This window comes from Lissotriton helveticus, chromosome 9 (genome assembly GCF_964261635.1).
Source record: "Lissotriton helveticus chromosome 9, aLisHel1.1, whole genome shotgun sequence".
Taxonomy (NCBI): Eukaryota; Metazoa; Chordata; class Amphibia; order Caudata; family Salamandridae; genus Lissotriton; species Lissotriton helveticus.
The window spans coordinates 480,444,606-480,588,784 of NC_136070.1; the positions used below are offsets into that span (position 1 = coordinate 480,444,606).

General features: G+C 44.7%; 1 protein-coding gene across 2 annotated transcripts; it reads left to right on the top strand.

Moving 5' to 3' along the window:
• Positions 1 to 22,730: 22,730 nt before the first annotated feature.
• ZBTB25 (zinc finger and BTB domain containing 25) lies at positions 22,731 to 88,022 on the top strand. 2 transcript variants are annotated; one of them, XM_078660311.1, is made up of 4 exons: positions 22,731 to 22,823; positions 56,750 to 56,934; positions 74,657 to 75,612; positions 77,093 to 88,022. In XM_078660311.1, the coding sequence occupies exons 2-4, from the start codon at positions 56,762 to 56,764 to the stop codon at positions 77,125 to 77,127; spliced, it is 1,164 nt and encodes a 387-aa protein (XP_078516437.1). In that variant the 5' UTR covers positions 22,731 to 22,823; positions 56,750 to 56,761; the 3' UTR covers positions 77,128 to 88,022. The 2 variants fall into 2 exon arrangements, with proteins under 2 accessions (XP_078516437.1, XP_078516436.1); XM_078660310.1 differs by having other exon boundaries at positions 74,657 to 88,022.
• The last annotated feature ends 56,157 nt before the right edge of the window (positions 88,023 to 144,179 follow it).

Here is a 144,179-nt window from a genome sequence, read left to right on the forward strand (position 1 = left end):
TCACACCTACCTCCGATCCTCCTCAGGTTCGCCACGCAGAACGGACAGCAAGAAAGCTTGTTCAGCGCTTGAATCCGACGCCGGCAATGTCCCAGAATATCCGACGCTGCGTCCTCGCTGGAAAACGCTTATGAAGGCGTTTCCGGTCTGCGGGTCTCTCGCAAGGCAGGCTGGTCGTGGTAGTCCCGGTCCTGCGAGGGTGCAGAACAGTCGCGACGGATCGCGTTGTAGTTAGCGGGAGTGACAGAGGCGAGGGAAATCTTGACAGTAGCAGGACTGAGGGGAAGGTCCTTATGGGAAGAGCCAGGTCTTCAGTTGATTCCCGAAGGCCAGGTGGTTGGGTTCCTTACGAATGGAGAGGTAGGGAATTCCAAAGTTTGGATGAATTATATGAAACAAGACGACCACCTGATCTGGGCCTCAAAATTCTGGGAACCTCAGCCAGATGGAGCTCATCGGAACGGAGACTTCTGGGGGCCTTATAAGGTCTGACTAGGGCCTTGGTGAGGGGTGGGCCATTCCCCTTCAGAGATTTATGAGTGATACATAGGGCCTTAAAGTGTATTCTTTCCTGAACCGGGAGCCAGTGGAGGGAGCGAAGAGCAGGTTTGGCTGAGGAGTCTGGCATGTTTGTTATGGTTCTGGGAATGTGTGTGTGTGCATTTGTGATGTAAGTCTTTTAGGTCCTCAAATACCACAATGTTGAAGGTATTGATTGCGGGAAACATCCTTTACAACGCAACTTTTACCACGCAGTTCCTTTACGACGCAACTTTTACAACGCAAACCATTACAACGCATTGCGCTGGGGGGGCGCTCTAGGATAGGGAATAGATTTAATTTACTATCCAACACCTTCTCTACTATCCACGGGGACTAGAGTTGGAATAGTAAATTAAACTATTCACTATCCAGCGCCCCAAAGCACTATGCGTTGTAAAGGAATTCGTTGTAAATACCGCGTTGTAAAGGCATGCGTGGTAAAAGCATTCGTTGTAATGTCATACATCCATTGATTGCATCCCAAGGCATCATTGGTGTAAAAGTGGAAGGAGGTTTAAAAGGGCTAGGAACCCTAACAGCAGAGCCTAATCCCTCTGAGAGTAGTAGTTGAATGGTGGTCAGAGAGATAGGATCGGATTGTAGTTCCCTCATTGTCCGGATAGTGCAGATGTCGGAGACTGTGAGGTTGTAGTCAACATGTATCAGAGGAAGAGGAGGTACTAGGCATGGGGAGATTAGAGTGCTTGATTTGAAAGAACTTGATGAGTTTCAATTTACATATAAATTTGTAAATGTCCACAAGGTTTCTATTATAGTTAAACCTACTCTCCGCACAGTATGTGAGGCCAATAGAGAGAAGTTGGTTTCAGCTTTGCTTAAGACAGTGTTAGTAAGGTTGATCACAGTGTTATATGTGTATATATTCACTGAAAAAAACATAGGTTTCAGGCCTTGTATAGTTAGGAATTAGCATTTAAAAAAAAAAAACATTGAAATTGCTCCTATATAGTTAGTTGTACTAACTATATTTCGCGCACCCGCAATCCACTGCTGATGATGTCACATATTACATCATTCATGACATGGTCAGTGACATCACTGATGACATCTCAAATGACATCAATGATGAAATCACTGATGACATCATCCAGTGAATGTGGTTTGCTTTGTTATTTAAATATGCATTATATATATAGCAATTTGCATTGAAGTATGAGTGGATATATAAAAATAAATATTTGGATGGAGGACTTTAACAATTTATAGTGTCTCACTAAATATAGTGGATAGTGACTAAACTGTGTGAATATCTGTATCACTTTGTCAGTTGTTGTGTAAACTGGTTCTCCAGTTGGTTATTAGCTATGTGAAAGTCTATGTAAGTTAATGATTAGTTAACTGAGTATTTGTATGGGAGAGTGAATGTGTGTGTGGTTCGGTAGAGGGTGTGTGACTGCCCAAAGATGTGTGAATAGTTGATTCAGTAGATATATGAAGTTAAAACTACATGTTCTAACAGTTGTTTGGGTGAATGAATATCTTTATGGGTGTGGTGATTAGCAAATATATTTCTCAATGGTACATGTCCAACAAACTAGAAAAATGAAAGGCAGTGTATGTGTCAGTTGTTGTATATAAATAAGTATACATAAGACTCAATGATTGTGTGAGTGACTGTATGGATAACTGTATACTTGTAATAATGATTTTATAATATACTAAATATGACTTACTATCTAAATGAATAGATGAAGTGGTGTTTGTACAAGTGTGTAGCTAAGTAAGTATGTAAGTATGATCCATTATTTGCATAAGTGAGTAGGATAACTTCATATGTGAATAGGTTGTGTGCTGGTGTGTAATGTCGGTATAGGTGTATACGTATTTTTGATAGTGTTCTATTGTTCATTGACAGCATGTATGAGTGAATCTACAGGTAAGTGATTAGATGTGTGTATTCATCTAGGAATCAATGAGTGGGTTTTTAAATACTTGTATTGCTGTGTCAATGGATTCAAATATAATACTCTGTATTTTACAAAGAGTGATGAAAGATTTTACTAGTGTATGAAAAGGTGTATGTGATTGTCACGTGGATGATGTCATCTGTGATGTCATCATTGATGTCATTTGAGATGTCATCAGTGATGTCACTGACCATGTCATGAATGATGTAATATGTGACACCATCAGCAGTGGATTGCGGGTGCGCGAAATATAGTTAGTACAACTAACTATATAGGAGCAATTTCAATGGTTTTTTAAAATGCTAATTCCTAACTATATAAGGCCTGAAACCTATGGTTTTTTCAGTGAAATTCAAAGGTTTTTTATATGCTAATTCCTAACTATATAAGGCCTGAAACCTATGGTTTTTTCAGTGAATTTGCAAGGTTTTTTAAATGCTAATTCCTAACTATATAAGGCCTGAAACCTATGGTTTTTTCAGTGAATTTGCAAGGTTTTTTAAATGCTAATTCCTAACTATATCTGGCGTGAAACCTATGTTTTTTTTCAATAAATTTCAAAGGTTTTCTAAATGCTAATTCTATTAGCGGATAACGTTTAAATATGTTAATATCCTTGTGGGACCACCTGAGCAGCCCTAGGGGGTGAGGGTGTTTCTACCCTGCCCCCTTTTTGCATTCTACTCGTTTGTTTTTCTGCTTCTTTTGTGCCTCGGTCTACCGAGCACAAGATGGCTGCCCAAACTTCCTGGTTTGGAGTGTTTACAGCCAATCAATGCAGCCCATGCTCGGAAAGGTCTGCGCGCACTCCTGATTGGCTGGCAGTAGTCTGTCAACATTCCAAACTGTCCAAACCAAGAAGTGTTGGCCACCATCTTTTTTCTCAGGAGAACTGAGGCACAAGAGAGCCCAAAACGCAAAAATGGGGCAGGGTAGAGACCCCCTGACCCCCTAGCCCTTCTCAGGGGGTCCCAGAAGGACCCCCAGGGCAGGCCCTTGGGGTTCTTCTGGGACCCCTTGAGAAGAGCTAGATGTCCTATAGAAAATTGCATGGAGAAAAACACGTTTTTGGACCCCCTTTTTCACTGTTTTCCCCTGTGGTACGCTCAGGGTATGCGTACGGGTAAACACACCCTGAGCGTACTTCGCGAAATTTTCAAAAAAAATAAATTGATTTTTTGTCCTCCTGCCAGGAAGCTGGGCCAGAGAGGACAGAACTGGATTGGACTAAGCACAAAGACTCTGTGCCACGAGAGAACAAAGAGAAATGTGGTATACATATTGGGGCCCAAACTCCAGGAGTTCAGAACTCTTTTGGACTCAGAAACCTGCCAAGAAAAAGAGCTGGAGAAGCTGTGAGGCGGAACTACCACTTTGCTGTGTGCTTTGCTGTGTTGTCGTGCAGTGGCTGCTTCTGTCTTGGACAGTGAAAGGACTGGACAGAACTTTCTGCAACTTCTTTGTTTGAGTTTCTTCAAGGGCTTGCGGTAGAGCTTGCCCCCTGTTCAAGAAGTCTCAGGAATAGCAAAGACTTCACCTTCCTCTGGGTACCGCCTCTGGGCCCGCATCTCAGTTGCCACAGAGGGAAACCACAACCCGGCGCTGTCACCAAGACCGCTAGCAGTTCCGTGACCTGAAGGCACTGCAATCCAAACTTCGCACTGCAACCCTGGTTTCACCGATTGTTGGAAGTGGGGGTCCTTATGGCTCACCGCCGCCATCAAATGCTGGAGGCGGGAGTCTCCGACCCCTCGCTTCAATGTTAGGCTAAGTAAGGACACCGTCTGAGATAGCCCTGCTCACCCCCTTAGTAGCTTGGCACGAGCAGCCAGGCTTATCTCCAAGGCACGAGTGTACAGTATGTGAACCACGCTCACAGCTATCCAATTATGTCACCACAAATAGACTCCACACAAGTTTTTATAAAATGAGTAGAAACTTTATATAAGAGGTTACACGATATGACCACACGCTACAAAATCAACATACAAGAATGGGTAGTATTCTTTCCAGTGGGTTGGTAGGTTTTAATCACAACCACTGCTTCTAACCAACAGTTTAGATCACTTCTAACCGTATCCAAAAGGTTAGGCCAGTCGTATTGCTAGAATCACACACGTTGCAAAAGAAAACAAATACTGAAATGCGTAACAATATTCTCTTGAACTGTGCAACGGAGAAACAATGCCATATGTAGCGCCACAGTGATGTACTTTGCAATAGAAGGAATAATGCAATGCGTATCACTACCAGCATGCCCTGTACCAGGAAGAAACAAAGCAATGCATAACACTACAATCCTGTACTGTGCAAAGTAGAAATAATGCACTGCGCCACGTTACAATTGGATACTGTGCAATGAAGAATTAATGCAATGCGCCACGTTACAATCAGGTAATCTGCAAGGGAAAAATAATGCAGTGCTTAGCGTATTAAGCATGTAGTTCGTCAGGCACAAATTAGGTCAGGCGTCATAAGACAGTTCGATAGTTTGTTAGCAGCAATAATGCAAAGTGTAATACGACAGTTTAGGTGCTCCGTTACAGTGCCCCCAATATGGATTAATAATTACACAAAAGTACTGCTTCCCACTCCGGCCCCAGTACTGGCCCTCCTTGGGTCATCACAGGCCGAGATCCAAGCCGAAGCAACAGGCTTGCGCAGCTGACAGAAGCGAGAGGCTGAGAGTGTGTCCCTCCGGGCCCGTACCCCACCCCAGGTGGTGATGCACTTTATCTGGGGGGGCGTGACGCCACTCTCCTCTCTGACGGCAGCGACTTGGGCCTTGATCCAGAACTCCGTCACGGGGTGCAGCGGGTTTGGGCCGGCGGTTCAGCTCCTTCGGGGCTGCCGATCCGGGCCGCTGCTGTTTTCCTCCGAGGGCCCAATGACTTGGCCCTCCTTCCGGAGGTCTCAGGGAACACGAGACCCACTCTTAGCACTGTGGAGACCTTACTTCAATGCTGTGCACACCCAACCCAGGCACTCCTCACCAGCACCTCAAGTTGCAACCCGACACACACACAGCGTGTCCGAGACTCGCCTCTTCTCTGGTGCTCACGATGACCCGTTGCTCTTCACCAGTGCCTCTGCTTGTACCTCAACAGGCCCCCTGCACGTACAAGTCTCTCCTCTTCTCCCGGTGCACACGGAGTTCAGGCCCTCCTCACCAATGCCCTGGCTGCACCACGACACGCACTTCGCGTGTCCGAGTCTCACCTCTTCTCCCGGTGTACACGATGTCCAGGCTCTCCTCACCAACGCCATGGCTGCACCACGACAGGCACTCTGCGTGTCCGAGACTCACTTCTTCTTTCGGTTCACACGATGTCCAGGGGCTCTTCACTAACGCCCTGGCTGCAACACGACACGCACTCTGCGCGTCCGAGTCTCACCTCTTCCTTCGGTGCACACGATGTCCAGGCACTCTACACTAACGCCCTGGCTGCACCACGACACGCACTCTGCGCGTCCGATACTCACTTCTTCTTCCGGTTCACACGATGTCCAGGGGCTCTTCACTAACGCCCTGGCTGCACCACGACACTCACTCTGCTCGTCCGAGTCTCACCTCTTCCTTCGGTGCACACAATGTCCAGGCACTCTTCATTAACGCTCTGGATGCACCACGACACGCACTCTGCATGTCTGAGACTCTCTTCTTCTTTTGGTGCACACAACCAGGAGCTCCTCACCAACGCCCTGGCTTGCACTACGACACGCACCCTGCGTGTCCGAGTCTCACTTCTTCTCCCCGTGCACACCACGACCAGGCGCTCCTCACCAACGCCTTGGCCTGCACCAGGACACGCACACTGCGTGTCCGAGACTCAGCTTGCTCCTGCGTGCCCACGATCACAAGGCACCACTTCTGAGAGTCTCAAGCTGCAAAAGCACGCGCACGCCGCGTTGCTTGGGACTTCTCCAGAAACTTTTATGATCCGGTATTTCCAAACAGGGAGCCAGCTCACCTCGGGCTCTTGGGGTTACAAGACACAGCACAAAGCACAGTCTTCTTCAAGCAGGGGGACCAGCGCCTCCAAGCACAGTCCCAACAGCCTCTCCCTTAGTTAGAACAGCAAACTGCAGACAAGCCCCAGGTCACGAAGCAAGGATTGGTCTTTTTGCAGCAGTCTCTTCAGTTGCTCCTTCTTTAGAGGTGTGTGGTAATTTATTAATGCTTTTATATAAATGCCCATGTGGAATCATATGCATGTCATATTGGAATTGGGTTTGTCATAATGTGATGTCATAAGTTCTAAATATTTTACAAGTAAACTTGGACAGTTAGTTCCAGTGGTTCTGATAGTTCCAGTTGTCCTGTTGGTGGCTGGATGAGATCCTTACTTCAATAAATCTTATAAAAGTGTTATTCCTGCCTTAACTCATTATTGGACCTGCTTCACAGAGGTTCCTCTTAACCACAGAATAGGTCCTAGACTTTTCAGTCTCAATCCATTTCTGTTTCATTCTAACGTTCAGGGGTTTAAGCTCTCATAGTTATACCCCTTACTGTCTTTGAAGTCCGTTTGTGTCTCCCTCCCAGTGTCACTTCTCTCCCTTTGATACTGGGGGTATGGATCCTTAATCACTCAGCAGGAGACGGATCAATTGGTTTACAGCACCAGCCAAGGCCTTTTCACCTCCCAGGCTTCTCCTCCCCCTACTCTCCAGATGCAGGACAGTCTGGTGCCATCTCAGCCACTCCATGGGTCAAGACCTCTCCCAGCTCCTCTCACCTTTCAGATACAGGAAACAATCCACATTTCAGTGGAGACACACAGAAATGCCTAGAGCACAAAACTCAGCCACTTTCTAAAAGAATGGTTTCTGAACACACAGTGACAAAACCACCTTCACGGAAAGTTGTGTTATGACACTGTGAGTTCGTACATACTAAACTTCACCTCTCCATTATAAACTTATAGGAAACTAGGCGAACAAACACAACACCCAGCCTCCCCCATTCTGTCCTATGGGTATGATGGCCAACCAATTACCATTACTTTTTACATTGGGAACACTTGTACTTTGACACTGATCAGCAGGGGCAAAGTACCCAAAGCATCTAAATTGGCAACTCTATGTCAGGAAAACAGTCTAGGGGGAAAGCAAAAAGTTTAGGGAACTTTAGCCGATAAGGCCAAGTCCTACACAAACTATGACCGCGCCGCTGCTTGCACCGCAACCTGTGGGCACCGCACTCCGCACCGCCTCGCTTCACTCTGCCACCCTGGTCTCACTGACAACGCCATTGCCAGCTGACATCGCCGCCAAGGTCTGCACCATGGTCTGGGGCACCGATCATACGTTACACAAAGCACTGGATGTCCCACACCGCAGCCGCGGCCCACAGACGACAGCCCCATTGACCGTTGATCTTCGGCAGACTCTGCCGCTTGCACCATGACCGTCAGCACTTCGACGAGCACCGTCCTGCTTCGCACCGTAGCTCTGGTCTCACCAGTGCCGCTAGACAACCGTACCTGAGCCGCTGCCGGCACCGCGACTGTAGGGCACCGCACGCTGCACCTCTCTGCTTTACACTGCAGTCTCCATGACCACCTCCACTGTCCCACACGGCTGCGGTCTGCCGGGAACAAAAGTTACTGTTTACACATCTTCTGACACCGACGCCGGTCCGCACCGATGTGGTCGGCCAAAGCTGTTGAATTTGGTTGTTTTTTCAGCACCGGATGGAGCTATCAACTTCAAGGAACGGCATTTCTAAGGTTATTCTGGCAAAGTGCATAATCTAAATATTGTATGTTGGATTTTTATCATTTTTGTCTAGTTTTACACGGATAAATATTGGTTCTTTTTCTAAAAGTGGTGTGGTGTCCTTTTGTTGTGTTTTCACTGTATTACTGTTAGATATGTGCAAATGCTTCACACACTGCCTCTGTGATAAGTCTGCCTGCTCATACCAAGTTACCAAGTGGGCGAGCAGGGGTTATTTCAGTAGTGTATCCCTCTTATCCTAACTAGGAAGAAGAGTCTCTACTAAGACAGGGTAACAACCTGCCAACGAGAGACGCCCATTTCTATCACCTCCCCAGACACTCACTGCATCTCTGATGAATCTTCATGGTGGAGCAGTTTCATGGGGCTGAAGGCCCACTTATTGCGGTGAATCTCTGGACAGCTCTAGGCTCCGCGGAAACACTCTGTGACCGTCAAGCACAGCTGCTGGGAGTTTCTGTGCCAGTGTACCTTCTCACTCTTATCAATACACCTCCTGACTCACCAGTGAATATGCCACTCTGGCAATACTATAAAAAGGTCTTACATGATCTTCAGGACCCCCAAACGAGACCAAGGGGTGACATAAGGATCCTCAGCCGGAGCGCATGTCCGACCCAAACTCCGAACTGGACTCAAACAGGACCTGGCCTGGCAGTTCGGGCTGAACTGTTCCTATTAGATCAGGGTCAAGATTGATTTGCATACAGCTGGGTCCAAACTGAGGTAGCACGGTGTGCAAAATAATGATGGACTGGGATGGGGCTGGGTAATTACCAGTGGCTGAGATTAATTCATGTATTCCGTCTATCACTTTTTTGTATGCAAGCTGTGCCACTGAAACCAAGTTATTCTCAAATGATTAAGGGTGAAACGAGTCTTGGATTGCTTGTATTACAAACCTGGCCTGGCAGTTCAGGGTTGATTGCTCTTCTTGGAGCAGGTTCAAGACTAATTTATATATGACTGGGTCCAAACTGAGGTAGCATGGTGTGAAAAATAATGATGGACTAGGATGGGGCCGGAGTAATTACCAGTCCCTGAGGTTAATTAATGTATTCCATCCATCACTATTTTGTATACTTTAGTGCAACACATTAAGTGGGATGGGTATGCTCAGATGTGGGTCCCGTGCACACTGTGCCATTGGAACAAAGCAATACCAGACTGATAAGCTTGTGTTCTGGTTCAAGGAGGAGCTGTCCTGGCATTTAGGGCTGGACAGTTCCAATTGGAACATGGTTGAGACTGATTTGCATATGGCTGGGTCCAAATTGAGGTGGCATGGTGTGCAAAGTAACAATGGACTGGGATGCGGACCAAGTAATTACCAGTGGCTGAGATTAATTCAAGCATTCCATCCTTCATTGTTTTGTATACTTTATTGAAAGGCTGAGAAGTAATTTAGTTCTACTAAGCTCTCCTACTTCCAGTGACAGTAATTAGCTTCACGAAAATGTTTGCAATACCTTCCTGGAAGAAGCAGTAGACTTAGCCTACTAACAGGAAGGCACGGATGAAGGTAGATGCAATCACCCATACTTATTTTGGAATGTGGGAAAGGGGAGTAGACTTGAAAAGCAGATGCACACTTCGAAGAACAGCGTGGAACACTTGATATTTACTTGTTGGTGGTGAGGAATGCCTTGGGTGGTGGCTTGCTCAAAGCCAAACTGTCTCCACTCACCACAAAACAGGACATGTGCTCAAAAGCAGTCAGGATTGGTTTTCTAGATTAGAGTGAGTTCTTAATTTGTGTAGGACAACCCTTCTGTAGGGATTTAGAACTCTGCAGCTGAAGTCCTCACAGAAGAATGCCCGAAAGACTGGAAGCTTTTCTTTGTACCTGCCAGAAAAGAAGATGACTTTGCCCCTGCTGTCCAGGCCTCAATGGGGCAGAACCTTACAACATAACTGCCTTTTTGGGGTTATTTTGGTGTAAGATGGGTCTATGGTAGCTGCGTTTGAAAATTAAAATAGAGTTATACTGAGTTTTATGTTGATAGTTACGAAGGGCTTTTTTTGACATTTCCCACACATTTTCCTAAATAAATCATGTCTCTATGGGGGGCGTGGCTTGTCTGCAGACCAAGAAGGCCATAGTGTAGCAGAGCTCTGGTCCCAGCCCAGAACATCCAAACGCATCCTGGTCCCTGGGGGATGCATATCTTGCCGGAGAGCTGCCGGAGGTGAGGGGTTGTCCCCCCCAACCTTCCTGCTTCCTCAGGCTTCACTACGAGGTGCAGAGTGGAAGATAGCCGGAGGCACAGGTGACAGCCAGCGAGGTGCTGAAGCACCTTCCCACCTGTGGGTGTGGCCGCCAGACGGGGGGCCTGACCCGGCGCGCTGAGGAGGTGTGCGACGGGCTGAAGAGAGGGAACCACCTGACCGGGGCGCTGATTCAGGCTGGCGGGGCTTGGAGCTGCAGCGGAGTCCATGCGGGGCGGCTGAGTGTGGTGACGGTCTAGTTGTCCTACTAGAGCCGGAACCGGTAGAGGCGGAGCAGGAACCGGAAGGCGGCCATCTTGTGTGGCGCGAGTCGGGGCTCTGAGATATAGTCACGTAGTCCCGGCGCTCCTGGGAATAAAGAACGAACAAACCTCACTTCGGCTCCGAGCATTCTTAAGGCAAGGAAGGTTCCTACAATGGCGACGAGGCGGAATCAGAGCCTGCAATAACCAACACGAAAAAAACAAACAATAAATAAATAACGAAAAGAGAAGGCAGTAGGAACATACCTGCACTGGAGCCTCTAGAGCACACCCTCGAGCGCGGCAGAGGGCGATCCGAGGGCCATCGGACTACGCGCAGGGGGTCGGCCACGCCCACATCACCGGAGGGTTCTACACAACACCGGGTGTGATACAAGGGCTACCACCCAGCGACGGAGCGGACCAAAGTGTAAAGCGCGGGACGAGCGCGCACTTCACGCAGAACCGGAACAACGGGGCAAGCCTACACTATAAGCGGTAGGAGGAGGGAACACGGTCCAGCAACTGCCCCCCAGCCACGGCACGCTGGTGCATCAGCAGGGGCGGGGCACAGGGCCTAGCAAGGTGGACGGAGGTGGCCTACAAGCGGACCCAGCAGCTGCAGGGGACGCAGGAGGCGCTGACGACGGGGGGAACAAAGGGGAGGACGGAGACGCCAAACAAGCACCTGGCAGCCCGCCCAACCGCACTGTTCCCGCCCAGGCAGGACCAAGGGGCCACGAGAGGATGGCGACGCCGTCCACTTCCCTCACCAACATGGTGCCCTTTCTTCCAAAAAGGGGAGAACCCACGATGCCTTGGGAGGATTGGAAGCGATACTTCCTAAATTACCTGGAGGCACTGGAGGATGAAAGTGAGACCGCGTACACGGGCCCGAGGAGAAGGAAGATACTACTCCACAATCTGGGACCTGAAGGGCTGAGAGTGTTTGACACCCATGTCAAGAGTCCAAGGGATGCGACAGACACGGACGTGTTCAGACACGCCATAGAGGACCTGGATGTGAATTATAGGCCTGTGGTATGCGTGGCCATATACAGATACAACTTTTTCCAGAGAAAACAGGAAAGCGGTGAGACCGTCGATGAGTACGTGGTGGCCCTGCAGAAGCTGGCACTCACGTGTAAATTTGGTGCCCTCCACGATGATCTGGTAAGGGATCAAATCATAATGCACACATCGAGCACGCACATTCAAGAGAAACTATGGGTGAACGGCGACGCTCCCCTTAAGGAGGTCTGGGCCTTAGTGAAGAAGGCAGAGATGTCCAAACGATGTGCACAAGCAGCCCGGAAGGACACGGGAGGCGCGCAAACGGTCTGTAAAGTCATGATGCACAGCAAAGGAGACAAACCCAGGCAAAGGGAACTGCCCAGGAACCAAGACTGCAGGAGAGGCCAACAAACAACGGGAACTACCCCAAGGTCAGGAAAGGGAGGAAGACCGAGCTGCTATAGATGTGGAAGCGCATCGCACCTGGGCAACGACAAAGCATGTCCAGCGTTTAGGGCGAAGTGCGCGTTCTGTGGTGTGTTTGGTCATTATGAGGTCTGCCGTCGGAAACCCAAGGGGGCCACCGTCAAATACATCGACCAAGGGGATCTAGAAGAAGAAACGCAGGCAGAGGAGGAATACCTCGAGGAGGTCCTCTACATCGACGCCCAGGTCCTGGAGGTGGGATGCAAGGAGGCAGACAAACCAATGCTCAACATGCACATCGGTGGAGTACAGATTGACATAATAGCAGACTCAGGAGCCCCCATCACGATTGTTCAAAGGCAAGTATGGGAAGAGAAATTCATGAAAAAAGTACAGGAAGAACTGCGCCCCATGGTGTGAGGCCAGTCACCTACACCGGACAAAGAATACCCATGGTGGGCTACTGCCCGTTACTATTCGAGTTCAAAGGACGTCGAGCCACCTGTAAACTATATGTAGCTGAGAAAGGACCGTCAGTGCTCAGCTGGAAGGATCAAGGCGCGCTGGGGATCCAGCTGAATCCAGGGGGTGAAGAAAAAGTATTGCTGATGAATACGGAGGATGGACGAGAGGATGAAGCCTGGCGCAGAGAGTATCCAAAAGTGTTCAGTGGACAGATAGGAGAATTGGCCAGGTTCAAGCACGTGATACGGCTGAAAGAGGGAGCAAAGCCGGTTATCCACAAGGTCCGAAACATCCCCTTCCGTTGCAGGGAGGCAGTGCAAAAAGAACTGGACAGATTGGAGAAAAGCGGGGTGATACAAGCCATAGAGAGCGCAGAATGGTTGTCACCCAATGGGAAAGTGAGGCTATGTGTAGACCTCAGAGAACTTAACAAAAACATTCTAATAGACAAATTTCCACTCCCACGCATAAATGAGATGCTTGCCAGGACGAAAGGAATAAGATGGTTCTCGACGATAGACCTATCCTCAGCCTACCATCAGGTGAAACTCCATCCCTCTAGCAGCCATCTAACGTCCTTTATAACACCTTTTGGATGTTACCAATTCGTGAGAATGCCGTTCGGATTGGCGTCAGCAGCGGCGGTATTTCAAAAATTGATGCACAGACACTTCCAAAAGGTGGAAGGGGTCCAATTCTTCCAAGACGATATCCTGGTAATGGGAAAGTCCAAACAAGAGCACAATGAAAAACTGCACACGGTGCTAAGCACATTGCAAGAAAATGGACTCACCGCAGAGTGGACGAAGTGCAAGTTTGGGGTGCCGTCGGTGATCTACCTAGGTCATGAAGTTAGCGTGAAGGGGATAGAGCCAAAGAGAACCAACATGAAGGCAATAAGGAACGCACCAACCCCTGGGAAGAAATAAGACGTCAGGTCGTTCCTGGGCATGGTGAATTTTATAGTAAATTCATCCCCAACTTTGCCACCAAGACACACTGCATGCGCCAATTGCTGAAGGAGAAGAACGGGTTCAAGTGGAACAAGGAAGAGCAGGATGAATTCGAGGCCCTAAAGAAAGACATGGGTGAGGCCATACCACTCAAAGGATTTGACCCGGCTGCGGACTCCATACTTACCACCGATGCCAGCGACCGGGGCCTGGGAGCAGTTTTAATGCAAAGGTCAGACAAAGGTGAGCTAACAACGGTTAGCTTCGCGTCCAGATCCCTGGCACCGAATGAGGAGAAATTCAGTGTCATCGAAAAAGAGATGCTAGCAGTGGTGTGGGCGATGGAACGCTTTCGACAATATCTGTGGGGTGCCAAGTTCTTGGTTCGCACTGACCATAAACCCTTAATAAAGGGCCTGACATCAAATGGACATGCGCACGCCACTCCGAGGATAGCAAAAATGACGTTGAGACTGTTAGACTTCGTGTATGAAGTGGAGTATATACCGGGGCCCCAGAACAGAGTGGCAGACTTTCTGAGCAGGGCAGCTGCCAAGGAAAAGGCAGAAGAACAGGAAAAGCCCGGATGGGAAGGTTACATGGTAGCGACCGTACAGGATATGGAACAAGTGATCAGTGCTCAGGAATGGGTGGAGGCGTATAGGCTGGATGTAGACTTGGAAGTGATCAAAGGGTACGTCATGCACGGATGGCCGTAGAAAAGGCACCTAAACGAGACTTTGAAGAAGTACTGGGAAGTGAGAGATGAACTGTCACTAGGGGAAGACCCCCTGTTCTTGCTCAGGGGTGACAAGGTGATTCCTCCCCATGGACTCATAGAACACCTGATGGCATTGTTGCATGAAGGACACCAGGGGATCACGAAGACCAAAGCCCTAGCTAGACAGGCGTACTGGTGGCCGGCGATGGACGTCCACATTGAACGATATGTGAGGGAGTGTGACTCCTGCTCCAAGGCAGACAAATCCCAAACCATGATGAGGCCACAGTTAGGGAAGTTCCCAGTGCCCGGAGGCCCGTGGGAGATGGTGTCCATTGACATCATTGGACCCATCCTGAACATTGAAAGGACACAGAAGTACGCTATAGTATTGATTGACAGGTACTCCAAATGGCCGGAGGTAGAAGTGAAGGAAACAGTGGACACAGAAGCGGTATTAACGTTCCTGAATGCCATATTCATAAAGGAAGGGATCCCCAAAATAATAACGTGCGACAATGGGCCACAGTTCGTCTCCGCCAAATGGGAAGCCTTCATGTCAAGGAATGGGATAGAAGTCAAGCACACTCCCATATATCACCCAGCAGGAAATGGACTGGCCGAGCGTTTCAATCGAGTGATAATGGGGACAATCCAAGCAGCCATAAACGACGGTCAGGATTGGGAGAAGGAATTACCCAAGATGCTGTGGGCCTACCGCATCACACCAGGCAGCACAGGCTACAGCCCCTTTAAAGTATTGAGGGGTAGAGAGCCTTTTACAAAAGATACTATTGCATGGAGGCAGATGGTAGTGCAGAGCAAATGGTCGCCCGCAATAGTAAAAAGGAATCTGGAAAAAGCACAAGAGACGTACACTGAACATTTCAACAAAAGACGCAATGTGCAAGGAGTGACACTGGAAAAAGGTGACTGGGTGAGAGTAAAGGTAGCGACCATGAGAAGGAAAGGAGAAAGCAAGTTCACACCGCCGCTACAAGTTTGAGAACCGTATGCCAGATCAGCGTTACTGAGCGATGGCAAAGTGTGGTCGCAGGACAGGATGGCGAAATGCAGCAAAATCCTGAGGTGGGGAGCGGAAGCAGACGGAGATGTGGAAGGAGTGGAAGAGACAGTGAATGAGGAATGTCGAGGAAGGAGACAAGAGCAAGTTGAAGGAACGGTACAGCAAGTGGAGGAGGCAGAGAGTGAATGTAGTGGTAATGGCAGAGAGAAGGAGAAAGGAGGTAGCCCAGGTGAGAAAGGAAATGACGAAGGGAGGAATGAAAGGAAACGGGAAGGAACTGAGACACGAAGTTGGTTAGCCGTCCCTGAGACCCAAGGCGGCGGGAAGGATGAAGGAAGGATCGTAAGAACTCCCATGAGGTTCAAGGACTTTGCTATGGACAATAAGTAAGACTATTTTCTCTTGTTTGTTGTTGTTGATTGCATAAAGGGGGGAGATATGTGGTGACGGTCTAGTTGTCCTACTAGAGCCGGAACCGGTAGAGGCGGAGCAGGAACCGGAAGGCGGCCATCTTTTGTGGCGCGAGTCGGGGCTCTGAGATATAGTCACGTAGTCCCGGCGCTCCGGGGAATAAAGAACGTACAAACCTCACTTCGGCTCCGAGCATTCTTAAGGCAAGGAAGGTTCCTACACTGGGTCAGCCAAAACAGCTGATGACTCAGCTCTAGACACCTGGAAGATGCAGGCCCTCATTTGAAACCCGAGGCCGTGCCTGAGCAGTAGCAGGTCCGCCGGGTGACAACGTGGCCTGCGTATGGGCGGGGCGAGGGTCTGAATAGCGGGGGCTGGAAGAGGCGTAGGCCACGTACGTAACTTGCCCAAGAACAGGAGGGCTCCATTGGCCTAGATTGAAGGGCCCGCACATCCGCAATTTCCAGAAGCACAACAAAGAGATAGCCGTACGAGAGCCGCTAGATCACTGGACCAATCTCCCTTCCATTTGAGTCAGGCGGGCCAGGGTAGGTGTAGACCTGTCTAGGGTCGACCAACTGTGGTCCCCAGAAGGTTGCGCACACACAGGACTGGTGTAACTCAGCAACTGGACTCAGGCTAGACCCAACACCACTGGCCTGCAGTACGACTGTGGGTAGCACAAAGAGAGCCCACACAGGAAACCAATAGTTGCATCAAGATGCAGGGCGACCCTCAATCAACGTATCTGTTGTGGAAGCGGGAGGTCTATAGGCCCCACATAACGATAACCTGGCAACAGTCAAGGAGAAGATGGTGAAACCCTAAAGTGCGGGGCCCACCCAAACCAACAAGATAGACAACTATGCTATCCCGAAGCCCGCCAAATTGGCGGGGGAGGAGGAATGAGGGGTCGGGAAAACCTCATTGGCAGCTATAATGTTGACGATCAAAGATGTAAAGGGCTCCCTGGAACCGAAAATAGATTCTGTGTCGATTGAAGTTACCTTGACAGGGCAGATCATTCCAAACTGAGTGACAGAGGAGGACTGCAGCAACTTCTTATGGGACATTACTTTGCCACGACACACAGGGCAAGATAGAGGGATGCTAAAGGGCGAGATGACACTTGAAGAGGTAAAGGCAGCATCCCGCGCTATGCAGTCGGGCAAAGCAGCGGGCCAAATGGTCTTCCAGTGGAAATGTACAAGTCCATGCTGAATGAAACAGCTGAACACCTGCTGGGTACGCTGGAACAAGGAAAACAAGATGGAATACTGCAGTAGGATCAAAAGACCGTGGTAATAACGTAATATCAAAAGTAGGTAAACCACCAACGGAGTGTGGGTCGTATAGACCAATCTCGTTGCTCATTTAAGGGGTAAAAGTCCTGCAAAACTCCTATCCATGTGCCTGGCTGCAGTGATTACGTCCCTTTTACACCCGGACCAAGCAGGGTTTATGCCATACAGAGGAACTAGACTGAACCTCCAGAGGTTGTTTGGAGTCCTCCATTTAATCGGGGAGCACACCGCGGACCACTCGGCTCTCCTGTCCCTAGACACTAAGATGGCCTTCGATAGTGTGGAATGGAATTATCTTTTCGCTGTCTTAAGTCGGTTTGGTATGGGCCCCAAATTCATAGGGTGGGTCAAACTTTTCTACCAACAACCACTGGCCAGAGTACGGGCTAATGCCACAGTGTTTCGAGTGTTTGTCTTGCACAGGGGGACAAGACAAGGTTGCCCACTATCCCCTATTTTATTTGCTTTGGCCTTGGAGCCACTGGCGGCATGGATACATCAAGACCCATTGATCTGGGTGATACTGATTGGGGAAGAATGGGAAGAAAGAATATATCTTTATGCGGATGACATCCTTCTATATGTTAAGAAACCGAGACAATCAGTAGACAGAATACTACAGATATTTTGAATATATGGTGAGTTTTCAAGATATCGAAACAACTGGGACAAATCATTGCTCTTCCCCTTGGCGGGGGGAATACCTGTGTTAACGACCAGGTGTGTAGGGCCAATTGTAGAACAAGGCTTTAAATTCCTCTGGAAAGATGCCCAGGAGTTCTATCGGAACAATCTGGGCTCACAACTAGACAGATTCATAACAGACGCCAAACACTAGCGAACTTTGCCTCTAACCATGGTGGGCTGCGTGGCGCCGTTCAAAATTATGGCTCTCCCACGACTACTATATGCAATGCAAAACACACCATATGAGTAGCCTCCCTCCTTCTTTCAAAGGGTAAATTTGGACACTGAGAGCTTCATTGTGGTGCGGATCTGCACTGTGGATAGCACTGGGCAAACTCTAGAGAGGGATTTATGAAGGTGGGCTAGCAGTGCCCGACATACGGGGTTACTACTGTGCGGCCCACTTGGTTGCAATAAACGGATAGATATTTAGGAGAAAGGGACAAATCAGCATATAGGGTGGATAGATTGGCCATGGATAGGAAAGGACAACAGGCAATATTATACACCAGACGAGCAAGGGGGAATCTACCAGCACACACAAGAACAGTGATAAAAGCATGGCATGCAGTGACAAAATATTTGGGCTGGGAAGGTAAGCTTACTGGGATGACACCCCTCTGGGAGGGTGATCGCCTGAAGGGGGTACACAAACTGGGGGGCTACACCAAGTGGGAGCTGCTGGGCTTGGAGACCCTGGGGAATGTGCGGCATGGACAGGCATACATAACATTCAAGACACTGCAAACAGAATACGAAATGGGGAATGCCTAAGATACACCCACTTAGGATATGCACTGCAGGAATACATCAGGGAGGGGGAGACTCTGGAGGAAGCCCCTCCTTTAGAAGACAGGATATTGATGGAACATCTACAGCAGAAAACCATTTCACTGCAGTATAAGAAGATAATTAATAATGTCCCAGACACCCTAGGCACACTGAGGAGTACATGGGAACGAGATGTTGGCCCCTAGAGGAAGAGGAATGGACAGAGGTACTACAAGGCCCGAGAGAGACGGCAATACGGACAAGGTTCCGATTGATACAATTAAAAGTTCTACACAGAGTGTATTATCCTAGATCAGTGCTGCACTGAATAGGGTGCAGTGAAAATACACAATGCCAGAGAGGGTGCGGGGCACAAGGGACCTTTATCATTTACTTTGGGAATGCACACCCCTACAGACATACTGGCAGAAAGTAGCCGAGGTGATGGCAGTTGTCATGGGCGTAGAGGTACCAATGGAGCCAATATGGTTCCTATTACTGACAGGAGGGGAAGAGGACTGTCCGAGACACGTAAGACAGTGGTTGGCATTCACAGCCGTGGTTGCGAAAACGGAATATAGCAAGGAAATGGGGGGGCAAGTGCCACTACAACAGTAGATGAGTGGCAACATTATCTACAATGGTGCTGGCAAGCATAACGCACAGTATACAAAAGTAGAGGGTGCCCCAAGAAATGGTAAAAGATATGGGGGGCATGGCAGGTCTACAGAGGTTTATAGGGAGGGTACTGTATAAGGCAATGCGTATGAACACACGACATCGTTGTAGTAACAACATTGTATTGCAGATACCGAACAAATGTATAACCGAAGAAAATAGTAGCATAATATAACTGCATCTTGTATGTATAGCTCCTTGAATACTTACCAATAAAAATAGTTATAAAAAATATAATGTCTCTGAGCCTTCTTATCCAAAATGTGATGTTTCATTTTGTTTTAATCATTAAATTGGTCTTTTTTGTACTAAACTGGTTTGGAAATTTTCCAATTGATATCTTAAATGTAATCTTGTTTTGGTGTTGCTTGATACGTTTACAAGGATTTCTCTGAGGAAAAGCTTGCTTCTTGATGCCATACCTACCAGGGGTAAGCCAGTTTTTTCCTCGTTGAAGCTGTATTCACATAACAAGCACTGGTTTATTAATTGGTTTTGAGTTCTTACCCTGCTCTCCACCGAGTTAAAAATCCAGGAACTCAAAATGCAGTATTAAGAATGTTTGCCTAATCTTTTTGTCAAACCATGACAGAATATCGCTCTGAAGGAAAATGTATGACTTGGCATAATTCAGTTTTCTCTATTTTTCTCAGCAACCTTATTTCTGAATCTAAGTTGGACTCGTTGTCTCACGCATACCCCTTCGCTAATGTATTTTATTGCTTTGCTTACATGATGTGTAGTTGAAATAAAATCAGAAAACGAGTGATCTAGTCCCCAAAAATAAACATTTGTAGCTGTAACGTGTCAAGGAGTCACCCTCACACGATGTTGTAAGAATCGTAAGGTAAAGTAAAAGATGATGTATTCAATTCTCTTGTTGACTGTTACTGGTCTCAGAGTAACTTGAGAAGCACCATTTTCCAAAGCCTTCCACAAAACCGCATGGATATAAGCTCCCAAATTCTTAGTAAACTGTACCATTTCATTTTTTCCAGGTTCGACCAGCGTTGCTGCCCTACTGTAATGTGTGTTCAGCAGGACATAATTTCCTCAGGTCTTCCATATCGAGAACTACTGTAAACTTGTTTTTAAATTATATTAATTTTCAAATTGTGTGCACTATTTGTTACAGATTTCCTTCAAAATCCTCAATGGGATATAATATCACAGCCAACAATACAAAAAATACAATGCGAGCTTTCAAGTATCTTCAAATGGGCAGTATTCTTCAAAATGTTTCTGAGACGCAATCTATCGCCAGCCCCATCACTTGTTGTTACTGGCTGGGGGGCGGAGCCCACTAAAAAGTATATTCTTGGCTACGACCCTGCAGTAAGGCAAGCCCTAGAACGGGCTTGGCCATATGCAATGTATCATATAGTAAAGGTGGCGAGGTTGTCTAGTGGTTGGAGAATGAATACAACTGGAGAGGTCGGTGGCAGAGTCCTCCTGAGTAAGCTTCAGCCTGTTCTGAAACATTGACTCAGTCTGTGTTTGAAAGGGGGCACGTGGTAAAGTGAGCCTCGCAGATAAGATGACTTGCTGTGCTCGGGATTTAGGTGACGTGCATTGATTTGGGAACGTAATTTGCTTTAGGATTGTATTGTATTGTAATTGCATTTATATAGCGCTTACTACCCCTGACGAGGCGTCGAAGCGCTTTTTCGGCGGATAGCCGCTCGCTTGTTGACGCATGCTATTCAGGGAGCCTATAAAGGATTAGTGGTGAATTAATATGGTGAAATATGAGGTCATTTCAGTGGTGGATATTAGTCTGTTACTTGGAGTGAGAAGGATAGCGGATGGATAAAAGGGGAAGAAAGATTTGCATTCATATAGCACTTGTTACCCCTTTTGGGTGTTGAAGCGCTTTTCTGGCGAGTAGCACACCACTCCGGAACCCATAAAGGATTAGTGTTGAAAATTAGTATAGTATAATGAAGTAATTTGAGTAGTAGATATGTTATTCAGTTATTTGGGCAGTATATTAGTATAGTTGAATATGGAATATGGAATTTGAGAAGTGAACATGTTAGTCTATTAATTTTGATTGAAAAAGGATAGTGGAGGGATAAAAGAGTGCTGGATTTTTTTTTTTTAACCGCATCGGTGCTAGAGCGATTCCCCTGCTGTGCTGGTGTGGTCATGACGAGCTCAGCTCGTCATGAGCACAGGAGCACTGTACTGCATGACGAGCTGAGCTCGTCATGAGCATGGAAGGGGCTAAGTCTTAGCAGTGGGAAGAGGCTTTTGGATGAGTAAAAAGGAGTTTTGAAGGGAAGGAGTCAGAGGGGAGAGTTTAGAAATGTGTGTTTTAGGGGATCGGTGTAGTAAAAAGAGGTGTCAGATGATGCAAGGAGGGGTAGAGCAGGAGAGTCTAGAAAAGGTTATTTTGGTGATCATAGTAGTGGTATGGGGTTTGGGATAAATTAGAGAGTGGATGTAGAGGATATATTGATAGATCTATAGGATGAGAGATAGGGTAGTGCATTAGAAGGAGTAGTAGAAAGAAGTTTGAGATGAGTCAGAAGGTTGGGCTAGAAGATATATTGAGCGAAGTATAGGCTGAGAAATACGCTAGTGCATTGGAAATGCTAAATTAGAAGAAAGTGATAAATATATAGATCCATAAGTACATTGAAAGTATATAGATACATAAAGGAAGTAAGTATATTTAGATTAAATATATTGATAGAGGCACAGGATGAGAAATAGGGTAGTGCATTGGATATGCTTTTTCAGGAGAAAAGTAACAGACACACAGATCCAAGTACATGGAAGGTACATAGATGTACAATGGAAGTATGTACATGTAGACCAAAGATGATTTTTATTTATTGATGATTATTATTTTTTTCTTCTCTTAACAACATCATTGTTTTATAAAGTAATACACAAACATAGGTGCATATCTATAGTGAAAACAAATGCTGGGATATGCTGTAAATTTCTATTTCCGTATGGTGCTTATGTGGGGAAGAGCCAGATCTCGAGTAGTTTTCTGAAAATAAGGTGAAGCGTGCGTCTTGCAGTCTACATAGAAGGGTGAGATTGTAGATTATGCAAATGGACGAGATGACGACATTCTATGCCAATGGAGAAGTGACTTGCACATGGGTAAATGCGTTAAGCCACGTGACGTTAAAATACCTGGCGAACTTAATATGCCCATGGAAATCTTTTTGACAGAAGAAATAATTAGAAGGAACTGTAGATTTTTGAAAACTTTGTAAGAAAGTCGGTGCATATTTTTTCTGGTCCTGCATTGCAAATGAGCGTCACTAGCGCAGGTTGAAGTGACATGCTCTCCACCGCTACCGGCGAGAAATGACAGGGACGTAGGGGATGCTGTGTTGATATCAGAGGTGGGCGAGCCAACAAATGAACAGGGAGAGCCGAGCCAGGACGGAGCCAATCGTCTGCACCTCTAGACGTGCAGTTTAAAGGTTGATGAAGCGCTCCGCCACTCGCTGTCTTCCTCTGGTGGTCTGCATCTGCACCGAGACCCTCGGGTCAGGAAGCCGCTGCCAGCAGCTAGCCGTGAATGCTAAATTGGGGTGGGTCACGTGAGCTTGTTGCCAGGGCTGAAAGCAGCGCGAGACGTTGTGGGTAGAGCGAGCCTGTGGGAGCTGGACCTGGCGCCGCCGCTGGAGAGCAACAGGGCCGCGCCCAGCCTCGGGTAAGCAGCAGCCGCGTCTCGCGCGCGCCCCTGCCCTCCATCCCCACCAACCGCCGGCCACGGCACGGCGCTTCCGTGTCCTCGCGCTCTGGTGTACATCCAACGCACATTGCCCTTGCATGGCAGTGGATGCACAGCACGGGCAAAGCCTGGCAGCGGAGGCAACAAGCACTGCTGCATGAAAGGGAAACAATTTACTATAACCACGAAGCGCCCGCCGCTCGCTGACACTGCTGCCGACAACACCCATTGTGCACTGTTGCAAATCACTCCCACCGCTGCAAAAATGTCTTCTCCAATGTACAGTACTACAAAACATGTACGTTGTATTCCGTTGCAAATCATGCGTCACTGTGGACTGCTGCAAAACGTCTTACTGCTATATTTACTTTCCGGCTTTATGCAAAACGCACTGCTGCAAAAAGGCTACCATGTACAACGCTGCTAAAATAAACAGTTAAATATGTTGTTGCGAATTCGGAACGCTCGGTTACCGCTTATCGCTTGCACAGTTAACTCACAGCACAACATCCATTCACGCGAATTGTGCTGCAAAACATGCACCTTTATATAGTGTACTAAAGCGCGATGTATAGTTTAACTATGCGCTGTTATAAAAATATATACAACTGCACAGCAATGCAGCATTTTTGTCTGTTCCAAAATGACAACAAAAGATAAGTGTAAAACAAGAAATGTGAGCTATCACACAACGCCTACAAACACATGCTCCTGTAAATACATGGACACAACTGGCACAAAGTAACCAACAGTGTATACTGTGCATGATAAAACCACACAACCATTTGCACATGATGTTTTCTATATTAGTGCATAATGCTACTTTTCTTTAAAGTATTATATATGCCTCAAAATGTTGCTCTATTGTTATAAAACGTGGATCTGTTTATGCCTGAAAAATCAACAACTCAGTACAGTGCATGCGCCTGTTAGTTCCAATATTCGATAGTGCTATGACACCGTCTACCGAAAGCAATCATAGCACTCTGCATTTGCAAACTATGAATTGCTGCACAACATCAAGTATTGCAACTCTTGATGGATGCTGCAATATGTGCACAATTGTATTACATATAACACGTGGCACAGAAGTAGTTCAATGCTGTAAGAATGCACCCTTATTCACTGCAACCATTTATTCTACTGTAAATATACACCAATTTGTAACAAATAAAACTCTGTATTAGGTTGTTACAACATATACTAACCAGCATTGGCAATTCTAATGAATGTGCCTTCTGAATGATAGTGCCTTTATTGTCTTTGATTGGTTTGGGCACTCAGCTAAGTCATCTTACATGTACTATGCCACTCGTCTTTGCACTCATGCATCTGTTCATTCATCCACTGACTCATTCTTGCAGTCTCCCTCTGACACAACCGCAATAAGACAAACTCCACAATGCTTGCAAGCTAAATTAAAAGAAACCAAGTAGAAAAAAGAAAACGTGCTGCTGTCTAAACACAGCAAGCATATGCTTTCAATAACAAAACTAAATATAGCAGTGGGTCCCTGTCTTGCAGAGGTATTGTAAATAGTCTATCTTTGTTTTAACATTCCATCATGGCCGCCACATTTCCTCCAAACATGTTGGCCATCTTGGAATGGTAAAACAATGGTACACTATGGCAACAGCATTCCATAATGATCTTCTGATTTAGTTGACGTGATCTCGTGGGAAATTAGCGAAAAGTAGTGACCTGTTAGCACTCCCTGAAGAGCAGAGGTATCCTCTTAAAAATCATTAAAATAAACAGAGGCAATGCAAAAAAATGAAAGGGGGACTATAATAGGAGAAAATTCCATACTACATTACTGGCCAGCGTTGAAACTGAAGCACACTAATTTTCAGGTATATGAACGCATAAGAGAGCCAAGGACTGATGTGGACGGAACCATAACTTTATGCAGTATGAATGATGGGAGCAGAGTGTAAAGACGTCCAGACACCCCAGTGTCAGAACAGAGCTGACCCAGACATCATATATACACGCATGTATGTATATATAATACACACATACATATACATGTTGAATTATTACTTTATTGCCTTATTACCAGATCACAGCAGCCAGTTAAGAAGAGATTCTAGCAATAATTATTACAGTTTAAATCTTCTTTACCCCGAGTTTGTCAGGGATGGTAACTAACACTAAAATCCCTCCATACAAAGGTAATCTGCAACATTTCATATAACAAAACACCTCCTTCTGTCTTTAATACAGAGAAGTAACAAACAAACCATAAATGCCTATTGATGTTAGCATATTCTTTTCACAATCAAGATGTCAGGCCTGCTACCTTTGTCCTAACTTTTCTTAATAAACAGGTCAGATCTTTGGCATTGGAAATAGTTTTGCCTAGGGACCCAATCAGGTTTATAGTTGTTATCATTGGCTGATCACCATAATGTACTGAGGCTTTCTTCACGTCACTTAAGCTTTTCCATAAGGCAGCCATCAGACATACAGTAATAACATTTCATAGTATACAAAATTACAGTTGGCAAATCAAAATGCTATCTCACCTAGACGAGTTAAAAATGGTTCTGCCTGTGCCAATCTTCTTTCCTCACAGCTAAAATCTGGGACCATGAAGTGCAGAGGGCCCATCGCTTCCCCTTTCATCTAAAGCGACAACACAATCCTGGAGGGCACCAAAGAGTTTTCTTGGTATACTTCGGAAATTTTCTTCTTAGGGAAATGATCTACGACAAAGCCCGCTTCAATTCTAAACAAGCATTTACAATGCAATGGTTTAGACTTTGTTAAAGTTTGAGCTTTTGGTATTGCTTCAATCCCTGACTAAGCACAGCCACGTTTGTATCTCTGAACATCTTTCACAACATCCCAACACTTCCCACATAGACCATACTATAAACCCACACTACCAGACATCCATACCAAAAACGGTAGTCTCTTACCTGACAACCCGGAAATACTTAGTGGCTTCTTCAAGGCTTTTGATCACTATAGAAATAAAACATTACTGCTGGATGAGCAAACTTCTTCCAGAGGTTCGAGAGATTTTCCAATCTGCTAAGGTATAGTTTTCTGGTGCTGGAAATAGATGGCAGAATGGAACTCGTTGTTTGACGTTTCAGGTGGCTAGTTGCTAGTACGCTGTGGGAGACAGAGATCCAGACTGTACACAAGGGCTACGCGTACCATACCTGCAAGTCAATCATCGAGGAAACGCGCTCGCTAACAACTAGGTTTTGAAGAGACAAAGATCGCAGTCGCCTTTAACAAGGACAAGAGTGGAGACACCCCAAAACCGAAAGTGATAAAGGCAGTCTACACCAGAAAAAAAGAAAGCTGTGGAAAGAGGCCGAACACGGGCAGCGCCTGAGTCTGTACATGCAAGACTCTAGTGATAAAGCGCTATAAACGTGCGCACTCAGGGAGCTAGAACCAAGCCAACCCCGCGTGCCTGTCCGGGGTCTCATCAGCGCTGGAACACCCCCCTGTGAGGCACATGTATGTGACACGGCTTCACATGTCACGGAGATTTCCGAATAAAGCTCCTCAGACAGCGCCTGGATGGATCCGTGCAAGCGCTAGAAGGCACGAGGCCGGGGGGTGGCTCGCCCCATCCGTTCCCACTTACCCCCAGCTTGGAAAAGCCCCCCTGGACCCCCGGGCAGCCTCTCCAGCCGATCCCGTCTCCCGGTGCTGGGCGCCTCGGGGCTGTCTCGGCGCCCCAAGCACTTTATAGCGCCTCGTGCTCTTCTCTCAGCACTTCCCAAAGATTAGAAGGAAACGAGGCGCGCGCTTCCGTCCACGCTGACTCTTCGGGCAGAGCGTGTGTCCCCCCTTTATTCGACCCCACCCCAGACTCAAAACCAGACTCGCGGTTTATAGCAGAGTGAGATCAATCTACCCCCCTCTCTCCCAGAAAAGGGGAACATTTTAAAGCAAAGGTTTCTAGACACCACCGCTGCATCAATTGGCAAGTGAAATTGTGTTTGATGGGTTCCATCAGGTGGACCCAATGAAGGGACAGAAATCCCTGAAGGCTTCCTATTCCCCGCCTTTCGAATTGAACCACATCAAGCAGGATGCCACGAGGCTCAAAGGAGTTTTGAACCACCTCTGCTGGTGTCACTGCAGGTTTGGCAGAAGCGGAATCATCTGAATCAATACTAGAATTCTCTTGATGGGGAGACATATCAGAATCAAGAGGTATCCATGAGTGCTCCTATAAAGTGTGCCCTTGGGGATGAGATGTACAAGGTTATCTGTTGGGTGACTGAGAAACCAATCCTACTCGTTAAAGATCACTAGACAAATGGCGGAGTTACTTCTGCCTTCCAGCAGCTCTTCACTCCACTCATCCTCTTTCTTCCCCTTCTCCCCGCCTCTTACTGGCTCACCGTGCACATTCATGTACTACCTATTCTCATTTATACTCCGCTCTAGGATGATGTACAGCAAGGGAACGATTTGACAGTTATTGATGCTATAATATTTTTGTTCTATGCAATACCATGTATTTTGGTGTACAAATGGACAGGGCACTTGGTACTTTGTGGTGGAGCGTGCTTTTAAAATTAAAAAAACAAACGACAAAAGTAAATAAAACTATACAGGTCTATGTACTCCAAGGATGCTAGGCTTGGACGGTTAATAAGGGCGCTTGAAAGTTATTGTGATCTTTCCCTTCAGTAATGAGAGGCTTTGTCGGCTCGTGAACCCACACCCCTTCCTCTCTGAAGTCAATGGCTCCCTGCTTCTCTTTCCTAACGTTCTATAAAATGTATTGGCCTGGTCATATCACATTGATAAGATACCCGTAAGATGTTGAATTCTCCTGAAAGATGTGGTGTCTCTGACCTGCTGCCCATTTCCCCAAAACAGCCTTTAACGTAGCACCAGTCAGCTGCCAGCCTCAGGAGAGGGGCCAAGCAATGAATGCACACGGGAAAAGAAATGCACACGGGGCAAAGACATTCTTCGATGGCTTGCCGCAGCTATGAATCCAATAAAACACATAAAAACAGAAATCCAGAATGTAAGATTAAAATACTTCAATGTTGAAATATTTAATCTTGAAAACGAATGTAAAATATTTATTTAATAGACTTTAAAACTTCTGAAACTACAACGTTGAATCTTAAAAACGTTATTTACTAATTCAACACTAATCCTCTATGGTTATCGGAGTAGCGGGCTACCCGCAGAAAAATCGCTTCGCCGCCTCGTCAGGGGTAGTAAGCGCTATATAAATGCCATTACAATACAATATTTTTCTTACTTTAATGAACTTTTAACAAATCTGTACAATTCTTAGAGTGACGGTGATACTGTTTTGCTGTGCGCTGCGATGGGCGGTCCTGGTGTTAGTAGTGGGCTCAGGGCCAGCGCTAGGGCTAGAATTAGCTGTAGATGTAGGTCAGGGCTTCCAGTGGTTTTAAAATGCGTTTAGAATCACAGTTCGGGGTGACGTTCTTGGACGAGGTCCCTTAGATTCGCTTGTAATTACAATTTCGGCGCTACAGTAATAAACACTGCAATCATTTTAGGTATTTAAAATTCTGCATGTCGTACATGTTATGTACATGTTATGGTATAAAGGCATACAAATGGCACATGTCTGCAAACACTTGGGGGCTTGGCCTTACGGCGCTCCTGCATTTTTCTTAGCTGTTAACTTCAGACATGAAAGACGGATGCTTTCAAGCAGCCTTCAACACACACTTGGGGGCAGCCCCACACGGCTCTGCCGCATGCTTCAGAGGTGGGGGGCGGGAACGGGCACTCACCTGGACTGCGGGAACGGACAGCGGGAGGGGGGTCGGGAAGGCAGAAAAACATGAAGCACACGGACAGGGGGGGGGCGGGAACGGACAGCGGGAGGGGGGTCGGGAAGGCAGAAAAACATGAAGCACACGGACAGGGGGGGCGGGAACGGACAGCGGGAGGGGGGTCGGGAAGGCAGAAAAACATGAAGCACACGGACAGGGGGGGCGGGAACGGACAGCGGGAGGGGGGTCGGGAAGGCAGAAAAACATGAAGCACACGGACAGGGGGGCGGGAACGGACAGCGGGAGGGGGGTCGGGAAGGCAGAAAAACATGAAGCACACGGACAGGGGAGGCGGGAACGGACAGCGGGAGGGTGGTCGGGAAGGCTTCCTCCATTTGCGGTCGGCCGCCGAATGGCCAAAACAAACCTGGACCCCCCCAAAAAAATAAGCCCCGCCCACGGCCGCGATGACGATGCGAAAAGGGTGGAGAGGGTGTGAATCGTCGGGAACGCCCACCAATCGCCTCGGGAAATGACGGACAGTTCTCTCTTCCAATGGCTAGCCTCCATTTATGGAGCTAGCCAATGGAAGAGAGAGGCTGAACTAAAGTGTACAGTGTAACTCAAAAGATTTCGACCTGCGCCGAAAAGCTGCGCGGCGCAGCTTTTCGCCAGGTCGAAACCTAAAAAGGTGCCAATGGAATAACTTTCTTCGCTAAGCCAGACTTCTGTCACCAGACAGTGGAGCGCAGATGGCGCCTAAGACAATTAATCTTACCTTTTCAACAGCAAGGGGCGGACGAGTATCTCATGAATCCCGCCAGGCTCAAAGTCATCCATAATGGAACCACAAAAACTTTCCTCTCCGAAATAAAAGCCGGGGAATATCTGGCCGAATGGAAGTCCAAAAGCAGCAGCAGATGAACTAAGTTATAATTGACAATTCCCGCTCTTTCCAAGGCCGCTATGCTCTTCTACCTCCTTTTTTTTCCTTCTCTCTCTCACTCCTCTTCCTCTTCTTGTCACAATATTAGCTTACATATAGTAATTTGCGGGGGATGTCTTGACTACTGGCTATTTTAGAGCAAGAAATCTAAACTGGGCCTTTGTTTTTTTTTTCTTCTCTCATTCCGGCGTGGCTGACGGCTGGGGCTCATGTAGATTGCCATCATTCAGGGTTTACCTGATTTCTCAAAAAAGGGGGTGGCAGGGTGGGAGAGGGGGCGGCACAATCTTCTTTATTTATTGGAAAAATGGGCTCAGGAATTTGTTGTAATATATCCTTTAAGTCAGTATTTATACATGTTAAACAGAATGTACTCCCTTTTTTTCCCTTTTTGGCACCGAAGGTTGCTATAAATCCTTTTTAAATGGCTAACTCAGACACTTTAAGAATTGTTTGTGTGAATATTTGTGGACTTAATGATCGCTCCAAACGGCAAAGTGTGTCTCAGGGTCTTAGATCTCTGAGGGGAGAAATTTTTTGCTTACAGGAGACACACATGGAGGGCTCACAGAAACAACTGCTGGACTCCTTAGGGTTCAAAGTTCAGGGGGCAACTACCCAAAGTTCTAAAACCAGAGGGGTGGCCATATTTGCAGAGAAAAGACTCACTCTTAACACTCCTCGGGTAAAAGCGGATCCTCTAGGTAGATGGGCTATAACCGAATGCCTTCTTCCTGGCAGCCTTCCCTTTACATTATACTCAATCTATGGCAGCAATACGGATGATCCTGGCGTTATCAACCTCGTATCAGGGGAACTAGCCCACTGGCCCACTCTCATAATTTTATGTGGCGACCTCAATTTACATCTTCCCAGTAACTGGGCAACCGATAATAGCTGGAGGTATAATGGCAGAAAACCACTAGTTTTTCAGGCCCTGACCAATTTGCCTGAGACACATGTCTTGAAAGATGCATGGGCTTACTTGAATCCTTCGCTCCCCTGTTACACCTTTTTCTCTGCTCCTTGTCAGGCTAGACTACTTTTTTATATCATCCTTTCTCATTAATAACAGCACTATTGAGACTGCCCCGCGTTTTTTGTCTGACCACAACCCTCTTATCCTTAACATCAAGGGGTTGGGAAAACCGAGAACGCCTCCCTCCTGGAGCTTTGAGAAAGCTTTACTTCAGGATCTAGCATATCAAACATACATGCGGGGTTGGATACAGGACTTCTTAGACGTAAACTTGGGGTCAGCCTCTCTGGCAGTGGTTTGGGACATGCTTAAAGCAGGCATCCAGGGCGAGACGCTTGGTTTCTCAGCGGGCAGAAACAAAAAGGAGAGGCTTTTGATAAACAATCTTCAGGAGAAGCTTAAGGAGGTCGAAATTAAGTTAACCCAAGCCATTCAAGCAGGGCTAAACACTGAGAGTATCCAAGAAGAGGTTATTCTGGATAGATCTAGAATAGGAGCAATCTTCTCTGAAAAAGCTGCTGCAAAATGGGCGAGCACACAGCAAGAAAATTATGAATGTAGTGATCGCATAGGGCACTACTTGGCAGTCAGGACCCGACAGCAGGTCTCGAGTAATGAGATACACACAATTAAACTCCAATCAGGTGAAGAGACCAAAGACTTTGATCTGATACGAAAGGGTTTTCAGGACTACTATGCTAAACTATATAGCAAGGAGAATAAAGATCCGGCTGACATTTTTTAAAATGACATCACTAGATATCTCAGTGGGATCAATCTACAAACACTCTCCACTGACTCCAGTGAGGCTTTAAACCTAACCCCCACCTGGGAAGAGACACAGGAATCCCTTAATTCCCTTCCTGACGGGAAAGCTGCCGGGCTGGATTGCATCCCCGTAGAATTTTATAAGGTTTTTGCACCTCATTTCCCAAAAATTTTAACAGAGCTAGTGTCATCTATCTTCAGCGGGGTTGCACCTCCATCCTCCTGGTCTAATGCCAGGATAGCAATCTTCCCTAAAAAAGATAAATCCCCGCTGGACCCGAGTTCCTACAGGCCAATAACACTTATTAATTCTGACTCCATGATTTTCTCTAAAATACTGGCAAACCGAATCTCCTCGGTAGTGGAATCCCTCGTATTAGAGTGGCAGCATGGGTTTATCCCGAAAAAGGACACAACAGAGCACGTTAGGAGAGCCATCACTCTATTTGACGCCGCACAGATAGCAGGGGACCCCATCTCTAATATTATTGGACGCCAAAAAGGCCTTTGACCGGGTCTCCTGGAGATACCTGTGGGCGATCATGAAGAGGATGGGTTTTGGGTCAAAACTGATACAAGCTGTACAAACGCTCTATTTAAAACCCCCCGCTTGTGTCTCTATAAATGGGCAATTAACCGGGCAACTTGAGATCTCCCGTGGCACTAGGCAGGGGTGTCCTTGCTCCTCTCTGCTTTTTGCCCTGTATCTGGACGCCTTTATCAAGCAGATTGAGAACAACCAGAACATCTTACCGGTTAACTACCAAGGCTGCAGCACCAAAATCCTAGCTTACGCGGATGACTTGGCCATTACTTCACCTGATCCCCTAAGCGCCATAGTGGATTTGGAAAGTGAGGCAAATAAATTCGGAAAAATATCTGGGTATGCTCTTAACAGAAACACGACCCAGATAATAACAAATAGTCAAATCTCCTGGGCTGACCATAGGGTAGTTCCTAAAGCCAAATATTTAGGAGTCTCTATATCCTCTAATTTGGACGAAGTTGTTTCCAACAACTTACTACCGCTCGCCACACAAACCAGAAAAGCACTGAAGCAAATAAACAACCTGCACCTCACGTTAGTTGGCAGGTGTAATGTCATAAAAATGACCTACTTCCCAAAACTCTTATATCTTTTTCGCACAATCCTTCTAGAATTTAACAAAGCCAGCCTTATGAAATTTCAGCAGATATATACACAATTTATTTGGGCATATTCACAACCCAGGAGGGCACTTAGACAACTATGCCTGCCAAAAGACCGAGGAGGTTGGGCCTTCCCTAACATCACCTTGTATTACTGGGCCGCTGTCATGCAATATAGCTCTGAACTAATCAAAGAACTACCCGATACCTATTCCACAGTGTTGCCCTCTCCCTTTCAACTGTTGGTTGGGGAGAAGACCTGGGGATGTCTGTTACGAGAAACTACCTTTGGATATTTCAAACGGGGTAGATTCAAGACTTTGCTTAGCTCATTTAAGGTCTTCCGAAGCATCCGTAGATATTTTGGTATAGGCAGCTATAATCATTACTCTCCCATTTTAAATAATACTAATCTCCCCGATATCTTTGGAAAGGCCTACTTCTCTGATTGGTATAGGGCAGGTATTAGAAAACTAGGTGACCTAATTACCAGCGAGGGAGTTATCCCCTTTTCTGACCTTCTAGCCAAATTCAGCCTCAAAAGAGAGGATGCTTTTAAATATCTGTCTATCTACGATTTTCTCTCCAGAAAGGTTGGGGGTGCCTCAGGATTCACGGAGGTGGAATTCCTTAATGTTTTGCGGAAACCACTGACTCCTCGAATTGGCCTCCTATACGCTATTATAAATAGACAGACGCCGGATGACCTACAAACTTTCGCAGACAAATGGCATGTTAAACTTGATACCCCTGGAAATGTGTTCTTTAACTCACTCATTCTGTCACAAAACATTTTAATCTCGGCTAAACTACAAGCTCACCATTTTAAAACAATTTTCTTTTTGTATATCACTCCCAACAAAATTGCAAAGTGGGGGACTGGGCAAGGCACTCTCTGTCCTATATGTGCCGAATTTGGGGCCAACTCTGTGCATATCTTTGCTTCTTGTTTAAAGCTCTCACCCACTCTGAACCGAATACAGGGGTTTTTAAGAGAAGTCTCCTCTCAGCCGTTAACCTTGAACCCCACCATTATTATGCTTGGAACACAAGCAGAAACACCACACTTGAAAAGGGAGGGCTTAATTTACATAGCCATGGCCGTTTGGAGAATCTGTGTTGCTACAGCTTGGTTAAACCCAGAGCCGCCCTCATTTTCTCAATGGCTTGCTAGATACGTAGCAACATACCACCTTGAAAAAGCAGTCTACTCCAAAAAAAGGACGCAGGGGCCGGATGAAGGGCTTGGAGGTGTGGGACAAACTTACTGATTGGCTTACTCCGCCGGAGTAGACGGTGTACTGTTGCTTCTGCTCATTCAACGCCTGTCTGATTGAGCAGGGTCTATTTCCCTGTAACCATTATATATAGGAATGTACATTCATTCACTGTTATTCCATGTATTTCTTCTTCACTTTCTTGATTTTTTTACTTATTGCTCACTTGCGCCCTTTTTTCCAATCTCACAATGTATTTTTATCCTGATGTGGGAGGGTGGGGGGGGAGGCAGTGGGATCATCGTTGGATCTTTGATGTGAATTTCATTTGTATGTACTTTGCAATTTAAAAATAAAATTAAAAAATAAAAAAAATAGGCAGAGTCTGCAGATTTGCACTTACTTGCAAACTTATCGAGGGACCATTTGTAAGTGGTCAAGGGCCTCTGAAGGCCTGGAAGCCTGTTTTAGGGGAGGAGAGGAGTCAAACCCCTGTAGAACTAGGTTGTAATCAGTCACCACATAGTTGATGTGACGTAAAATGAATCTAAAGGGAGACCAAGGTAGTAGTCAAGATAAACGGTATACTGGGTTAGAGGAATCACAGAGGACAAGGACTTACTAGGAGGAGTCTTACCGCAAAGTCAGTAACCGCAAGACTAGCAGGATCTCCGTCAGCTTCAGAAGGGCTTCGGTGCCGCGAGGAGGGAACCTAGCCAATTAATAAACCAGCGCGGAAGCAACTACTTGACTGCTAAACGAAGAGCTACACGGAGCAAGCGCGCACCGATGCACATTTTTCACGAGTTAGTGAAAGGAAAACCACTGCAGGTTTATAATAGCGCTCAAGGGGATCAGAAGGTGTGTAGCAAGAGAAAACCTCAAGCACACAGTGATCCAAGTAAGGGACTTGAGATAGAAAAAAGGAGAGTAATTAAAGGTAGAAAGGTGTCAATTAAACTAATGTGACAGGACAGGGCCCCTCGATGGAGATAATGACATAGATCAGCATATTTTTAAATTGTCAAAGTATAGACGGTACAAGCATTCAAAATTATTTGCAATGATTAAACAAAAAAGAATAATTGGTAAAAGGAACACTAAACATTTGATACAGGAGTATATGCAGACTCGGAGTGAGTCTGTTGTATTTTTGGTCTATACACAATTAGGACACAGTTGAGAAAAAAGGAGACACAAAGAATTGCATTCCACTCCTCCTGTGTATTCATTCCATAGCTGATAGATAGGCAATTGAAAATCCATTTACGTTCCAGTCTATTCAGAATCAGTTGGTTGTTGCCACCTCTGGGTTGTGGACGCAAAATGTCGATTACTTGCCAGGTGAAGCCATTTTCGAAATGTTCTTTTTCCAAGAAGTGTTCCACTAGAGGGGTTGTGATGACTGTGCAGCGGATCCTGCTTTTGTGATGGGATATTCTTGCCTTAATCTTCTGTGTGGTTTGGCCTATGTATAGTAAATTACAAGGACCGCGAATACAGTAAATAACATTACATGAATTGCAATTGGAGGAAAAAACTTAGCGTTTGTTTGATGTTGCCATACTCTCACTAGATGGTCTCTAATGTTGCGACCTCTCTGACAGACAAAAGGGGGGCTTTTCAAGTGATATTAGCCGTTGTGAGAACTGACCAATGTTTTTTGATGCTTTGGTCAATTTGTTACTGATGGGACAAAAAGTAGTTACAAATGCGATCTGGACGTGGGTGTTCTTGGTTTTGGTTGCAACAGGATCTTTCTATGGGAATACCAGCCACACTTAAGTGAGGGTTTTACGAGGCATCATGGATAGCCCCTGTCAATGAGTTTCTTGGAGAGTACTTCCTATTCTTAAAAGAAATCCTCTTTGAATTTACAGTTGCGGCAAATCCTCAAGAACTGGCCGTATGGAAGGCCCTCCCTTGGGGCTCTGGGGTTCGAGCTTGTGTATTGGAGCAGAGTATTACGTTCCGTCGGTTTACGAAACAATGTAGTGTATAATTCACCTTCAAGCATTTTCACAGTAACATCCAGATAGTCAATTTGTTTGTTGCTAAATTGGTTTGTGAACTTCAAATCTGGTTGGCAGGTATTGAGCCATTCGCAGAATGTGAGAAGTTCTGTGTTGTTTCCTGACCAAATCATGAAAACATCGTCAATGTATCTTCTCCAGAGACGGATTTTCGTCAAATAGGGGTTTGCTCATGGAGGATGTGTGTCTGTTCAATGTCATCGACAAACAGATTAGCAAAATTTGGAGCAAACACGCCTCCCATTGAAGTGCCTTTGCATTGTCTATAGAATTTGTCATCAAATAAAAAATTGTTTTCTGTTAAAGTCAATTGTAGGAGGGAGATAATGAAGTTAGTAGGGACTTGATGAGGAGAGGATCGTGAGTTAAGGTGTCTTATAACCTTGATGCCCGTATCTTGGGGTATGTATGTGTATAGTGATTCTATATCCAATGTGACAAGGAGTTCATATTCAGGGTCAACGTTTTCCAGTTCTACCAGATTTTTAAAGTGAGTGGTGTCTTTTACATAGGACACAGAAGTCTGGATAAGGTCCCGGATAAAGAAATCAATGTACATGCCTAGTGGTTCCAAAATGTAACTGCACCCAGAAAAAATGGTTTTGCCCTGGGGGTGCCTCTAAGTTTTTGTGGATTTTGGGCAGAATGTATAAAACAGGGGTGCATGTGGTCTTATTGTTGAGGAAAAAATATTCGTTATGACTTATGAATCCTATTTTTTCTGCCTCTTTAGTGATGGTCTGAATCAGGTTCTTTATCGCATGCAGAGGATTTTGGGCAAAGGCTTCATAGTGTAGTACATTGCCTAGCTGAGGAAAGATTTCTTTCATAGCTAGTCTTGTCTTGAATCACTATTCCACCTCCTGTATCACAAGGTTTTATGACTATATCGTCCAAGAACTTAAGGCCACAAAGACTCTTTTTTTTTTCCAGACTAATGTTATATGGTGTAAAACTGTATTTGTTTTTCAGGTTTTCTAGATCTTTTAGCACCAAACGTTCAAAAGTCAGGACTTCAGGAGGCATGGAGCTAGTGGGGGGATGGAAAGTGGATTTTGGACATAGTCATAAAACATCCTTTTTGGGAGGCACCACTTAATCTTGAAAAAAGGATTTAAGTCAGATTTTTCTGAAAAAGTGGAATATTTCTGTCTGGAGTGTAAACCAATTAGGTTTCTCAGTGATGACAAATGTGAGGCTTCTGCACAGTAGAGCAATCTCGACTGAAGACAACATGTATTTCGATGGGTTAAAGATAGGCATTTCATTAGTTGTGGACAACTGGTCCATGGCGGGTAGATCTAGTACTGGTACTCCCATTGGTAACGTTTTTGTCTTGTTTTTCGTTCCCCTAGTGGGAAATTGTTCCTGTTCTTTGCTCTGCCTCGTTCCCCAAAGGACTGTTAGCCTCTCCCTAAAATATTCTGTGCATGAGATGAGGTACTAGGCCCTGCTCCTGAGACAGAGATGTCTGATCCAGCTGAGGAATCTGAGAAAGTAACAGGCTGCCTGTCCTTAAATCTTCCCGAGGCACCAGTAAAGTTGTTTTGCGTGCAATGTGGGGTGGACGTAAAAAAGTTGTCCTGTACGTATTGATATGTTCTTTCTTTGTTGTAATTCTTTATGTCCTCAGATACTTTTGTGGATTTTTTGAGGTTTTTCAAATTTTTGAAAGTCTAGAATTGTTCTTTCAAGTTTGTCTAGAACTGCTTTGGCGTCTGCAAAGTGTCTAATTCCAGTATTGCTTTTTTTTTAGCTCTTGTATTTCTTCCAGTTCGTTTTGACTATGTTCTAAAGCAATATCAATCCCTAGGACCATCCAATGGCCAGAGCACGCAGTGCAAATCCGTGTTTGAATTTTTTGTTCTGGATGAATATAGCAGGGATGTTGCAAACTTGTAGGCATATGGGGATTATATCTCTTCTTAAATATTCAGTAAGCATGCATTTTTTTTTTTTTTTTTTTTTTAAATAGACCTTTATTGTCCAACATACATTGCACACAGCATGTAGCTTACAACCCAGCCGGGCCAGCTGTGAGGAATGAAGCATTGCATTGGAAATGGTAAGTAAACACAGCTGTAAGGCCGACAACCCTGGGGTTCGGCAGCGCACGCTAACATATCACGACATTGTGCTTTCATATAACCATTCAGTGTTACAAAAGTGTATGGTCTACTCAGTTTTCCCATATGTAGTCTATGAGGTCAGATGTGTGATTTTGGGCTGGCACTCATCAGCTGTTTCAATTTCGGGTGATGCCACCATATCTTTCGCGCGGCATTTGGAAGGGCATCAACGTGGGTCACCCTTCAAGTGAGCAGGGTGTTATATGAATGAGTGACCAGGTTGCACAGTATCTAAGCGTGTTGGGAGCTCGTGGTCGCCTTGCTCGCCCACCCTGTCGAAAGGTACCGTCAATGTTCGCGACACATAGATAATGCGCCCAGACCCTGGCTGTGACGCCCGAAGGCCATATAAAGCGTGAAAATGCAAAGAGGTATGGGCATGGTCTAAAAGAAATTAGAACTGGATCATTAATGAACTATAAAACAGTAACAGAAATTATATAGAAGGCTGGTAGGGGTGGAGAGGGGCAGAGATAGCCATATTGTCGGGAGGAGGAGGTGTGGAGCTAGTGTGGCAATCGTGTCCGATGAGGCGAGCAGGCGAGAAACCGGGGGGGTGGGGGTGTGGTAAATAAATAAATAATACCCTATTTTTGACTAGGCATATATCATAACAGATAGCTCAATAAATAAGAGTCAAGATTCGAGGTAGTAGGAGTTTCTGCAGGTTTATTACAGCATAAGGACAGGATCAGGACAACCTGCATAGGAACAGAATGGCAGGGCTAGAGTGGCCCGGCAGCTGCCGGGGCTGGGTCTGGGATGAGCGCGCTAACTTTTAATAACAATACACGGGCATATATACATAGCGCGAACACATAGCATTACATTGCAGTAGGCGTAGCAGTGGGTGGAGCAGAAGGTGTGACGCGTAGCAGTCGCGAAAGATAACAGTAAAAGTAGGTGTAACTGGGCGTATACATAGACATGTGGTGCAGACGTAACAGAATATGTCATGAATGGGGCGGAAACATTGGAGGGGGCTACCTAAGGAGCCGGGACCTCTAACCTGGTGGTGCGCGTAAACTGGCAATGACGTATTACGAGGAGAAGCTGGGGGCTATGAACTCTGTGCTAGGAGCAGAGACTAAAGTCTGGAGGGTCGGAGCGACATGTACCTAAACCCTATCTAGTATCTGATGTTTAGGGAACATGTTGATATAAACTAGAAGTCATGAGGGGAAAAGCTAACTTGACTCTAAGACTGGACCATGCATTATTCTACATGTAGTGCGTGATGAAGAATATTAAATGACCAGTAAATACAGTATTTCTCTAACATGGAGACGTGAAGGCTAGACAATGACGGAAACTATTGATGCAGTTCAGTAGCTTAGGAATGCAGAGAAGGAGGACTAAACTGATAGCTGGAATCATAACATACTCTTGGCAGACTCAGAGGCAGAGCCAGGCTGCACCGGGCACTGCGAGGCAGGAAGCAAGTGAAAGGTCGAGGATACAGGTGGGGGCTGTATCGCTCCTCAACGAGGCTTCAGGAGACAGGAGCTGAATCTAGTGTCCGGGCCCTGTTGAGGCCTGGAAACGGGGACTTTATAATGAAATAACGTGCACACTGGGGAACGTGGCAACATAGCTTTACATAGGCCTGATATTCGTAGTATTCACGAGGACTGGAAACTGGCATACTAGAGGTGGACACAACTATAATTGCGTCATTAATCGGACATGGGGAATAACATATGCATATTGGTCATGCACACATAACATATGATGGATGAGGCGTAGGGACACAGAACATGGCAAAATTTACTTTTCCACATTCCCTCCTTGTCACTACGTTTCCATCAGGAAACATCAATATTCATGATACCATCTATCATTTCATATAGTATCATTTGCTCGTCTCGAATTGTCTTGGAACGGGATTTAGAACGGGGCTTGGGACTAGGAATACAAGAGGTAGCACAAATGCCGCAAATCGCAGGGCCACATTGTATACAGAGGCAGCAGCTGAATATGATCGCTACTGCAATACCTAGAAAGGACAGGACTTTCCATCCCCAGGCGGAAATTATATTCCAGAACCAACCGGACCATGTCCAGGTGCCTGGATCTTGGTGTAACAGATGGGCAATTTTATGAAGTCTGGTTATAGCTGAATAAACAGACGGCGCGTTATTAGGAATGAAAATGCAGCAACTAGATCCGAGAACTCTACAGGCCCCGCCCCTATCGGCCAGTATGACGTCAAGGACGAGACGATTCTGTAAAACGACAATTCTCATAAAGGATTGCTCTTCGGTTAAGTTACCTAGAGCGGAGGCAGTCTCATCTACTACTGCTTCAAGGGTTCTTGTTAACCTACGGATTAGCTTACTGTTTACAACTGTACCTAAATAAGGGAACACACCTTTATCAATATCAATGAATTGTTCTGCAGCGGTTTCAGTATAGTCGACAATCGGGAGATTTCTCTTGTGTCTAGTATGTACTAGGAAGGAATTCCTATGGTAGTCAGGTGGGGCTAGGAAAACAGGTGGCAGTAGGAAGGCAATGTAACAGGTTCCCTCCCAATCGAGGGGCAGACGAACATATGCGGTTTGACCACAAACAAAATAAGAATGACGTGAAGCTTTAAAAATAGATTTCCCACTGTCACTATACTGGATAATAGTAGTACAATCACTATGTCCTACGTGTACAGAACCATGACTACGGACACATAATTCGCCTTTGACTGGTAGTACTGAAATAGCAGGTGAGTCTGGAGTAGTATCAGACTGGACATTCAGGACCATAAAATTCGACGAATAATTACCTAAATTATACACTTCATTTTCTAGATCTAAACCTGTTCTGTGGGGGAAACCTTGCTTGTCTGGGAAACATGTACTGTTAAGAAAAGACATATCTGTTGAGGAGGACGTTAACGTGGACCATGCTCCACACGAACCATTATGTGAGAATGGATAAGGAAAGAGTGGCAGAGCTCCCTTCGGGGTCTGGAAAGGGGGGAGTCGGCCACACACCCAACAATTAGTGGCATTGCTGGTCTGGTGTGAGTAATGTAACATACGGATAAATGAATTGTTACGCATAGCGAGGCGGTAAGCATATTCATGAGGAGGCAGATCACTAAACGTGTGCTCTCCTGTAACATTAGCAGACTTATTTACATGAGAAACTGAAAAATACAGGAAAAATGCATAGCTGATGCAAGAAATCATAATGCTGATGAATAATATGAAGCTTAGAAAAATGATACATTGAATTGAGTTTTGACTGACTCTCTCACTATGGGGGTCTACTTTATACATGTCAGAAACAGCCTAACCGTTTCACCTAGGGGAGGACTTATACAATCAAACTGACTGACTTATTTTACTAGACCGGAGCTTTAACTTATACTCCTGCTGCGGAGTTTTCTCTAACAGGGAAGGGGTTGTGTCAATGTCTTTTGCGGGACAGTCCTTAGGAACAATATTTCGGCAGTCCTTAAAATCCTGGGAATCCTTGGAAATATTTTTAGAAACGGGTTTCAATCCATTGAAAAGTTTTACATGAGAAAGATGTATCCATCCTTTTCGGCCTTCCAACTTCACGGCTGTACGGGTGGTGAGGAGTACCTGACGGGGCTCCTTCCAACGAGGTTCCAGCGGACTTGATCTGTCAAAGTTTCGGATCATCACCAGCGAACCTGGAACGATTTCATGCGGTGCCACCTCGGTATTGTCTGGAAATGCGGCGGCAACCTGTGAACGACATGAGTTGAGGGCAGACATCAAGGAAGCTAGGTAATCTGTCAGCATATTACATGAAACATCAGTAATACTTCGGGGTCTAGGAGTACCCCACATGTTAGGGGGGCGGCCGAATACGACCTCATACGGGGACAGACCTGATCTGGAATGTGCGACCATGCGCATATAAAACAAAGCGACTGGCAGAGCTACTAGCCAGTCCACACCCTTATCTTTACATATTTTAGCAATTCGAATTTTCAGAGTCTGATTATGTCTCTCGACTAGACCAGCTGCTTCAGGATGGCGTACACAATGAAACTTCCACTGGTACCCTAACAACAGGGAAACGTGCTTCATCAACTCAGATGAGAATGGCTGACCGTTATCAGAATATACGACTCTAGGGAGTCCATATCGAGGGAAGAACTCACGAACCAACTGCTTGGCAGTGGTCGCGGCTGTGTAATCTGGGACTGGATATGCTTCTGTCCATCTGGACAAAGCGCATACAACTACAAGGACATACTTGAAACCTCGACATCGCTCCATCTGAATATAATCCATCTGGAGGACTTCAAAGGGGTGGTCAGGAGGCTGGAAACCACCTTGTTCCACCGGGACACTTTTACCTGGATTAAACTGACAACATATCATACAGGTACGGACTTTCTGCTTGGCTGCAGCTCGTAAATGTTTGTTGAACCAAATGTTCTGGATACTGTCTAACATAGCTTTTTCTCCTAAATGTGCTGGACTATGTGCGGTATTAATGATGACTTGAACCATAGAGTCGGGGAGAAACCATGCGGTCCTACCCTTCGTCACCCATCCTTGATCTGTCTGGACCCCTCCTTGTTCGGACCATTTCTTGATTTCATCAGAAGTAGCATGTAACTGTATATCTATGACATCTTGAGTAGGGTCCTTAATTGTCATACATGTAGTCGGATCTGGAGTGTGTGTCAGGTTAACTGGAATGTCTGGAGTCTGTGCTGTAAGCTTGGCTGTGCGATCTGCTAGATCATTACCTTGGGAAATAATGTCAGTAACTTTCGTATGTGCTTTGCATTTCATGATAGCAATGGATGTCGGTAAATGTATGGCATCTAACAGAGCTTGAATAAGGAAACCATGCTGAATCTTGGTTCCATGAGAAGTCATGAAACCTCTCTCCTGCCAGAGCACTCCGAAGTCGTGTACAACTCCAAATGCGTAACGTGAATCTGTGTAAACATTAACTTTCAGGTTCTTGGCGTGTATGCAGGCTTGTGTCAGAGCAACTAGCTCTGCTGCTTGAGCGGACAGAGTGTCAATACGGTGTGTTTCAATAACTTCGGTGTCAGTAGTCACTGCATACGCGGCGGCTAGTTCTCCTGTACTAGTTCTCATACATGAACCATCCACATAAAGTGTCAGGTCAGGATCTGGTAACGGAATGTCTGTCAGGTCCTGTCTTGGCTTTGTCGTAATGTTGACTACTTCCACACAGTCGTGTGTGGCAGAATCTGAACTAACTGATGGTAACAGTGTAGCAGGATTCAGGATGTTGCAGCGTCTAATTTCTATGTGTGGCTGGAACAGTGTCAATTCATAACCTGTTAAACGTGCAATTGTCAAGTGCTGAGTTTGTGTTCGGTTTAAAAGAACTTCCACGGAGTGTGGGACTTGTACTGTCAAAGTATGTCCTAAAACTATGGAATCACTTTGTCTGATAGCTAGTGCTGTGGCTGCAACTGACTTGAGGCACGCAGGCAACGCCTGGGCGACTGGATCTAGTGTGCTCGAAAAATAAGCACAGGGCTTGTATTGTCCTGCTTGATCTTGTGTGAGAACAGATAATGCTGTACCTTCGCGTTCAGTAACGAAAAGTGTAAAAGGCTTACTGTAGTTCGGTGTAGCTAGAACTGGAGCTTGGCATAAAGCTTTCTTTAACTCGTTGAAACTAAGTGTATGTTCAGATGTCCAAGGGAGGACAGTCGATACGGCTGCCTCCTGTGTCGTTAACTGTATCAGTGGCTTGGCTAGAAATGCATACTGAGGAATCCATTGTCTGCAGTAAGAAGTAAGGCCGATAAAGGCACGTACCTCCTTCTGGGTTCTGGGCTGGGGAAGACTCGCTATCAACTGGATACGGTCTGGTGTCAACTGCCTACCCCTCTTGGACAGTAAGTGTCCTAAGTATACCACTTGCTGGACACAGAATTGAAGCTTCGAAGGTGACACCTTGTGCCCCATCTCGGCTAGGAAATACAAAACCGTGAGTGACGCTCGCTCGCAGTCACGTTCAGAACGGGCTGTGATCAGTAGATCATCGACATACTGGAGCAGGGCAGTGTCAGTTGGCATGTGAATGTTGTCTAGTTGTCTCTTGAGTGCTTGACTGTAAATACTAGGGCTTTCTGTGAAACCTTGAGGAGCTCGTGTGAACATATAGCTCCTTCCATTTAAACAAAATCCGAAAATAAACTGGCTGTCTGGATGAATAGGAACACTAAAAAATGCATTCTTGAGGTCTATTACTGTGAAGAACGTGGCTTCGGAATCAATGGCTGTCAATAGGGAAGAGATGTCTGGGACAACTGGGTACTGAGGAATAATACATTTATTAAGTTCCCGTAAATCAATCACTAATCGATATACTGGGGGTGCATTTGGATCAGTACGTTTCATGACTGGAATGATCGGAGAGTTGCATACATTGGAGTCAGTTTCTACAACTACTCCTTGAGCCATGAGCTCGTCTATAATTTTGGATAAGGCTGCTACAGCCTCGGGTGGCAATCTGTACTGTCTGATTCGTGGTAACACTACACCTGGTTTGAGAGTCACACGATAGGGTGTGATTTGCATGTAACCTACATCAGTTGGACCTTGCGCCCATAAATGCTGCGGAACTTTAGACAGTCTTGAATCAAAATCTCGTAATACATAGTGACCCTTAAAGTCACGTAGGAACAGACGTATTCCCTCTGGGGAGCAGCAAATAACTGCACCTAACTCTTTCAGTGTCCTAATGCCTAATAGGTTTTCTGGACATGACTTAGTAAGTAATAGATCAGTGGTACGGGACAATGGGCCTACTTCTAAAGTAACTGGCTTAGATATCTCGTTAACGATAGGTTTTCCTGAAAATCCAAGGGAAACCTTTCTTGAGCCTGAGAGCGGAGCCCCTGGAACTTCGGCATGACTAATTGTGGTCCTACTTGCCCCTGTATCAATCAAAAACTTTCTGTCTTTCCCTAATACTTGACTGTGAACATAGGGACCTTCTTGATCTACAGGTATCTCGATGAGAGGCAAGCCTACCTCCCTCTCTAGGCTGTTTCATGAATATGGCTGGTACTCTGGATACTCAGACTGCGCATACTGGTACATCTGCGATGTGACGTGCTGTGTTGCAGCAATAGGCTGCGGTGCTGTAACTGTCTGTGGTGCATTCTGTGGCTGAGGAATCTGTGAAACTTGTTCTTGTCTAGGCGGACGTGGTCTTTCTTTAGTCTTACCAGTAGCTATGTTGTGTTTCAGAACTGCACACTCATTTATAAAATGACCTGGCTGTTTACAATAATTGCAGTTCCCTTTAACGGGAGCTGCAGGATGACTGGCTTGATTCGGACCCCTCTTCTGACTGTCTTGAGGAACAGATTGTGCAACTAGCACTTTCATTTTCGTGTCTTTCATACGTTTTCTCTCGTGTTCTTGCTCTTCCCTGATTCTATTCTGGTGATACTGAAGCATCTGGAGCATCTGGGACGGAGTATTTGCTTGCCAGGTGCTTTCGACTTTCAGAACTCGGTTTTTAATTGGTGGACTTGAATTCTCGACTAATTTAGTAACAAAAAGGTGAGGGTATGACTCACTACTTGTCTTGAGACCACTGTTGATACTGAAACATTTTTCAAACCTAGAATAAAAATCACTAATATCTTCATCTTGTTTCTGTTTACAGGCTGAGATTGCATCCCAGTCTTCTTTTCTCGTTGTTAATAATCTGGGTAGAACTTGAATTAATAATTCTGGTAATTCTTTACATTTCTCTCCAAGACCAGTACCTGGTACACGTATCTTATCTTCAGCTTCTAGGACTGCCCAATCGATCTTTTTCTCTCCCACCTCCCATTCTTTTTCCTTTAGCTTTTCATACACCCCTGCGGGTAGCAGAACCTTTAACATTTTAATGATATCTGGGTATGTGTATTCTCCCATACGGAGCATGTCTTTTAATTCTCGATGGAACCCTGCTGGATCTTTGTCATGACAGGGAATTAATTTCTTCATTTCAAGGAGTTCCATCTTTGTGATTGGAGTGTATACAAACACTCGTTGCATTTCGCCACCCGTTCCTTTAACTGGGTGGACTTCTCGTAACGGATTCTGTCTGTCTATGTAGAATGGTTTACTTTCTGGGGGTGAGACATGAACAAAATGCGGGTTCAAAAATGTTCTATATTTGTGACGCTGTTCTAAAATGACACTAATTAAATCGGTACCTAGACCTCTCCATTTATACTGGAGTAACTCGTTCAGGATATCATGTAACGGGCCTGGATCAGAATGTTGACCCTCATACAGAGTAATGAGGTGCTGAATCATATACATACCCACCAGTCGCTGCTCGGCTGGGGGCAATTTCAGAAACATTTGTGCCACTATTTCGTTTGGAAAAGTGGTAGAATCAGTAATCCATCGGACTGCTGATCGAACTAGTTCTTGTTCATGCATAGTACTTAATTCACTGTAACCGATTCGTGATCTCAGAATATGATCGGTAGCTTGAAATACTTGTTCTAGAGAACCTTGTTCTGGTACTGAATGATGGAAAATAGACTTGGGTTCTAGACGTAAATGGCGATCTGGAAATCTAGATTTTCCTACGTACGCTATTCTGGCGGTATTCCCGTCGTCTTCCTCTTCAGGATCAGAGGTACTTTCTTTCTCGCTTACTTGTGCTGCTTTACGCTGTTCGTGTATCTTTATTATTTCTTTACGGATTTTCTTGTACATACTTTCCATGGCACCGACGGTCTTGTGCTTACCCTCGGCTATATTATCACTCCACCTTGTCAGGATTCTCATTTCGGCAGAATCTTTAGTCGGGTAATCTTGTTCTCTTATTAGACAATTAATCAGAAACTTTAATATCATGAGCTGGATCTCGGCTTTCCTTTGAGACATGGCTTCGTGAATACTTTCTGGATCATCCCCTGTACGGATGAAACGATATATTCTGTCTAGATCTTCTTTCATATTCGGTAAGGTGACTAGATACTCGGCCACCTTTCTTACGCGGAACGAATATAAAACCATATTATCCTCGCCTGGGACTGGATCATAGACACATTCGGCAAGGGATTTTCTTATTTCTGCTACAGTCTGATGTCTAGGCGTACGCTGTGACGCTTGTGCATGTAATTCGGCTAACGTTAAACGCTTGTGTGGCGGCGGGGTTTGAGGAGGACCTCCTCCTGCGGCCCCTAAACTAGAATCATCGACGGACATTCTTCGTGGCGGAGCGGGAAGTTGAAATGCTGGCTGGACCGGGGGTACCGTAGCAGGTACTCCGGTGTCTGGAAGAGCGGGAAGTGCCTGATTTACAGGGACTGGCGGAGCGCGAACAGGATTTGCATATTCTGGGACTGTGTCGTCCAAATAGGACGAAATAAAAATATCAGCTGCGGTCTGTTTGTGACGTAGCTTGGTCGGAACTAATGGTGGCGGGAAATTACTGGATGCCTCCGGGGTCGCTTTTGGCGAGCCCTCGGCAAGAAGAGGATACATACCCTTAATAAGGGCATGCCTCTGTCTGTCTGACTGTTCGGCTTTGACTTGTTCACCTATCTCGATTAATTCTCTTTCTTGGGCTCGTTCTTGGGATTCTCTACTTAACTCTGACTTTCTGACTTCCTTTTCGGTTCTTCTATGCGCTTCTTTACGCCATAACTCGATGGCATCTTTCTGTGACTGTCTGGCTTTCTTTTTCCATAATGCTTCTTCTACTCGCATGATACATTCGGCATCCCATGTACCCGATACAGGCCATCTATACTTTTCTTCTAACTGTTTGGTATACTCTACCCATAAATCTAGATACAATATGGCACTTATGCCATGTTTCTGATACATAAAATGACCTGGACTGTCCCTCGGCGGAACAGGAACTGCTTCTTCTAATAAACCCTTTCTAGTTTTTAACTGACGTAACTTGGAAAAGAGCGGCATTGTAAACTTGAATCGGAACACAATACAATAGACGAGGAACAATAACAATTGGGAAAACAATTCAGGCATACCACGACATTGGAAATACATTGAACAACATCATAACATTACAGTTCGGACAGAAATATTACCTGGAATACTGAGAACAGAAACACAAGAATTTCTCGAGAACGGAACAGACTAGAGTTACTGGATGCACTGCTGAAACAGTACGGAACATACCGGTCCCATAAAGGGACGCATCAAGACCCGTATCCACCTAGGTGAACACTTCGTTTGTGGGCCTGGGTACCACCAACCCACGGACCAGAGTCAATTTAGATTGACCCTGTCTAGATACTACCCCAGTAATGGTACTCACCGGGCAGCAAGAACGGAAAGCTTCGGGCTGGACTGGACTGCTACGACGACGGACGACGAACTTCGGACTTCGGTTACGGGTGGGCCTCCGGATACCTCGGACCTTGGACTCTTGGCTTGGGCTCTGGTCGGGACTCGCCGCGTTCCTCCACCGTCTCGTTTGGATGCTGGACCGCCTCCTCCGTCTCCTCCGTGGGCCTGAGGGATACTTGAAGCAGAAATATCTGCACGTGGCCGGTATGGTTCCGTCACGGCTGCAGAGGGTCAGGGGGTCGGCGTGGCTTCACCGACGCGTGGGGAAAGGGCAAGTCCCTGTTCGGGCGCCATTATGTGGTAAATAAATAAATAATACCCTATTTTTGACTAGGCATATATCATAACAGATAGCTCAATAAATAAGAGTCAAGATTCGAGGTAGTAGGAGTTTCTGCAGGTTTATTACAGCATAAGGACAGGATCAGGACAACCTGCATAGGAACAGAATGGCAGGGCTAGAGTGGCCCGGCAGCTGCCGGGGCTGGGTCTGGGATGAGCGCGCTAACTTTTAATAACAATACACGGGCATATATACATAGCGCGAACACATAGCATTACATTGCAGTAGGCGTAGCAGTGGGTGGAGCAGAAGGTGTGACGCGTAGCAGTCGCGAAAGATAACAGTAAAAGTAGGTGTAACTGGGCGTATACATAGACATGTGGTGCAGACGTAACAGAATATGTCATGAATGGGGCGGAAACATTGGAGGGGGCTACCTAAGGAGCCGGGACCTCTAACCTGGTGGTGCGCGTAAACTGGCAATGACGTATTACGAGGAGAAGCTGGGGGCTATGAACTCTGTGCTAGGAGCAGAGACTAAAGTCTGGAGGGTCGGAGCGACATGTACCTAAACCCTATCTAGTATCTGATGTTTAGGGAACATGTTGATATAAACTAGAAGTCATGAGGGGAAAAGCTAACTTGACTCTAAGACTGGACCATGCATTATTCTACATGTAGTGCGTGATGAAGAATATTAAATGACCAGTAAATACAGTATTTCTCTAACATGGAGACGTGAAGGCTAGACAATGACGGAAACTATTGATGCAGTTCAGTAGCTTAGGAATGCAGAGAAGGAGGACTAAACTGATAGCTGGAATCATAACATACTCTTGGCAGACTCAGAGGCAGAGCCAGGCTGCACCGGGCACTGCGAGGCAGGAAGCAAGTGAAAGGTCGAGGATACAGGTGGGGGCTGTATCGTTCCTCAACGAGGCTTCAGGAGACAGGAGCTGAATCTAGTGTCCGGGCCCTGTTGAGGCCTGGAAACGGGGACTTTATAATGAAATAACGTGCACACTGGGGAACGTGGCAACATAGCTTTACATAGGCCTGATATTCGTAGTATTCACGAGGACTGGAAACTGGCATACTAGAGGTGGACACAACTATAATTGCGTCATTAATCGGACATGGGGAATAACATATGCATATTGGTCATGCACACATAACATATGATGGATGAGGCGTAGGGACACAGAACATGGCAAAATTTACTTTTCCACAGGGGGGGGGAGGGCGGAGAAGGTCAGGTCCTAAGCGCGGCAAGGGCACAGGGGGGGGGTCTGTAGGGTCTGCTGGTACGTTAGGTCGGCGCGATCTCACAGGATTCGGGTCTATGCTGCAGCGGCTCGCGTGGCGGCGCATGTCTGGGGGGTCAGACAATCGCCAGTATGACATAGCCAGGCATGCGACGTATTGTGAGTGGGGCATAGTTGCCATGTGTGAGACAGGTCGTGTATTGTGCGGGATTCGCAGGCTCTGGTATTGGGAGTGGAGGGGGGCGTAGGAGACAGGTTTTTACGTGATCCCTTGGTCTATGCAATTCTGCAGAAAGGACTGTAGGATGTCATCCCAGTGTTGTGCAATAGGAAACTTTCTAAGTCCTGCCGTCTCCTCACGCCTCAGCACAGAGCTCTCTGCTCGTGCCCAATTCGTCAACGACAGGCTCCAGTGTCGGATGTGCGGGGGTGTGGCAGCCTTCCACCGCTTGGTTATCAGTCTCTTGGCGGTGATTAGTCCGAGATCCCAGTACCTGGTCTGCACTTTGTTCAGTCGTGTACGCTTATACAATCCCAGTATGCAAGCCTCCCATGTGGTCGGCACCTGTTCCTGAGTGCAATGTCGGAGCATCATGGTCACCCCGTCTCAATACTGCTGGAGGGCAGGACAGAGCCAAAGCATGTGGAGGAGGTCCGCGCCTACTTGGGAGCAGCGCCCGCAGGCGGTATCTGTGACCGAAAAATACTTATTAATCTTGTCCGGGGTGAGATATGCGCGGTGCAAAATGTAAAGCTGTATGACTTTGAAGCGTGGGTTGCGGGGGATGTTCACCGGGCCAGCCAGTATCACAGCCCACTCCTTGTCCGTCCAGTCCCTCCCCCTGTCTGCCGCCCACTTCTCCCTCAGTTGTATAGTCGTCGGGTGTGTATGGAATAGAAGTGCCTGTGCTAACCAATGTATTATGTGTGTGCCGTTGCTCATGACATGAAGGTATTGCATAAAGAGGTGGGTCGGTGGCTCGTCAGACATGTCTCCCCAAGCAGTAGCCATCGCGTGAATGAGGGAGGCGTGTAATAGAAACTGTCCAGCCGGGAGGGATGTGTCCCTTACGAGATCCGCAAAGGATAGGAGGACGCCATCAGAATAGAGGTCACCTAGCGATTCCACTTCTGCGGTGGTCCAGTTACCCAGCTGTGCAGCGGTCAGAGTCCCTGCCGCTGTCGGGGTACCAAGTAATGGCAGTATCGGCGCATAAGGTGTCGTCGCTCGGGTCAGGCGCAAGCAACGGAGGAAGCATCTGTGCGCCACCGCGAGCAGCAGCTGTGATGGTCGGGGAGTCCGTGCCAGTGGATGAAACAATACATGCACTTGTAACAGGGACCAAACTGTGGTGTCCGTGGCCGTGTCTCCCAGGTTCTTATCACCGAGCCAGGCCCGACACCCATTGCATTTGCGCTGCTAAATAGTATAGTTCCATGTTGGGAACAGCTAGGCCGCCTTCTGCAGCGGGCATGTAGAGTTTAGTCAACGCAACCCGTGGCCGACCCTTATTCCAAATCAGGTCACGCAGCAGGACTTCGAGGTCTCGGAACACCCGGGCAGGGACATAAGTTGGTATATTTGCAAAGTAATACAGCAGCCTCGGTAGGACTATCATTTTTACAAGGGCGATGCGGCTCGGGACAGTCAATGGCAGTGTCTTCCAGAACCCAACCTGCGCTCGGATAGATGCAATTGCTCTCAGCAGGTTTCCCTCCAAAATATCTGTAGGGTCTCTGTAGATGTGTATCCCAAGGTATCTGAACGTGGTAGGGCACCACTGCAATCTCTCACCCCCTATGCGTATGTCGCATTCCGGAACATTCGGGTTGAAGGAGTAGACCCCTGATTTGACCCAGTTCACCCGCAATCCCGACATTTCTTCAAAGGCACCAAAGATAGCAGGGAGGGACGCCGGGACATTACTTAGGTCATTAACGTATAAGAGAAGGTCATCTGCATACAAGGACACCACATGTAGACCATCCGCCATAGGTATGCCCCAATCCATTCCTTGCGACCGAAGTTTCTCAGCCAGGGTTCCACTGCTAAGGAGAACAGCAGAGGAGATAGGGGGCAGCCCTGCCTGGTGCCTCTCCTCACATTAATAGGGTCGGATAGCAACGGCCCTGTACGAACTCGGACTGTGGGTCCGCGGTACAATAGCCCGACCATAGTTTGGTAGTCGACCCCCAGCTCAAATTTTTCCATGACCGCTCTCAGGTAGGGCCATTCCACTGAATCAAACGCTTTTTCAAGGTCCAGTACCAGGCACCCAGCCCGCGGCCACCGCCTCGCGGCATATTCCTGTAAGCGGAACAGGCGGCGGATGTTGTGGGACGTATGCCGTGTCGGTACGAACCCGTTTTGGTCGCGATGTATCAGTGCAGGAACCAAAGGGGCTAGTCGGCGCGCAAGTGCGGAGGCGAGGATTTTGTAATCAGTGTTGAGGAGTGCTAGAGGGCAGTAGGATCCCATCTGTGTGCCATCCCTGTCAGGCTTGAGTAACGATACGAGGGTCGCCTCATTGAGTGTTGGGGGCAGGGCAAAGTCATCTATAGCCGCAGAGTACATCTTTGCCAGGCGCGGGATTAGGATGTCCGAGGCGGCCTTGTAGAATTCGGCCGGTAAGCCGTTTGGTCCCGGAGATTTGCCATTTGACAGGTTAAAGATGGTGTCACGAAGTTCCTCAGAGTCCAATGGTGCTCCGAGGTCATTCTGCTGCGCCGCCGTCAGGATAGGCAGCTGTATGTCAGATAGGTATTTAGTGATGGCATCTAGTGGGACGAGTAAGCGGGAGTGATATAGTCCCGAATAGTGGCCCGTGAACGCCTCATGTATTTGGCGTTGGGAGTAGAGTATTCCGCCGTCTCTTGCCTGTATGGCCGATATGGGGGCCGAGCGATCCTCACGTGCAATTAGCCAGGCCAAGAGCTTGCCTGGTCTATCCCCCTGCCTATGGACCCGGGCGGAGTGTGCTGCGAAATTGACGTTTCGCAACCGATCTAGTAGGCGGCCGTGTTTCGCCTTGGCTTCAGCCAGTTGGGCTGTCGCTACTCCTCCCGTGGCGTATTCTAAATCCAGTAATTCAGTTTCTAGTTGTGTCAGGTCTCGCTCAAGTTTGCGTCGCATGTGCCCCTGTGTTCCCAGGCAGAGTCCCCGGATCACTACCTTGAAAGCGTCCCATTCAGTTTGGGAAGAGGACGCTGTGCCAGTGTTAAGTTCAAAGTATTGAGCCGTCTGTGTGAGAAGGGAGTCGCGGAAGGTCGCGTCAAGCAATAGGTCCGGTTGTAGGCGCCAGGTGGGTATGGGAGGATGTGGATCGTCCCAGGCGATGGCCAGCGTGTGTGGATTATGATCTGAGTGGGTGCGGCCCATGTATTGTGTGTCCCGAATTAATGGAAGGAGATCCGAAGAAACCATGTATCTGTCCAAGCGTACGTGTAATGCGTGTGCACCCGACCAGTAGGAATATGTGCGCATTGTGGGGTTGCGTGTCCTCCATGCGTCGTGTAGGTCCCATTGCCGGGCCCAATTGAGGAGAGCTTTCGTGGTGACGTGTACCTGCGCAGCGGCTGGGGGTGTGGTAGACCTGTCTAAGTTCACATCCAAGACACAGTTGTAGTCGCCTCCAAGGATCCATGGGAGCCCATGCCAAGGCGCCAGTTTCGTGGAGAGGCTCTCAAAGAAGCCACCTTGTTCAGTGTTTGGGGAGTATAGGGAGGCTAGTATTACAGGGTGGCCATCAAGTCTGCCACGTACAATAGCATATCGGCCCTCCGAATCTATCTGTGTGTCTATGACCGCCCAGGGAGTGCCCGGTCGTACCCATATGAGCGCTCCTCGAGCATAGGAGGAGTACTCCGTGGCATAGAGCTGTCCGCGCCACCGTCGGCGCAGTGCGTGTACCTCTGTTTTGTTTAGGTGTGTTTCCTGTAACAATGCCACTTGAAACTTATGTCGTCGTATGTAAGAGTAAATTTGGTATCGTCTCGACGGTGTGTGCATGCCTCTCACATTCCACGTGCATATCCTAATCTCAGCCATATTCAATGTCATGGTAAAGAGCATCCGTTCCACCCACCAGCCGCCTCCCAGGCGCACACCCCCACCGGCCCCCCGTCCCCCCACCCCACCCACCCCAGACACAGACAACAGCATAATGATAAAGGACATAGGCATCTCTCTGAACGTAAGGGTGTGAAATGGAACAGGGTGTGCTAACATTGCTAAACAGCAAGAAATACCAAAAGGTCGGCAACGGAACATGTCGCCGTCCAAACGCGCCAAGAAGGCAAAGTGCAGCATTTAAGATTAGGGGGAACTAGATCTAGGCGCGGTCTGGCAGATCTCCAACACCAACTAAGAGAAGGTGATTAGGGGCCCTTCCCCAGGCCATATGTTACACACACCACGTAATCAGAGACAGTGGCAGGTAGGCAGCGCCTACTCTGGTAATGTGGTTGTGTGCAGGACCTCTTTCGTGCAGGGGAGAGAGGCAGAGTTCACTCCCCAAGAGTCCGGATTGGGAATGTTTCCAGGCGGCAGGGGCAGATGGCACGGGGCAGAGAGAGGGCGCGGAGAAACCACGCAGTATGGTTCCACCAGCTTATCAGCTGCACAGCGTCCACATATCTGGTTGAGTACTCATTGCGTCAAGTCCACACCCTCCGTCACCAGGGCAGCGAGGGACATCTCTGGCATTGGTGTCCAGTTGCAGCATCTCAGTTATTGTCCGGGTCCTGGTCCTTCCCCCGCCGCCCTGGCAGCATTCGACAATCAAGCATGTAGCACTTCAATGGGGCATATCAGCTATTCAGTAAGCATGCATGCATGTAATTCTGTACACATGTATTTCTGGTTGAGTCTCTCGAGTGGGAATGTTCTCTGTTGCGGTATTTGTAGGAGCCCCTACTGGAAGGAACAAAGAAGGGCCACTGATGATTTTTGCAATATACTCTTCAGTGTGGGTAAGGGTGTCTGAATTGGACATTTTATGACTTAGGACAGAGGGTAACACGTTAACAGCACTCCGAAAATAGTACAACACAAAATAATTGCAGAAAAATTACCAAAAACCAACACCACTTCGTAGTGGTAACTCTTGCAGTTCAGCAACTGCGCGTGATATGTATTAGGGAAATGCACGATGCTGTGCCTTCGCTGTCCGCTACTACGCTGTGGGAGGCCTTGAAGCCTACTTTGAGGGAGGCAGACGCTAGTTATTGCACAGGCTAGCGATGGCATAGAGCCTACGCCTCAGTTGAGCTCGAAACCCAAATGGCAGAGTCGCTGCACAGAAGGGCAAGTGGCACGTAGGCAACTGGATCTCTTGCAGATTCAATACAAACAGATATTGCTAGATGAAGCTAAATTAAAGCTGAAATAAAATGCTCCACAGATTGTGTTGGGGTGTTTCCCACTCCCCCCATACCACTGGGTTTGGAAATTCGGTAGTACCCTACTTACAGATCCACAGAAAATAGCCAACAACTTCACCACCCAACTTCAGAAGGTGTATGTGAGGAGAGAGGCCCTTCCCCGGGAGCAGATTGTTGACTTTGTGTAGGCCCTTCCCCTTAAGACGCTTACTGCAATTGAACATGAGTCCCTGGATGATGCCCTCACCGGGGAGAAACTGTTGTCGGCACAGATGGGCAGGTGGCACGATTGAACACCGGGAAGGCCCCATGCCCTCACGAGTTTTATAAAATATTTATGCCCAAACTACAAGACATATGTTGGGGTGGTTCACAAGGTGATTTCTAACTCCTCTCTCCCTACAGATTGGCGGCATGCGAAGATAGTAGTAGTCCCCAAGCCCGGTCGGCTTGGATGAACACACTTTTTACCGCTCTAATTCCTTCCTTAACCTTGAAGTAAAGATCCTAACAAAACCACTTGCAATTTGGCTGATACATCTGATCCCAGATTTGGAACATCCGGATCAGGCAGGGTTCATGCCTTGTCGCACCATTCACTAAAATACCTGGCGCCTATATAGCATATTAGCACTGGCCGACTGATTGGAGGGCCCTGCAATGTTCTCCTGCCTGACACAGACAAAGCTTTTGACTCTGTGAGTTGGGAGTACCTGTTCATTCTTCTTCAGCGTCTCAATTTCGGCCCTAGATTCCTTTCTTATATTCAGCTGCTCTATGCTGACATGACTGTATCGGTTCGGGTGGCAGGTGCCCACTCAGCTCAGTTCCCAATGCAGTGGGGTACGAGGCAGGGTTTTCTCCTCCCCCACCTGCTCTTCACTCTTGCCATGGAGCCCCTGGCAGCCTGGATATGGATGATTGCACAGGCGCACAGCTGTGCAAGGGGAGCAGGGCTTTCAGACAGAGTCACACTATACCCTGATGACTTTCTTTTCTTCCTCACTTGACTGGATGAATCAGAACCCTATTTTCTCTTGTCTTTACGGTGACGGCAACAGGAGTTCTCTTCTCCTGGTAACGAGGGTCGTATTTCCATCTCTGGAGTTTCTCTCTCCAGTGGATAGGGTGGTGGGGCAGACTGATGGAATGGACACCGCTGTGAAAGTGTGAACTAGACACCAACAATCCCTACTATATTTGGCCCTAACTCTGGCCAAATGTGACATAGCGTGAGAGTGGCGGTCTGAGACCTCCCCATCCCTTGCAGTTTGGAAGGAGGGACTGGATCATTGAATTAGATTGGAAATAGCGGTATACAAGGCTAAGGGTTGCCCTCAGAAACACCACAAAATATGGCAGAGGTGGCCAGACTACAGGGATGTAGTTTTGGAGCCTCCAGACCAGAAATACAAATGAAACAGAATGAAATCCGGACTTTTGAGGGATAGTAGTGGGCTGGAAGGGGGCGGTGTGCAGTTGCTTTGTGTTAGGAATTTGTTTTGTGTCATTACTAACAGTGGGGTGGGGTGTTTACGTGCAGGTGTTTACATTCTTTTCCCATATGATGTCATTGATCGTCGTTTGATTATTTATTGGCCTATCGGGCCTCATCACTTTTGTATACCTTGCAAAATAAATAAAATGGGTTTAAAAAAAGTTAATTCCCTTGTTTACTTCGTTTCTTTTAGATCTCACACATAATGGACACAGCAAACCACTGTATAGTTCTTCTGCAGCAGTTGAATATGCAGCGGGAGTTTGGCTTTCTTTGTGATTGCACTGTTGCCATTGGGGATGTGTACTTTAAGGCACACAGGGCAGTATTAGCAGCATTTTCGAACTACTTCAAGATGATATTTATTCACCAGACCAGGTAAGATTTTATAGTTAGTATTCTTTTGAAATGCATTTTTTTCAATTGTTAACCAGTATTGTGTAAGTGTTCTTTGTTTATGAAGGCACCACTGTTTGTTTTTTACGATGTACACCACAAATACTGTGAATTTACAGAAAGACATTCGCCATTGAGGGTTGCAAGCCTTCCTATGACATACTGTACTTAAGATTCTTGTAAAATATTCCAGATGTTCTCATGTTTTTTGTGTCTTTGTTTATTTAGACAGGCCTGATACATGAGGCACTGCACACTTCTACATTGTGCAAAATGTATAGAATTGTGCTTCTCCCTTTTGCGCATATGAGACGTAGCATAGAGAGTGAGCCTCATGGGTAGTGCAGATGGAGCTCAGTCCATCATTCATTGAATATGTAAGTGTTGAGTGTGTATCTTTCTGCATTTTACATATTCATATGCTCCCTGCATTGGCAAGCAACTGTACCCTCCACTGCTGATGCCCAGATAAGTATATTAAATGGATCATCCTTTTGTTTTACTGTGCAAATGGAAGATTGATCCCTATCGAGGGGATTGATATGATTTTGTTACAATTAGCCCTGCAAATCTAAATTGAAATACTCACAAGGGCGGATGTGCAATGGAATGCTCTGCATTCGCTTCTAATGTTGTTCATCTGATAATGCACAGCCTCAGATATCTTATCTGTGAATTGTAAGCACTCAAACCTTGCGCCTGTTTACTCGCATAGGAGCAACTTTCAATTTGTATCAGTGAGTAACATAACACTTTTCTGACCTCTTGTCCTTCCTCATACTGTAGCATTTTCAGAACTAATTATAACTCTGGCATTGATCTCTCGGGCTTTCATTCATCTCGTATTGAGACTCTTTTTGTTCGGATACCTGTACATTTCTAGACCTGTTTGTAAAAGGGTTGTGATTTTAGGGACTATATAGTGACATGACAGTCAAGCCAGATGTGCACTTCACTGTATGGATTCCTTTCACTCAGCCAATATTGTAACTACTGTTATTTGGAAGATCACAGATATCGCAAGTGAATGCAGGACCCGATTCACAAAAGGACTTACAACACGCAAAGTTGCAAGTGTGGAGCCTGCACTTGTGGGGGAATCTCCGCAGTCAGGGCTTTTGGAGATTTTGCCCAAGTGCGGAGATTCTTCCACGAGTGCGTAGACGCCGCACTCGGAACTTGACAAGTAGTAAAAACACTTTGTGAATCGGGTCCGCAATGTCTGTCTTCACATATCTAAAGCCCACAAAAATGAAACAGTAAAAACATGGTAATCACTGTTTCAAAAGCAGGCTGTTGTGGCATGAGTACCCCTTTATATAACCTCAGGGACAATGGGGTGAGCAAATAGATGAGAGATATACATCTTCCTTTCTGCATTGGAAATGTGTCTATCTTCCGCGCTATAATCCTCATTTTCTGTGATAAACTGTCTTATCCAGATACAGCAAATATAGAGGTGACTCAGAGCTCAACAGAGCCCATTCAGAGGGTGGGGAACTGCTGTGTTTCAAGGGGTGAAGCCTCAGCTGGCTCTTGTCAGTGGTTCTGATGGCAGTGGTGTCACTGTGGCACTGCCCCTCTTGAAGGCTTGGCCTCCGCCACTCTTTAGGTCTCGACCTACAGCTTTGCTTTAGCAATGCTTGTTTGTCGAGATTATAGTAAGGCTCTCAAAAGTCTACCCAAACTGCTGAGGATCGGGTACAGTTCATGTGAGCCAGGCGCGTGCACATCACCAGCCACATCCCACACTGCCTCGGCATCAGACTTCAAAGGAAGCCACTCCCCCAGCTGCCATCTGGCTCCTTTGCTCCCTTCTCGTCAGCTTTAATCGTTCCTGCTCCATGCACCACTGCCCCTCTTGAAGGCTTGGCCTCCGCCACTCTTTAGGTCTCGACCTACAGCATTGCTTTAGCAATGCTTGTTTGTCGAGATTATAGTAAGGCTCTCAAAAGTCTACCCAAACTGCTGCGGATTGGGTACAGTTCATGTGAGCCAGGCGCGTGCACATCACCAGCCACATCCCACACTGCCTCGGCATCAGACTTCAAAGGAAGCCGCTCCCCCAGCTGCCATCTGGCTCCTTTGCTCCCTTCTCGTCAGCTTTAATCGTTCCTGCTCCATGCACCATCTGTCTTTCCTCTCGCTCCTCCGCCCCTCCCACGCCGCGACACAGCCACACGACTTTTATTTTAACAGCACGGTGCCCATTTAAGGGACGCTGTGCTTCAGTTCGTCGTCTTCTTTCCTCACCCGCATGGCTAAGTGCGAAGTCCGATTTTTCACAGTTGAGCAAATCCAGAAGTCATATATAATTTTAATTACACCTCATCACAAATTAAATCTGGTCTTGTAATTTCTCTTAAGCTCTTGTTTTATTATCTCTTAACACGCGCATTCACAGCCGCCATCTGCCTTTTTATTGCTCGACCCTCCCCCTCCACAGAGCGCGTCTCGCGGCCGCGCTTTCACTTTCATGGCCACGCAGCCGTATTTCTTTCACGGCCTGCGGCCAATGCTTGTTTTACATGTGAATAACAGGCAATGGCGGCTGCATGACTTTATTTGCCCTTCTTAGTTTCAATTAATGGCAGCCTGCGAGGCGGGGACTACCACCGATGCTTCCTACTCTCCCGAGGGACTGCAGAGGTGGCGGCTGTAGCGTGTGTTTCTATGCCTCTAGGGCTCACAAACTCCCGAAGCTCTGCTCATTCCCGGCTGTTCATAGTGGTAGTTTCCAATAGGACACCGTGCCTCATGTAAGCTTCATAAAAATATAATCAGGTCTCATACATGTTCTGTGATTATGACGTATGGCATGATATAGCCCTCTGTCACGTTCAACATCCTGCACTATTGAGATAGCACTTATAAAAGCACTATTTAGGTGTTTCTGGTCATACTATACATTGCATCATTTTACCTTTCATTAAAACCATGCCTACCGTATCCCCGTTCTTCAACACTACAAACAATCTCTCCCACCGCACACACTCCTCCAAATACTGCAGAGCATAGCCCCCACCCTGCACTCACCCCCATCTCAATGTCAGCACCTCCCATTCAACTCATCCCCACTTTCCACCCCAGGTCACCAGGTCTCGCTCTCCGTGGCAAAACCGAGACCTATAGACATCTGCGAATGTTTGGACACCCTCCCTCATGAATGAAGTAGATTTGCAAATGCTTTTTCTTAGTAGCTACTTTTTCTTTCTTTGTTTATCTTTCCCACCTCTCACTTACGACCTCTAACACCGGTTTGCACTCTCTACCACCATTTCCGCAATTGTACTTCCTGCTCTCCACATTAGCCTCAACCCTTTGTGGAATCTGGCAGTGCATTCCCAGAAATACTGCACTACCAACGCCCGCGTTAATCACTCGTCTCTCGCACCGTTTGTAGGCAGGTGACGCACACTATATTAAAGCACTTACTCCGTGAAAGTGACACTATTGCAGGGTCCTTAGAAGCAGATTAATTAATGCAACTCCCAACTTAACCCACTTAAACAGCGATGCTCTGTGCCACACCCTCTCACTCCACACCTCAGTGGCAGACTCACCATTCTTCCTCTATGGCACTCTCCAGGTGGGCTGGGCTGCAGGTGATGGTGGGTGGACTGCTTTAACCCACCCATGCCCCCCACAACCCCATACTATTAGCAGCCTCCAACAGGTGCTTTTAAAATTCTTGTTATTCTTTTGAGACTGCTCCTTATTCGTTTCCTGTTCGGCTAGAGCTGACGACTTTGGAGCTGGGGAACCGGGTTCGAGTCTCGGCGTCGGATCCACATGCTAGGATTCTGGGCAAATCATTTAGGGCCAGATGTAGGAGACCAAATACCGGTCGGTAATGGCCGATTTTGGCCGTTACCGACCGGTATTTGAGTTTTGTAATGTAGGGGGCCTTTGATTTACAGAATCGGTAAATTTACCGATTCTGTAAATTTACAGAATCTGTAAAATACCGAATCCTGTAAATCAATATGTAGGTGGCACAGTAAACAGTGCCACAGGCCCCTAAGAATTTGTTATTTACCATGTAATACTATTGCATGGTAAATAACGAATTCCTGTGTACATGCACATCTGTGCATGTACACCTGTGTCATGTGACACACAGACATGCCCTAAGGGCATGTCTGTGTGTCACATGGCACACAAGCCAGAAACAAGGGTGCAACAGGGTGTCTAAGTGACACCCTGTCCCCCTTGGCAATTCGGTATTTTTACAGATTCGGTAATTACCGAATCCTACCGATTCGGTATTTGTTACCGAATAATTACCTTCATCAGATTTACCGATTCATGAATACCGAATCGGTAAAATTCGGTATTTGTTTGTAAAGCTTTTATTTCGACATTTTAGTCATAAAGCCATAAAACATTTTATAAAATACATTCATTTGAAACATAATTTCCAAAGTACAATAAATACATCTATGGTGGACAAGGACAACATCATGGGGCGATATATACGATTTGTATAGAAATACATTACTAGATCATTATGATTATTTACATACAAAATTCAATTTAAAACAATTTAGTAGTCAATTACAGAACCAAATTTTAAAAGCCTATTTACATTATATAAATAGTTAAAATGCCAGTAAGTTAAAAAACATATTTTTGCTTGGTTATGAATTTAGGAGATTCCTTGTAGGAATCAGGGCTGTTGTGTAATATACCCTATGTTTTGATCCCAAATTTCTTCCTTGTCAAGCAAACACTAAGGAGATACCTACTAACTCCAAAAACTACAGGCTGAGAGGTTGTGGATTTAAATATCCTCTCTGCCTCTTTGTAAGATCTTATACCCAAGTTTTTACAGAGAGGTTTAATCCATTTCATACGTGAATATTTATACACCGGACAAAAGAAGAGAATATGGCCCTCATCTTCTTTGTGTTTGAGTTCGCACAATTTACAATTGTACAACTCATTTCCCATACTTTTTCCCCATCTGCCGGTATTTACATTAATTTGTAAGACACCATACCTATATTGCAGATAGACTGATTTGGCCAAAGGTGGCTCAATTTCATCCAAGAACTGCTCAAACATAGGTATGTCTTTAAATAGTAGAAACTATAGAGTTAAGGAGCCGGTACCACGTTCATGTAAGTATGCATTATTAACATAGGACCAAAAAGCAGCTTTAACTTGTTCTTTACAATTAGCTGACAATGCATGTGGATTACTCCAAAGGTGTGACAGACCTATTTTAGTGAACCAAGTAGATATATGTTTCAGCCATTTGATTGACTTGAATGTGTCCAATTCCATGATTTCTAGTACTCCAAGTCTATAATCAGCGAGTTCCGGGGTAGACCATAATCTTACCCAATAAAGAAGTGGCCTTAGGGAACATAATAAATCTGTACGTTTTATGTTAATATCCAGGTAAACAGGCACTAGGGGCGTTCTTAAAGGTATTCTCAATAAACGCCTAAAAAACACATTCTCGTCGATGTCAAAGGTCTTATTTGAATGTGGCCCCCATATCTCTGCCCCATAAAGAGCAGCTGATTGAGCTTTGGCTTTAAATACTTCCATCGCCGGGGTTATGGCTTTGGAAGCACTCCCTCCATGGATCTTTAGGATAGGAAGTAAACTATGTTTGAAAGTCAGCCTGCTTTTTTCCAGTTGGTTTTTCCAGGACAGTTTACTATCTAGCCTGATGCCCAAATAGTCAAAAGCCTCCACGTATTCTAATTTTTCGTTTTTTAAGGCTAAATTCTTCTTAAATGTTTTCGGAGGATTAATGGCCATATACTTGGTTTTTGATGAATTAATTTCTAATCCCTTTCCTTCGCAATAATTATAGAATTGGTTTACTAAATTTTGAAGTCCCTTCGGGGTTTGGGAGACTAAAATGGTGTCGTCGGCAAATAACGATGATGTAATTGCCTCATTGGCTAGTTTCGGGGAATCATGATTACATTGTGCCAGATAGGGAGGGATATCATTTACAAATAAAGAAAAAAGGGTGGGGGCCAGCACGCACCCTTGCCGCACTCCCCTTTTCACTGGAATGGCCTTGGTCAATTCACCATTTCTTCCCCACCTCACTTTCGCAAAGTTATCTGTATGTAACTTTATGAGGATCATTAGCAATTCGCCTGGAACACCCATTTTCCTCAAAGTATCCCAAAGGAGGGAGCGTGGAACAAGATCAAACGCCGCACGTAGATCCATAAATGCTACGTACAGACTACCCTTCTTTATTTGTAAATATTTCCAACAGATGCACATAAACCTATATACCTGGTCCACAGTGCTTGTCTTGATTCTAAACTCCGCTTGATATTTGGAAAGAATTTTGGATTCTTCCATCCAATCTAAAAGTCGATTTAAAATATGCCTGGCAAAGATTTTCTGTAAAATATCGATTAAACTAATCGGTCTGTAATTGGCTGGGTTATAACGATCCCCTTTTTTAAAAATAGTTACAATTTCTGCCCCCTTCCATGTTTCGGGAATTGGAGTCCCTGCCAGTATTGAGTTGCACAACAAATTTATATATGGGCACCATACTTCTGTGTTATGGGTAAATAGGTCCCCAGGCAATTTATCAGGGCCTGGTGCCTTACCCACCTTGATTGCATTTATTGCACGTAGAGTCTCCTCCTCGCTGAATTGAGGTAAGCTAGTACATGGGGATAATTCAAGTCCTGGATCGCTTGGGCCTAGGTCCACATCTACCGAATCATACAACTCAAGGAAGTGGTCATACCATATTTTCTCATCGAGGTAAAAGTCCCTGTTGGAACGACCTGTTTTATTATTTTTTGATATCAGGTTCCAAAAGGTACTTTGGTCATGCTTCTTGGCTGCAATTAGGAGATCTTCCCAAACCGAATTGTCCCATTCCTTTTTTGCACGAGAAAGAAGTGTTTTGTACTCTTGTCTACACTCACTTATCGTCCTTTTGTCTTTAGACTTGACTGCTTTAATTAAGTTACTTTTCGCTAGGCGACACTGTTTGTTATACCATGGGGTTTCTAATTCTAGTTGCCTGCTTATATTGTTTTTATCATTGCTACATGTTTTACTCACAAGGGGGGTTAACAGTTCTACCAAATGGTAATGCATGTTAAGAACTTCCTGGGAGCCCAGGCACAGGTTATTATATAATGAGATCGTAGTTGAGAAGGTATTATAGATATCAGCTAGTATGTCTTTTTTTGCTAGAATGTACGGCCATTTTATGGCTCTTCTATTGTTAGAGACCTCGATCTCTCCCACCTCCCTTGTAAGCTCTTTTTCCGCAAGCGGTGTCATAAACAAATTAGTGGATAACCCCAATTGTAAAGGAAGGTGGTCACTTTCAGACCTATTTACAACTCTAAAATCCAACAATAAGTGCCACAAGTTGGTGGTAACCAGCATAAAATCAATGAGTGATTTGGAAGTCCCCTTGCTATATGTAAAATTTGCAGGTTTGTCGGAGACAAGACGACCATTACAGGCCCTTAGATCATTAGACATAGTTAATTCAAGGATCTGTATAGCTGCCACTGAGCTTTTGGCTAATTTTACACTATCTAAAGTGGGGATGTCACAAGCCCTATCTTCGTTTTCAAATAACTTTTCAAGCCCCAATACAGGTTCGAATTGGCAGTTAAAATCCCCACCTATGATGACTTGAGGATTTGATTCTAGTGTACCCAGATACAAACTCAACTGTTCTACCACCACGGATTCCTTGTTATGAGGATTGGGCCTATTGTAAATATTTATGATGTATACGGCCCCCATTTCCTTCGAGGTCACTTTTACCCCAAGCAGATCATTAGAACAAAGATAAAGGGGTGAAACAACAACGTCTAGGGTTATACTTATCCAAATTATTAAACCTCCAGAAGGTCTGCCTCTTATAGATGCAATTGCCCCACAATGAAAGGCTTTATACCCAAGTCTATGAATCATGTCAATTGCCCAAGTTTCTTGTAAGAGTATGATGTCATGCTCTTCCAAGAAAGAACTCCAAACCCTATCACAAAGATTTCTAGTTACCCCTGCGATGTTCCATGACAAGAGTTTGGTTTCGCACATTATTTTGCATTGTACTGGGTTACTAGAGGAGACATTTGTGATCATGTGTACATTTGGTATTTCCCCCCTATTTAATCCGACCAATGGCCCATTGCTAGACACTAACTCTTGGACTTCCGTGCATGCTAATAATGACACATTTTTATCCAAAACAGTAGGAGCATCTACGGATGCCCTCTTTGAGCGTTCATCAGGATTGATAGCAAACAGTGGACCAACCAGGTGGAGTTTGGCTAATTCCGTTTCGGGAGGCATTATACACGAACTTACACTACTGTCCCGTGGAGCTTCACTAGGCAAGGGAGAGAAATTGTCCCCAACTTCGGGCTCTCCCACTTGTCAGCGGCCCCACCATGACCAGTTTGTATCTACGACCATGCTCTGTGTTGGTATTCCACCCCCTGGGGTTGGGGGATAAAAAAACGAATACCTATTACTCTTAGTGTCCACACGGGAAAGACCTCTGCTCGGTATTTATGAATCGGTAAATCTGATTTACCTACATCTAGCCCTTAATCTCCCCGTGTTTACCAAAAAATAATGTGTCCTTGTGTAAAGTAACTGGTGCTCATGTAAACCGCTCCAATACCTTCGGTTCGAGTTGCGCTATATAAATCTGCAATATATATATATATATATATATATTTTTAATTGTATGTGCTCTGGTATGCAGAGCCGGAATATACATTTGTCAGGCATTTCTTTGACCAGCCCAGTGTGCTTCCAACAACACTTGATGTGCCTTCACATATACCAACATTTGTAATCCGCCGCGAGGACGAGTTTACACCACACAGAGGTACAGTCCAGAAGTGACTCCAGGTGTCACGCATGGCTCGGGACCAGTTGGCAGGTGTGCTTTAACCCCTTGCGTGCTGATGACGCTCCCGTCCGTCATGCATTACAGTGTTCCTGTGCTGATGACGGCCGGGAGCCGTCATGACCACGCCCGCGATCGGAATGTCCAGCACAGGAGCGGAATTCCGGCCGCGGGCAAGGGGTTAAATTTAATCCATCCAGATTTCTCAAAAGAAAAAAATAAACTCTGCATGATTGCAATAAAAATGGACGTTTAACCTTTCTCCTCGTAAAAGATCTCGGTGCTGATTGCTAGCATATAGAATTTCCTTTAAATCACTTTGCTTTACAAGAAAAAATAATCTGTGGTCAGTTCGCAAACATTGAAGTGAATTTCAGTAATGCACCCCATGTGAACATTATGCTTCAGCCTGGCCATAATTACTCATTCTTGCCAGTGGTCAATTTGCTTGTGACGTGAATGGGCCGTGCAAATTATACGATTCGCAGAATTATTATTTATTTATTTAATGGTTTTGTAAAGCGCGTAGTAACTCCGAAGAGCATCCCAGCGCTGATCTGCTTCTCCAGGGGTTTTAGCCGACTAGTGGGATTATATTTGCGGGAAAAGGAAGGTCTTTAAGGTCTTTCTGAACTGGAGATAGTTCGGTTCTGTCCTAAGTGTTCGGGGTAACTGGTTCCATCGTTTCGCCGTGTGAACCGAGAAGCGACGGCCACCGGTCTTAGCTTTTCTCACTCTAGGGACTGCAATGAGGTTTTCTGCATTGGACCGGAGATCCCTCTCTGCTTTGTATGGGATTAAAAGTTCTTTCAGAAGAGGGGGACCGTTGTTGTTGAGTGTTTTATGGGCCAGACAGAGGGCTTTGAACAGGACCCTTTCTCTGACTGGGAGCCAGTGGAGAGAGTTGAGGGCCGGCCTGGCGGAGGATCTTCCAGGTGTGCCCGTAAGTAGGCGGGCTGCGGCATTTTGGACTTTCTGCAGTGAGTTCAAGGTGGCTTCAGGGGCTCCCAAGTATATAGCGTTACAGTAGTCTAATCTTGCCAGGATTAGACCCTGGATGAGGAGCCTCCTTGCGGTCTCTGGGAGCAGGGGAAAGATCTTCCTGCAGGCTCTGAGTAGTCCAAAGCATGTCCCTGCGGTTCTCTTTGCCTGGGTTTTAAAACTCATGTCTTTCTCAATCCACACACCAAGGCTCTTGACCTCTTCCTTGGGTGCGGGAGGGTCCCCTAGGCACCTGGGCCAAAGGTAAGATGGTAAAGAGGGCCCATTGTGGCCCATCAGGAGGATCTCGGTCTTGGACCCGTTCAATTTCAAGGAGGAGAGATTCATCCATCGGTGGACTTCGGAAAGGCAGCTGTGGAGGTCGGAAGGAGCGTGGTGAGGGTGGGAAAGAGTAACGACCAGCTGAGTGTCGTCGGCGTAGTTGATGACTGACACGCCGTACGAGCTGACCCTCTTACGAGAAGCACCATTTTTCAAATGCCCTGGTGCAAACCTGTACATAAGCATGTGTACAGGGCCAAGTACAAAATGAAAAAACACACACTCTCTCTCTCTTGTTTTCGTTGCAGAGTGGATGCATTTTATTGATGCATAAATCAATTGCATGAATGCTGTCGCTATACAATGCAGTCTAGTAGTCAGAGCCACTGGAATTATGCAACAGGGGAGTATCACATTTTACATTATTCATCAAGAAAGGACAAATTATGCATAAAGCGGTGTATTTTGTAACCGCATTACTGCATTATTTTGTCTTTTTTACACATGTTAAAACTGCCTGGGCAAGGGTTCCACCTCATCAGTAACAGTATTAACAGTCAAATACAACATAGGCAATTGAAAGGTGACCAGTCCACTTTGGCAAGGGCCTTGCATCCCACTGTGCTGGAACACGTTGCTGCATTTTTAGTAACTTTTCATCCGTCTGAGCTAGAAACAATGTTTTGATAAAGTCTGCAAATTATGCAGCAGATTATGAATGTGTGAAATCCATAATTATGTGATAAACGCTGTGGCATAGGACTCGCATCATTCCACTTCCTCTGTCTATAGTGGAGAAGGCTAAAGGACATCATTTTCTTTTAAGAAAATGCATTACGATTTCCGCCACTGCTGACTTTTTAGGCAACATATCTTTACAATCATGGGAATTTTATTCCAATTGTGAGACACTCATTCCTACTAGGCTGGTACTTTGTGTCGCTCTACTACCTAGGGACATGGTGATTCAGCGAGGCTCGCCCCTTCGCCCCCCCCCCTTTTCCAGGTGTACTATTATACCCCATTGTAAGTTCTGCAGGTCGTAATGGATGACAACCTTCAGTTCGCTTCAACACACTCCTGCCATCTTCCTGCTGTTGAACATCTGGGGCTGACTTGAAAGTGACCTCAATCTAAAGGGGCCAGCGGACAGGTCAGCTTCAATTAAACCAATTGGAAGAGCGCATCTCACAAGTGATTTGTAAAGGAATGCACTGCACACATTTAATTATGTAGGCATATAGCGATCAGGCACAGTGGGAGTACATTATTTAGTGGTACAAGTTCTCCATTTTTTCTGCGTATTTTAAGACTTGACTTTTTTAGACACAAATATTGTCTCTTTCCTGGAGGCCTCTGCCTAGCCCAGACTGTCCTATGAGAGGGTTGTGTGTGCTGGTAAGCGGCAGCACCCACTCCTGGTGCTTCTTTAGGGAAATATGTCATTGTGAAGAGCACACAACCACACCCAACCAAACACACACAACCACACACACACACACACAACCACACACACACACACAAACACACACACACACAACCACATGCACACAACCACACACACACACACAACCACACACACACACAACCTCACACACAACCACACATACACACAACCACACACAACCACACACAAACACACACACAACCACACACACACAACAACACACAACCACAAGCACACACAAGCACACACACAACCACACACAACCACACAACCACAAACACAACACACACAACCACACACACAACCACAACCACACAACCACACACACACAGCCACACACAGCCACACCACACACACACAACCATACACACAACCACAACCACACACACAACCACAAACACAACCACACATACAACCACACACACAATCACACACAACCACACACACACAACCACATACACAACCACACCATCAGTGCACACTTTCACCAGGCACAAACCCCATCAATCGTCAGTGCACGCTTTCACCAGGCACAAACACCACCTGCCGTCAGTGCACGCTTTCACCGGGCACAAACACCACCAGCCATCAGTGCACGCTTCCACCAGGCACACACCACCAGCCGTCAGTGCATGCTTTCACAAGGCACATACACACCACCAGCCGTCAGTGCACGCTTTCACAAGGCACATACACACCACCAGCCGTCAGTGCATGCTTTCACCAGGCACATACAGATCACCAGCCCTCAGTGCACGCTTTCACCAGGCACATACACACCACCAGCCGTCATTGCATGCTTTCACCAGGCGCACACACACACCACCAGCCATCAGTGCACAATTTCTACAGGCACACACACCACCAGCCATCAGTGCACACATCAATTGTTAACGCATCCACAATTAACTATTGTAGCAATCACAGTATGGAGCACTTTACTTTTAAACATATTCATCTAAAGCGCAGCATGCCACCATTGCTACAAAAATAAATACACATTTTTTAGCCTAAAATTTATATACTTTTGTTTCAATTGGTGTTGCAATATTTAGCAATGCCAATAGCTCAAACTTAATTAATGCGAGACCTATTGCATTGCAGAAGCTTGTTTTCCTTACTAGGAACCACCATGAGGAGCACAGTAATGGGAGTGGAGCACCCAGAGAGCACTTCTTGAAATGCAGAACCATTGGTTTTTAATTCTGAAAGAAAATTCTACTTTTCGAATTTGAGAAAAACAAAAATTAATTTTGAGCAGGCCACAGAAACTTGGTACCTGCTCGGCATTTATCTATGCGTATTTTGTATCTGCTGCAATGGTAAATGCACTGTAGGCACAGAGATTCCTGTCCTGCCACAAAGGCAGGCATATATCTAAATATGGCATGTCACCAGCCAAACTTTAGAATAACCCATTAGCTAAAAAGAGCTCTCTTTTTCTTTTTTAAACTCCTCCATCCGAAGGAATAATTGCATTTTATATCACTCTTAAATTTTAGTTTTTTTGATGACTCAGACGTGACATGGCTCCTGTTGAAGTCTGTGGACTGATTTGCTTCCACATCAACGCACCCCACCACATCAAACCAAAGCCAGCATCAATCAATCAATCAAGACATTTATAGAGCGCCCTACTCACCCGCGAGGGTCTCAAGGCGCTGGGGGGGGTGCTGCTACTGCTCGAAGAGCCAAGTCTTGAGGTGTTTCCTGAAGGTGAGGTGGTCCTGGGTCAGTCGTAGGTGTTTGGGGAGGGAGTTCCAAGTTTTCTCTGCCAGGTAGGAGAACGATCTTCCTCCGGTGGGGGTTCTGCGAATTCGTGGGACGGTGGCGAGGGCGAGGCGGGTGGAGTGGAGCTGGCGGGTGGGGGTGTAGAACGAGAGTCTGCTTTTGAGTTATTCAGGCCCATGTTGTGGAGCGCCTTGTGTGCGTGGGTGAGTAGCCTGAACGTGATCCTTTTGTTGGCAGGGAGACAGTGGAGGTTTCTCAGGTGGGCGGATATGTGGCTGTGGCGAGGGATGTGGAGGATGAGTCGTGCGGAGGCATTCTGTGTGCGCTGGAGGCGATTCTGAAGTTTGGCAGTAGTTCCTGCGTAAAGAGCGTTCCCGTAGTCCAGTCAGCTGGTGACGAGGGCCTGGGTGACTGTTCTTCTGGTTTCGGTGGGGATCCATCGGAAGATCTTCCGGAGCATGCGCAGGGTGTTGAAGCATGAGGATGAGACGGCATTGACTTGCTTGGTCATCGTGAGGGAGGAGTCCAGGATGAACCCCAGGTTGCGTGCGTGGTCCGTGGGGGTCGGTGCGGTGCCCAGCACCATGGGCCACCAGGAGTCGTCCCATGCTGAGGGGGATTGTCCGAAGATGAGGACCTCTGTCTTGTCCGAGTTGAGCTTCAGATGGCTGTGCTTCATCCATTGCGCTACATCTTTCATGCCTTCCTGAAGGTTGGTTTTGGCGAAGGCTGGGTCTTTGGTGAGGGAGAGTATCAGTTGTGTGTCGTCGGTGTAGGAGATGATGTTGATGTTGTGTTTGCATGCGATGGTGGCGAGGGGGCTCATGTAGACGTTGAAGAGGGTTGGGCTGAGTGAGGATCCTTGGGGTACGCCGCAGATGATCTCGGCGGCCGTTGAGCGGAAGGGGGGGAGGCAGACTCTCTGGGTTCTGCCGGAGAGGAATGAGGTGATCTTTTACAAATGGAACAACATAGCAGAGGCTGGACCCACACCTTCACATCTAACCAGCCTAGCCTCACAGATGTCCTACATAAAGACCTTCCCACTTTCAACAGCTGGGTTTCAGACTGAGCCAACAACTTGGCTGCCATGAAGAAAATCAGCCATACAAGATCTCACACTCAAGCGTTCTGGAAGAACTAAGAGACTCCAAGCTCTATTGCAAATAACGTGAAAGAAGATGGAAAACCTTCTGATATAACACCTCTGGAGACACCTACTAATCTGCACTCCAAAGGTACCACGCCTAGATAAAAAAGCCAGGAAAGTTGCCCTGGTGCTATGACTAGAATCCTGATCCAACTGCGCTAAAGAACTTTTCATCTTCATCAGAGAATACACCTATCACACAGCAGCAATCCAACACCATCACTCCCACACAAGACCTCTAACCTTTCTGACTTTTTTTCACAACAAAATACTCCAGATCTACACCAACTTTGCACCCTATCCCACTGTAGAAGAAATCATGAAACCCCCCACCACCACCAAGAGTAACCACCTTTTAATGAACTGGAGCCCTCACTCCACAGAAGACAACGCCAGAATTATGTAGACCATCCATTCAAGGTCCCCCACAGACCCCTGCCTCCACTATATGTACAACCTGGGAAGAACATTGATTAGCTCCAACCTCATCACCATCGTCAACTCCATCCTTAGCAGAACCATCCTGGATAGCTGAAAACATGCAGAAGTAAAAGTTCTCCTCAATAAACCAATGGCTAACTGACAAGAACTCAACAACTACAGGCCCATCTCGCTCCATCCTTATCCGGCTAAAGTCCTGGAGAAAGAGATCAACAGGCAACTTTCACCACTGGCGTAATGAAAAGTGAGGGGCTTCCCTGCACAGTACTTAGGGGGGCCCCCTCTAGGCTAAATCAGGAGCTCTCCGGCCAGACTGCAGGGTCAATGGGGCCCTTTGGAGCTAGGGCCCCCCCCCGCACCGCGTGGGCTGCGGGGGCCTGTGTTACGTCCCTGACTTTCACCCATCTAGAACAGAAGCACCTCTTGGACTCCACCAGTTAGGGTTCCGCAACAACGACCGCACCCAGAAGCACCTCCTGGACTCCACCAGTTAGGGTTCCGCAACAACGACCGCACGGAAACCGCCCTCCTGGCGGCAACAGCCGGTTCACCATGGACAGAGGGGAAAACTCTGTTCTCATCCTGCTCAACCTCTCCACGGTCTTTGACAGTGTCTCCCCTGGCACCCTCATCACCAGACTCCAGGACTCAGGAATTCAAGAGCCCGCCCTGAGTTGGATCGCTCCTTCCCCTCCATCAAAGTGCAGTGAATTAGACTCTCCCCTTAAACATCTGAACACAAGAAGCTCGTATGCAGAGTCCCCCAGGTTTTCACCGTCAGCCTGTTCAAAGTGTACATAACAACCATCGCCCACATCATAACAGACCCCCAGCATCAACATTGTCTCTGATGACACTTAGGTCACCCTCTCCCTCACCGACACGACCACCACTAGGACCAGCTTCACCTCCTGCATGTCTAACGTGGCCATCTGCATGAAAGCGAACTGGCTTAAACTCAACACAAACAAAACTGAGATCCTAATGTTTGGAAACTAGACCTCCCATTGGGATTCCTCCTGGTGGCCACCCGAATTACATAACTGTGGTCAGCTATTGCCTGTTTGCATACCCCTCACCTGATTATTTCCAAAATGTTGTTGAAAGTGTGGCAGGAGCAAACATTTATCATTCTTTGATTGGTCAATGATATTGCTCATTGTTTGTCACGTGCTATGGTGGTTGAATTCATAGGTATTTAGTGACAACCGTACTAAGAAGAAATTATAATTCAGTAATCGAGATGTCTATCAAATATCATTATTGTGTATGGGCCTCTTTCAAAGTCTTTGTCAAACTGCTTCTGGTACCTCTATCTCTCTGTTCATGTAAAATCGTGTGGTTTCCGAAATTTTCAAGAGAAATATATCTGTTTTGTGTCTTTGTGCGTTCTTTTTTGCTCATTTTGTGGTAATCCAAACACACAAACAATACTGCTGATAAATTTGGCTTTTTAAGACTGTCATGATTCTTTATATTCCATTCCCACACAGTTGCTTGGCGGATGTATGACGTTACAACGCATACTTTTACATCGCATGCCTTTACAACGCGGTTTTTACATCGCATACCATTACAACGCATAGCGCTTTTGGGTGTTGGATAGTGAATAGTTTAATTTACTATTCCAACTCCAGTCCCCGTGGACACTAGGGAAGGTTATTGGATAGTAAATTAACCTATTCCCTATCCTAGAGCGCCCCCCAGCGCAATGCGTTGTAATGGTTTGCGTTGTAATGACCACGTTGTAATGGTAGTGCGTTGTAAAAGTTTCGTTGTAGGTGATGTTTCCCTTGCTTGGCACATGCTGCTAATACGAATATGTGAATTTGATATAACTGGATAACCAAGTAAGAAAAATATAAAGAATTACAACCTTTCACTAAATAAAGAATGATTAAATACATTAATTATAATAATTGTTATAAAAAGGGATACATTTTACTATAAGTCTCTTATGTTTGCACATACACATTATGATACTTGTTTCGTAAGGATACTTTTTGAAAGACATCAATGAATAGCAGTGAATATTCATGCCCTTTTATCAATTTGCATTGTTTCGTAAAAGTGATGTAAGCAGTAAGCTCAAAATGCAGAAGTCGGTGTTCCAATTTTAGGGCCTGAATACGATGGCGGTGGGACCGCCACTGTCAGCCCGTCGGTGGCGGTCCCACTGCCATCGGCCTCTGCAGGTCTGCCCGCCACATTAGGATGCGGCGGGCGGAGGCATCTGCCGAAGGGACCATCCGCCTCGCATCTGACGGGGCTCCGTCAGACCGTCGGAAGGACAACAATCCCTACAATAAGTGCGGTGCGTGCTCAGGCACCGCCGTAGGGATTACAATGTCCCTTTCCACCTGCCATTTCATGGTGGTCCGCCCGCCATGAAAAGGCAGGTGGTAAGTTACTTTGGCCCTCCGCTATGTGATCTGGGGGCACATAGGATGCCCCCTAAACATCCCTGCACCATGTGGCAGGCACCGCATGGTGCCTGTCACAAGGTGCAGGAATGTTTACAGGCCACCGCACAAGCCTCAATGCTAAGAGGCATGTTTCCGACTGCCTCCACTGTGGTTGGATCGTAATTTGTCTTGCGAGACCGCTGACTCCCTCTCACCCAGTCCCGTTCCCAACAGGATGGCAGTCGGACACTCGTCCGACCACCATCATAATCAGCCCCTTAGTTTTCAGCTTGTGTTTTAATGGTGCCACTAATAAGAACTTTGTGTTAGGTTTCCATCAGTACGCTTATATCTTATAAACATAATGTCTATTTTTTTTTTTACAGCGAATGCATCAAGATCCAGCCTACTGACATTCAGCCTGACATCTTTAGCTACTTACTGCACATCATGTATACTGGAAAAGCGCCAAAGCAAACAGTTGACCATGTTCGGTTGGAAGAGGGAATTCGATTTCTGCACGCAAAAATCCTTTACCATGCTGCGACTGAAAGGAATCCTATATTGTCCACTGATGCCATACATTCGTCAAATTTATATGGAATCCAAATCTCAACTGCTCAAAAAACACAAAAGGAAAACATTGATGTTAAAGAAAAGCCAGCATCTGTGAATGGAAACCGAGCTACATCACAAAGCGATCACCCCCAGTTACAGCTCTCTCTCGCCATAGGTCTGGAAGGTGTGAACTCCGAACAACAAAGCTCCCATCTTCCTAGCCAGGCAAGCGCCACGGTTCAGCCCGCTGAGGATCTTCCAAAAACTACAGTGCCAATTAAGCAGGAGAAATGTGAGCCTGAATGTATGTCCCTGAGTGATCCATCTGCTTCTTCAGAGATGGAAAGTCAATGCATCCCCAGACCTTGTCTCCAGACGCATCTCTGCAATTATTGTGGGGAGCACTTTGAGTCCCGGGACGGTTTGCAAGAGCACACGTACACCCATGTTTCAGGGTCACATCAATTTGGTGTTCCTGCAACCATTTTGCAGAGTAACAATGTTGGTCAAGTGAATACTCTCATCGACAACAGTGAGAACAATGAAAAGCACAGGGTTGGTAACATCCAGATGAAGGGACTTGAGCAGCACTCAGAGCTGACAACCCGTAGCAATCTGGAGCCGCTGCAGCTCAACCAGTTGTCCCTCACGTCGAAGGAGACTGAACCAGTGGAGTTGAACTGTAACTTTTCTTTTTCAAGAAAAAGAAAACACAGTTGCACAGTCTGTGGTCACAAATTTCTCCGAAAGAGTCAGTTGCTGGAACATGTGTACACACATAAAGGTAAACCATACAAATTTAGCAGATACCATAGGTTTGGGAACCAAATGGGTCAGACGTTTCAGGCGCATCAGATCCTTCTTTCGGGTGGTGCACAAAAAAAAAGTTGTGTTGCTCCAGTTCCTCTAGACCCATTTGGGACACTTGAGCCCACTGTTAAACTGGAACACGTTAATACTGATTTGATAGAATAACTTTTCCAAGGCTGCTGAGGTTGAGCAATAGATTGTGATATTTTGGTGACAAAACTAGAATTTTTCTGGCTTTCTAAGTCATACAGGGCATTTCTGTTTTTTATAACCTGGGTATTACAGCCATTATAGTCTCTTCGGGTTTCCTGCACAATCTCCACTTTCTCTCACACTGCAATTTCATTTTACTTCATAATATTTCCCCAAAATGGTTCTGTTCTCTTGTCCTCTTTAGGATTCCAAGTCTTATAGAACAACTTTGTTTAGGTTGTAGCACGCTGAAGAAAAGTCTTTCATTTACAGTGTCAGTTCAGAACCTTTACCAGGGTTGCAGTGATTTTTATATCCTTATATAGATCCTGTTCCTACACAAACCTGTTTTTCTTGTGTACATTTGCAGAGAGGAAAATTTTATTTGAAAAAGGTTTTGGGTTTTGGGGATTCTCCACCTTTATAAAAAATACTGAAACCAGGTGCCTTTTTTTTAGCTTTAGATTTTAATATTTAAAGGAATACCTGTCTCTTGTGAGGGAAGTTCTGAATATATAGTCAGGACTTCTGCTTTCGAGGGTAGACTTTCAGAATCAGTGCAGCTCTGTTTCAGCCCTTCGACCTGCAAATAATGTGAATGAGGCGAGTAGAAACAGTAGTGCCTTTTCTGTGTCATCACAGGAGGTGTAGACCATTCACAGTAAGTCTTAGTCCGTCACCTGATGCCCTGACTCATAGCCAGAATTTCTATCCATCCTGTTAATAGTGATGCCCAACTCTGTGATCCAAGCTTGTCAAGAGGTAAATATTGCTTTTACACTGGCCCTCATGTAGGAGGCTTTCACATTAGGATGCTTTTCTATCACAGCTAGAGGAATAAGCATTTTCTTCGCTTATTTGAAAGGTGTTTTAACAAATGACATGAAAATAACACACAAAAAACAGGGACCTTTTAAATTAACATTGGAGCAGTCCTATAAGACAAGTAAGGAAAGTCAGTTTTTTCAGTGCCATGTTCATGGCAAATATCACTGTCTAGTTTCTCCTTGATTTCAGGGTTTCATTCAGCTGTTATCAGTTGTTTGTCCATTTTTCTGTTAAAGCTTAACACTCATCACATTGAAATTATAAGTCTGTTGTAATGCATTTTATTGATGACTTCCTAAATCAAATTAAGACCAAATGTGCATTTTATATTTCACTGATATACTAGCCAGATTAATTTGTTTATCAATTATTTAAAGTCAAATTATTTTACTCAAGAGCTGGAAACTGAGATATTCTACTTTTTTTACATCCAGAAGTACTGGTCCATTTAGGTATCGGACAGTTTTGACATCACAGCCTTCATTTCGTGGGACTCAGTACTGCAAGTCAGAAGATGGACATCCACCGCTTTAATATGTTGGTGCTTTTTGTAGTGATTGTTTACCAACATTGGGCTGTAGTATTGCAAAACAAAATTTGCCAAATTTGTTCTGGCTTAAAGTTGTTGTTTCTGGTAATCTGTTATTATGCAAAGTAAGTATTACACCTGTTTATTAATCAAGGAAGTTTAAGAAACAGCCAATTATGAGTTCCAATAAGTAGTATTTATCTTAAGAAAAAGAAGTAGTATTTATCTTCAAGAAAAAGAAGAATTCATATGTCAAGCTTTTGTATCAAAAGTGAACAGATTCTCTTACTTGCTATTTGTTTGAATTCACTTTTCTGTTTTTTTCTCACCTAAACAACCAGCTAGTCAGATATGTGATAAAAAAGAAATTTTTTCCCCAGGTGGTACACGATTTAAATTATCCACGTAGCTGTGAGAAACCACCCTCCCTAAGTTCTCTCACATCCATTGAGCATTATGTACATATGTTGCCAAGCTGTTTTCCAAATCGAATGAGGTATCAAAAAACACAAACTGCATTTTTCTCTTTTTTCTCTTCTTACTATGCTTATCAACCAACTATTTTATACATGCACCATTTTTTCCTTCAGAAGCAGTTGAAGGGTAATCTCTTCCCATTTTTCCTGTTTTTTAGATCGAGCCTGGGCTGCCCATGTGCTGCTCTGCGGCATGCTGTATTGGGGAATGGAATAGAAGTCTCCCCCCCCACTTTCCCATATATTTGTCATTGACGGGGGTCATTGTCCTTCAAAAATGCTGGCTACTGATTCCTTAATAGGACTGTTAGTCTCTCCTTTGTACCGCCTTGTCTTCATTTGTAGCCTCCCATGAGGACTGGCCCTTTTACTTCGGTTGTTACACGGTATGTCTTTTTTAGTATGTAAGCACTATTTTCTTTAATGAGTTTCTCCTACTGCAGGCACAACATGCTTTCATGCAACATTTAGCACACCATGCAGGCTTTCACTTTCCAAGCAGCTAGTACAATGACGTCCGCTTCTTTGAATAGGTCTTGTATTTACAAGAGTTTGACCTATTGCCATTGTAAATGACAATGCTTTCTATTTATGTGTTAATTTGCAAAACAGATAAATAAAAGGCATTGTCATTTACAATGCCAATAGCCTAAACTCTTACAAATGAGAGACCTGTTGCATTGCAAATGCTTGTTTAATATCTTTTTGTTAATTTTCAATACCAAACAGCATACAGCAGTAACCACAAGAGAGAAATCTGGCCCAAAACTAATTTATTCTAGAGACTGTTCAATTACTATTGATTATCATCTTTCTTGATTACCATTAAAGGCCCTTCAATGCTAGAATTCCCACCATAGATCACAAACCTTATGTTATTTCTGGGAGCACCCCCTGGAGTTATACACCTGCTCCTCAGCCTTTGCACAATAATTTATGCTGACTGTCCATTTCTTGAGAGTGTGGGCCTTATGCAATCGCCAGTGACATGTGATATCCTTCTTGGCTATTATTAAACCCAATGAAACAAATAATTGTGTAGCATAACTACCACCCCACTTATCATTGAGACCCAGGATACTGATTTTAGGATCAAATGTCACGGGTATGTGCACATTTTGTGCAGCGTACTATGCAGCTGGCCCCAGTATTGTTGTATAACCAGGCCGGTCCAAATCATGTGGTAGAAGGTGCCTGAGGTAACTTCACATCGTATTGTACTACGGCTATAGGAGAAGATTCCTTCACCTGAGCCAGAAGGGTAGAGAGGTGTTCCTAGATGGGATGCATCCTCCCAATTCAAATATTGATCCACAATGGTATCCCACCTAGTATAGAGACGGTCGGACACCAACCACTCATGCGCAGGAAGGAAGCAATTCCTTTTTGTTAAATAACCTTCACACACTCCAGTAGTGTCATGCTTCATCATCGGGTTCACCCTGACTCCTAAAGATCAGGGTGGGCTCAACCGTATTTCAGGGAGCACTTAAGAGAAATAGGCCAGGGAGTTTAAAGATTAAAACTCCTCCTCCGACTCCAGGTATCCCTTTATTAGCGGAGTCCTAGGGGATATTTAAAATAGAAAGAGGGGGTCGTAAGGAGGTAATGGTCCTATGACCATAATGTCAACATGTTTCAGCCCTATTAAGTGGCCCAAACGGGTACTGGACTTTCTTCAGGGCAAGTGGATTTTCCTCCCTGGTTTTTAACTAGGCACTTTCCTTTATTTCAATACAGATGCAGAAAGCTGCACTCATAAGAACCTGTAAGTAGAATACTTATCTCTCATCCGGTAGCGTATGGTTTCATGTCCGCCCTTTTGCGGAGTTTCTAGAATATCTCGAGAGACTGCGGGTAAACAAGGGGTAGCCTTGTAGTCCGTCTTTTATCAAAGGTTCTGTCCCATGGCCTCACCTACTTATGTCCGCGTCCGTGCAAATGCCGGGAGATGCGGACCTAAGTAGGCGAGATGCAAGAATTCACCCCTGCCTCACACCTCTGAAATTGCTTGGTACACTCTCCATGCCTTCCATAGCGAAAAGAAGCCAAGGCATCTGAATAAAACTCTCTTCAAAAGATAACCATCAACACATGGACTCCCATATCTTCCATTATTGTCCATAATATGGAGACATTGACGGTGTTGAAGGCGCTTGTCATGTCCATAAATGCCAAATATATGTATCCTTTTTTGCCTAAGTAAGAGTTGTTAATTTCGGTATTGTTCGATGATACCAGTACCCTTTTGACACCCATACTGGACATCGTATATAATACTATCTTCTGCCCTGTCTTCTAAACGTGACAGTAAGATTCTACCAATTATTTTTAAGGTGGAGTGAAGTAATGAAATTGGTCGCAACAGCTCGTATCTAGTCAATCGCGCTTTTTAAATATGGGCACAATCATTGAATGTTTTCATACCACCACGCAGTCATCCTTGCTGATTTTTGGCCTTTCACAAATCCAGGAGACATGGCTGACTATTCAGTATGTCTGGGTCATACCCCAGGTGACAGCCCAACCAATGTCTAACTTTATTCCACAGCTCATGCCACCCTTCATACTCTTCTTTCTTCAAGAGGGTACATTCTGAAGGAGAATAACAAATGTGGTTGCTTGCGGCAGAAGTTGTAGGTGAGTATTACTGATGATGGAATTCAGTTTGCCTTGTACCGTATACTGGGCAGGGTTATGAGAGGTCGCATTCAAGTTCCACGAGCTGCTTGACCTATTGGATGGGGCACACTGCTGACCAGGGCCAATCCCAGGGCATAGTGTGGGGCATCCACTCAAGCACTCAGATGACTTCAGTGATTTCCTCCCTGCACACGTCCCATCATTCTCTCGGTTAGGGTGACCAGCACTCTTATGTGTCTCCTTAGTTACAGTTGGGCAGTCATTAGTACCTGGCTTGATGCATGCATCCTTGTTTGTAGCTATTTGATCAATAGCCATTGACTCAAGTGTATTTAGTTTTTGGAGTATTGTATTAACACTTTCCTTAATCAGAAGTTCTAATGGTTGCAATACTTTATTTAAAGACTCCTCCAACAACAGCTTGAAGCTTACTGGATCAAAAGATGATACATTGGCATCTACTATGCCATAGGGTTCCTTTTCCCTGTTAGTGGCGGGCATACCCAGTGGTATATTTTTGTTTCACATCCATTTCTTAGGGAAAATTGTAGGCACCTCTTTCCTTTTGCTCATGCTTAGTTTTCTTTATCAGAAAATAGGGAAGCCAAGGGATATGGCCCAGCCTCTTCCAGTCTCTGACGAGCCCTTCTTGGCCTGGTGTTTGCCCGTGTGCATTCCGGGCGTCCCATGCAGCAGTACTTCAATGCTCCTAATATGGTGACCCCCACCTCCTCCTCCAAGGTGCTGCGAGTGCAGTCTGGGACGGCGCATCTAAGGACCCCAGACTGCAAGAAAGTGTCCAAAGTGCGTCCCTTCAGAGAGTCACTTTCCATAACTATGTGGATCTCTTCCAATTGAGTTTACCATGTGGACCCTTTCTCCAGATTTAGGCCTGTTTGCATATCTGGAACCTGGAAAGGAGTACCTGGCTTTGTGGTTTCAATCCATGGTAATTGACAAGCTCTTTGTATTCAAACCAGCTTTGGGTATACTGATTATCCAGAACACCATATTTTGTTATCTTTCTGTTGACATGAACGTTTCCCTGCTAGTGTCAAAACATCATGCTTCGCCAGCCGAGATAATCCTGTGCTCGTTCCTCTAACAATAAAATTAAATGATGGTAGATTGCTTCATCCTGGAAATATGAAGTTAATTTGCTGTCTCCCTGGAATAACATTTGTAAATGAAGACCAACTATCTGCCCTCATGGTGGAATTCTTTTGCTCATTTACCTTCAGCATTGTACTGCTAATTTTAGTCCAAAGCCGGGCTGGCCGTCTCAAAGAGATGCATCCAGTGTACAAGATGGTGAAAGGTCAGTATCCAAACTTGCACTTAAAAAGAAAGCTCTTCTTCATGAAAGAACAAAGAAAAAAGATTAGAAATTAATTCTAAACTAAGCCCCAGCATCAGTGAGAATAAAAGTAGATGTAGAAGTGAAGTAAAATATATGTACTTTGCTATTCCAATCTTGCCCGCAAATCAAGAAGTATCTATGGTTTATAGCCTGTGCTCATGTCATGGAAGGTGGTTCCCAACAGACTTCACTGTCCTCTAGAGATTCTTACAAAAGTCATTGCCCATGTTTGTATGTTAGAATATCTTATGGAAAACTATTATGCTCAAGAAATAACATAGGCAAAGTATTTACCTTCACAGTATTGTGAAGGCAAAATAAAAAAGGTGAGCATAGAGTTAGAGTTACCCATTCTACCTCCATATCCGCGTACCTTGAAGATGTATGTGTCAGAGAAAGTTGGATCAAAATCATCAGGCAGTTACCACTCATCACTGGATTTTGAGTTTGCCTTCTTGGACAAACTTAGCATGTGCTAAGATTATGTGTGTGCTACGCACTACTTGCCTGCTGCTGCCAGTATTCTTAACCCCTTACGTTGCAGCCCCGCCCACTCATTAGAACGCCCGCACCGCGGTGGAATTGCTGCTGCGGTTAAGGCTTTAAATCAAGTCCTGTATGGACCAAGCAGCAACAGTGCCATTGAGTACGGTTCTTTGTCACCACTTTGTATTTATTAAGCGCATCAATCATCCCGAGGGATATCACAATCCTGGAAAGTATTGCCGTGATATAGTAGTGAACAAATGACCTGGCAGACTAGAGTAGGGACCAATGTGCAAGCTGCACGTATCATTGTTTACAAACTAGGGAACAGTATTGTTTTCAGCTTCTTTCTGAATGACTTAATTGTCTGTGCAGCGAAGGCCTAGGGGGAGTTGGTTCCAGTGAACGGCCGCCAAATTGGAGAAGGATCGACCTCCTACTCTGGTTTTCTTAATACATTTAGTTTTGACTAGAGCGAGATTGCAAGACCTCAGTTGTCATGTGGGAGTGTAAAATTCAATTTGTCCTGCAAAATTCGAGGGCCAAGATTGTGTAATGCTCAATGTGCATAGCACATGAGTTTAAACGTGGCTCTCTGGTGCACAGGCATCCAATGAAGCTCCTTCAGGCACTCTGATGCCGAACTATACTTGCTTTTATTACAGACAAGTTTGGCGGAAGAAAAGAAGCATGGTTTCTAAAGATAACGGTCTTCAAATTCCAATGAACGTCTGTCATAGTTCTTACATATGTGTCTTTTCAACATAGTGTTTATGTAAGTTGTAAAATTGACTGCCTAGAGTACATTAGTTTCACGACCAAAGCTTAATTGAAATGTGTTGTTACAACCCATCCATGTTTAGTTGTGTTCTTGCCTAGAGTCTCTCAACTTAGTTTGTTTTAAACATGCTAGCTTTCTGTTTTGGTGGTAGTACTTTATGGAGAAAACCCTATGGATGAGAACATCTTTTTGCCTAATTACTGGATATCTCCCTCCCTCACCCAGTGAGTCTTTACCATCTAGTGGCAAGTCCTGTAACTGCTTTCCAAAGCGATTACTCAAAACCATGCACAGCCACCACTCGCATACCCTGCACAGTAGTGCAGTGGCTCCAGTCCCTGGATTTTGATCCAGGTGGACAGAAACGTGCTTCTCTCTTGCTCATGGCTTCGGTAGCTGAAACTTCTTTCATTCCTTCCAAATATATTGCTTGAAAAAACAAATGTGCATCTGTGTCTCAAAAATGTAAACTCATTGCAGTGTTCTGTGATTTTTCACTGGCCTACTGCATCCTGGCATTCTGAATAGCTGGATTATTTGTTGTTTTCTTACACACACAGAAATACCTGGGTTTAAAAAGAGCTAGAAAACCTTAGCTGAACAGAAATATTCCTTTTTTAGGACGAATTCCCTCACCCACCAGAGGTGGTATGCTTCATCATTGGGTGTCTCCTCGCACCTTGACAGCAGATCACGATGCAGGCTACAACTCCCTCTCCGAGAAGGAGGAGCTCTTCGGATGTTTTGAGAGATTTGATAGAGCCCTATGGTGAACTAAAGGGCCGTGAGGCTTGCAGAGCTTGCCATATGTGAAAAAGGGATTAAAACTGACTCTAGGGCAGCAGGCATACAACTTTATTAATGTGTGCCTGTGTCAGGATTAAAAAGAGAAAATGGACACTGCTGGTGTGAAGAGTGATGTATGTGCCACCCCCAGTAAGTACCTATATTCCAGGGTGAGAAATTTACTATGTTTAGAAAATACCTTGTTTTTCTGACTTTCACACCTAGACATAACATACAGATGCAGTATTTATCACATCAAATTCTGCATATTATGCCTTTCTCCTGGGCATTTTTCCCTTATGTAAGTTTTGCTGGGCTTTACCTGGTCAAATTACCAGGGAAAACAATGAGGGTGCTATCATTATCACACTCCTCAAAATCTTTATTGCAGCGCAAACACCTTCAACGTTTATTTAAATCATGCCTTCTGTATTTCATAATTATTTATGCAGTGGCTTATTAAAAAATCTTTTCCTACAAAATAAAAAAATCCACACTGTATGGTTATATTTTCTCCATGTGTTAATTAAGGGTAAGTCAATGGGTCCAAATATTTGTTCTGCCACCACACCAAACAATACTTTCTAGTGACAATCACGCACTTCAAATGTTTCACTTTTTGTCTATTCTCTGGATCTTTTCTCCCTTATCTGTCTTGTGGTCTTATATAATGTTTAGACAAATGTGTAAGGCTATTTCGACTCTTTTGAGCTCCTTATTTTTTGTGTCTAATATTTGTCTACTTGTCACTTTGCCCATAATGCGTGTATTTTGTATGCAGCAGTCTTGCCTAATATATAATTTGCAAAATACTATAGTTCCATCTATCTGCCTCACTGCCTCTTTTATTTGATAACTGTAGACCTCCTGCCTAGTGGCGTGTTTCTAAGACTGTTTTTGTGGATATCGGAGTATAAGCTGTTATCCCTGCTGTGTACATACATCTCTGAGAACGTCCTTCTTTACAGGAGCTGCAGATGGCAAAATATCTTCCATTCAGGGCTCATCGGTTGTACGACTGTACAACACAGGTAAATACATTGCATGCCTTTACCACGCATTTATTAGCACGCATGCTTTTACTGCGAATATGCATTTACAACACATGCCAATACCATACATTGTTTTTAGATTTAAAAACAATGTAATTGTGGGGAGAGACCCCCCCCACCCCCAACTTACCTTAAATGCGTGGTATTGGCATGTCTTGTAAATGCGTATTCGCAGTAAAAATATGGGTGATAAAAAATGTGTGGTAAAGGTACAACGAGGTAAAAACCACGTTTTAAAGGCTGTTTCCTCGCTCATCACATGGATGCTGAATAACAACGTGCATATATTTTACAACTGAAAGTGCAAGATGGTGCAAAACGTTCTCATGAGAGGTGCGCTTTGTTCAATGCGTTTTCTCATTGCATGTTTTTTCAATATTGACCTAATCAATATGTTACTGTTGTCTCTGTGTCTTGGTTGCTTGATTTTCATTATGTCTGAGCCTGGCAAGATGTGCTCTTTTTGGGTTTAACTGATCTATTGGTTATAGCCTTTATGCACACGACCGATAAGCGTTGGTTATTGAAGTCGGTGCTTCTATATCTGAGCCATATGGCTGTAGTCTGCACACCCAATTCATGCTGTTGTTGTAGTACATAATTCGGTTTTGGAGCTCTGTTAACTCCATATGCGATTTTCCCCTTTTGTTGTGCTGATAATTGTAATTTTGTTATGGATTTATGGCTTACATTGTCCATTGACACATTGTCTGTTTACATATTTATGATTATTGGTACAGATTAATTTTGTACTTTTTCCGTTGTTTCTCCCTGCATTACAATCTCATCTAATTTGAGTTTGTGTCATCCATGGGTGCTTAGGTGCATTTGTGCCACACCCAATTCACGCTGGTTGTTGAAGTCAGTACTTCTATTTTGTAGCCTTATAGCTGTAATATGCAGACCACATGCATGTTGGTTACATTTTTCTCCCTTTGTTGCACTGATGATTATGCTTTTAAAATTTGTTTCTAGCTGACGTTATACATTGACACATTATCTGTTCTCATGATTTTAGTAATTGGCACATATCCATTGTGTACTGTATCAGTTATTGCTCCTTGCATCAAACTCTTTCATAATGCCATTATGTGTCATCCTCTTATGGATAGACACAATTATGCCATACTATTTCTCCATGTATTTGTCACCTTACTGCAAGTTCTGGTATTTCCAATCTGCCTGTGTCAGTGTTTTTATGGTTTTGATTACCATTTTACTGGGTTGTGCTTTTGTCACATCGATAGTTTTTTCTCTGTGGCCCTCTGGTGGGCTTTGTGTTGCTCGGGTGCATTTCCATGGCCGTCTAGTGGGCTTTGTGTTGATTATGTTGCTCTGGTGGGCTTTGTTTTGCTTGTGTATTTCTGGATTTTATTGATGTCCTCATTTTTTGTGTATATATATTATATTGGATAAAACTTATTGTGGACCACTGAATGTTGCAGTTTGTTCTTCTTTACTGTCTTTCTCTTTCTGGGGACATTTGTGGCATTAGTCACAATAGATGAGAGTTAGGAAGTATAAATAGGCTAGCATTCCAACTAAGCGATTTTGTAACTCCTAATCCAAAGCTCTCTTCTATTCCCAATATCATCCCATCATCCTTTCAAACAGCATTCACCCCAGTAGACAATTTTGCAATATTTTAAATGGAAATGGTTTGGGTGAGTATTTGCCTGGGGCAGAGAATAGAGATGTGTAGTGAGTGCCAGCTATACATATTTTTAAAGACCAGCTTTAAAAGTTGTTTATGTTCCTCAAGTGCATGGTCATTTTAATTCCACTAGAACTTGTAATGTCAGGTACCATCTCCATCAGAATTGCAAGGTCTTTGTTAACCTGCAGATTCAGAAAGTTTCACTCTGGGACACCGACTGCTAACAGCAGGTGCAAATCCAGGGGCAAGTGAGGAATGGGAGGGGGTGGAAATCGGACCCTGAATTATCTCAATTCTAAGGAACCCTAAGGGTCTCATTTGTAATCTCCAGTAAACCCACTACACCTCCTCCTGCCACTAGAGTTACCATAGGTATTAGAAACACTGGGAGGCATAGTTACTAGTTGGCGTACTGGGGCATTCGGAATGAGGCCCTAGATGGGAGGGTACCCACTCATTGGTGATAGAAGAAAGCTTGAACTATGAGTAAAGAAAAACACCTGTTAATGTACTTCTGAAAAATGGTTCACTCCATTAGTGCTCTATTCTATCACATACCAGGATTTACATTGGGTTGCAGAATTTCTCTGCACAGAATGTTTAGAAATTTAGGATACTGTACATTTTAGGGACTGGTGTCTGTGGTGGTGTGAACATGCATGCGGTCCACTAATGTATTTACAACAAATTTTAAACAGCCACCAAACCGTTCCCGCTGAGAGTAGTATTCAGATGTTAGTAATCGGTGGCCAAAAAAGCCCATAAAGCCAATTTTAAATAAAACAGTGCATATATTTTTGGAAGATGCCATTAGCCATTGGATGTATGGGTTTTCACAGCTGTGAGTTTTCTGGAAATTAAAAGTGTTAAACCCTGTGGATCATTTGTTGGCTACATAAGCGATAATCACGTTTGCACATCAAGCCGTTGCAAGACATCATTTTACTTGCATTGAAGAGAAAAGATTGGGCTTCAGAGTGACAATAAACTAAATGTACATCCTATATTTAAATTGCATATGTTTTGTACCTGCATGAACCATCCTCTTTTCTGAAAGTCAAACTTTGTAAACGTATCTGTCCATAAAGCAGGTGGGGTAACGCCATAACTCACCAGGGACCACACAAGAGAAAAATGATGCACCCTTTGTATGTGTACCTTTTACAACCAGTGAATCACTGTATCATAGACATTTTAAAGAAGCAATCGCTACTTCACCTCTAAATCTGTAAATCTTTTTATTGTGATATATTTTTGCAAACCGAGTGTCTGCTGTGTGCCTATACTGTCTCTTGTTGCAGTTTATTTGTAAGAACAAATAGTCGTAAGATGACAAGGTGGATAAGTGAATAGACATAAGTTCTTTTATGCAGCTATAATGAAAGCTTTATATTCTTTTAAATGGATTGTGCTTTTGTCATGTTCATTCTAGTTTTACATATAGCTTGCAAGGTTTGCATCACATGTTGTAATGAAATTAGTTATTTACTTTATAATGTCCAACCGATTTTAGGATGAATATTAATGTTGTTAAACTATCCTTTTTTATCAATCCTTTTCCTTTTTGCGGAAATAAAGCGACTTTTTCACCATTTCCTAAGTAAATGTTTGTGATTGGTACTTTTTCAATTTCCTAATGTTGTTAAATATTTATATTAGCGCAAAACTCCAGGAAACCGCAATGCACCACATCTTTTATAGACAATGGTGCAAATTTCGGGCTGAATGAAAGGAGAATTGCACTCGGGCTGGCACAGGTTTGTGAGCAACAGGTTTTATTAAGACAAACCTATTTGGGCAAGACAATGCCAGGCACGACAGACGGATTAGCTATGCAAAAGGGCGTCCAAAAGGAGGTCAGTCTATTGAAAGCTTTACATCCTACTGAAAGCTTTACAACATGAACTTCTCACCTCTCCCATATATTAATTATACCTACCTCTACAGATCAAAGCTTCTTAACTCTCTCCCCTTTCCATTATGAATGTCTTAATTGTCCTCTACCTGTTACAAAGTCACTTTCCCTAACCTCTCCTAGACACCTGCATTCCAGACCTCTTCTTCCCCTGCCTTCTCCTGGTCCCATAATGAACCACATCGCTCCAGTGCTCCTCCCGTAACCAAGCTAAGCCCTGTATTTCAAGTTGGCTCACCCCTCCAGAGACTCAGATAACTTACCTAATTCTGACTTGCAGATCTGCCCTACCAGCAATAGTTACAACAAACATTTGAATTGCAATAGGTCTCGCAATTGCGAGATTTTGAGCTATTGGCATTGTAAATGACATTTCATTTTATTTCTGTGTTTAAAAAACCTGCAATAATAAAAGGCATTGTCAATAAAAATACCAATAGGTCAAAGTTTTGAAAATGCGAGTCCTATTGCCTTGCAAATGCTTGTTGTTTACAAGCACCCCATGCCGCGCTTTCCTGTTAATAGAGGCCACGCCCCTTTCTTTAGACGAGCCACATCTAAGAAAGGTCAGCGGCTGCTATTAATGTGAAAGCGCGGAATGGGATGCTTTTATTAAAAAAAGCTTTTTTTTGTCTGGTTGACAAACAAATGCTCTTTCTTGTGAAAGCGCTCCATGCAGCGATAACATTTTAAGGACGATCCGTGTCTGACTTTTCTTCAGACACGGATCGTCTAAAGAAAGGGCTGAGGTCTCTATTAACGTGAAAGTACGGCATGGGTCCCTTGAAAACAACAAGCTAAAATTGAATTAATAGTAAAAAAAAAAAACATGCGGCGCATATAAACCAAAGGTGCGGCCACTACTTTGGCGTGCCACGCTATAAACAAAAAAAAAGCATTACTAATAATATAAAAGCGTGCTGCGATGTCATGGGTGGAATAGGGGTTAGATCATTAAAGAAAAAAGTGCTCACCGATTACATAACACAGACCGTGTAACAGCACAAGTTATAAAATATAGTTGTTATGGGAGGTTACAAATGCAGACAAGGTGGTACTAAGGAGGGACTACTAAGCCTATTCACAAATGAAAAGCAACAATTTCGCAAGGACAGTAACAGGAGCCAATTGAAAAAATGGGCGGGTCGTCTATACCTCAATACAGCATGCCTCGCAGAGCAGTGCATGCGCTGTCCATGCTCTACCTAAAAATAACCAGTAAGAGAAGCATGCCAACCAAAACATAAAACTTCTCCAAAACACTCCTACCTACTTCACCTCCATATAAACTGTTAAACATAACCCACTTCCCCAAAAGGATATTTAAAGCCAGAGGAAGGGTTATTTGTAACACCAAGTCAGAATTGTTTGTAAACACGAAGTTTGTTATGTTTAGATCTAAAGGTATAAGAATGCCACTGAGGACATACCTTACACACTCACAGAACGATAGGTTGATCTATGTCTCCTTTGGACAATACTGATTTACAATCCTGTTAGACTAATGCTACTAAATGTACTGTAATACCTGTAATAGCTTGTGGAGTCAACAGATCGATAAGTTTGGTAGAGACTGTATTTCTTCTGTGTGTAGCAGCATGATTACAGGATGTGATGTACGCATTGTTGATTTATTGTTTATTGACCCTGTGTGCTATATTATATGGTAACTCAGTAGATGTGATGTATAATGTTTTATTAATAAACATTTTCGGGGGAAAAAGTCAGGAAGGGCGTAAATCTACGTGCTCTCAGGTGAGTATTAAGATAAATAAAAAGTCTGTAAACTCCTGTGCACTCACCTCAACTCTTAAACCCATTCATGCCATAACTGACTTACCCCCTCCGTCTCCATCATGTTGACGGCATCACCCAACTAAAATATCTGGTAGGTGAGGGCGGAGTGTCCTTTGAGAAGAACTGCCCGCCAGGGTTCCTTTAACACTAGCACTTACTAAACTGCTACAACACCCAAAGGTGACATGCCTGGTTTGCTTCAAGATTGTGCACCTTAGTATTGTCCTTCTCGGTAGATGCACCACTCTCTACGCGTGTGAAGCCACTCCTCGTGCATGGAGATTAAGTTGACTTAAACAAGATTTGAGCCCTTTGAACTACATTGAACAGGAGTGTAGCGCCAGCTATTTTCAAAACTATGCTATACTGAGGAGAGTCATATAAATAAGAGGCAACCCTCTATACACTTCTCAATGATAGCCCTCAGCAGACCTCAAATGGAACAAAACAAGAGAAGTAAGGGCCTATTCAGAAAGGTAAACTTACACTTGAGTAAATCTACACATGGAAGTTCACAGTTACACCTTTGTGTAACTTTACCACTTTGGGCTATTCACCATTTTTGAGTGTTAAGTAGACAAACATGTCCTAAACCCCTGACCTTAGTGGGTGAAACTTAATTTACAAGTGTAAAATACTACGCAGGTGGACATCACCACAGGGCGGAGGTCTCCGTAGGGTAAAGTATAGAAAAACATTTAATTACGTTTTATAAAATCAGAAAAAATATTTTTGTGTTATATATTAATGTTAATTATTTTATATATTTATTATAAAATGTAAAAATATATTTAAATATTTACAGCATTATTAACTTAATCCTACATAACCATTTAATGAAATTGAATATATTATTGAGGGAGGTTTAATTAAAATAATTCACACCTCAAGTAAAAAAACAAGTATATTTAAAATTTATAAAGTGATGAATAGAACTAACTAATTTAATTATTGAAAATAAAAATTAAGGTTACATTATTCAAACATACTAATTCTTTTATTTTTCAAATGTTTTCGCAATAAATAAAATTAATTATATTATTAAAAAGTTTAAATAATATAATTGAATTTAATATTACTACCTATGGGTTTTATTTTAAGTCCATTCCTCCATTATGTTTCATAAGGGAATGTTGCAGAACCTGTGAGGGGCCTTTGGTGGAGCTGGACTTATTCCAGCCTGACATGAAGTATATTTGCGATTGTTTATGTCCTTTTGGCCGTGGTAACTATAGAAGGACAGTTTGCGAATAAGAAGGGGCACTTGCGGCCCTCGTTATTTTGAACCATTGCACCACCGAGGTTGTGTTTCCACAGTACTCAATAAGGAGCTGCAGGGGGAAAGGACAAACAGGTCGCCCTCCACTCAACGTACAATATGAATACAAAGACCTGTTCATCAAAGGCTCTTCGTCTTGAGGACAGTTATATATGTGGAGGAGGGTGTTCCGTCACTCTTTTCTCCATAAACACTCCTCACTTTCACCAGAGGAAGTGTCCTCCCACTTTACTGCCTAAAATTTCCTTAAAAATCTTTTACATATGACAGTCACTATACCTCTGTACCCCTATACATATAGGGATGTACCTTTGATAATATATCAAAAGAAGGTCACATCAATCTACGTGTGAACTTTAAGACAAAAATGTGAAAGGACAAGATGGCACCTCACATGCGCACCACCAATAGAGCTTGCTGATTGGGTACTCACCAGCAATGCCTACTTATCATTGGTAGCCATCTTGCTTAAATAATAAAGATGTGTCCCAAAAATGTGTGCGAAAAATAAAAGTGTGATGTGTGTATCACAACTACCACAAAAACAAGACCCTGTGAAAGTAAAATTTAAATAAATAGCACAATTACCAACTTTATTATTCACCTGTGCACCTATTCAAATTTAAAACCGGCTGCATTTATGCACACCACTTCGTACCAGGCCGACATGTTTCATTGCCAACACTGCTTTAAGGCAATTTCGTAAGGGCGGTAGGGTCATCAATCACCAATCATGGACACTGGTATTGTTCTGTACAGTGACTGTCAAATGTAAAAAGAGACATAGCCTGGATACTAAACCAAGTTTTTCCCTCTCCAGAATTAAACACACATCATTACTCAATACACACACTATCATTACCATGTGGGAGCCAAAGTCACTCGTACCAGCTCTCCACTTAATCACAATGAGGGTAACTCCAACCGTGAGTCTCTCTTGTGGGCCTGTACTGTAGTACAAGGTCTGGAAACAATGAAGACATACAATTATTCAAACAACAACATTTTGCGATCATGGCTGTGCCCACCCCAATATTTTTTATGTCCGTTTAACTTCGCCACTACGGACAGGTATCATATTTAAAGATATTCAATCCATAAATTTAACATCACCTATAGTTTAAGACTGTCTTCAACATTACTGATGAGCCTGGTACTCTCAGTTACTGACTTCAACCCTGAGGTGAACCCCTGACAGCCTTACTGCCTTCTCAACACGGAGAGCGTTCTCTCATCCCTCGCTCCCAGCGGACAGACGCTTCGGTTTAAAAACACATCCGGCGCAGTCAACATATCACGTGACTACTCTCACACCGTGGGGGCCATCTTAGACTAGGTCTGACCCGACCCAAGTGTTTATGGAACTCCAGACACACTTCCGCTACACATCGGTACAGAGAGCATAAAAAACGCTTATCTCTGGTGACGATCTCTCCTCTCACATCCTCTCACATCCTTACTGCCTTTTTTAACCAAGAGCGCGTCTACTCATCCCTCGCTCCCAATTTACCAATTCTGTAATAAAATCGTTGCGTTACCTGGTCAACATATCACGTGACCTATCAACTACCTTGGGGGCCATCTTGTAATGGGGAAACAGCCATTCTCCCTCAATAAAAGAGTTATATCAAGTCTTTCTTTTTTCACATTCACTTACAGTGTTATTGGAATCTCCTCCAAATCACAATAATTAGCAAATAATTTTAAGAACTGGTTAAATCAAGGTACCACCTTCTCGGACACCAACAGAGTTTCAAGAGTAGGCCAACTGCTTGGTACATAATGGTTAGCCTCTGATTTTGTTCCATTCTATAAAATCGTTTAATCCGATCTGATCACATTTTTTTTTTAAAATCCAACGTGCCTCTTTAGTGGCCAAGACGCTGTCTATGCTGTGTGAGTCCCCTACCACTTTTTCTAACACAACCCACGTAAAGGAGTGTTTGTATTCATTACAGGGTTGTACCAGTTTGGTGGACAATTTCCCCGCTTTGATAGTACTCAAGTGTTCCTGCACTCTAACTTAGATTTTTCGTGTAGTGAGCCCTATATAGTGTAGTCCACACTGACATGTCAACCTGTAGACGGCGTTCATCGTATTACAGTTGCTGAATTGAGTCAAGTGCCATACTTTTTCAGAGCTCAAATCCACACTAAGGGTATTCTTTTTAAGATTACATACTGAACATGTACCACAAGGGCAATGTCCAGAAGGGATAGTGGTTTCTTTCTCGTGCGGTTTAGCCCGGGAATGTACCAGTTTGTCCTTGAGGTTACATGACCGTTTAAAAGCAAATCTCAGGGGTGGCATTTTAAAATCAGTTGTAGATAATAAGGCCCAATGTTTCCGTATCAACTGACGGATCTGAGTCGCCAGTGGATCAAAAGTCATCACAACTGGCAGGCAGTCATCCTTAGTCCTTACATTTTGTTCCAACAATGCACTGCGGGGGGTGTTAAGAGCTATTTTTCTAGCCTGATTAACAATCTTGCGAGGATAACACCTCTGCTTGAATTTCTCACATAACCCTTCTGATTGTTCAAGGTATGACGTAGTTGTGGAGCAGTTCCTGTGGTAACGCAAGAACTGACCAATCGGAAGGTTCTCATAGTGCCCTCGGGTGGTATGACTGGTAGTGCAAGAAAGAGTTCTTATTAGTCGCTTTCTGATGCATACCAGTACATAGTGTGTTATTTTCTACAGTAATGTCCAAGTCGAGGTACACCACCTTCTGACTACTGTATGTCCATGTAAATCGTAAACTGGCATCTTGACCATTTAACCAGTTAAGAAACTCAAGTAGAGCCTCCTCTCGACCAGACCAGATACGTAACACATTGTCTATATACCGCTTCCAGAGGCGGAGATTCCTCTGGAAGGGATTAGACTGGTGGTAAATGCAGTGCTCCTCAAACTGGCCTCCTTAGAAGTAGGCAAGACTGGCCTCAAAAGTTGCGCCCATGGATGTCCTGTGGTTTGTAGGTACAAGTTATCTTTATAATTAAGATAGTTACGAGTTAGTGCCAGTTCGATACACTGTAGTACGAAGGACTGTGGTGTATCATAGAACCACTCCTGTTCACCCAAGGCAGGCGCTGCTGCCACCAGCGTGGCATCTTGGGATATACAGGCGTAGAGTGACTCTAAGTGGGTATTCTCCAAAATGTATAAAACATCTATGGTATCCTGGATGAATGATCGTTGGTTCACCACTGATTCTCTAAGGAAGAAGTCGGCAAACTGAGATACCATCCCAGTTCTGTCCTTCTAACACCATGATGGGCCCTGAAGTTGTAGTGTTCGAAAGTAAGATTTTGGAGGACTTTACAGCACTTGAACAAAGTAACAGACATCAGAAGTTTAACAACATATGTCGGTACGACTGGGCAGTCAGTAGCCTACAGAACAACCAGTTGCTAACCATAAAATCGGCAGATAAGGGTGGTGCAGTGGTTGTTATGAACTCTACAGACTACGATGCCGAGGTGTTGAGATTGTTGGGGGCACGCAATAACTATCAACCTCTCATTCATGACCCAGTGAATGAACTTCAAGATACCATTAAAGAGATGGTAGGAATAGCTAAAGAGAATAAATGGTTTACGGTGAAAGAAGCAGTGTTTCTGATTAACAATAAGCCCACAACTCTGGCATTCTGTATCCTGTCAAAAATACATAAACCTCACCTTCCTCCTCCTGGCCGACCCATTGTGTCGGGGATCCAATCGGTTTTAGAACCGTTATCTCGGTTTGCCGACTTCTTCCTTAGAGAATCAGTGGCGAACCAACGGTCATTGTACCCTATCAAGCTGACTGACGCGGCTTTTTCTGAACCTACACGCGGAGCGCTGTCCTGCTTTTCTAATCTTCGACCGAGAGAAACTCCCAGTGCATTGTCACTGTTAGTCCACAAAGGGATTCTACAACGCTAAGGCTTTGGCGTAAAATTAATTGAGTCCCTCTGGCCTACCTACATACTCCATTGGATTGACAGCCTGTCCTCACATTGAGTACCCAGACGGGTCAACTACAACATATATACAATTAATTGAGGGTTCGAGGGAAGTTTAAAGACCTGTGCACAGTTATAACCCCCCTGAGAAGACTATGAGAAACAACGGATAACTGTGGGTCTACCAACATAATCAAGACTACGTGTGTGTAAGGCTGGCTATGTGTCTGCTACCAACAGTAGAATAGAAGACAAACTATTGGACAGTTAACCAATGTGAAAAATGTCCATCAGTTACTCGTTCCGTGCCACCCAGTACATCATTTGGTCTACTTCACAGTAGTTAGTCCATTGTATTATCTCCGTGAATATGAAAAGGAGATGATTAATGAAAGATAGATGTCTGGTAGGTGTTATTCACTTGTAACTGAGAGCAGTGCATTGGTGGAAAAATTGAAAAAAGTGAGTGTGTAAAATATAAGATTGGATGATGCATGCAATGTAACTTTATTCTGGAGTCATGCACCTCCAACGTTAAAAACAATAAAGTGCAAAAAAGTCAGATGGTTCAAACAAATAACTTCTGACTGGGTAATCTGGTCGACATGTTTCTGCGGACTATTAAAGGTCAAACAATGTACCTGCCGCTTCCTCAGGACCCATAAACTTGATTGCTACTGCTTACGTGAAATAAATAATAATTAAATACTAAAGGACATATGTGAACAGAAATGCTGAATGTCACCTGTTCACTTCCATTTTCCTCCTTTGGATCATGGGGTCCAATTGTGAATTCGCCAGCATGCCCACACATAGACAAGAAATGAAATATAGAAAAAACCATAACACCTTCATTAATAAGGGCTATCAAAAGACATTGCTAAATTATAATTCGTAACATATCTCGGTCCAATGACCTTAATATGCATTCCATTGTACAGTTATCAATGGCTCACCTTAATTTGTAAGGGGAATTGCCTCGCCTCACCTGGCAAACAGCTCAGGAAATTGAAGCACCGCTCTATAGTGCAGAAAACGTAGAAAAGTCAAGATGAAACATATGACAGCTAAACATTGTCAGACTCACTCCCTGTAGAGTACTAGCTTGCGTGTACTACAGGGGCTACAGATCTTTCAGTGATTAGGTTTATCAATTGTCCAATTGCTCATTCACAGGACTGCTTCATACTCATTATGATTTGTAACCTCTTCATTCTATCACGTATTTACCTCTTTACCACATTAGATATAGATGGAATGCCTATCTAAGAGTTTAACAACAATCCATTTATAGTCCAATGTACTGATGCAAAATCGACATTAAATATGATGGAAACACCTCAGATCCCAATTTTGTAAATCGGGCTTTCAAATTGTCAGTTCCTGACCGTTGTTCATTATTTACTCTCTCCCGTCACTCTAGGTGAAGTTCTCATGATGGGAGGGTAGAGCCAAGCATTTAGCGCAAACACGCAGTAAAAGTAAGTACAGCGCACACAGCCATTCCCTCGGCTAAGAAAACTCGCTCGTTCCAACACCTTGCCGTTTGAAGTACAGAAGGTCAGCACACATACTATTAATGGGTTAATCAGGATCACTCGCCCGTGCACCCTTACCTCTCCGTCGGTACTTCCAGCAGCCTGCCGGGCTGTTTGCGGAGGTGCCGCGGATAGCAGAGGGTACTTCCTTATCGTTTTTTGCGCGAGCGTGATTGGACAATGGTTGAACTACCAAGGCTCATGGGAATTGTAGTCAATCATGCGACGTGCACTCGCGCATACGTGAACGGTGTCAAAATGTTCATATGGGGCATTATTAAATGGATTAAACAGTTCGTTTTCATGTGATTGTGGTATATTTACAAGATTTATAATAATAATGAGTTAGATGGTATCGCGTTCATTTTTATGTAATTGTGGTAAATCTATAAGACTTGTGATAACGCTACCAAGACAGATGTATATTATTGTAGTCGACACCATGCGCAATCCAAAAGTTATGGGATCTCTAATACACATTATTTTGTAATGTTTTTATGCATCCTAGGTGCATTATGGGATATGTGGTCCATAATTGATTCAAAGAGAGATCTCAGTAAATGTATCATACTGCCCACTGTAATAAATGAGCAAACACACACTTATATTGAATGGAACGATAAATCGTCAGGATACCAGCAGGTGGCCAGTGATTAGTACGCCAAATCTGCGCACTTGACATTTTTTAGCGATAGAAAGAAGGATTTGTATCTTTTTCATAAAATCCTTCCTGACAATCAAGGTACATCGTGAGTTGGTGATTCTATAGTGTCATTCAGGGGATATCTTCATTCAGCCCCGCTTTATCACAATTGAGTTTGTACACCCATTTTTGTTCTATTTTGAAAAGGTGTCTGGATACATCGGTGATGTGCGTGGGGATGTTGGGTTGTTCTAATACCGTCCATTCGAAATCTGTCGGTTTATGGCCCACTTGAATGTAGTGGTTCGTCAGACGAGTCGCTTGTTTTTTGCACCTTATTGTGCTCTTATGTTCAGAGATCCTCGTTCTGATCTTCCGGGTGGTCATTCCGACGTACCTCAGTGAGCACGGACAGGTGATGAGGTAAATCAAATTGCTACTATTGCAATTTGTAAACCGCTTTTGTTCCCAGCGACGGCTAGTCCCTATATCAATAGATGTCGTGTGTTTAGTCTGCGGGCACGCAGCACAGTTCCCGCACGGATGGTGCCCTGTCACTGGTGGCATATTCCATAGTGTGCCCACTCGATGGATATCCTTTGGTGGGGGTCTGGTATGTATCAACTTGTCTTTCATGCTAGTTGCTCGTTTAAAAGCAAACAGTGGTTGTGCCAAGGAATCTTGCCCGGTGTTCAGGATCTTCCAATGTTTACGAACTATGCGTTGGATCGCGTTCGACCTTGTACAAAAAGTATTGACACATGTCAGTCTTTCATTCTTTTCTTTAGGGACAGATGGTTCAAGTAGAGCTTCCCGGTTATTATTCGCTGCTCTCTTCTTAGAGCGCTTGATAAGTTTTTTGGGATAACTCCTGTCCACCAGTTTTTGGGCTAGGTCTTCAGAGTGTTTCTCAAAGTCTTCTCTCGTAGTGCAATTTCGTTGTATACGTAGAAACTGACCATATGGTAAGTTGTCACGCAAGGACTTCGGATGACAACTGGTATACTGAAGTAATGAGTTACGGGCCATGGGCTTCCTAAACAGTTCTGATTTGAGGCCCTGTGGTGTCGCAGTGATCAGAAGGTCTAGGAATGACAATGAGTGTTAACTACTTTCCAGTGTGAAACGCAAAAACCTGTTGCGATTATTGAGCCAACCATGGAAGGATTGAAGAGAAAGTTCATCTCCACGCCAGATCACCAAGATATCGTCGATGTATCTCCTCCATGTGTGTATCGATGTTACATATGGGTTAACAGTGTTCAGAACGTGGTCCTGTTCGAATTTATGCATATATAGATTCGCCAGGCTCGGCGCAAAAACGCTGCCCATGCTCGTCCCGGATGTTTGCAGGTAGCACTGGCCTTCAAATTCGAAAAAGTTTTCTTTCATGGCTATGGTAGCCAGATTCATAATCAATGAGATAGGTGTTATTGAATCAAGATCGCGTTCACCCAGCAAGGTTTCGATCGCTTCTAGAGTTTCGTTTTGAGGAATGGAGGTATACAAAGACTCCACGTCAAAGGACGCCAGAAGATCTGTCGCGATGTCAAATTCGATTTCAGGTAAGAGTCTAAGTAGGTCCTTCGTGTCCTGAAGATAAGTGGGCATCAATTTGACCATCGGTCTCAAGAAGATGTCAACAAACGTTGATAACGGTTCCAGTATCGAACCGATCCCGGAAATTATCGGACGACCGGGTGGCGGTCTCATTGCCTTATGAATCTTCGGCAGGACGTAGAAGTAAGGTCTGACCGGATGTGAAGTTGTCAAATAGGCTGCTTCCTTAGCTGTTATCCAGCCCTCTGCCAACGCTTCTTCTATAATGTGCCCAATGGTTGTTGCTAATCTTGGTGTTGGGTCGTCTGTCAATGGTTGATAAGAGCGTGTATCTCCTAGTTGGCGTAAACATTCCTCTCTGTAGGTAGTTGTATCCATCAATACTGTGGCCCCTCCCTTGTCGGCTGGTTTGATTGTAATAGAATGATCTTTCATCAATTCTTTCAAAGCCTCTTGTTCAGGTTTGGAGATGTTCACAAACGGTTTGTGTGCTTGTTTGAATAACTCTTGCACATCGTGCTGTACAGCTTCTTCAAATGTAACAACCTTCGCAGGAACCATCCCTGTTAGTGGGCTGAAAGTTGATGGGTTTTTCAGTACAGTGTTCTGGGTGTTAGTATCAGCTTGATCATTTTTAGAAAAAAAGAAGCGGAGTCTCACTTTCCGGAAAAATTTGGACATTTCGATCTGTGTCTGGAACGGATCACCCACGTTTGTACCCACAAAACCAAGGCCTCTATTCAGTACCTTCTCTTCCAATGGTGTTAGAGTTCGCGAACTTAGATTAACTATGAGGCCAGATGGGTCCTCATGCGAGTAAACCCTTTTCCTCTATTCTTCACATGTGGCACATCAATTTTACTAGGCTGCGCAGTCATAAATTCAGATGTCCCTTCATCAATAGTCCTGAAGAGACCCCACATTGTTTTGAGGGTCGAAACGCCATTGAACAAACAGAAGAAGCAAACCATTTTCCCAGCACATATCAATGTATATAGCTGCTGTTCACATGGAATTATTTTGATAATGTTCGACTTCTACAAACTGTGGAAACCTTGTATATAATATTCACATTGTCACTTAGGTTTAGGTTCCCTTTGTCATTTTGGACACTATGCACAAATGTTGTTTGGATGTATAATGTTTACTCCTAACTTTATTGTTTAAAAAATCCATAAAATATACTACACTGGAATCGGTGTGTTAGTAATTCCTTCACGCTCTGCCATTATCTAACCCTCTATAATACGATTGTGCTTATGTATCATAACCTCATAGTATATCATTCCACAGGAACCACTGTTTTTCCCATAGAACTATTACCCTGGTTCCTTAGTGAGTAGGGTTCCCCGGTTTCTCTTGTACTCTCAAAACTTGGCATACCAGCTAACCAACACAAACAGTAGGAGTGACGGCAGAAGGACTTTCATGATGCTGAGATGGAATATCACGTACGTGTCAGTACTTTCATATTCACTCACACCACCTATACATTCCTCTCAGTAAGTTACACATCCACTTCAGTGATCTGTCTATAACCAACATGCCACTCCTGACTTTACTGTACATGTTTTGTGAGCAATTGAACGTGTACCAGTCTGTTCTGCTGAAAGCGTTCCTTGAGGATGAGAAGATTGCACGTTCTGCTTTTTGTGAGAGAGGGATGCTTGCTTTACTACTGCAAGGCTGTACATGCTGTGTGAGAAAGCAATGCTTGCACTGCTGATGCTTGAGAGAGTGTGTCCTGTGATGAGTAAAGCTTCCACTACAGCTGGTCTAGCTGTACCTGTCCTCTGAAAGAGGGAAGCTTAAACTGTTTCTTCTCTAGGTATACCTGTTCTTTGAAGAAGAGGTGTTTTCACTGCTGCTGCTCCATCCTGTGAAAAAACAAAGGCCATATTGAATGCATGGCATGCCATGCCCTCTGAGCGAGGGACTGTCTCACAATGTTTGATACCTGTAGTCCTGAGACAGGTGCCCAGCTTCATTGGGGTAATAGTCCAGCACTGAAACATCAACAGAAGAAAGAAACAACGTTTGTTGCTCGACTCTCCTGTTTTTAGGTGTGGCTTTAGCCAAGACCTTTTGATCTTACTAAAATTATATATAATATACTTACTTATACATGGGGACCTTCAGCCGGCCCTCTATTGGTCTGTCATTTTGTAATTCAGAATTTCCTTCTGCCCACTACAGCATACAGCATAGCCACCGGCTAACTTCTTTGTGAGTGGTGTCATTCGGCCACTTCAGACAGAGTAAGTACCTCCTTTTTTATTTATTTTTGTTTTAATTTTTTTTATTTTGGCAAGCACGTCAGTACAGAAAACATGATATCAAAAACAAATTCCAGAGTGATTTCAGGGGAAGATCAAATATACTAATTAACACAATATATTCTGACGCATAATATCACGTCAGCCTGACAGAAAAACTAAATATAAAAAAAATAAAAATAGCCGGGAAACATTCAATCTTCAAAGTTCAAAGCTCCGTAACAGTTCATCTTATAACATATAGGACTTATACAAAATTAACCCATATCCTTTCCATTTTTTCTACTGCCTTTCGGCTACTATTTTTAGCAAGAGCCTTTTCCATAGAGTATATTTCATGGATTAAGGTTAACCATTCTGCCCTGCATGGTGGATTCGGGGAAATCCATGCTCTAGCTACCACCAGTCTAGCACAAGATAGTGCTATATTTAGCCAGCCGGTATTATTATTACTTCTTGTATTTAGGGCAAGTAAGACCATAGGTGCAGTAAGTGGAAAGCAAATCAGTTGTTTTTGGAACAGGGTATTTTCTATTTCTTGCCAGAACGTAGCCAAAATAGGGCACGAATAAATCATATGAATGAGATCTGCTGCCACCAGAACACATTTAGGACATTTAGTGCGATCGCTATTTTTTGACCATTTAGAGATTTTCAGTGGAGTATGATAGAGTTGGCTGACCGTCCTATATAGTTGAAGCTTTAAGCTCGAAGAGTGAACTATTTTGTTAATATTGACAAAAGCACTAGATATGTTCTGTGGTGTCACATTTATTCCCAATTCTATAGTCCATTTTTGTGACAATCTCAAGCAATCATCCACGTTATGTTGGCTTAAAAGTTTGTATCCAGAGCTAATTAAGGTTTTTTTTTTGTACTATACAAGAAACCCCACATAACCAAGCTTGTGATTTTGTTCAGCTTCATTTTTCGTATTAAGTAATCCCTAACTTGCATATATTTAAGTAGCATTTCCCCTATTAACTTATAAAGCAATTGTAAAGACGAGAATTGAAGAAAACCATCAGAGCCATAAAGGTCTCCCAGTGTCTTAATCCCATAGATGGCCCACTCCCTCCCAGCTTTATCATTAAAGATACCTGGTAATCCTGGATTGTCCCATAATGGTAAGTCTGTATGAAAAAAGGTAATATCACAAAATTTCAAGATCTGGTTAAAAATCGCTACCGAGTCCCTTGCTATCTTGAATTTGACTCGTTTGAAAAAATTAGGGTCTTGTACTCTTGCTAAGAATTGAGATGAATTAGTGCCTAACATATATTGATAAAAAAAGAAATGGGTTTCGTTTTTTTTTAGTAAGCTCCTAAGCCGTCCTAGAAAGGATGCATAAAAGTAAGACTTAAAGTCCGGAAATTCCAATCCGCCTTTTTCTAGGGATAGTTTTAGTATCGTCATAGATCTCCTGGGGATTTTGTAACTCCAAACAAAGCTGCTGCATATTCCTTCCAGTTTCCTAAAAAATATACTGTTAACTCGAAGGGGAATGGAACGGAAAAGGTATAAACATTTGGGCAAAATGTTCATTTTGATCAAATTAATTCGCCCCAAGATATTCAATGGAATCTTGTGCCATTTTTTCAAAACCGTAGAAGTGTGTTTAAGTAGAGGGTCATAGTTTAATTTATTGATTTCACTGGTGTTGGAAGAAATTTTCACCCCTAAGTACACTGCTGAGTTACATAACCCAATCACTGGTTGGTTGATTTGATGGTTCATTAAAGTTTGAGTTTTGTCAAAATTTAATTTGTAGCCTGAGATAGCCCCAAATTTTTTCGCTTCTTCTGCAATTCCAGTTAATGCTTCTATTACATTTGTAGTGTATATGGCTAAATCGTCTGCATATGCAGTAATTTTGAGTGTTTTACGTTCATGATCTAGTGGTTTTATCTTTTCTTGATTCTGCAGGGCATTAATAAAAGGTTCCATGGAGAGAGCAAACAGCAGGGGTGAAAGTGGGCACCCCTGCCGAGTCCCCCTTGATATTGCAAAAGTTGGTGATAATACCCCCGCATAACTAATTTTAGCATTGGGTTCCCTATAAATAGCCTGTATGCCTCTAAGAAAGCGATCTTTAAAGCCAAACTGAATTAGCACTTCCGATAAAAAATCCCACCCCACCCGGTCAAACGCTTTTTCTGCGTCCAGAAGTATCATACCGAGTGGGGTGCGATTAGTAGCAGCTATGTCAAATGCCGTAATTGTCATATTCACATGCGCTGTGGTGTCCCTACCAGCCACAAAGCCATGTTGTTGTTCGTTGACTAAGTGAGGCATAAGGGGTGCCAGTCGTAATGCTACCAGCTTAGAGTAAGCCTTAGCATCAGTATTTATTAAGGAAATTGGCCTGTATGACCCGCATTGCGTCGGAGGTTTCTTTTTTTTCAAAAAAAACATAATTTTTGCGGTTCTCCAGGATTCCGGAGCCTTGCCTGTTGTGCCTATTGTATTCACAACTAGGCACAAAAGGGGGAGTAGTTCTTCGGCGCAAATTTTGTACAATTCAATAGGAAGCGTATCCTCCCCTGCCGCTTTATTGGGTGGGAGAGAAAATACTGCTGATCGTAGTTCTTCAATTGTGTATTCCTCTTCCAAGTTGTCTAGGGTGAGCTGATCCACATATTGTTTTACGGGGAGTTTATCATTTAAGTAGGATTGAATCTGAGTTAAACTGGTCTTGGTCTCTGGAGTGTATAATTCCTCATAATAAGAAGCAAATTGCTCCATAATATGTATGGGTTGTGTATGCAAAATATCGTTGGGGCCTTTTATAGACTTAATCAATGTTGATGCCCGATCTTCGGCCACTTTATATGCCAGGAGCTTTCCTACTCGATCCCCGCATTCATATTGCGAAATTTTATATTTAAGTATCTTGCAGCTATGTTTTTCCCTAAGAGAACTTTTGATGACTGAGCGTAGACCCAGTAGTTTATTTTCCAGAGATAATATATCGGGCCTATTCCTACACCCCTCTCTTAGGCAGTCAGCTAGTTGTTTCTCTATATGTAAGATGTTATTAGTTGTTAATTTTGCTTCTTTTTTCTTTATTGCGTTTTGTTTGAGGACATATTGTTGTGCTATTCCTCTGATAGAGGCCTTGCAGGCATCCCAGACTGTAAGAACGCTAGCCGTATCCATATTATGTGCAATAAACTCCTTAATATGTTTTTTAAGAAGAGTCACAAAGGCCTCATCCGATAACAAGTATCTTGGAAAAGTAAAAGGGCGCCTCTCTTTTGCCCTTGAAGTTATACCAAATGTAAACATTATGGGATTGTGGTCAGAAGAAATTTTTGGCATGACCTGCATAGATCCCTGACTTATTAACTCGTCTGAGGCCCAAGCCAAATCTATCCTAGAACAGAGTTTGTGGGGAAATGAGTAATAGGTATAACCCGGTATACCTGGGTAGAGACTACGCCATATATCTTTTATGTTGTGTATTTTTGCTAACTCCAGTATGGCTGCTCTAGTTTTACGCATACGTATCCGTCCCTTTTTTTGTTGCATCTTGAAAATAGTTTAATACACAATTAAAATCCCCCATTATTATAAGCTCTCCTTCCCACGATAATAATTCCATATTCAACCAATCAAATAGCTGTGGTTCATCTTTGTTGGAACCATATAAGGCACAAAAAACATACAAACTAATTTCTAGCCGAATTTGCATTATTGCCCATCGTCCAGCTTTATCTGCTGCAGTTTTGATAACTTCCCCTTGCCAATGTCTTTTCTTTAAAATTGCAACCCCTCTTATACGCGAATTTAAAGTAGTACAAACCACTAAATCATATCCCAGCTGTTTCAATTTTTTTTTATCTTTATAACAAACATGCGTTTCTGTTAACATGACCAGCTGTGCATCATACATTTTCAGTTCTTGAAAAACTAGATTTCTCTTGAGTTTATTGTTCAGGCCCGATACGTTCCAGGCTAGACAACTGCAGTACGTCATTTTATGTAAGACCAATCAAAAAGCTCTCTCCCTTTCTTATCACTCTCCAAGTTTCCTTCATTGCTAAAAAAAAAAGGTTTAGCTTCATCTTGACTTGCCATGCCATTTTTAATTTTCTCCCTCCCCTCCCTCCCACCCTCGCTCCCCACTTCTGCACACCCCCCCCCACTCTCAGAATAGTGCTATTGATTGCAACGTTGTGTGCTTTCTGAGACCAGAAAATAGTTTTGCTTTTAGCTAATGCTTATTTGTTTAGATTGAGAAGGGCCAAGCAGGTACCCAAATAAAGACTTTCAAAAAACATAATACCACAAACTTTGACAAAACCAAAAGGCTGGTGGGCAATGCCAGCCCTACTGACTTTTCTAATGCTTGTTAATCTGGTGGCAGTGAGACACCAGTAAGAAACATGTTTAGCTCGCCCAAACACAATTGTAGTAATGGTTTGACAGTTTCACAAAAGAGGAACATAATGTCGATGTAAAGGACATAACTTTAAGCATTACTAGGAGACTGTCCAACGAGTGAGCAGGAGTTCTCTCATACTCTTAGTGCTAGAGGTGGAATCCAGTGATGAATCAATACACTAGGTAGCTCAGCGGTCATTTTCACGAGTACATGAATTTATGGTATTTCCATCAGAAGTCTGGCTGTCTCTTCTAGGACTGTATGCTTATGTCTGTTTATGGAGAGCTCGCTACAGTCTTTAACACCTCCCCCTCCCTCATTGTTGTGTTAGTTATCTGAGTTGTGCTTGTCCTGTATGTGTGAGAGAACTGTGTTGTTCCTTCTGCTATGGCATCAGTGCTTTATTTACTGTTTGCACTAGGATCAATAAATGAAAAAGTGAACTCATAAAATATTTAAACAGTTTACTTTTGATTTCACATACACAAAATGCAGTTTTTTAAAATGACTAGACAACTTTGTCAAATATTTAAACGTAGCTGACAAATGGCTTCATGTCATCATGTCTTACACTTTTCTCCAATCCTTACATTTTAGTTAACAGTACTTTGCATGCTTGTGATTCGAGCCCACCATGACAGTGATAAAAGCAAAACTACAAGCCACACAATACAAGACGGTGTTTGCTGAAAAGCATAGTAACAATCAACAGACTCATAAAAAGCAGAATAAAATGTATTTCCTTATTTCCAACTCTTTTTTTGTAAGCAGTCAAGGCTTAAACACCGGATTGGGTGAGATGGCAGAGATAGCCTTTCAAATGAAAACATCTTGTGGCTAATAGACTAACATTAACACTCATTGGAGAAACAAACTGGCATGGTATTTATCAGGACAGTGTGAACAGCAGCAGATGAAAGGGACCAAAGAGACACAGAACGGAAACCAATTCTTTCCCAAGGTGTCCTCACCATGGAGATTAGTATGACCTAGGTAGAGGGCCTGAAAGCCCCTGCTTTCAACAGGTGTACCACATGCTGCAGGTGCCACCGCATGAGTACCAGCAGTGGGAAGTAGCTTACTCTTTTGTGGATGGGTGCATTTCCCTCCCTAACCTTGCCTTAACCACTCCTTACTTCTCCTTTAACCCCTCACTTTTAGTAGTAAGCATTCCCCATTTTCCAGCCACTCCTGTCTATCCTTCCACATTTACTACTAAAACATATACTTTCGTGTGTGGAAATCTCTGTCGTAAGGCAGAGATCCCCACACATAAAAGATATGAGAGTCTGAGGCGAAGACCTCGGCAGGTAGGTATCTAAAAAGCATTTTGTAGTAAAACGTACTCCAAATTGCAGTTTGTGAAGAGGCCCTGAAAAGTGAACTAAGAGCTCCATCTAGTGGATTCGACAGGATGATCATAGGTTACTTAAGATCTCCTGTTGCATGTTTTTACCACAGATGCCTGAATTAACAGTCGTGACAGTAGACCTTAATTTAACATTTCCTCCTTACAGCGTTTTATCTATGCCTGCATTTCCCTTGGTACAGTTGAAACGAAACACCCTGCTGAATAACACTGACATAGTACTAAATAACTGTTAAGCGCTCATCGCAGATTATTTTAACACCGAGAATAAAACAAATCTGCTGAACGTATGTCGAGGGAGCGCTCTCAAAAGAAAACCAGATCTTTTCAAGAGTTTATACAGAAGCTTCTGGTCAGTTGTTGTAACAAGAGTCCGTTCTTTTATTTATCCGTCGAATCTGCCTCCATAGAATTTGAACAAAAGAGCTGCTATGGGTATTTCTACCTTCTGTCTTCTTCCTGAAGGCCGGCAAAACAAACAAATGTGATATGACTTCATCCAGGAAAAATAAAAGTGCTATTAGTCTTATAAACACAGGAAGAATTGTTCAATGGGCATTCGAAGCCACAATGTCAGTCAGTCTAACTCTGCTAACTAAACCTTCCATACCAGGTCCCTATCATCTGTGAAGATATCTTAACTACATTTTCATGGGCTGAGAACTGGTGCCACAATCACAGGGCCACCCAGCAGGCATTGTGAATCCTTTTCTGCCAAGTGCCAGACAAAGGCTAACACTTTTTTCCTTTCTGTAGTCCCATAACGCATGGTAGGGTATGTCTCCACCTTACAGGTGCACTTGCTTAACCTTGCTTAACCCCTCCAAACATTAACAGAGTATGTACTCCTCCTGGGAGACTCCAACTCTCAAACCAGCTGCGAACGTAAATATACTTCGGTTCTCCCAGCTTGTGTGGGCGTGTGGAAATGAACAATTGACTTCACTACCCACAATCACTCTTCAGAACCCTGTGAGATTTGGTGATGCTCTGGCAAGCTTCTAAGAGGATCTATTTTCATCTCTAGAATAAAGACCTTCCTGGAGTTCTAGTCCGCCTAAACATCTTGGCAGAAGGTTATGCAGTGGTCCAGCTTCAGCTGACTTCATTTCACCCTTCCAGCCTCCCTAATGGAAACGTACCCTCTCCTAATTCAACTCACAGTAGCCTTTGAGATGTGGCTCCACTTTATGATGAAGAAGACGAGATATTTGGTTCTCAGGGCGTCCTCTGGGACATGATGTTTATAGCTCAGGTCTTACAGAATGTAAAGAAATTGCACAAAGGGAATCTAAAAAAAGGAAGGTGGAAGTGCAATATGGGTTGCTTGATCACCAATATGGCAGCCAATGTAACTGGATATTGAAAGAAGGGGATACAGTCGGTAGAATGGGGCAGTGCTTCTTGAATGTAGCAGCACATATAGCTTATGGCATTTCAAATGAAAATATTATAGATTAAAACTCAGTCTGACACAGATAGGCTCTAAAATATGTAGCAGGGTCCCCGGAGTTGAACACAAAAATGACAGACTTGAATAGGAAAGATAAAGTTTGCACCATCCAAAGTTCAGTCTGTCAGGGCCTGTTGTGGACTTGAGGACCTTTCACCTTCTCACCTCCATAGAAGTTTGAAATGACCAAGACCTCACTGAACAAAGAAGGCTCTGAATACGATCACACACACTCACGTGGACTGACAGCCGCCTGCACAGTCACTTTGAGACGCCTCTGACAGCTGTCAGTGCTTGACACAGTGCACTAACACCAACAGGAAAAAAAGGCACATAAACCAGATTAAATTATTTACTTTTCAAAACTGCTGCTCCACAAAAACTGATGGGAATGTCCTCTGCTGCAATCCACCACCACATCCTTCCTGCTCTCTTCCCCTTACCTTTTATGAAGCCAGTGATCCAATGACTGGTGGCCTCACTGCACTTTTCCCACTGGCTCACTCATCCTCTCCCTAATGGAAAAAACACCACCATGAGAACCAATTTCACCAACTGCATGACCATGGTAGCAGACTGGATGTGAACCAACTGCCTGAAGCTCAACTTCGACAAGACAGAAGTAATGGTCTTCATCAACAAAACCCATGGGAGTCCACCTGGTAGCCGACTGAGGTAGGACTAACACCCACTCCCACAGGCCACGCAAGAAATCTGTGGATCATCCTAGATGACAAGCTCAAAATGATGGCTTGTCAACACAGTCTGCACCTCTTTCTTCCACATCCTATGCATGCTGCAAAAGATCTTCAAATGGCTGCCTCAGAACACAAAACGGACAGTCGCACAAGCATTTATCACCAACAGGCTTGACTACAGCAACACTCTGTAAGCCAGAATCTCCAAACAACTCCTACACAGACTCCGGACCATCCAGAACACCGCCACAAGACTCATACTCGACCTTCCATGCCACCGTACCTCAAGAAGCTTCACTGGCTTCCCATTCTCAAGCGCAGCCAATTGAAACGTCTCACACACACATACAAAGCCCTATACAACACAGAACCAGAATACCTGAACAGCTGCATACACTTTATCCAACCCACCTGACACCTATGCTCTGCCTCACTCTTAATCACACACACACACACTCACGGAATCTGCAAAACTGGAGGTCGCTCAATCTACATCGCACCCAAGGCATGGCATGGCCTCCCTGAACACATCAAAGCCTCCTACTCACTACTTGAGTTCTGCAAGAAGCTGAAGACCTAGCTCTTCATATAAGCACCTTGGGGACCACACACCTGACCAAGCACCTGGATACCCTCTCTGGTGATTAGTGCACTATACAAGTCAACATAGCATATTATGTTTTGATGTTGACAAGTCATTTTAATGTATTGATTGGAGCATGTTAGTTAATGAAAATCTTAATTTCAGATAACTTTTTATGCCCAAAGTGAATCTTGTTACCCATCAATGTGTCTTTATATAGTGCATCATTCAACCTGAAGGGCCTCTTGGTAATGTAGAAAGGGGAAATTAAGTGGGGTTATACCGTATCTACCTTAAAAAAGTCTCTTGCTCACAAAATCAGATTTGACTACTGTTGTGGAAGTTAAGCTATTCTGCTTGGGATTTTAAATGTCGTTGACTATGAAATTCAGTTTTGTTCCTGGACTTCTACAGATCTGCCACCACAATGTAGGTACATAAACTTTGAGATCATGTATAACAAGATGGAGAATGAACATAGCTGTGCGGCACTGTGTATTTTACAGATTTTTTCTTACAAGGAACCAAGTTACAGAAAGGGTGAAGCATTATATATAATGCTTTGAGGAGAATTCTGTGATTCACAGGCAGCCAGTGTAATTCTGTAGATTAACTATAGCATGGTCAAACGCTTGAGCCCAACAACAGGCTGCAGCATTTTGGGTATGCTGAAGTTTGGATATTTTCTTATGATGTAGGTAAACATTATTTCCAAATGTCAACCATTCGTGCAGTTAGGCATTCACCATCAGAATTCTTTATGGGAAAGATAGAAATGGGAGCACTCTTCTCAGCAGTCTTAAATGATGTAAACAAGTTGTTGACCTTGCTGAAGATCCGAGGTTTGAACTAGAAACCAAAATCAGACAGGGTACCTAGACACAGTGCAAGTGTCCAAACTTGGTTTTCCCAGTTGGCAAGATCATTATGTCTGACTAAGACGTGTTAAGCATTAAGATATTTGTGCTCCTCTACAACTGGACCATATTCAAGGAAGAAATTAAATAAAAGGAACAATGGGGCACAGGCCTAGGGAATGCATTTTTTTACCCAATTTAGAGCCAATCCAGAGACACTGTATTCAAGTAGGCATTGTTATGGTCAAGCGTGTTAAAAGGTACTGGAATGTCTAATAATATCAGGACATGGATACTACAGTAATCTGCTGTGTTATGAAGATCGTTGAGTACAGAGGTGCCCACTGATCTGGTACCCAACATGGTTGAAAGCTACCAACCAATTTCTGGTTGGATTCCACAATAGCCTGTAGTGGATCGTAGCTGCTCAGAAAGATAATTTTTCAAAATAGGGAAAGAGGGAAATGAGCCTACCTAATATTTACTGGTTTATCAAAGATAGAGAAATGTAGCAGCTCAAGAAAAAGAATACCAACTTTTTCTTTCACATTATAGTGATAAAGTGCTCCAGCATACGTCTTTATGAGAGTCCTTTGGCTTACCAGTGGCCAAGAGCTTTACATAACCAAGTACTATGACGTGATTAAAAAGTATTGAGCAGGGCCCAGTTAACAGTGTAATCAGCATTATCTGGAAATATTGTCTGACAGAATTTCTTCCCTTATCCTGCATCTTCACGTAAAATAATTGATTCACATTATATCAATTTGGCCAGGAGTCATGCAATTGGAATTTTAAGCTCTTCCAATTATATGATAATTGCAGCATTCGCAAATGTAAGAAATTGGGCCATTGATTAATTGGGGTGGAAGCCTACGCAGAACTCAACCACAATCCTTGTCAGAGTGAACTACAAAAGTCACTTAATTAACCTGTGTGTAACCCTCTGGTAGCTTTGCACAAGGCAGTCAGGCTTAACTTAGAGGCAACGTGTAAAAATTTTAAGCAGCACATAAATTAATAAAGTGAAACACAGCACAAGAACAGTCCCAAACCAATTTAGAAGAATAGAATACCTTTTAATAAACACAAATGATACCAGAACAACAAAAATCAACTCATTAGAACCCGAGAAAAGCAATTTTTAAGTTTTTAGTGAAAACAGTGCCTAACAGCACAAAGAGCCACTTGCAGTCATCTGGTCAAGCTATACTAGTGGAAAGTCACAGGTTCAGGCCGGGGACCAGGAACTCATTCCAGCAGAGGGCAGCAGGGCCCAGGCAGGTCCAGACAAGTCCAGTTGTAGCAGGTCAGCTGGGCAGTTGCAGGGTGTTCTTAGAAACCTGTTGTGCCCCTGTAGCTCACACAGGAGGTCAGCCAACTGACCCTTGGAGTCACTTTGGTTAGCCTGGGATGAAGAATAGCAGGTCCAGTGATCCTTCTTCGACAGCAAGTCAGTCCTTCAAGAAGCAGGACAGTCCGACTTCTGTAACTTAATCAAAGAGTGCTCTCTAGCGTGGCTATGGAGGTCAGATATTTATACCTGTGCCTGCCATTGTGTTGGGGGACTGCCTGTTCTACCTCCAAATCTGGTTCTTGAAAGGCCTTTTCCTTCCCCTGACCAGCCTCCAAACCATCTGGGGGTGAAAAAAGTGAGGGCAAGCCTGGTGCCAGATTCCTTTGTTTGTGCAGGAGGCAACGCCCTTTGAAGTGTGACTTACCTTCTATGTGTGACATCTCTTCCTCGCTCGGGTCTTCTGCAGGCAGGCAGGCTCCAGTAAACTGCAGTAGCCAATCCTGATGCTACTCTCATGCTGCATGAAAGCAGCATTAGGATTGGAGGGAGTGGCCTCTCTCGACACTTCCGAGGGCACTGGAGCCCTATGCTGTCTCTAACCCAGCTGTCTAAGTCAGCTGAGTTAGAGAGGTTTAAACGGCTCATGTTTGGGTGGCCGTCTCATGATAGCCGGCCAAAAAGACATGCACACTTTAAACCTAAGTGCCCTGCCTATCATGCTTCCAGCTGCTGCCTGACTGCCAGCAGCAAAAAGCCCCACCCATCCTTTTTAAAAAAAATAAAATGGTAACCCATTTTTTCTTTTATCCCTTGGGGCATTTTTTTAGTGGGGCGACCCTCCTCTGCCTTAACAGAGGACCTTCTCCTGCATATTATAAAAGTAAAGGTTCTTGTAGGAAATTGCATTGTTACTTGTGGCGGGTGACTACAAATCTCAAGTAACAATCACAACCCTTGTCAAGGTGAATCGTCAAAGTCACTAAATTAACCTCAGGTCAATCCTCTGGTGGCTATGGCACAGAGCAGGTAGTCTTAATGTCTGCATAAAGTATTTATGCAGTACCAAAACATTAATAAAGTCAAAATGCAAAACAATCAAAATCTCAAACCGCACTAGAAAAATAGAGCAAAATGTAATAAACAAAATGTCAAAAATTCAACAATGGAACCAGAGATATGAATTTTGAAAGATTCAAGTAGAATCAATGCCAAAAACCACAAAACACCAATAATAGTCAATGGTCGTGGTAGTCTGGTACCAATGCGCGATTTGAGACTGACCGAAATGATGTGCGGTTGGATGCATTAACCAGGTACTAGTTAAAAAATTAACTTCTGGCTTTGTCCTTTAAGTTCCAATTCACCACAGGAGTATGCTTCTTACATCCACCCTAGGACCTAAGGAATTGAACTTAAGAGTCACATAGTGTCAGGTAGAGGCCAACACAAGGTTTGCAGTCCAGGTCCGGTTGCACTGGTCAGCTTGGTACTCTAGGAAAATGCCTCCTGTAGCTTGCTCCCTGTATCTTGAACTGGAGGTCAGTCTTTAGTGCCCTTGGAGTCCACTTTTTTGTCTTAGGTAAAAGAGTGAGCAGGGTTAGTCTTTCAAGCTTCCTTTCAGGTTACAGACAGCAGGTCCAGTCCTCTTCAGGCCAAGAAAGTGTTTTGGGGTGCGTGCTTGGAGGAGCCACATTTATACCTGGCACTAGATAGTGGGTGGGAATTACTCCTGGGCACACTCTAACCAATGGGGTAAAATATTCCCATCCATCCAAACTTTGGGCATTTTCAAGATGGCGAAAGTCTATGGCCACACTAAACTTGGGCTTGAGGGATAGGGATATGTGGGGAGATTTCTCCCACATCTAACACTAAAATCTAGTTTGAGACAGCCACTATACCCACAATAAACCCAAAGGCAGATGTCTGGTGGGACAAAAGTAGAGTCCTTCACCAACCAGACAATGGATCCACAAGAATTGTCTTGGCATCCTGTTCTCTCCCCTTTCAAGAGTGCTCCAAGGGCTGTATGTGAAACCAACACACCTGTCAAGCAGTATTTGACAATGAAGCAGGATTTGACTGTAATGTCAATAAGGATGCCCACAGCCTCCACCATGCATATTCAGAGGAGTCCTCTCTGCACATTCAGGTAAGCCTATTGTTTACTCTTGGGATGCATTTTACACCTAATTAAAGGTAATTACTGACTGATAGAAGTTGGAGAGTCAGTGCAAATTAGTTTGCAGGAACTTCAGGCAGGGAAAAGGTACATTTCTGAAAGTTACTTTTCTAAATATTTATTAAAACTCTGACTTCACCATTGAATTGGATTTTTAATATCTAATTAACTTGTTGTTTAATTATATTTCTAATGGGTTCCTTTCCAGAGATGCAGTAGTAGTATTTTAATCTGTTCTCTGGTTTTCTACATAGTATGGCTAGGGCTGCTACAGTGAAACTTGCATTTGGATATTAGTCACTTTAAGGACATATCAACATTACATTTTTAAATATCCTACTTTTAAATACCATGCACTCTGTTTTGTGGGCTGCAAGGTATGCAAAGGTGTGACTTATTAAAATTTTAAAGTAAGGTTTTACTTGTGAAAGAGATTTATTTTGACAGGTTCAATTGCAGTTTTTACACTGCTACAGTCTGGCTAAAATGGTAGGTGATATTTGCACTGTCAATGTGGTGGATGGCACAATAGGCGCAACAGTCTATTAGTGGGGTTTAACTTCCAGGCCTGGATACATTTTGCACCGTATACTAGCAACTTATAGGCAAGTTAAATATACCAATTAGGGGAATGCCAATTTGACCATGTTAAAAGGGGAAGCACAAACACTTTACACAGTTTTAAAGCCAGCAAAAATATAGGGTCCAGCAAAAGGGGTGACCACCAGACAACATGGATATCCTACTGTTCTATTGAGGGACAGAATAGGAATTGACACCTTTCATGAAGGTGAGTGTTGCCTAATGCATGGTTTGTCTAGACAAATGTAGACAAGTTTAATAATCTAGTGAAATTGTGACTGAATGATTCATAAATTATTCCCCATCGATAATAAAGGCGGTAGGGACTTAAAATAAAAGAACATAGAAAATAATGTTAATTTAAGCTAAGTTATTTAAATTCGTTAATTATGTAAATAAATATACATGAATTTAAAAAAAATCGGAAAATTAAACATTTATTAACTAATTATAAAATATTTTAACAACCGTGTTGAATTTATAAATTAATGTAATGTTAACTTTATTAAAATATAATTAAACTACATTTAATTAATTTTATAAGTACCTGTTAGTAGTTATTAATGCTATGAATATTTGTTTTTGCAAAATTTCTTTCTTTAGGTGGGATTTCTTTTTTTTACTTAATCTTCCAAAAATATTTTATTTAATTTAATATATTAAAATGAGTAAAACATGTATTTATAATTAATTTAATAGTACAGTAGCACTTTTTTTTTATTTTGTTCTACATTTAAAATAAATATACACATTTAATTTACATTAGTAGTGAATTTTTGAATTAGTAGATCCTTTTTGACCAAAAGGTCAATTCCGTGTTTCTATCCCTCCTTTTCTGTCCAGGGTGTATGCTATTGAACAGGGTGTTCCTCAGGGCTCAGCTCTGAGCCCCACCCTGTTCAACCTTTACGTTCAACCGCTAGCTGCAGTCGCCAAAACATGGGACCTGAACATCGTCTCATACGCAGACGACACGCAGCTAGTGGTCGCCCTTACGGAAGGCATTACCCTTGACCCTGTCAGATTCAAGGCCGGCTTGGCTGCTGTGGCCGAATGGATGACATCAAACTGTCTATAGCTGAATGCCGCCAAGACAGAGGTGTTACTGGTCGGAAAGAATGCCCACCTATGGGGTGATCACTGGTGGCCAACCATCTTGGGTGAAGCTCCTACACCTAAGACGGAAGTGAAAAACGTGGGGGTCTGCTTGGACTCAGCTCTCAGCTTCTGCACCCATACGAAAAAAGTTGCTGCCACTTGTTTTGGCATTCTAGGCAGCTTGAGACCAGTTCTAAAATTCTTTGATCCAGCTACTAGGCAGGTAATTGTCCAGTCCACGGTCTTGTCCAGACTGGACTACGCCTGCTCCCTGCTGATAGGGGCCAATCAAGCGGAAATTGCCCGAATGCAACGCATTCAAAATGCGGCGGACAGAGCCTTAGTAGGCCTGCCCCGGTTTAGTTCCACCTCTGCTACTATCCGAAGACTTCATTGACTCCTAGTAGCTCAGCGAATACAATTTAAGACCCTTTGCATTTCGTTCAAAATCTTGAGATTTGCTACCCCCAAAATGCTTGGTACTTTGCTGAACATGTATGTTCCTACTCGTGCACTACGCTCGGCTGGTCAAAGTACCCCGGATCAAACGAAGCAGAGCAGGCGGACGTTCCTTTCGCTTCCTAGCAGCAGAACTATGGAATGCCTTACCAGCCCACATCCGTGAAATGGAAGGTCTGCTTGAATTTAGGAAAGCTATTAAAACATATCTTTTTCCCCTGAACTAATCCTTTCTGTATTCCTACCTGTTGATCCCTGTCCTTCCTCTTAGGCTGCATTTAGCGCCAGGAAGCCCCTTTGCTGGGAGCAGCTGAGCGCTTTATAAGACGCTATAACATAACATAACATTTAAAAATATTTCTACAAATTTATTGTAAAGTTTAATACACTTTTTAAAGTTTTCCTGTGCCTGACCAAAGGGAAATCTCCACTTGATTGTGGATTCTCTGTATGGTAAAGTGTAGGCAAAAGTAGAAATGCTTCTTTAACTCAAGGGTTACTAAACATATGTGTATGTTAAATATTATTCTAATTTAATTAAATATATTTATTTTAAATTAAGAACAAAATAAAAATGCTACAGCACAATTAACTTAATTTTGAATTCATTAATTTAAAATCTTAATTCTAATTTTATAATGGTTGCAATGTGTGGTGCTGGAGTAATGAACTTCTATTTTGATAACCTTTGTCTGTGGTAACTTTAGAAGTGCAGTTTATGAATAGCAATAGGCCTCCTCAGTGCATGTCCTTCCCAAACCTCTCTCTAACCCCTAGACCTCTCCTTAGTCCTCCCTACACCTCTTCCATTTAGTAGCAAGTATGCCTCTTTTTCCAGCCACTTCACCTGGTCACTCCCACATTTACTGCTAAGGGGCCACTTTCGATGTGGTCACAAACCTGTTCTGACTGCATCGAAATGTCCCGTTCCGATTCCTTTCCCACTGACACATTTTGATGGGGTTGGTTGGAAAGGAATCCAAACCGGATTTCCGAATGGCCTCCGACGGGCTCAGAGAGCCCGTCTGCCATGCAGAAATCCCTCGGGTGGCTCTTTCCGCCCGAGGGATTACGATGGCAGATTCCAACAGCCTTTCTTTGCCGGCCTTTCCAACACAGAAAGGCTGTGGGAATCTGACTTAGGGGGCACCCAGAAGGGCCCCCAGGGGTGCAAGGCCTCCGGATTGCGTCCTAGGGGGCACCTATTGGTGCCCCAATGTTGATCCCTGCACCCCGTGCCAGGCACCTTGAGGTGCTTGCTTCGGGGTGCAGGGATGAACTGCACATAGGCACTTTAAATTGAGAGCATGCATTCCGGTCGGAATGCATGCTCCCATTGTATAGAATAGGAATGTGACCGAACAGTGTTCGGTCACATCCTAAATGCTGGGTTGGGACCGACAACAGGATCTCATTCGGTCCCGGTTCCCAAACGATGTCGGGCGGACTCAGGCCCATCCGACATTGTAATCGTGCCCTATGTAGTACACTTACTTGTGTGAGGATCTCCCCAGAGAAAAGGTAGGAGATATGGCAGATGAGATTTACACTCCTAAAATTATGAATAGCGTTTTGTAGTACATTATAGTGCTATTGTAGTTCTACTAAATGTACTACAAAATGTACTTTGTGAATAGGCCACTCAGATTATTCCAGAGCGAGTATAGGGCTATGTTGAGGTTGTGTTCAAAGGTTTATCAAAAGACAAGGATGTCCAGGGTATGCAGCAGATGCTGATCCTAGGCCTGAGAGCTCCACAGGGGCATCCATTGCATTGGCCATCATGCAAGATACAAAGTTTCAAAATACACTTTGTCTGTAGACTGCTATAAGCCCTGCTAGTGCACCTGCCTCTCATCATGAACGTAGGATGATAGAGTGATTCTCCCAGCTACCTTCATTGATTCCTCACAGAGAGGCTACCAAGTTAAGACACCAGTAGACGTAGTCTCCGAAGCCTTTTCTTGGGTAGGAAATAGGCAGTCGCGTCTCCTTGAGGGAGTGGGGGGGGGGGGCGGGGCGGGCGGAGGAGGGGCAGGGTGACGGGTAGTAAACTCCAGCATACGGCCGAACCGAGTTAAGTACATAAATAAAATGAATTGCATTGTGCGACCTGCAACCCAATCGGCGATGCAGCGTGTGCAATGTAATTTGTTTTATTTATTTATGTACTTAGCTCGGTTTGGCTGTATCCCGGAGTTTACTACCGCCCACCCTGCCCCTCCCCGCCCCGCAGCACTCCCTCGAGGAGTTGCGACTGGAAATAGGCACTAACCTGCTCTCCTACTTGGTGGCCTCAGATGGTCCCAATGCATAGTGGAATCTCAGTTATGATTAGTTGGTTGAATAACTACCCACCCATTCTGCGAGTGATCAAACAATACACTTAAAAACAACACTATGTACATACGTGGATGTGAGATGTTCATATTGATTATATAAATACACATCGTTTGAGATTATGTGAACCTTGCTTGTGTCTTATTATCTCAGTTTACTGTATCTGCATGTAGGACTAAGAGAGATCTAGCCACGTTTATTCAATTGTTATCCTCTCATTCTTCATGCAGTACATTAGTCATAATCTGTTATGAATAAGATTCTACCCTGTAATAACCATTTCAACTCTCATATTGTGTGGTGAGGAAACCATATCAGATTAATTCCACGTTCTTCTTGAAAGTGGATTCCCAATCAAAGGATCTGGCTTTTAAAGACCTTTTATACCCTAGTAAATCTAACAAATTTGTCTTTAGGTAAAGCATGTTTTAAATGCAATTCCAGTTAAAAGTAGATTAGTCTATTATTCCGCCTACCTCATAACTTGGTTTCATTATTAAATTGCTGATTTTCAAGTGAGGGAAATACGCCAGGCGGGATATCTAACCTCTGTTAAACTCTAAATAAGGCCTAGACTTTCTTTGATGCTTTGTGAAACTTCAGACTTTAGGTCTCAGGTCTCAAAATCTGACCTGAGGAGGTAAATGGTTGTCGGGTGATTGTCTAGGGAATCATCTTTGCCCTTGCCCTTGCCAATTCAGTCAGTGTCATACCCAAAACAGTTGACTGTATAGTCTAAATGCTGACTCAAAAGTTGTGGAACCGTGGAGGCTACCTGGGAATTCTGCAACTTCCATGATAGCCTGTCACCCATTTCAGGTATTGTGCGGTTGGGGAGTGTCCTAACAGAGAAGAGGGGGCATCATTGTGACTTTGTGTTATCCAATTTACCTCCTGGAGCATCTCTTCTGTAGTCAATGCGCGAGGAAATCTGACTCTTTCGGTTAAGCATCTGTTAATCCTCTTCTCAGTTAATACCCTACTGCACTTCTGGGCTTCATCTTTCACACACACAAATGCAACAGCACTCTTAGACAGCATCCACACTCAACACTTTGCTCTCTGATGCTGCACATGCTCCATCTGCATCGTCAGTTAAATTTTGATTTTCCAAATTAACATAAGTTATTATTTCATGCCCCCGGCAATCATACTGTATTGTTAAACATGGGGTTTTCAGCTTACACCTCTAATTAAAGGGATCAGTATTGCACCCAAAAAAGTAACTCCATTGACATTACTGTGTCGTTTCATGGGGCAATAGCTTTCGCCAATAATATACCTAAAAAGGTCATAAAACAAACTCAAGGGGAACTCTTAACTTTTTATGGATATATAGAAGGTCTTACGGTTTTTAAAATGCAATCTACTGGTTCCAGGCATAGAATCCTATGCCTTTCACAGATAGCTCAAAACCATATTCAAGTGAACGTGTAGGCAAAAATAAATGATGGTTTGACATGAGATGGATGAAGTGAGACATTGAGCCACAGATGTTACTTTGGCTAAATTCGAACATTAGGGTAATAACATATAATTATCTATTCCTGAGTAAAGACCTTGCAACCACAGCACTGTGACTTGTTGGTGCAAAAATACAAATTGGCTTCCTACCCTTCTCCTCTTAATGTACATACAAGTCAATGTCGACTTTTCATCTGGTGTAGATAGCTTCAGACAGTGGCGGCTGATGAACTTTGAAAGTGGTAGGCGTAAATACATTCCAGGGTTACCTCAAGTAAGCACAACCTTTTTCTGGGAGGTTCAGGCGGATTCTCCAACTGAGAACATTTTAGGTTTAAATGTGTTTATTGTCAGATTATCAACGACAGCATTAACAGGTTATATCGCTGAAACATTCAGTACACTTACAATACTGCGGATAGCTCTGTAAATTGTAATCCTTTACAATACTTGCATTCTCTATTTGATATCTGCTTTTTAAGCCCTCAGGATTTTGGAAAAAGTAAACTTAAACCCACTCAAATAGAAAGGGGGGGGCGTTTCAGAGAAAGAATCTACAAACACGCACTGAGAGGTAAACAACCTGAATTCTTTTTTTCTAACTTTATTTCGCATATTGTTAGAAAGATACATGACACACATTTCAGATTCATCATAAGTATCGGTGAAGACAATTATCCAGAGAAATTTGGCCCACATGGATGCCTCTGACATGTACAAAAGAATTGATCAAGCAAAGTCTAACAATGTTTCACCACCCACAATAGCTGCCATGTCCCCCTCCCATCCAAATTTGAACATTATATATTATGCAAAAATGTCCAGCAATAGAAAGCACCAGCGGCGTAAGAATGCGTCTTGTTGGTGGTAGGCTTTGTAAGTGTTTGGTTCAAGGTGGGTCACCCTCTGTGTCTGAGGGGGACATCACCCATAGTTCCAAAGCCCTCAGTATTTTGGACATCGTTAGGTGTAATTCCCCCATTCAATGTTGTCGTCGTATGTAAGTTGTAAATGGACGCCATGTTGCATCCAATTTGCCCGCCCTGTCCCTACTGTGAGCTTTTCCATGGCGTAGAGATTCCACACCTTCCTCCACCACAGATTAAGTGAAGGTGCTTGAAGCTGCTTCTACATTTTTGCCACGCACAGTCGTGCTGCTAAGAGTAAGTAGCCTAGTGGAGTCGGCATGGGAAAGAGCCTTTCTGCTCCTGGATCTCCCAGGATGACTAATTGGGGAAGTGAAATGCTAGTGATGGAGTGCACCATGAGTAGGACCTCATCCCAAAATGCACACTTGGGCATGTCCACCATATGTGTAAGTAAGTGCCCCGTTCCCCGCATCCCTTCCAACATAACTCCAAGCTCCCAAACATTCTATGCAAGCCCACTGATGTAAAGTACCAAGGCGTGAGACACACAATTGATGGACAGAATGCAGAACAAATCAAAACATTCACCCCAGCCAAAAGATCTGGGTTAAATCCATCATTCTTTTGCTCACCATGCCACCCCAGTTTAGACCTTGCCATATGCAAATCAGTATTAACTGTGCCTCATGGGAACAGTCCAGCTCGAACTGCAAAGCCAAGGCTAGTCCTTTTTTTAAGAGTTCTCTTTGTAGCGGAGATAAATGAAGGACTTAGAAGCACTCGTCATATTGCTCCCCAAGCTTCATCTGTGATGTCTGTGGACACTTCCCTTTCCCATTGCTTAATGTTGGCATGTTTCTTTGGTGAGGTGAGATTGAATATGTAACTTTATAGCTACCATAGCCCCTACGCCTAAGATTTGTGAGGAATAAGGAGTCTATGTGTGTCTCTTCCCTTTGCATAACTAAGCAGGCGGGAGGTCATGCGGCCCAGTGTAGTGCCTGCTTAATCTTATAAACGTCACTTCCAGTCAAGGTGTATTTCGCGGCAAGGTCTCCATCATCGTAGAAAGCTCTCAGCTTGGGAGCTTGATCGCGATCCCAACAAAAGGAACGGGTTTGGACTGTGTCTGGGGGGGAAGTCCGTATTGTGAGCTAGAGGGGTAAGAGTAAATGGATAGGACGAAAAGTTAGTCTCCCATGAACTTCTTCCTAGTAAGTTAAGAGTGTGGTTGTCAATGGGAGAAATAGGGTGTTGTGTGTCAAAGTTGACAAGGAAACCACAAGAGGCCATCCAGCGGGACCAAGGAAAAGGCGAACCCAGGGCTTACTATCGGGGTTATGGTTCCAATCTAATGAGAGACAAAGCAGCAAAGAAAATAAGTAGCAAATGCAAAAAGAGCAATTGATGGACAGAATGCAGAACAATGTCATACGTTCACCCTAGTACAGAGATCTGGACCTAAATCCATTGTTGTTTTGCTCTCCGTGCCATTCCAGGTTGAACTCAGCCATATGCAAATCAGTCTTGACCCTGCGCCCAATGGAAACAGTCCAGCGTGGATTGCCATGCCAGGTCCTCCCTGGACTGGAAACAAGCATACTAGGACCGGTTACGGGGTTTCACCCCTCAGCCAGGGTAGCTTGACTCCAGTGGCATGGAGAGCACATGGTATAAGTGGCAACATCTGGTTATCCCAGTCCGCCTACTGATGTGGGCCGGAAACATATCTGTGTTTGCATCGGTTTACGAAAGGTAAAGGGGGGCCCGGAGGACATAGAGCAGAAGGGTCATACAATTCATTTTAAGGCAGTTGAGCCATACCAGCAAGGAGATCTCTAGCTTGCCCCACCTGTAAATGTCCTTGAAGAGAGTGGTGAGCAAAGGAGGTATATTGCTGTCGTATAAGACATTCGTACATGACAGAAGCTGGACCCCAAGATATGTGATAGCTAATGTCACCTATTAGACATCCTACCTCTGGATGGGCCCCGGAGGCTGTCCTGTGGGTTCAACACCCCCGTACCACAAGATTTAGAACAGTTAATCTTGAATCCGGATGCCCGAGCAAATATATATCGTGTTCCTTCATCAGCGCAAGGATGGATGAATCTGGGTCAGTGACGAAGCATAGGAATCATCCACGAAGAGGGCTAATTTATACTCGCTGCCATCAATCAGCACACCGTGAATCACAGGATTGTGCTGGATATTTGCTACTAAGGGCTCCATGGATAAGGCAAAAATCAGGGGGGACAAGGAGCACCCCTGATGTTCCCTCCAGTGAGGGTTGTAGCTTGGCGGCTTGCTTTTTAACAAGCATTTACATAGCCAATAGATCTAGCCTTTGTGACCTTATAGGTGTTTAGCCAGAGCTATTGGCTTTGGCAATGTTTGTAAGTTATGATGCTTAGTGATACTGAGGTGGTGGTGCTGTATTGGTGCTTAGGTGTAGTGGAGGGTGCAGTGATGCTGAGTTGTTTGCTTAAGTGACGCTGATGTGGTGCTGCACTGCTGCTGAAGTGGTGCTGCGTTGGTGCTGAATTGCTTTTGAGGTAAGGGTGTGCTGGTGCTGAATTATGGCTGCACTGGTGCTGAGGTGGGGCTGTGTTGGTGCTGAGGTGGGGCTGTGTTGGTGCTGAGGTGGTGCTGCACTGGTGCTGAGGTGGTACTGCGCTGATGCTGATTCGGTGGTGCAGTTGGTGCACTGGTGGTGGTGAAGAGATGAGGAGGTAGTGCTGTGCTGATGCGGAGATGGTGCTGCTTAAGTGGTGTGTGCTGATGATGAGGCGGTACTGAGTTGGTTCTGCACTGGTGCTGATGTGGTACTTAGTGATACTAAAGTGGTGCTGAGCGATGATGAGGTGGTGGTGCTATCTTGGTGCTTGTATAGTAGAGTGATGCTGAGTTGTAGTAAAGTAATGCTGATGTGGTGCTGCGCTGATGCTGAAGTGGTGCTGCGTTGGGGCTGAAGTGTGCTGTGATGGTGCGTTGGTGCTGAGGTGGCGCTGTGCTGGTGCTGGTGTAGGAGAAGGTGAGGGATTGTGTGTGCTTTTAAATAGTGGGGGAGATGGTCAGGGGAGGAAGCTTGTACTCTTTTGCAGATTGCTGTATATTAAAGCTTTGGAAAATGTTAAATGGGCTGGGGAGAGGTCACCTTGCCTTAGACCTGCACATTATCAAATACACCTATGGTGTGCGCTTGTAGAAATCTATAGGCGAAGGTGAGGGAAGGAAGCTTGCAGTACATTACGATTGTTGGGGATCCATAGTTTAAATATGTTAGCTGAGTTGGGGAGAGGTCACCCTTCAGTAGTAGTCTGGAGTGGAATTAACTAAACCTGTGGGTATTTATTTGTGAAATGTTTACATCCACACAGTAAAGTGGTGTTCCGGTACTAAGTATGAACACCGAAAATCTTGCAACCGTGCACGCTCCAAACTGCAAAGTCTTAAATTATAAAGTTTGAAAGTGCACAATGCGTTAGGGCGCTGTTTAGCCAGCTTGAATGTAACACTGAAGTGATCCCAAAAAGAAATTAAACTTGAGGTGGGCTGGGGAGAGGTCACGATAATGTAAAAATCCTTGTTTGAAAATGTTAGTGATGCTTTGGAACATGAAAGCCATGTCTACATTAATAACAATAAATACAAAACCGCTCCAACCTGTGCAGCTCTTAGTGCATAAAGCAGTTGTGTACAGTACAATTAAAATATTTTCGGAGGCCAGAAAAGCCAGACCACTCCGAAGTGGACAGGCTTATTCTTTCGAAAATACAACAGCTTTACACGAGCACAAGTTACATTACTTGTTCTCCTGTAGTTAGGAAGATGCGTGCATTTGAACGGTGTAGTAATTACATATTGTTTTAAAAGTGTGGACGGTTAGCTGCCAGCTGTTGGTGTAAATACATACATTGATTGACTTGCATACCTTGAATATACATAGAGAGCTGAAGAATGTAAACTCGGTTCTATCTTGGCTGCCTCAGTCACCAGTTAAGTGTAAAGCAGCGGCTGTGTTATTGTTGCTCCTTGATGCACTACTCCCCAGTGTGCAGTGAGGCGGGGCAGTGTCCGGCGTTGTTGCCAGTGACTCCACGCCTAACCAGCCAGGACACTGCTGTGATAAAAGGATTGCTCATTGTTTTGGATTCAGCTGTTTGAGGGGAAGGGAGGGCGTGAGGAGGGCAGTGGCTGGATCCTGCTGGCTGCAGCTGCACAGGGCACATAGTCCCAATATAGGCACAACGCCCCACCCACACCACAACAGAGTAGGCATGCATGAATAAATACACAACACAACTTTTGTTAGGAGAAAATATTGCTGCAGGTTTATTTCATACAAAAATATTCAAATAAGGTGGGTTATCTTAGGGCGATCCAAGGGCAGGCAGCTGATCCAACCTATGCTGCCCTGCCCGCCTGATGGGCCAAGCACTGTGGAGAACACAATCAGCGCTACCCTTATGAGGGTGATCCCCTTACTGGATCACGTGACACATTGTCCCTTGATTACTCAGGCCCCTTTCAGGGCGGAGCGTAGCAAAGCAAGCCCCCGGTTGTTCAGGCCCACAACTGCCCGAAGGACTAATGGGGCGCCAACGTAATTGTTCCAGGACCCTCCCACGAGGTTCCTGGGATTTGGCTCTGGCACCCTTATTGGGCTCTTGCAGAGGTACCCATACTGCTTCCAGATCGCCCTGTAACTCCACCTGCAACGACAAAGAAAAACATTACAACATCCTCTGTACTTCGCCTGCCAACCCCATGCCGGGTAAGCGATAGGCAGCCGCATAGTCCCATTATAAGCATTGTGGAGAACACAATCAGCACTACCCTTATGAGGGTGATCCCCTTACTGGATCACGTGACACATTGGTCCCTTATTACTCACGCCCCTTTCAGGGCGGAGCGTAGCAAGGCAAGCCCCCGGGTTGTTCAGGCCCACAACCGCCCAAAGGACTAACGGGGCGCCAACGTAATTGTTCCAGGACCCTCCCACGAGGTACACATACTGCTTCCAGATTGCCCTGTAACTCCGCCACAACTCTGGAGGTGGCCCCCGTCGCCTAAAGAGCCCCCCACCAAACAGCAATTTCTCACTTGCAACCTGCTATTTCCATGGCCTCTTGCATGCCCAAGAGGAACAGGTCCATACCAACCTGTGACAAGTGAACCCCATCTGCATCAAAATAGCCTTTCACCTTCATTTGGATCAGCTCATGTCTAATAAACCCAAAGCCTCTTTGGTCTGTGAACTTGGGCCTTGCACTATACACCCTTTTGTGGGAATGTTCCACTGCTTTCTTTGACTTGGCCACGTGCCAAGCCAGGCGCGTCACTATTTCAGACCAGAAGAGCTCACATTGCCCCATATTCTTGCTGATCTCCCCCAGGTCAGTAGCAGTAATACCCGTTTCCCCAATATATGGAACAGCACTTGCTTAGAAGATCGCTTCCACAACCAGCCTATATACTTTCGCTATGCGGACGGGGCATTTCATGCATCACTGAAGCAACCCGTAACCTGCCCTGGGAGCAGATTGCACCTACTTTGTTGAGGTTGACCTGACATGTGCACAGACCTTTGCGATTAATAAACCATGGCGAACAAGACTGTTCGCATAGTGCAAACTATTGCAGTCACAGCAACAATTTGGAGTGACAACTTACACCAACTACCAGGTTTGCTAAACTAAAGCTCTATCACAGATACCCACATACCTGCTAAACATCTGTGACCCTTGATGCTCTATAGGTCTTGCCCCACTCTATTTATGCAGTTTCCTGCCATGTAACCTTCTGCCCCTGTATGGGTGGGAAAATACCTGTAACATTGCAAATCCCACTGCACTCACATTCTCAGGCAGTCTGGTGGGGTCCTTGGAATTGGTTCTGCTACATTGCTTGGCCTCCTAGCCCGCAAGCACCCTCGTGTGACCGCAGACTATCTGCCTTGTTGCCCGTGCAATGTCCGCACCCTGGCGCAAGATGTCTCGTTCTATAACTCTGCTAATAGACTACCTTCAGTGAGGCTGGAGTGAACTGTTGTATGTTGTGCATCTAACCATAATAACCTTGGTTTGCTTTGGCAGGGATCAAATTGTTGCATCTGTCACACTCAAAATAGTGGCAAAGTGTAGTTCTTTTGCATTCTATACTACAGGGTGGGACTACATACCCCACGAGACTACAGCGTCGTGTGTATATTACCAATGATACTATTAGAATCTAAAGTTCCCAGTGTCAATTGGTGACTATCCCGCACATGGACTATGTGACATTAAACAAGGGAGTCTTTGTGTACTTGCCATTATCCCGCCTGTTGTACAGTAATTTAGCCTATACAGTTTAATGTGTGGTATTCCCCCTCAGACTTTCCAGGCTGCGTACTGCTGGCCATGTGCGCAGCTGCTGGCGTAATAAGGGAATCTTCCATTGCAACTTGCAATAAACCAACGCCCGCTTGAATGTGCTACGTTGTAAGCGATTACGTGCCTAACATATCTCTTCCCCATGAAAAGATACCACAAATCGCACTGGTCATTAGAACCTTAAACAGTACCCAATTTTCACCTGGGCATACCTCTAACTGAGAATGGCTCTACACCGCCGTAAGGCCAGAGAAACACATTTCTTAAACATATTCACTGGTTTTGCCACTTAGCACCCTTCTGGTTGGTGATACGGAACCTCCTACTCAGCATAAGCTGACAGTCTTGCGTTGCCTTCACACCACCTGTGTCCCTTGAATCGCCCCCATTTCCTCCCCGCAATAGTCATACTGCTAAGTGGGCAATCAATTCAATATCCCTCCTTTCCTGCCAGACTGGTGTCTGTTCAGTTTAAACTGTGGTGAATGCACTCACACTTCCCAGGCAGCTTTACTGCTAATAATGTGAGCAGTTGCTGATATTGAGGGAATCTCATGCTTGCAACTTACAGTGATTATTTAAATTACTATGATACTGTGCGTCTGGTTGAACTATGCACAGGTAATTGACACTCTCCCATGTGCAGTTGCTGAGAAACGTTTTGGACTAGTCCATCAAAGTCAGCCAGCCACCCTCTAGGTAAAATATTGAACTCCCAAACTTCTGCTAGTGTAAACCACTGTCACGCCTCCTGTTCAGTTGATGTTAGTAATTCACAACACTGACAACCACAGGGGCCTAATACTGGGCTATGTATATGCGGCCCAAGATTACCTTAAACAGTCGGCTTGGTGTGGATGGGTGTTAACATAGACTGGCTGAAATGCAATACCTTTCACAATCACTCCTGACAAGATGTGTCAATGCAGGTAGAAGTAACAGTTATCAGGCCCGCCTTACTTCCTTTCTCAGTTATCTGTGTATAGCGCTTGTTGTAGCATGACGCTCGAGTATTTTTGCAGGGCAAGTGTTCCCATGGCCATTTTGCCATTGGATCAGAGATATTTCTTGCCCTGCTTACTGAAATTCATTTGAAGTTCAAGATGACCTTATTAAAAGAATAAAGGTGTCACAATACAATATATAAGACTAAATGCATAACATTACATAAATTAATCTCTCCATCGTGAAAAGGTGAATTGGATTAATGCATAAAAGACATTATGAAGACAGTAATGAAACTAATGAAGAATGTAATAAATATTCGGATAAAACTAATAAGGAACATTTAGGAGTTCATGGAGGCTTAAGTATTTCTTGTTGAGCAGGTTGCATTGATTTCTTAGCATTTGCATCAAAGTACATCGTAATCGGCGACCATAACTGATTACGTTTCATAGCCATATGCACAGGATAAGCAAAGGAAGTGTCCATCCTCTGATTATGGCAAACAGCATACCACAAAGCCTTATATGAAATTCTTGTGAAATATTTTCAATTCCTGATGATTTGCTGAAAAGCAACCGCCAATAACAGATTGATAATTTTAACATTAAGTGTATGATTGTTCCATACAGGTGAAAGGCTACCTAAAAAAACGTTAATGAGGGAGAAAGAAAGATTGGTTCCAAAAATTGAATTGATTTGAGACCATACACATTTCCAGAAACTTTGTATAAGTGGACAGGAGAACAACATATAAAGCAGGTCAGCATGTGGGGATGAACATGTCCAAAAAGTATCGGGTACTGCAGAAAACCTTTTGCTTAAAATATTCAGGAATAATAAAAGCCTATTATATAAAAAAAAGTGTTTGCGTAATACTTGCAGCTCTTGAGGATTTCCTTATCTTACCCCAAATATTGTTCCACATAGAAATTTGCCACAATGTGCCAAAATTCGGCTCCCACGCACTCTCTATTTTTGATTTTCGTCTAATGCTTTCAGTACATTGTAAAAATGTATATATAATAGATGCTTTGGGTGTAGTGTGCAATAAGGTAAGCATGTCTGGAGATGTAGTAGGAGTATGTCTCAGGGCCGATCGCTCCTCGCGGCTCACTCTGAGTGCGCCTGGTGTCCTCCGCTGCCACTGCCGTTGCCCCTGAGGTGTTCCTTCTGATTCGTGTATTGTTATTTCCCAACTGTATTTTTTGTTCTGTTTTTTGCTCTGTACTGTGTCCTGCTGCCGCCCCTGGCATCTGTTGTTACTTCCGCCGCCCTAGGGCCATTGTTTTCCCGCTCGTTTCACCACCCCCCCGCTCCCTGCCGCTGCTCCCCTGCGGCCCGCCCCTTTTTTCCTTTTGTACCCCTCCCATTCGCCACCCCGCTCCCGCCTGCTAGCTGCTCCTCCCTCCCACTTTGCCACATATGGCGGAGCCCACGCGTACGCGCAGCGGGTGCGCCGATTGTGCGCCCAAGGCAAGCCCGTCTGCGCCCATTCGCGCCTGGACCGCGCCCAGCGCCAGGACCCCTGGCCCCCGACGATGCCAGCCCACACGACGGACCTGCAACGCCTCCACCCTCAACGCACTGAAACCCGACCGGAATCCCGCCTGCTACCGAGCCGCCCCGAAACACACCCACGGACCCTTCAGCTGCCAAGCCTGCAAGTTCACCTGTCTCCGGACCTGCACCGCACCCAAAAGGCCAGCCACCAGCAACAACCACCTCAAGTGCATCTTGCTCAACACCCGCTCAGTCCACAGACACGCCGTCGAACTCTGGAACCTGCTCGACACAACATCACCAGACGTAGCCTTCCTCACGGAAACCTGGATGAATGCCACTCAGCGCCCGACATCGCTATAGCCATCCCGGACGGATACAAGATCACCCGGTGGGATCGCGTCAACCAGACATCGCCATCGTCCACAGGAACACCATCCGCATCACGAGCAACTCCAACAACACCTTCACCGCCGCCGAGCACCTGCACTTCCAGATACACACCGACCCCAAGACCACCCTCAGAGGCACTCTCATCTACAGACCCCCGGGCCCACGCACACAATTCAGCGAAGCCATCGCAGACTTCATCAGCCCGCACGCCCTCACCTCCTCTGACTACATCCTCCTAGGGGACCTCAACTTCCACCTGGAGAACAACAATGACAGCAACACCACCGCCCTACTAGACAACCTCGCCAACCTCTGACTCAAGCAACTGGTGAACACCCCCACCCACTACGCCGGCCACACACTTGACCCAGTCTTCTCCTCCAGCAAGCACATCTCCTTCAGCCACTCCACCGGACTTCACTGGACCAATCACAGCTGCGTCCACTTCAGCTTCAGGAGAAGCACGACCCACCACCTCCCGCCACAGGTTCCCCGCAGGAGCTGGAGCAAGATCACCGCCGACCAGCTCACTACCTCCCTCAGCCAGAACCCTCCCGCCAGAGCAACGGACCCCAACATAGCTGCCCACAACCTCACACAGTGGCTCACCAACTGCGCAGACGACCTCGCACCACTGAAGAACCCTCCCAGCAGACCCGGCAGCAAGAAAGCCACGTGGTTCACCAACGAACTCAAAACATCCAAGAAACACTGCCGCACCCTCGAGAAAGCCTGGCGCCACGACCAGACTACAGAAAACATGACTGCCCTCAAGAACGCCACCCGCACACACCACCAGCTGATCCGCACCACCAAAAGGACAACATTCAAAGAACGACTGGACAAAAACACCCACAACAGCAAGGAACTCTTCAGCATTGTCAAAGAGCTCTCCAACCCCAGCGCCGGAAACAACGACATCACACCCTCGCAAGACCCCTGCGACTCACTCGCCTCCTTTTTCCACCGCAAGATCGCCGACATACACAACAGCTTCGGCGCCCCAACCACCGGACCAACACCCCCCACCACCACCCTACGCAACTGGACCCCGGTCAGCACCGAAGACACCACCCGCACGATGAACACCATCCACTCCGGATCCCCAACCGACCCCTGCCCCCACCACGTCTTCAACAAGGCCGACTCCATCATCGCACCCCAACTCCGTGACATCATCAACATCTCCTTCAACACCGCCACCTTCCCGGAGAGTTGGAAGCATGCCGAGCTCAGCGCCCTCCTGAAGAAACCGACAGTAGACCTCACGGACCTCAAGAACTTCCGCCCCATCTCGCTCCTCCCTTTCCCCGCCAAAGTCATAGAGAAGACCGTCAACAAACAGCTCGCCGCCTTCCGAGATGAACGGATCCCTCGACCCCTCACAGTCCGGTTTCCGAGCCAACCACAGCACCGAGACCGCCCTCATCACAGCCACCGACGACATCAGATCCCTGCTTGACAAAGGGGAAACAGCTGCCCTCATCCTCCTGGACCTCTGTGCAGCGTTCGACACAGTCTGCCACCGCACCCTAATACAGTGCCTCAGCAACATCGGAATTCAAGAGAAGGCACTGGAATGGATCATCTCGTTCCTCGCCGGAAGAACCCAGAGAGTCCGCCTCCCCCGTTCAGATCCGCGGCCACCGAAGTAGTCTGCGGCGTACCACAGGGTTCCTCGCTCAGCCCCACCCTCTTCAACATCTACATGAGCCCCCTCGCAGACATCGCACGCCAACACAACCTTAACATCATCTCCTATGCCGACGGCACCCAGCTGATCCTCTCCCTCACCAACGACCCTGCCACCCCCAGAGCCAGCCTACACGAGGGAATGAAGGACGTCACCGAATGGATGAAGAACAGCCGCCTGAAGCTGAATTCAGACAAGACGGAAGTCCTCATCCTTGGATCATCCCCCTCCGCCTGGGACGACCCCTGGTGGCCCCCTGCACTGGGCACCACCCCCAAACCAACGGACCACACAAGAAACCTGGGCTTCATCCTGGACTCCTCCCTCTCGATGACCAGACAAGTCAACGCCGTCTCGTCATCCTGTTTCAATACCCTGCGCATGCTCCGAAAGATCTTCCGATGGATCCCCACCGAAACCAGGAAGACAATCACCCAGGCACTCGTCACCAGCCGATTGGACTACGGGAACACCCTCTACACGGGAACCACTGGCAAGCTACAGAAAAGACTCCAGCGCATACAGAACGCCTCTGCACGACTCGTCCTGAACATCCCCCGCCACAACCACATCTCCGCCCACCTGAGAGACCTGCACTGGCTCCCCATCAGCAAAAGGATCACATTCAGACTCCTCACCCACAAGGCTCTCCACGACCTGGGCCCCACGTATAGCGCACTACTCACCCGCAAGGGTCTCAAGGCGCTTGTACGAATACCGCTGTGGAACCCATCCTGGCTTTCCCTGTGAGGTGTCCACTCCTGGGCACTCCCAAGGTGGAGGCCAGGCATCCTTAGCGTTGTGGGGGCCGTTGTGGAGATTAAGCAAGCTATTGCCCAGAGTTGCAGAGTGGGACTCCATGATTGGAATAGGCACCGAGGCGAGAATTATCAGGTCCGTGGAATTTTGAGCCCAAGGCCCGCCGAGGCGGGGAATTGAACCCTGGTCCCGGGCTAGACCTCTGCATCAGGGTCTGCCACTCTAACCATTGAGCCACACTTCTCCACAACCGCCTCCCCTTCTACACGCCCACTCACCAGCTGCGATCGACCAGCCTCGCCCTCGCCACCGTACCACGCATTCGCAGAGCCACCGCCGGAGGAAGATCCTTCTCCTTCCTAGCGGCCAAGACATGGAACTCCCTCCCCATCCACCTACGACTGACCCAGGACCATCTCTCCTTCAGGAAGCAACTCAAGACCTGGCTCTTCGAGCAGTAGCGGACCCCTCCCCCCCAGCGCCTTGAGACCCTACCGGGTGAGTAGCGTGCTATACAAATTGTTTTGATTGATTGATTAATGGTTGTATTGGAAAATTGAGCACATACATCTAAAACAGCTTGCTTAAGGAGGTAATATATGGAATTGAAAGAGTCAGGTAACCCAAATAATTGCCTTAGTGTGGGGAAGGATATGAATTCCATTTGTGTAAATAATTGATAAATCCAAACTAAACCCCTTTGCCTCCATGATTTCTAGTAAAAGGGTTTATTGCGTATTAACAAAAAATTATTGTGCCATATAGGAGTATTAAGAATCTAAGGTCATATTAGTTGGAGGGTGACATGGTTTGAGGAGTTTGGAGGTTAACTTAATTATAGGGGTAGAAACAGATTGGGGTGTGCGTGAGGAGGAGAGGTATTCTTGGAAAGAAAAAAGGGTTTAAAAATTATTTATTTATTAACTGACGCCCATAATGGGCAATCAGTGAGGTCAAGCAGCCAGTAGGAGGCTTGACGTAATAGAAATGCTTTGTGATATGCAGGGAAGTTAACTCCTCCTTCCGCCTTAGGACAAAATAACTTTGATAGAGACATACAGGCTCTTTTCTTATTCCATAGAAAGGAGGTTAAAATTGAGTTGATTTTTTGAAAAAAATTAGCAGAGATGGGAACTGGGATATTGGAGAGAGTATATAATACTATAGGAGAAAGTATCATCTTGATGGTGTCCAGACGACCCCACCAGGACAAGTAAAGAGGATACCATTTAGTGGTAAGTTCTGTGAGTTTTTTAATACAGTTATTTATGCATAGCTTTGTTGTGTCTGAAACTGTTTGTGTAAAATGCAATCCCAAGTATTTGATCTGATGAGGGCTCCATATAAATCTAGAGGGGGCAAAATCTGCTTTGAAAGTACATTTATTCAAAGGTAAAATCTTGCACTCATCGCTATTTAGTTTGTAACCTGAGATTAAGGAAAAGGATTGTACTTCTGTTAGAAAAGCAGGAATCGTATCACTTGGTTTTGAGATAAAGAGTATAATATCGTCAGCGTATGCGGCAAGCTTAATGTGGGAGGTTGGTGTTTCAGAACCATATATATTTGGATTTTGACGTATTCTTGAAAGAAAAGGTTCTAGTGCGAAATTAAAAAGAAAGGGGGATGGGGGCAACCTTGTTGTACTCCTCTGCCCAAGTCAAACAAATGAAGATTAGGCCATTGGCGCAAACAGCTAGGTTATAATGAAGGGGTTCTGCTCACATCACCCTCCCATACCGGAGCAGGGGTCATCAAAAAGATGAGAAAGTAGAAAAAAACGGTATAAAGGGATAAATTTCACATTTAATGTTAGGAATCAAGAAAAATTTAAATTATCTTGTTCTATACAACTTAATGTAAGCACATCTAATTAAACAAAATTTATATGGAAATATAAACGTATCACAAGAACAAGTGGCACACAGAATTAATCCATGGAAACACAAATCACAAAATATACATATATACAACAATTATATACAACATATACAATATATAAACAACGGCGTACCCTAAGAGAGGTAATAGAAACCTTTCTCAAAATATATACACTCCCACTTATGAGTGATATAGATCTAAAAGGAAGTCCTAAATGGCGCCTGAGAAAAGAATTCACAAAACTAACTAAATAAGGCGCAAGGCGTTGAAACAAGTACAAATAATGATAGGGGGACTCCTTCAACACAGAAGTGTCGACGCAGTCGCGGTCGCGTTTCCGCCAGTAGACTCTTTATGGCTTCATCAGGACAGGGGTACTAAAACAATATTATAAAAACACTAATTATATCACAAACGATGTACATGTGCAAAAAACATCTCACCCTTCTGTGTTAATGCAGCGTCCGCCGTGCTCAAAAGAGCTTTAAATCCATATAGGACTCCTATAGAGGCACCAACAAAAGTGAAAGTGAAAACTCCAAAAGCCCAGACTAAACCAAAGTGTGTAAAGAACATATACCAGCAGTGAGTAAAGTAGAACGGACAATGATAAACTAATAAGGCTAGGTGAAAATAAAATAAATTAAAAGGGTCCACCGAAAGACGTGGAACAACTAAACTGTGTGTTCACACATGCCAGCAAGCATAAATCAAAACATACTCTCAATCTTACCATCCAGCAAGAAAGGACGTACCTTGCAGAAAACCTATCAGAAAACACGCCACTCCCACCAGGGAAGGGCAAAAAAGGGAAGAAATCCTCTCAAAATAATGCCCGGGGCCCTGCAAGAAAAATAACCACATCTGTATTCACAAGGGCGGGGGGCCAAACCGGAACAAGGATCAACTACCCACATTTTACATGTCATGCTTTCATTCATATAAACATACCTCTAGGGCAATCACTGGCGTGCAGGGTCCACTTGTCCAAATAAATGGGGAGATAACACGCGTGGAATGTGTTAAATGGCACAGGAAAGCAGGGCGGCGAAATTACGCTCCTACAGCTCCTGGTGAAATACAACCACAACACTACTAAGTCGCTGGACAAAATACAATAATCAACTAAGAATATCTCATCAAATCCATGCTAACCAAGGGGCAAAAAGTCCGGGGTGTACATACCTTACAATGGAGTCGCACTGGCTCAAAAAGCGGCATCAACAATTCACAGGCAAATAACTCACATGTTCATCTAGCTTTCTCACGTACACCCACGCCTCATACAAGAGCGCGTTGACGTCATACGTCAAGCGTAAGGTGTCTCTCGCCAGGAACATCAACAACGGACACCCGAATGCCGTTTCCACCCAGTCATCACTACTCTACTTTGGCATAGAAACGGAGAAGCGACTGCCGCACAATAAGGTATTGGCATCAATTACAACCCCAAAGTCCTCTGGTAAGAACCTAAACAAAAATGAAAAATAAATAAAATAAATAAAAATACCACATACATATAACCAGTCATCCCAGGTATCAAGAAAGTGGTGCAAGTAACCACATACACTTTCCATTCGTACATCAATACATATAAAAATAAGAGAAATAATAAAAAAGGATTATGAAACCCATTTTAATCCCAGTGCAGGGGAAGAAAAGTGTACAACCGCCACCTTAACAAAAAATAAAAAATAAAGAGAAAGCAAGCAAACAGGAGGAACCCATCCCCCGCCCCCTACTGCATCAATAGGGGTACTGCATAATCACATGAGGATTCACACTCTAAACCCACAGAAGGGTGACATAATCCAACAAAGTTAAGAACAGCGATATGCAAGACAGAACAAATTTATTACACATCAAAACTACGGAATTTATACACAATATCAAAAGGACAAATTACAGTACAAATGTAATCAGAAAGGGGTACAGTGTTGAGAGATCTATTCTAGTCCTGTAACTGGTCGTATCACAAGGGTAAAAACCACATTCCTCAAGCTTTATTAAATCAATGCCCACAACTCATCATGATCATTCAATCCATTTGAAGTGGTGTGGTATCTATCAATGAGTCTGGCCTCAACTCTGTTCAGTTTTGTTTCAAGTTCTCCTCTGCTTTTAGCGGTAATAACCACTAAAACTGCCCACATCATCTCATCTTCATTGTGGCCCGCCTCAGTGTAATGTTGTACTAGTGGAGCCCCACTGGTTTTGCACGGAATGCGCGACTTGTGCTGTCCAATACGCATTTTGACAGCTTGTGTCGTCTGGCCTAACGCAAACAGCAGCGCAAGGATTGGAGTAGAGAAGAGAGATTAGGGAAATAAACTTAGGTCCAAAACCAAACCAATTAAGAGTAAAGAACAGATAAGGCCATTCAACTCTATCAAACGCCTTTTCTGCGTCTAAAGCTATTGCTGCGAGAGGGGTTTTAAATTGCGAAGTTTTAGTTAGAATGTTGAAAAAGAGTCGAGTATTATTTTATTTATTTATGGAGTTTTATATAGCGCTAGCCTGACCAGAGGGTATCGGAGCGCTTCACATCGGTTACATAACAGAGGAAAAGATATCAGCACAAAGTACAGTAAGGCAAGATAGTTCAGCAATAAAAGTCAGTGCCAAAGCGGTGGAGGGTCCATATCAAGATCCTGACATTATAATCAATATTGACAAGCGAGATAGGTCTATAATTTTTACAGTACCTTAAATCTTTGCCATCTTTGGGAATAAGACAAATATGTGCTTCTGAAAAAGAGCCAAATGAATTTTTTGCAGAACAAAAAGAATTAATCAAAAGAAGTAACTTTAGTAATAACTTGGAGTAATAAAGAAAGAATTTAACAGTGAAACCATCTGGCCCAGGTGCTTTATCTTTTTTAAGGTGTTGAAGAGAGCCTCCAACAATTCCTTTTGTGTTAGGTCAGACTCCAGAGAGGATAGATCAGGTATGTTGTGTTGAGGTTTTTGTATGGTAGAGAATAACTGCGAAAGTGATAGTTGTGTGGGCCTAGTTTCTGAGGAATATAATGATTTGTAAAATGAAGAGAATGCAGTCAGAATTTCTACATCTTTGAATTTTAGGGCAGATTGTTAATCGTAAATAGATTCAATATTCAATCTATTATTGCTATTTTTTAGGTAATTGGCCAAAATTTTCCCTGCTTTATTTTTACCACCATAACATTTTGCACTCAATTTCAACAAATATAGTGAGGCATTATCAGTAGATTCTATTGAATTGTAGTTTAGCTTTTATTAGAGCATTAAGAATGTCTTTAGAATTAGAAGTGTAATATGAATGCTCTAGTTCCTTTATGTCTTGAAAGAGTATGGTAGTGCAAATGCATGCCTTTTTACGTTTGTTGGAAACATAATGTATGATAAAATCTCTTGCCGAGTCTTTAAAAGCATCCCAAATAGTGGAAAAGGGCAACAAGTCATCTTGGTTTGACAAAAAATATTCACTGAAAAAGACATTAAAGGAAGAGGTAAATGCCGGATCCAAAAGAAGAGTATTGTTAAAGCGCCATCTTTTAGGGGCATTAACCTTAGGTATTATGTCCAGACCATGGAAATGGGGACATGATCCGATAGTAATACGGGGACAATTTCTGCATTCATAAGTGCTTGTGATATACTATGGGAAACAAAAAAGTAATCTATTTGGGATTGGGTATGGTGAACCGGAGAGTAAAAAGTGTATTCTCTTATAATCGGGATTACACAATCTCCATGCATCTAAGAGTTTGTGCTGTGTAATAGTATGAACAAAAGATTTGTGGGTTTATTAGAAATAAAGGACACCTTGGAAATACGGTCAATAAATGGATCATAAATCTGGTTACAGTTACCTGCTAAAATAAAATTGTCTTCAATACATAGAGAAATTTGCTGAGCTAAAGAAGTCCAAAAAGAGGAATCACCTCCAGTGGAAGCATAACCATTTAAGAGAGAAACCGAAGCACCTTTCAATAGCAGTCTAACATTGAGCCATCTACCAACGTTATCAGACTCCTGTGAAATACATTTAACGGAGAGTGATTTACGACACAGTATCATTACTCCATTACGTTTACCATCACCTTGTAAAAAGTAAACTTCGCCTACCCATCCCTTGTTTAGTTTCAACGATTCAACATCAGTGAGATGCGTTTCTTGAAGAAATGCTATGTCAACTTCTAATTGGGCTAAATGGGTTAACACTCTTTGGGCCCGATGTAGGTAATAGTGAAATACCGAATTCTAAATACCGAATTTTACAGATTCGGTATTTAGAAATCGATATTTCAGATGTTGGTAAGAATTTGGTAAAAAATACCGAATTCTTAATATTCGTTATTACCCAATCGGTAATTGAGATTCAGTAATAACGAATACCTACCCATTCATTCCTATGGGCTTGGAGGCCCATAGGAATGAATGTGAAGACATTCGGTATTACCGATTCGGTATTACCGAAATCGGTAATACCAGGAGGTATTTCAAGGGTGCCAGGGTGTCCAAAGGTCACCCTGTTGCACCCCTGAAATGCGCATGTGTGCACATGTGGCACACATGCATGCCCTAAGGGCATGGATGTGTGCCACATGGCACTTAAAAAAAAGTAAGAAAGTGCTTTTTTAAAGGAATTTGGTAATTACCACCAACTTGAAGTTGGTGGTAATAACTGATTCCTTACGGCCCAAAAGCACTCTTTTATGTGCTTTCTACATTGCATTTAAGGAATCGGTATTACCAATTCCTTAAATGCAAGGCCAATTAGGAATCGGTATTAAGGAATCGGTATTTACCGATTCTTTATTACCGAATCCTTCCCTACATCACAAATGCCTAAATTCCAGTCAGTAACGGTGAAATTTACTGAATTTCACCGTTACCGACCGGTATTTGGGCCACCTACACGGGCCCTTTGTCTTTTAATAGGAGAGTTTGATCCCCTAACGTTCCATAAAACTAACTTCAATGGCATAGCATGTCATGAGAAAAAGGAAATAAGAGAAAAAAAACAACAATCAATTCCACACCGCAGGAATAGATAAGAAAAAGAAAAAAAGATGTGACGTATAGAGTCACTGTTCTAATGAAAAGTAAGAATAAAGACAGAAAAATTAAACAAAAAAAGCACAAATATCAAAGACATATACCAGTTGAACCTTTTAAGATCTTAGAGATGTCATAGGTGGAGAGAAGAATAGAAAAAAGGAGAGGAAAGTAATAAGGAAACAGAGTAACAGTGACACCTATATTGAGAAAAAGAGTTGGAATGAGTTCAGGAGAAAAGGAGGGAGCAAAAGTGTAGAGGAAAAAATAGAATATAAAAACTAACATACCTATGTGAGGGAGGATCAAAGATACAGAACGGGGGAGGGGTGGAACGACATGGAGCAGACAGTACAACCGGGCAAGACCACATGACGAGACGCGGAGGGAAACATCACAAAGGAGGGATGTCTGTGAAAATGAACAACAACAACTGTTAAACAAAGTACATAACCCACATTAGAACAGAGAATAACATGGTTAAGCAGTATAGCTCAACTTACATAATAATTTGGCTTATACTGTGGAGCTATCTAAAACCAGAGAACGTAGTACGTTCTAAAACCAGCTGGAATTATAATAAATAGAGAAAAGTAAATTAGAATTATAAAACATTGAAAAGAATAAAACAAAATGTATTAAACCTGCAAGGAAAAAGGGAAAAAACAATTGGTTAAGCAACAAGCATGACTAAGATCCTGACCCATCTTGTTCTGTGGCCGCCAGGAGGTCAGGAAGAGGCTCAGTCTCCTCTTCCATTCCGGCATCTGTCGCCAAGAGCATGCCCACTTCAGACCTCTCTAAGTGGGGCTTAAGGCGGTTGACATGCAGGACCCTCAAGGGGTTCCTGGTAGACCGCAAGTCCACCAAGTAGGTAACTGGACTCTTGCGCTCCACAACCTCAAATGGTCCGGTCCACTTATCCTGGGTGTGCAGGGCTCCACTGGGGCCATGACCCACACTTTCTGGCCAGGTTGAAGCTCCACCAGAGTGGCATTCTGGTCGTACCACCACTTCATCTCCTCCTGGCTTGCTTCCAGATTCGCCTCAGCGAGTTGCCTGAAACGCCTAGTCTAGATCCTGGAGGCCAGCATGTAGCTATATACATCCTGGGGAGGTTTCCTGGGAGATTGCTCCCAGCCTTCCTTGACCAAACTCCGAGGTCCTCTGACCGGGTGTCCAGTGAGAAGCTCAAAGGGGCTGAACCCTAGAGATTTCTGTGGCACCTCCCGGTATGCAAACAGGGATGGTAAGAGGGCGTCCCACTTATGCCTCATGGGTTCCTCAAGACCCATAATCATGCCCTTCAGGGTTCGGTTGAACCTTTTAACCAACCCATTTCCTTGGGGGTGGTAAGGAGTGGTGAACTTGTAGGTTACCCCACACTCCTGCCACAGGGACTTCATATACTTAGAAATGAAGTTGGTGCCCTGGTCAGACAAAACCTCTCGAGGGAATCCTACTCATGAGAAAATTCCCATCAGTGCTCTTCCCACCACGGGGGCCATCACTGTCCTCAGAGGTATGGCTTCCGGGTACCGGGTGGCATGGTCCACCAAGACCAGGATGTACCTGTTGCCCTTGGCTGTCTTGGGGTCCAGTGGCCCCACAATGTCAATCCCCACCCGCTCAAAGGGGGTACTGACCACAGGGAATGGCTGGAGGAGCCTTCTACCTCCTCCCACTCTTTCTACTTGCCTGGCAAGTCTGACAGGTCCTGCAATGAGTGTATGAACTCTTGCGCATTTGGGGCCAATGAAAGTGGGTGACAAGCCTCTCAAAGGTCTTGTCCTGCCCCAAATGTCCTGCCAATGGCACATCATGTTCCAGGCCCAGTAGGAAGGCTCCGAAGCTCTGGGGTACCACCAGCACACAGGCTGACCCAGGCTCAGCAACCTTAGGCTCACTATTTGGGAGGCCATTCTCCCAATAGATCCAATGTGCCCCAGACTGATCACCTGCTACCTGGCTTGCAGCCTGCTGCCGCAAGCCCTCAAGAGAAGGGCATTCTCTCTGCTTCCTGCAGAATTCTTCCCTGGAGGGGCCTCCTTCTTGCTGCCAATGGGTCAGCTCAGGCAGGTCCCCCAGTTCAGCTACTTGCTCCCTGGTAGGCTCCAGGGCATCCCCCTCAGGGTCTACCTCCTCCTGGGCCGTGGGAACTTCAGGGGCCGGTTTCCCATGCCCCCTGCCACTTCTCTCTAAGGCAGGTTCCTGGGCCTCCCTCTCAGGCTCCAGGTCCTCTTGAGCACCCCTACTGGCTTTCATTGACCTGGTGGTCACGCACGCTCAGTCAGGTAGACCCACCATCCTCAGGTGAGTACTCTTCTCCACCTTCTCCCAAGGTGAGCTCTCCAAATCATTCCCCAACAGTCAACAGGCATGGCGGGCCTCACAGCTACCTGAAGAGTACTAGAGACCCCCCCCCAAAGGGAACCTGAGCCGTTGGACAATGATTCTCTGTGTTGTCGGCGTTAACAACTCGGCAGAATGCATGTGGGACGACCTGCTCTTGAGACACCAGGTGACACCTGACAACTGTCACACTGGCTCCCTTGTCTCTAAGAGCCTTCACCTTTTGGCCATTGATGGTCACCCACTGCCCATATTTCTTAGTGTTGTTGGGCAGTTGGTTTTCTGGGACCACCTCACAGTCTCCTAAAGAGACAAGGGACATCTCTGCGGGCCCCCACCCACCTTGGACTTCTACCTCCTCCCCAAAGGCTACACTAGCCATCTCCCGGGGCGGAGCACCAGTGGGTGCTGGTTTACCAAACAGGCGGCACCTGGGATCAGTTGCCTTATGACCCAGGACCCCACATCGGTAACATTTCAGAGGTCTCTGTGGAACAGGATTACCTGTCGGGACCACTGGCTTTCTCTCAGGGGGAGGCTGGGAACCCTTCCCTTGGTTCCCTTGGGAATTACTTTGGGGCTCTCTGCGGAACTCCCTCTGTTTACCCTTGTCCCCCCCACTCTTCTGCATGTGACCCTTGTGGACCCTGGTACTGACCCAGCGGTCCGCCTTCTCAGCAAGCATACTAGGGTTAGTCAGCTTGCTATCAATCAGGTGCTGGCGCAGCTCTGGAAAACAATTCAGACAAGTGCTCCCATGCAATCAAATCCAAGACACCTTGAAAATCATTAACTTTGCTGCCCTTCACCCAACCATCCAATGCTCTGCAAAAGAAAGTGAAATACTCTACCCAAGTACTACTTTCTATCTTCTTGCGCTTCCTGAACCTCTGTCTATAGAGTTCAGGGGTCAAACCTTACTTAGTCATGAGTGCCTCTTTCATGTGGCTATAGGAGTTATGGGCTTCAGAAAGTAAGTCCAACAGTGTTTCCCGCCCCTCACTAAGGAACCTTCCCCACAACTCCGCTCCCTAATCTCTCTCAGGGACCCGGTGGGAAGACATGGCTACCTCATAGGCTCTGAACCACTGCCCAATATCATCATTGTTAAAAAACTCCTTTACCACATCTTTGGGGATGTGCACTCTACCTTCCCCATGTGCTGGCGGTGTGCTGCTTCCAGGGGGAGTGCTCTCTAGGCTCCTGGCTTTCAGATCCAACTCCCTCAAAACTTAGTCATGCTCCAATTGCAATCTCTTTTCTTCCAGAGCCAATTTCTTGCTCTCTAGCTCCAGTTGCCCATTTAATTTGAGCTTGGCCATCTCCATTTCGTGCATCCTGTTTTCTTTTCTGTCTGCCAACTCTTCAGGGGACAGACCTCGGGTAGACACACTGCTACCCACTGGGGAGGCGCACCCCTCCTCTCAAGACCTAGTGGCTCACCAAGCTGCTGCTCTGCATCCTCATAATCTCCCAAATCACATGGGGCATTCCTTGCTTCCACCCAGGCCCTCAGCGCCTTATGGTATTGCTCTTTTTAGGTGATTCTAGCTACTGAAATTTTAAACTTTTTGCAGAAGCTCTTGAGCTGGTTGTTGGTGTAGCTTTCTAGTTTCTCTTCCTCCCAATCACAGTCAACAGATGCAATGGACGCTGCCTTTCCTATTCTGACTGAACCAGGCATGATTTAAAAAAAACAAATAATGGAGATTTTGGCACAAACAAGTATCAGAAGTACGTGGCTGCATTATGGTCTGCACTCACTAAGTAGTGTTCACCAATCACTGTACATGAGTCACAAATGCAAATTCGGAATCCTTTCCGCTTGACTTCCAATGTTAGAATTGGGGGTCTCTGGTTGGCACAGGTAGGTACTTGTGCCAAGCAGGGACCCTCTTCTCTAGTCAGGGCAAGGGAATTACCCTCTGAAAATAACCCCTGCTCACCCTCTAGGCGGTGTGGCGCGAGCAGTCAAGGCTAGTTCAGAGGCGATATAAGTTAAGCATTTGTGACCACATACAGTAACCCAGTGACAACTCTACAAAGGGACACCACACAAGATTTTATATCAAAAGTAAGTATACTTGGGGCGTGGCTAGCAGCCGACCGGAATGGCTGCCTATCAGAGGAGCTCCGTGGTTAACGAGACCCCATCAACATATCCTGGCTTCCATCCGTTAGCTCTGCTATCAAAGTGATTGACTCC

Excerpts from the sequence above, each read along its gene's own strand:
- ZBTB25 (XM_078660310.1), top strand. The coding sequence starts at position 56,762 with ATGGACACAGCAAACCACTGTATAGTTCTTCTGCAGCAGTTGAATATG. Across the intron at positions 56,935-74,656 it reads ATATTTATTCACCAGACCAG|CGAATGCATCAAGATCCAGC; the intron begins GTAAGATTTTAT and ends TTTTTTTTACAG.